Source organism: Nelumbo lutea, chromosome 6 (assembly GCF_056320005.1).
Source record: "Nelumbo lutea isolate HS-2025 chromosome 6, American lotus-T2T, whole genome shotgun sequence".
In the NCBI taxonomy this organism is placed as follows: Eukaryota; Viridiplantae; Streptophyta; class Magnoliopsida; order Proteales; family Nelumbonaceae; genus Nelumbo; species Nelumbo lutea.
In genome coordinates this window covers 60,857,310-61,001,488 of record NC_142689.1, presented here as the reverse complement: position 1 = coordinate 61,001,488, position 144,179 = coordinate 60,857,310, and the positions used below count along the sequence as shown (strand labels likewise).

The following is a 144,179-nucleotide window of genomic DNA, read 5'->3' as shown; positions in this document are numbered from 1 at the left end:
TAGTGTATACCCTTAGCTCCAATCAGATTGATGTACTTTTGACATTTATTGTAAATGAATAATAATACATAATTGATTTGTGTTATATATGGTGTGTTTTTATATAATACCCTTAAATTGGACACTTATAAGACTCGTGTTAGTTTAGAATCTTCACAACCACTGGATAGACATAGGGAGGTTTATCTTGCCAAGAATGAAACTAATGTGCTACCAAGTTGGTTGGGGTGGTTTGTCTCAGCTATCAGGGTGAGACCCAAAGCACATGTAGTGTGGGTTTGATTGAAACTCTGAACTGAACCATTTTTCAGTTGTGCCCTGGACCTTGGAGACGGATGGGCAAAACTTGAAAGTTACACCTAACCCCTAGACTTGATTATCTTATTGCACTAGGTGTTGGATAGGGTTGTCTTTGATATGCCAATCAGTGAGATCCTTAGTGGGGGTCAAAACCTGGGTATGTTGGGGCAGTCTAAGAATTCACCTGAGTGGATGATCATAGTGGTAAAATCAGCCCCTTTGTCAGACAAAGTGAATGATCGGGGATAGCACTCTCTCTGATGGAAACCTAAACTACTGGTAGTTGATTTCAAATGTGTTTGAAATTTGTTTTGCAAAATAAGTAAATATATGTGTATACATATTATGTTTTTATGAAAATTTGTTTGCAAAGATTTTAATTGTCGGGGTCCATCCTGTGTAAAGAGTGTGACATTGTACCTTCCAGCCAAGGGAGAAGTTCTCTCTTATCAGGCAGTGTTTGATTATTATGGGTTGAGAGGTTAAGTGTAAGACCATTTAGGGTTTTTACCTAATGGGCTAATCTCGCTTAAGTCCATAGTCCTTGGGCCTTCATAAAGTAGCCAGACCCAATGACCATTTAGTGTAAATGTTGGGCTTTCTAAAAGTCTATATTGATGTGCTCAGGGGTTCACTATGTTCAATAGTGAATTCGGCTAGGCCTTGTAATAGAGATTAAGCTGAACCCATATGGATTTTGTGGAGATCAATGTTAGGGTCCCACGCCATACAAAAAGAGACAAGCTTGCCAACAAATTAAAAGGGAAGTGAGCCTGATAACTTAATGGGCCTAAAGTCCATTTTGAACTAGGTTAATTTGATTAATTAAATATGGGCAAATTTGATATTAGATTTGGATATAGATCAGCAAGAGGATAAGATAAGTCTTATCCACTTAAGAGTTCAGATCCAAATAAAGATTTGGATCAAAGAACTCTTTCTTGATAGGATTAGGAAGATGATCCAGATAGGTTATAAATAGAGGGCGAATTCCTTTTATTAAACACTTTTGCAGAATCCAGTTCTTTCCTCTATTCTTGCCGCCCTACCCTGTTTGATCTCCATAGTCTTGGATTGATCAAGATTCGATTTTGATTTTGATTTTGGCTAAAAAAATCAGATCTAAAGTTGTGCTCACATCCCCTATGTGATCTTTGCTGAAGGATTATTGTTCTTATTGAATAACTACTTTATTAATCCTACTTCATCCTAAGCTGTGTCATCTTCAGTGGAGGCAGAATTTGGTGACCTCTTTAGGCATGAACACCTATGTTGAAGCTACATTTGTGGATTCTGTATCAGGTATGTTCCTCCATCCTTTTGGTTTCAGATCTGGTCTAGCTTGTTTCAATAACGAACATTGAAAAATACAGTTTTTCTAAATCAGGGAATACGATTCCCAAAAAGGAGAATGAAATTTTTTGAAATTTCGCTCAGCCACCCTGCATGGTTCAACCATCCATATGTGGATCTCCCTTCCCTTCAGTCAAGGCCCCATAATCATCACTTACAGCCTTAAGCAACAGTTCTAAAAATTGTTTCTGATATTCTACTTCCACTAGAATGCAATCTAATGAATATGATTGTTGACGTCGAGCAATGATGCAATCTTTATTCTGAATAATGTCCTTCAATATAGTAGTAATCCTTGCCAGTGATTCGCACTTCTTTTCCATTTCACTCACATGCGTTAGATGTGCAATATTCTTGTTGTCCTTTCGACCTTGGAGCTCCACTTGCAAATCTTCTATTTTTCTTTGTACAGTGGTTAACTCTCTCAAGACCTTTATCAGATCATCACTCTTGTCACCAGTATTGGTAGACAAGCTTTGCAGATCTTCTTGGGAAGGAGGAGAAGAAACTATAAAACCAAGATCAGCTGCAAGAGACAATGCATCAAACCTCCCTCCTAGGCCCCTAAGAGGTTTCTTTCCAATCCAACTTGTATCACTCCCCATTGAGATATCAGCAATAGCAGCCTTCCAAATCAATAGTAGGCCTTCTCTCTTCTTTGGTCTGGGTGTTGGCCTGAATTTACACAATGCACCAGGGGAACCATAGTCTCGTTTCAATATCTGACCTCTTTGATTCGGAATCGGTCTGAAGGGATCTATTGTAAGAAAATGGAGTTCCGAGCTTAAGCTTTTCAGAGTTTATGAGTAGAATGTATGTTGGAGCTAACATGATAGACCCACGTTTCTTCTACTCTTAGCTGGCGTGAATGATGAACAAAAGACTCACAGCAGTGTATGGGATGTGAAAATGAAAAAAGAACAGAGAAGAGAGGGAGAAAGAGAGAGAAAGAAAAAGAAATAAAAATCAGTGAAGGGAGGGGTGTCGTTTGCTATTTCTCTAGCTCTATTCGGGAGGTTGGGGATGATGGATAGTGACCTTCCTTCGAGTTCGGCTCTAGTTTCACCAAGAAGGGATGTCATGCTAAAGTTAGAATCAATGATGGAGTGATGTGTCGTTGCTCCAAAGAAGTGACCGGAGAGGAGGAAGAGAAGAAAATGCCATCGCTGGGATCAAGAGGTTTTGTCCGCCGAGTCGCCGCCGCTCCTCTATTTTCATTCGAAGGGGGTAAGACAAGGAATAGTCAATTATCTCCCCTCTCTACTTTAGAATTTTCCCCCTACTCCGTTGCAACAGTTGGGTTTGCATTCTTCCACTCTATCAATAATAATAGAAAATGTAAGATGTTGCTCTAGTTACAAAGTGATTAGATGACCTTTAGGGGTAATTTCATAGCTATAAATGTTTTCCGTCATGATCATTGATGGAAGGGAGGTTTTTGTCAAAATTTTTAAACATAATGGGGAGGTTTTTGCTAAAGTTAAACTATGGAGGAAGTTTTTATGATTGTTAGAAAGTTCAGGAGAGGTTTCTATATTTTACCCTAATAATTATTTATATTTTGGGTTCAACTATGATATGGGAAAGATATGATATCTGGAATTTTTTGACAATCAATTGGTATCATAAATGTAGTAGCCAATCAAGTGTTATTTATCAAAATTCATGGGTGGATTTTGATTGGTTAAAACTTTTCCAATCCATATATTTCCTACATCATAGATTTCACCTTATATTTTATATACGACATTTAATAAATTTTTTAATGAAATCGACCAACTTGGCCAATTCGACCCGAGTTGGTTGGTTTCTATCATTTTCAATTGTCTTTGGTTAAACAATTTCCAAACCTGACTATGTTGGATCAGTTTCACTTTGGCCATTTGTAAATTGACCAAAATCATACATATATATATATTGTACACCTTTAGTATAAGTTTTTAATACAAAAAGTGGAAAAGATTCCATATTTCTTAATCCAAAATAATTTATATCATAAATTTAATTTTTAATAATGCAATTGCAAATTTTTTAATTTAATTTTAATTTTTAAGTTTAAATCTTTTGAATTGACCAACTAAACTCAAAATTGATCCAAACTGATACAATCTGAGTTGACTGATTTTCACTAATGGTCATTTAGTTTCGAGTGACTAACTCCCCAACCCAACGAGGTCGCTTTGGTTGGCCAAACAACTCACAACTAAACCGAACCAACTCATGAACACTCCTAATTTTAGCTAAATTAATAGTCTAATCTCTAATAAATAACAATAACTTAATTTCCAATAGTTATTAAGAATTTATAGCAAAAATACATAATTATTGAAAATATATTGATAATGAAAATACAATAAATACCTAATGAAAATAATAAAGATAATAATTACAAAACGAAAATAAATACTAAAAATATATTAAATTAATCAATAAATAGTGTAATATAAAATAATATTTGATACAAGTGAAATTAGTTATTTAGAATATTATTTAGTTAATTAAATAATATCATTATTTAAATTTTAAAATATTATTTATTTATTGAATTTATTAGTTTATAAAATTATAAGTTATATTATTATTACATAATTTTGCTATTGATTTTTAAAATATTAAATTATTATTAAGTTGAATATTATGTTATAATTATTTTTATTGTTTTAAGATTTTTTTAATTTATTACATAATTTCTTTATTTTAACTATTCAAATCTAGTTATTTTAAATATTTCATTAGTTAAAATATTTTGTTATTTAAATATTTAAATTTTTATTTGAAACTTTTTTATTTTAAAGTTATTACATAATATGATATTTTTTGTTATATAATTATTTAGATATTTTTATTATTTTGTTATTTAAAATATTTAGTTATTGAAATATTTTAAATAATATTTTATTTTTTAATGTTACATTTTTATTTAAATAACAGTTAAATTGAATAATCCAGAAAACTGTAATTTATATTGATAGTACATAATTTCATGATAAAATTTGTAAAAGTATAAAATTATTAATAATATGTATATTATTAAATCTATTATAAGTATTTTCTATGTTTTTAATAAATACTTTGAAGTTATTATATAATTTTATTAGAATATTTAAATAATTTTTAAAATTTTTAATTCAAAATTTAGATAGAAATAGATAAAAAGTGGAGGAGAGGATAAATATGAATTGGAAATAATTTATGAGAGAAACTCTCTACTAAATTAGATATAATTTAGGAATAAATGAGAATTAGAGATAATTTAGGAGAGAAACTCTCTACTACATTAGAGATATTTTAGGAGAGAGAGGAGAAAGTGGGGGTGGTAGTTTAGGAGAAATTTTAGGAGAAGATACTATTTAGGCAATTGGGATGTGTAGTAGAGAGAGAGAGAGATTTTTGGTAATTTATTTTATGGGGAAGAAGAGCATCTCATTGGTTGTTTAAAAAAATGGCATAGAATTAAAAAAATAAAAAAGTCAAAAAAATGAGAAAACTTCTAGAGTGTTGTGTTTTATCTAGTGTGTATATGTATGTGTTTGTGTGTGTGTATGCGGGCGGCACAACCTATCACGACCCATATATACTATATATATATATATTTATATTTATATATAAATATATAATAGTATATAATATATTAATAAAATAAATAATTTTTTTAAGTTTTATTATATTAATTTATTTAATTATTGTATATATAAGCAATTATATACATCAAAATTCATATAAAATTAAAATTTTAAGTTCTTTTTTCAAAATTTTTAAACAAGTAGCTTTGAACCAGTCCATGACCTGACCTAACCCAAGGCTTGGCCCACTGACCAGCCCAACCTGCTACACGGCACGACATGGCATGGGCCTGCACGGACTTGGGCCATAGGCCATGCTAGGCCAATCGCCCAAGTTATCACAGGGGAGGGTGGCATGACCTGGGATGGCCCATAGGCCTGCTATTTACACGCACTACCCGCAGGCTATAATAGACCCAATTTACACCTCTACACCCAAGTCAACGAGTTGCTAATAAAAACAACAGCTTTTTGGTAAAGACACGTTTCAGGGGTGAAATAGAACCAGTTTTGTGGTGGGTTTCTGGGTCAAATGTTAACCATGGTAATCAATAATAGTTCAAAAACCATAGTTACAGGAATGGCGACGGGTGACTTTGGGGCAGGGGTCATATTCCCTGTCTCCAACCCTGATTTTGGAATAAATCCTCGTCTTCGACTCTAATTCTCGTCCGAATGGTTCCTTCGATTTGAACCTCTTAAAATTTTTTAGTTAATATTATTTTATAAAAAAATTATTTAAAATAAATAAAAAATTTAAAATATAATTGATATTTGATTGTCATTCCTACAGCTACATGGTCACATGTCCCAACTCCTAAACAAGATTTTGATCAGCCGGGTTTTAGAATCGGACTGCCCATTAGGCCTTTAGCACTGGGCCAGGTCCCAGGCCTGTAGCAAATGGACCAAACTGGAGCACTTCCTAAGAGATGGGGCCTGTGCTCTGGCCCACGAAAACGCCCTACAGCTACAGCTACCCGTTGCTACAATGCTACTTGCAAGGGTGTGATCAACCTCAACTACCAGACTCGGTCCACTTAATTCATCAATCCACCCTTTTGTCCGCCAAATCTCCTCCAACTTAGGATCTTGGATTGTAAATTTGTAAGTTTGGATGAATGTCTTGAATTCGTAAGTTGGACGAATTCCTCTCTCTCTCTCTCTCGCTCTCTCGCTCTCTCTAGATCTCTATTCTTACCTACAGAACACAAAGCACAATCCTTCTTGCTTTTTATAACTCAATTTCTTATTTCGTTCTTTTCTTCCTTCTGTAAGTCGAACATGGCTTTTGGCAAGGCACGCTCCAGTAAGCGCTCGTCGTCGTCTTATACGTCGACGGTCACTATGGTTATTTTCATCGCTATCTGTGTTATTGGTCTATGGATGCTAACATCCTCCTTTATTCCGCGACAAACCACAAGCACTGCCAACGACCTTTCTTCTTCCACCAATTCTCGAACTCACTATCAGCACAAGGACCCTCCAGCCTTCGAAGACTCTCAGGGTGACCTCCCTGACGTCGAACCAAAGCAGATGGTTGAGATGTCTAATTATGATTCAAAGTCTCGGGAAGACAAGCAATCATCAGTATTGTTGCCAGAGAACCGCTCAGACCCAGTTGTAGAAGGCAATGCAGAAGACGAAACTGAGCTAGAAAATATTGAGGCCAGCAACGACGATGGCAATCCTAAAAGTAGTAACAATGAAGAACATGAGAAGGATCAATCTTCTCTCGAAGAAGAGAACACGGTAGAAACCCAGCAAAGAAAAGAAGAATCCGCTGATGTCGAACAGCAGGCAAAAGAAGAGAGTGAAACAGAAGAAAAGCAAGAAATCTACGCTCAGTCTGAACAACAGACAACAGAAGTCCAAAGTACTGAAAGAACTCAACAGGATACCCAACAGGAGACTGCAGAGTTGGAAAGCCAGGAAAACACGGATCACTCCCAACAACAGATATCACAGGAAGATCATCAGGAGATATCTGATTTCCAAAACGCTGAGATTCATGAGGGGATTTCAGAACCAGAAATTCGACAGGTTATGAACGAGGAAACCGTACTACAGGAGCAGCAGGAATCCGAACAACAAGACGAAACAACTGACAACGAAGAATCCCAACAGAGTGAAAGAACAGAAGCTGAGAAACAAGAAGGTCAACAGGGCGAAGAGAATGACAACAGTTCCAACCAGGAGACTCAGCAACAAGAACAAGATATTTTGACGGAAGAAAAGGAAATGGACTTGAACTCGGGCGAGTCGTTCCTGGGTGAAGCCCAATCGGAGACTCAGCAACAAGGTATTATGACGGAAGAAAAGGCGGCAACGGATTTGAACTCGGGGGGCGAGTCGTTCCCCGGTGGGGCTCATCCGGAGATCCCAAGGGAGTCGATCGAGTCAAAACAGAGTTGGTCGACCCAGGCGGTTCAATCGGAGAACGAGAAGGAGAGAAGAAAGAAAGGACCGAACGGTATAGACGGGAACCTGTACGGATACACGTGGGAACTGTGTAACGTAACAGCGGGCCCGGACTATATACCGTGTTTGGACAATGAGAAAGCTCTGAAGAAGCTACACAGCACTGGACACTACGAGCATCGCGAGAGGCACTGTCCAGACGAAGCTCCCACGTGCCTGGTCCCACTTCCCGATGGATATAAGAGATCCATCGAGTGGCCCAAGAGCAGAGACAAGGTAAAAGATCAAAAGGATCACAGCCGTTTGATTGTCATATTTGAACTCCTTCCTTTCTTTTTCTTCATATGTGCTCATCATCGTACGTGTATGTAGATATGGTATCACAACGTTCCGCGCACGAAGCTGGCGGAGGTGAAGGGTCACCAGAACTGGGTGAAGGTGACCGGAGAGTTTCTAACCTTTCCCGGCGGTGGGACCCAGTTTATTCACGGTGCACTACACTACATCGATTTCATCCAGCAGGTACGCACTGTGAAGCTTCATACTCAGATCTGGCTAGCTCTTCTATTATTTGTAAATAGTGTTCAGTATTGTTGAGTGTTGGATCGATCCAATTAATTTTGCTGCTTGGTGCTGTGCAGTCAGTACCAAAGATTGGATGGGGGAAGCGGAGTCGAGTGATATTGGACGTTGGGTGTGGAGTGGCCAGCTTCGGTGGGTATCTATTCGGGAGAGAAGTTCTAACCATGTCGTTTGCACCGAAAGATGAACACGAGGCACAGGTCCAATTTGCTCTTGAACGGGGAATTCCGGCAATGTCTGCCGTGATGGGTTCTCAGCGGCTGCCATTTCCAAGCAGGGTCTTTGATCTTGTTCACTGTGCACGTTGTAGGGTCCCTTGGCATGTAGACGGTTTGTAATTGCTTCTCTCCCTACTCATTTCAATGCACATGTTCAATCATTTAATTGGTTTCTCCATCTTTAAAATACGATAATTCAATACCCGAACTTTAGAAAAAGCGTAATAATTTAGTAATTACGCGTTAACCAGAAAGAGAATAAATACAAACACGTGCAATGCAAATGCATGAAAAATAATATAAAATATAAAGTTACTCCTTTCAAACTGAGCCCGAAGGAATACAAATGCAAATTTGTAGAGAGTAAATCCTTGTATTTTGTATGTATTTGCATCGTACAAATTTGTATTTATATACCTTCCAAACTAAGCTTTAAGTGTCATTTGAAAAGATATAAATGTCTTTCAAAGGTCATCTAATTCTCTTTATAAACCATTCAAAAGTTGACAAAAAAAATGAACAATTTCAAATTCTTACCTCTTCTATTTAAGAAAGTTGAGGTTGTCTTAATAAATAGTTGATAAAAAAAATTAAATGACACTTAAAAGGGTATTTGTGTCTTTTCGATTACCATTTAACTGCTGGTTAATGGGATGGTTAACAATAGATATTGGATTGGCAATTTTTAAAGTACTGAATTGTGAATTGTGGCATTTTAAAGTTATCAAAGTGATAGTAGACGCAAAGTACAGGGCCCTAATTGGAAAATTTTCCTTTAGTCTTTGCTGCTTTTGCTTTTTTGATCATTTAAAAATTTGGAGCATTAATTGTTGCAGACGGTATTCTTCTTTTGGAGATAAATCGTGTTCTACGCCCTGGCGGTTATTTTGTTTGGTCAGCCACCCCTGTGTACCAGAATCTGAAAGAAGATGTGGAGATCTGGAAGGGTAGAATCTTATATCTCATCTTAATTTATTTATAATTGAGGCTATATTTGATTTGATAAATTAGTGCTTAGGAGCTTTATGGGTGGGTGGGTGGAGGGGGGGAGTGGGGAGCCATGACCCATATGCGGTGAAAATCCCATAATACCAATTTTAAACCTCACTTAGATTTTGGCCCTACTTAAGTTTATTGGCTTTTTTACTCTCCATCGATCCATGATTGTTAGCTTTTGGCCCCCTTCAATAAAAATTCTTAGCTCTGCCATGCTTAAAAATAAGTGATTATTTTCATAAGTGCTTATCAGCATTTGGTGAAAAAATACTTATTTTAAACAAGAATAATTTATAAGGATGACAATTTTGTAGGAATTTTTTGGTATCTAACCCGTCTTAACTCTAAATAGGACTTGTTTATCAAAACCCTATAGAGTATGCATTTTGACTTTAGGATATCCAATACCCTACCTTCATGTTTATTGGTTTACCCATTTACCCTCATGGTTTAACAATTAAGAACAAGAGTCCAAGAGTTATTGATGGGTAATTCTTCGCTTTTTTTTTTTTTTTTGGTTCTTTGAAATTACAAACTTATTTGTTTATCCATTCTCTTATTTCACTTAGTTTTATTTATTTTTTGACTTATACTATCTTATTTTGCTCTTTTATATGAAAGTGTTCTATATAATGTTGGTTCTTGTTGAATGTTGTTGGTTGATAATGAACTTTGAAGAACATTCTTCTATATATTTAATATTGAAACAAGGACTAAAGTATTAATATTGAGTATTGTATCAGGCAATTTGAATATAGATACGGATACAGATATGCTTTGGAAACACATGAATATAAACAAAAAATATGGAAAATCTTAGATACACTATGGAAATACATACAAATTTCATAAATACATTAATAACACTAAATTTAAGGTCAAATAGCCATAAATAATCATATATACATATACATATCATATGCAAAATCATAATTTTTAATTACTAAAATAATTATTTCATTTTTAAAAATTAGACTTCTATAAATTTTTTAAAACTAAAAATGATTTTTTTCATATACATGTAAATTAGTGGATTTGATAAATTCAAATCTTTTATTTTTGTATTAATATTATATTCTTGAATGTTTTGTATACAAAGCTTTTATTTTTTTTTTGTAAATGATAAATATAGTGTTATTTAATAGATTAAAATATTAACTAATAATTATAAAAAGATATATAAAAATTGTAATTAATATATATATATATATATATATATATATATATATCATGCACAAATTTATAAATTTTAAGTATTAAGATAATTATTCTATTATTATTATTTTATTTGTATAAATATCTTGGGTTTAAAATCATCATTTGATGTAAATTTGGATTTGATAGATTATTTATTTCATTTAGTTATAAAATTTTAATTTTAAATATTATTGCTTTTAATTTTTATTTGGAATTTTTAATCTTCAATATGTATTATATGTTTGGATGAATACAAAAGTTAATAAAACTTATTTTATTAGTGGCTTTAAAGTAGTGTTAAGAGTTTCTACACCATCATTAGTTGATTCGGGTTCAAGTCACGCTTTAAATTTTAATAAACTTTTTTTAAGTAGAAAGTGTTAATTAACCTTTCAAATCAGGTGGGACGGGTGAGGACAGATTTGAGAAATTGAGAGGAAACATTAGACAGGTTTGGGAAAGGTTTGGCAAAATGAGAGCATTTTGCATAGGTACCCTACTCATTTCCATTCCTAATAGAATTTGCGTTTTCCAAATAAATACTTATTTTCAAATGCAGATAAGTCCGCTTATTGCAGCCTAAAATAAGTGATTATTTGAATAATCACTTATTTTTAAACACTCCCAATCTTACCCTTACAATCGAATAGCTTTTTCTATTAGCACATGCAGTTTATCACCAACCTTTCTTTCTTGTTATAACAGCAATGTCGGCACTTACACTATCAATGTGTTGGAATCTTGTTACCATCAAGAAAGACAAACTGAATTCTATTGGTGCGGCGATATACCGTAAACCCATCACTAATGAATGCTACAACCACAGAAAGAACAACAGTCCTCCCATGTGCAAGGATGAAGATGACCCAAATGCAGCGTGGTAGGTTTCATCAGTCCTACACATTGGAATTCGTTCTGTTCCTTCTTTCATAGAATTTGAATCCGTCTCTGTCGTCTCTTAATGCTTCTCACTCACTCATCTGGGTACTGCTGCTGTATGTCTAAGGTATGTACCTCTGCAGTCGTGCTTGCAGTGGGTGCCTGTTGCTGGGACTGAGAGGGGCTCCCAGTGGCCTGAGGAGTGGCCTCAAAGATTGGAGACGCCTCCCTACTGGTTAAACAGATCTCAGATCGGAATCTATGGAAAACCAGCTTCTGATGATTTTGCTGCAGACTATGAGCACTGGAAAAGAGTGGTGAGAAAGTCCTATCTTAGTGGTCTTGGTATCAGTTGGTCCAACGTGAGAAATGTGATGGACATGCGAGCTGTTTATGGGGGGTAAGGATCAAGGAAATCTGTTGTTTGTCTCGTTGGTTTGGTATAACAATCATCAAGGCACCATCAACTTCCCCAATGGCCCATTTGGTTCAAGGGACCCTTGGGGACTGGAATAGAAATTGGAATGAGTCGTTCTAATTTTGACTATTTGGTTGAGCAGAATCAGAATCCCATGCCTATTCCTGGTGGAATGGCATTTCCCTAATTTAGGGAATGGTCATTCCCTTCCCTCCCTTGAAATGAAATCCGATTCCAATTTTCATTCCGATTATTGTCTGAACCAAACAGGAATAGACCATTTCGATTCCGACTGTGATCAAACAGACCCTAATTACTTAAATTAGAACTGATGGAAAAATGATATGTTCATATTTTGTACTTCAGGTTTGCAGCTGCACTGAAGGACCTAAAACTGTGGGTGATGAATGTGGTGACCATAGATTCCCCAGATACACTTCCCATCATCTATGAGCGCGGTCTTTTTGGGATATATCATGATTGGTGTGAATCTTTCAGCACTTACCCCAGAAGCTATGATCTCTTGCATGCTGATCACCTCTTCTCCAGGCTGAAGAAAAGGTAGGATTCTGTCTTCTACTTGCTGCCATTAAATTATTTTATATTTTTCTTCTTCTTCTCCTTCTCATTACCATGTTTTAACTGATTTGGATTTCAAAGGTGCAACGTTGTGCCTGTGATGGCAGAGATCGATAGGATAGTCAAGCCAGGAGGTAAACTGATTGTCCGCGATGAGTCCAGCATTGTGGGCGAAGTTGAGAACATATTGAAATCCCTCCACTGGGAAGTTCGCTTAATCTTTTCAAAAGATCAAGAAGGAATCCTTAGTGCCCAGAAATCTGATTGGCGACCGAGAACATATTCAGCTTCTTCTTGACTTTCGGAAGTTGTAGTAGCCCTCATGGTATATGGAGATTTTGACCAGTATTTCCAAGGGAAAGCCTGATGAAAGTAGTGCTTCTCATCCTTTGTAGGGTAAGTTAAATTCGACGAATCCGGCTAGGTAGATGCATCTGTTTTGTTTTGCAGATTGCATGTAAATCCGTAAGAGTTGTACAACTATAAACCAATCGAGGAAGAGTTGTAGTTGATGAATGAAGATAGCGTATAAGCATTGGTGTAGTGTAGTCTCCCCAACAGTGATATAATCTCTTTTGAAGGTCCATGACCAGGTAAACCAAGGGGGAAACCTTGTTAACAAACCTTGTTAAGGTAGTTGTTTGTAATTTTTATATTTGGTAGGGATATAAGTGTAATTTTCATTTTTAGTAGGGGTTTAATTTTAATTTTTAGTTACTAGGTTTCTTATAAATTCATATTATGTTAGGACTGTATTATGTTATGTTTTGAAGAATAGAAACTTTGGACTTCTTTTCCTTCTTAGAGTTGTCTCCTCCCTCTCTACTTTCCCCCATTTCTTTCTTTCTTCTTTTCCTCTAATAGGTGCTCCATCAATTTGGTATCAGAGCTAAGGTTCAGTCCCACGTCTTTGTCTAGCTCCACCATTGAACCAAAGCATCTACAACTTAATCTGCAACCTTTGTCTCTTTCCACTGACTGAACAAAGGTTAGATGTGTCTCTCCTTCTCTGTCTTCCTTTTCTCCCCCTCCTCCTCCTCCTCCTCCTCCTCCTTCTTCTTCTTCTTATTCTTCTCTCCAATCTACATCTGAACCCTACAACAGTCATCGCCTCTCTCTCTCTGTTTCTTTTTGGTTTGCTTCTCCTTTCTTTCTTTCCCCTTTCTCCTTCTTCCTCAATTATGTTTTCAGCAAAAGAACCTTAACAGTAGCCATCTCTCATCCACCCTCCTCTCTCCTATTGTTCCACTTTCTCTTTTCCCATTGCCTCTTTCTCTCCCACCTTTCCCTTCCTTTTTCTTCTTTTTTTTGTCTTTTCCTCTCTCTTCTTTTTTCTTCTTCCTCTTCTTCCATTCCTATTCCCCACTTTCCCTCTTTTCACTTTCTTGATGTTACAAATATTCAGCACCATTCCTAGGGGTGGAAACAAATTAATCTTTTCACAATCTATTCAAGCTTGGCTCAAGAAAAGCTTGATTTGGCTCGGTTTAAACTGAGCATCAAGCTGAACTCAATCACAATATATAGGATGATTTGCTAATCAAGCTGAGCTTGAGACCAATGAAGCTCGACTCATCTAGCTCGCGAGCCTAATCGAGCCTAATGCATACATACATACATAAATACATAATATTTATTATATGTATAGTAATATTTATATATATATATAATATTTTCATTTTTTATGTATAACAATAAATAATTTTTATTTTTTATAGGAAGCTTGGCTTGTAGTCAAGCTCAAACTTGCAAGCTTTTGAGCCAAGCCGAATTCGAGCTCGAGCCTAACATTGTTTTGGTAAGTTGAGCTTAAATAGCCAGGTATTCGGCTCAAATCCACGCTTAACCGTTCCTATCCCCTTGGTTATTTTCTTTCTTTATTTACTTTCCCCTCTCTCCTTCCTTCCTTCTTCTTCCCTTTATTTCCTTTATTTTCTCTATTTCTGCAACCAAGCTAAAAATGCCCCTGCAACAACATCTCTCTCCCCTCTCTTTCTATTCCAACTAGTAGCTAATTCTAAGTAAAGAACCTAGTGTAGCAGCAGATGAAACAACCACTTCTTGGGTTGAAACAAAGCTTCAAACAACGTTGGAAAGATGTCTTCATTCTCTACAAATTGAATCAAAGTTACATCAGATTATGAAGCCCAAGGCCTTTGTCTTCAACATTGCTATTAGCCAACAGCATGTGTTCCTTCACCAAAACCACAAAAGTGTTTGCTATAGCTGAATCTAGAAATTAGAGGTCACCAGTCCAAAGAATCCTGTATTTAGTTATAGCCAGAATTCCAGAAAAACCATCAAAGTTGAATAGGAAGGTAATTTAAGCACTTCGAGATATCTCCTCTATTTGAGCTTTGGATTAATTCATTAATCTATTGAGTAAGTAAATTAGTGTTATCAGGTCCTTGGCAATTTTTCAAAAGCCAAAAATACATATACCTTCTTACCATCAATAACCTGCATATTATTGTGTGCCCTCATCTTTCATTCATTCATTCATTCATTAAAAAAAAAAAACAAGCCTCTTGTTTCTTATTTCCTACATATATCTCACACCTATATTATTGCATGAGAATAACATAGTTTCTTTTCAGAATTTTATATTTTCTAAGAGTGCCTTGCCTTAGTTTAGAATTTTGATTACTTATTTGTGATATTTTATCTGTATTGGCATTGCATTCTTATACTTTTATCCCATTAACCTTTCATTAATACCCTATCATTACCAATGTTGAATTTCTACTAGGGTAGAAGCCTTGTCCAAGAGCTAAGAAAACTTGACCAAAGCCCAAGAAGAAACAAAAGAAATTTTCGAAGAGAAGATACAAACCCTTAGTTCAGATATAAATACCCTTAAAGATTTTATGACTGAATTAATGAAAAAAACATCTATATCCATGGGCAAGCATCTTATTGAAGATTCAAATAATGATTCCCAAGATTCTACCATAGGAAATAATTATAGAAATAGTCAACCCCTAGGTCCTAGTGCTCAACAACTGGGCATCCTCCCAACTCCCACAAGAATTAGCTGATGACGATGAATTTCTAGAATGTGACTTTGAGGATTATCCTAGACATAGATAGTATCATGATAGACATTAGGATAAATTCTCTCCGCGTTAATGTTAGGCCCAAGATGATCGAAGAAATTTCCCTGACGATGATGAAATCACAAAGAAGGTCAAAAGTAGATATTTCTAGTTATGATGGTAGGTCAAACCCTAATGCTTTCCTTGATTGGTTAGCAAATATAGAAGATTACTTTGATTGGTATAACATGTCTGATACCCAACATGTTCTCTTTACCAAGATAAAGTTAGTAGGGTCTGCCAAGCATTACTAGCAAGGGGTGCAATGGGACATTGAGTGTCTAGGTGAGGCACCCATCACTTTGTAGGCTGAAATAAAAGCTAAATTGAAGGAAAAATATCTTCCTACATATTATAAAATACAATTATTAGAGTAATGGATGGATTTGAAACAAGGATCGTCGAGTGTGATCGATTACCTTAACCGATTTAAGGATTTGTCTATGAAATGTAATATAAGGGAAGAATAATGGGCAACTCTCACCAAGTTCATTAATGGTTTAAGACTTGATTTGAAAAGGGAATTGAATCTATATTATCCTTACAAAATAGAAGAGGTTTGCCATAAGACCTTAGAGCTTGAAAAATTCCAAAAGTTGTCTACCATTCATCGTATGTCTTCCCTAGCTAGAGAGGCCCAAGCACCCAAATTGCTGTCTTTTCAAAGGACCAATAGGCTTGCATAGCCATAACTAGTGATGTCTAGTGGTAGTAACAGTCCTATCCAAAGAACCAATAGTAACACTTAATAGTTCACAACAAAAAGGGTTGGACATTTAGGGGTGGATTAGAGCCAAGCCAAGCCGAATATTTGACTATTTGAGATCGACTCGCAAAAATAGTGTTAGGCTCAAGCTCGATTCAAGCTAGAGACTTGAGCTCGAGCTCAACTTGATTCAAAAGCTCGCAAGTTCGAGCTCGACTGCAAGCCAAGCTTTTTCTAAAAAATAAAAATGATACATATAAAAATAATTTATTTATTTTACACACAAGAAATTAAGAATTATGAAAATTATTTACTATTATACATAAAAATAAAAATATTATATATAAAATATATTATTATATGTATATGTATATGTATATGTATGTATGTATTTATTATAATAGGCTTGATTAGGCTCGCGAGCCTCACAAGTTGAACTTCACTGGGCTCAAGCTTGGCTCAAAGTTCGATCGATTTAAACCGAGCCAAATCGAGCTTTTCACTAGTTGAGCTTGAATAGTTTATGAGAAGCTTGGGTCATGGCCACCCCTACTAACATTCAATGTTTTAGTTGTCATGGTAAAGGACATGTTGCTTCACATTATCTAAATCGAACTTCATCCATAAGCACGGGTGTATGTAAAAGAGTCTTTTGAGGGTGAAGATGTTGATCAAGTTGTTGAGTCTTTAGAAGAACCCTCTAAGGCTGAATTTGAAGAGGACCAAGGTTGTGATCATCACCTTAGTGTTATGAGGTGTATTCTATCCACTCTTATTGAGACAAATGACTAGAGGTACACTAGCATTTTTTAAGCCTATTTTAAATGTGAGGATGTTGTGTGCAAAATCGTCTTTGATGGGGGTAGTTCCATAAATGTCGTATCCAAATCTACCATATCAAGAAAGAAACTTAAACCTGAATCACACCGACAACCATATAGAGTAGCTTGGGTAGATGAGATTTCTTTACCCATAACTGAGAGATATTTGGTTCCCATCTAAATGGGTGATTATTCAAATAAGATCCGATGTGGTGCTCTACCTCTAGATGTTGCTCATGTCTTTGTTGGGGTGTCCATGGTTATATGATAGGAATGTCACCCATTATGGTCAATCAAATACATAGATCATCAAGCATAATGGGAAATCTATCTTTGTGAAACCAGTTAAACCATCTGCGAAAGACCGAAAAAGGTCTTCCCAATTAACCCTCCAAAAAGGAAACTTTTGCACATTCTAACTCGAAGATAATTTCAAAGGGAAGGCAGAGAGAGTCAAGTATAATTTTATTTATTGTGGCTAAAGAAGATGCTAGGGTTGATTTTGTAGAATCAACTATAAATTCACCTGAGATTGCAACCCTATTGAAAGAATTCTAGGATGTGGCCCTAGAAGAATTGTCATGTGAATTACCATCCTTGAGGGATATTCAACATGCTCAAGGATGTGGCCCTAGAAGAATTGCCATATGAATTGCCATCCTTGAGGGATATTCAACATGCCATTGACTTATTCCCAAGATCTCAATTGCCTAACCTTCTGCATTATAGGATAAACCCAAAGGAGCATATTGAATTGCAATAAGTGAACAAATTTGTAGAAAAAAAAAGGTTTTATTCATGAGAGTTTAAGTACTTGTGTTGTGCCAGTTCTATTAACTCCTAAGAAAGATGAATCATGGAGAATGTGTATCGATAGTCATACAATCAATAAGATCGCAATTAAATATAACTTCTCGATACCTCAACTTGATGATATGTTGGATCTCATGGCCACAATGGTTTTCTAAGGTTGATCTTTGAAGTGGATATCACTAGATCTGAATTAGAGTTGGTGATGAATGGAATACTACTTTTGAAACAAAGTATGGGCCCCATAAGTGACTAGTCATGCCCTTGGCCCCTATTTTGATGAATTATTAATCTATAGTCATTTTAAAGAAGACCATCTCAGATTTTATGGCTAGTTCTTGAGACAATTCGAGCTCAAAATCTATATATGAATTTAAAGAAATGTTATTTTTTGTAGTTGGAGGTCATTTTTTTCAATTCAGATTTCCTACTAACTTTATTTGCTCTCCACTCTACTTACCCAATTAAATTATACCACCTGTCCCAAACCAATGTGTCATAATATTTCCAACAACCCAACAAATGTTAACCTTAACCTCCGTTACCTATTATTTTATGCATAGATCTTTTGGGAAAAATCAACTCATAGTTTTTAGTTCCCACCATTTTCATTACTACTATTGTCAAGCCAAGAGTTTCCCTACAAAAATCAAAGTCTTCATTTACCCCCACCAACATTCAACCAAACCAAATCAAATCACAATAAAGGAGCTTTGATAAATAAAATACCCAATTTACACCAAAACAAAAGAATAATACTAGTAGTAGATCTAGGAAATGGAAGAATAAGCTTTAATGTTGTGATATACACCTCAAATTTAGATCATTCCAACAAAAAAAAATAGAGCAAGTAATCATTAATGGTAGCAAATGAAAGTGTTTGTATAGAAAATTTAGATGAAATCAATAAACAAGAAGGCAGATCTAAAAAAACAAAGGAGTTTGTTTTCTCTGGAAAGGGATTGCATCCACCTCTGAACAACAAAGATCAATCCTGATTTGATAGGCTGCCCAGCTTTAAACTGTTATTTGATTCTCTGTTCAGAGTCATCGGATCTGTTATTCTTGAGCCACCATAGAGGAGAGAAAGGGGGAGAGGAGATAATGGATCCATTACCCACTTTATTTGAGTTGTCGTATTTGTTATCCACCTCATTTGATTTGACAAGGAACAATCAAATCTCTTAACCACCTTATTTGATTGGTCGTTCAGGCTTGAATCGCTTGATATGTTCAAGCTTGGGCCACCGTCGTGGAGAGAAAGGGGGAGAGGAGAAAATGAATTGTTCAAGTTTGAGTTGTTGGATCTTTTCAGGCCAGCAATTGACAATTGGTTTTCTAGTTTCCAATGAGAATAAACGGTCGTGCCATGAATAACTAAAAAAGTGAAAAGTAGGGATTTATTTTTTAAAAATTAAAAATAGATATAATATTTTTGAAAAATGAAATAAGATAATGGAAGTTAACATTTGATGAGTTGTTGGAAATGTTAAATCTTTTTGACACACGGGTAGGAACACGTGGTATGATTTAATTGGGTTAGTAGAGAAGATAGTAGAAATAGGTGAGTAGGAAATCCACACCCCATTTTTCTAGGATTTATTGTGTCTTCTAAAGGTGTAGTTGTAGAGTCTTCTCAAGTGAAAGCAATTAGAGATTGGCCAAAACTCACACCCATTACTGAAATTTGGAGTTCCAAGGGTTAGTTACCTTTTATAGGCGATTTATTAGAGGATTCAACTCCATTATGGCTCCTATTACTAATTGTATTAAGAAAATGAAATTTCAATGGACACTATCTGGTTCTAAGGAATTCAAAGAGATCAAAAAGAAAATGATTGAGGCACCTATTCTCCAACTTCTTGATTTTAATAAAGTTTTTGAGGTAGCACGTAATGCATCAAGAGTTGGAATTGGAGGTGTTATAAGCTAGGAGGGCCATCCAATTGCATATCTTAGTAAGAATCTCAATGATACTAAACAGAAATGTTCCACTTATGATAAGGAGTTTTATGCAGTGGTGTAAGAACTCTGACACTAGAGGCATTATCTATTATCTCAAGAAATTGTATTGTATTCTGACCATCATGATTTAAGGTATTTGCATTCACAACATAAACTATCTTAATGCCAAACATGCAAGGTGGATTAAATGTATTCAAGAATATACATTTGTTCTAAAACATCGTGTAGGTGTTGATAATAAACCAACAGATGCCCTTAGGCATGTACTCATTGTTCTCCAAACCATGAGCATCAATGTGATAAATACCCTTCTTGCCCAGATTTTGGTATCATTTTTCTTGATGTGCAAAGTGGTAATCAACATGATTATGTGGATTTTGTTATTCATGATGGTTACCTATTTAGAGGATCTAAGTTATGTGTTTCCATACCTCATTGTAAGACTTTTTGATTTGGAAATTACATGCCGAAGGAATAGCTAATCACTTTGGTTGAGATAGAACTATTTTTGTTGTTGATGATAGATTTTATTGGCCATCTTTAGAAAGGGATGTAGCTAAAGTTGTCTTAATGTCGAACATGTCAACTAGCTAAAGCCAAAAAGAGGAACATTGGATTATACACACCTTTACCTATACCCCACACTCCTTAGAAAGATATTAACATGGATTTTGTTCTTGGATTGCCTAGAACAGCTAGAGGACATGATTCCATCATTATGGTTGTGGAAAGGTTTTTCAAAATGGACCATTTTGTCCCTTGCCATAAAATCGATGATGCCTCAAATGTGGCCAAATTGTTTTATAGGAAATTATTAGGTTCCATGGTTTCCCTACTTCAATTGTGTTAGATAGGGATGTTAGATTTGTCAATTATTTTTAGAAAACATTGTGGAAACTCTTGGGTACTAAGTTGAAATTCTTAACTGCTTTCACCCACAAACTGATGGTCAAACTAAGGTTGTTAACCGAAGTTTAGGAGATTTACTTAGATGTTTAGTTGGTGAGCGCTTAGGTAGTTGGGACTCAATGTTTCCCATTACAGAAATTGCTTATAATAATTAAGTCAAACGATCTACTGACAAAACACCTTTTAAGATTGTCTATGTCTTTACCCATCATACACTCCTTAACCTTGTTTTCTTGCCTCTTGGTGCCCATACTTTTTCTTCTACTAATTTTTCCCAACATATCTGTGATTTTCATGCTAGTATAAAATGAAATTTCCTCTAGGTAATGAAAACTATAGACTTGATGCAAATTCACATCGCAAAAATCAATAATTCAATGAAGGAGATTATGTCATGGTTTGTGTGCAGCCCAAGCATTATCCAAAACAACCCTTTAAAAAGTTATATGCTCAACCCAATGGCTAGGGGTGAGCATTATTTGGTTAATTAAAAAAAATGAATTAGTCGAACTTTATTATCTATAATATATATATATATATATATATATATATATATATATATATATATATTAGCATATAATACATATATGATATGTATAAAATATATTATATTGTATTATATTATGTATTAAAATATATAATTTATTGTATACGTTAAATAATATATAATATATATTTCGGTTATTTCCATTTTTCAATATTTTGGTTTCGGTTCAGTTTTTCATTTAAAAATTCGGTTTATTTGGTTAGGTTTTTAACCGAATAAACCATTTGCTCACCCCTACCAATGGCCCATTTTGCATCATTTGAAATATAGGACCTAATGCAAATGAACTTGATTTACCTTCGGACATGGGAATTAGCTCAACTTTCAATGTGAAGGATTTGTTTCCTTATTGAGGCACCTTTGAACCTCCTACTCTACCCGTAGGTGTGCACAATCAGCACTGCTTCACTTTCAGTACCCATACCCATTCTACCCTGAGCTCAGCTTTCACATGCTGAGCAAATTGAGAGTATTCTCCAAGATGAAATTGTCACTTCCAGATTAGGTGGCTTTCAATGTTATCTTTTGAAATGGAAAGGTCGCGCTGACATTAGTGCTATTTGGATTTCAGAAGAACTTCATCACCTAGACCCATATCCATTGGCGCAGTATCATTCTCTTACCTCTCTTGAGGGGAGTTCTTTTCTATCGAGGAGAATTGATGGAGATCACTTTGAGACCAAAGCACCAAGTAGAATTTTAGGCATAGACAACATTAGTTTAGACTTTACTCTGATTAATGCAAAATTTGGGTTTAATTGTAAAATTACTTCTTAGTAAGGGGTTATTTGTAATTTTCATATTTGATAAGAATTTAAGTGTACTTTTTATTTTTGCGGGGATTTAATTGTAATTTTCATTTTCTAAGCTTCTTATAAATTCACATTATGTTAGGATTGTATTATGTTATGTTTTGAAAAATTGACACTTTGGACTTCTCTTCCTTCTTCAAATTGTTTTGAAGAATAGTTTCTAAGTTTGTTTCTTTCTTCTTTTCCTCTAACAAGTGTTATATAAAAATGTCATTGAGACATTAATAGGGGTGTTAATCCTACTAGAACAAAGAAAAACAAGAAATTCACACAAGTTTGGCCTTTGTTGCTAGAAGGCCCTAGTGCTTGTCTTTACACTATGCTTTTGAACATTGCTTCAAACAAACAAAGAACATTGGCTTTAAAAAGTATTCCCTAGTAGATTTTATAGTGCATAAAATATTCAATACAAACTTCTTAGTATTTCCAATACCCCCATTGCCTTTTCATCGTAGACCTTAAGTTTGCTATTACTTATGAAAACAAGTAATCCATAATCCATGCATCCTTTCTTTTCTCTAGCTTAAAACTTAAAACACAATACCATGTTTTCATATTGACCTCTCGTAGAGCTAGCAATTCTACAATAGAAATTTACAAGAAAATGAATAGTAAAAGAGAAACTAAAAAAAAAAAAAATGTATATAAAAATTAGAAGAAGATCCAAGAGGGTGGAGTCAAACAGAAGCTTAAAAAAAGTTTCATTTCAGGTGAACTATTTTTGCTGAACATTTCAAGTGAATCTGATGCTTCTCTATCACTAGGGACTTACAAAGGCAAAGAAAATGGAGGGAAGAGCTCTAGTTTAATAGTACTTTGTCGAATCTCCTAATTTTACTATGCTTTCCCTTGCATTCTAACCTTTTCTTGGTCCATGATAGTTCATTTGTTTTAGGAAATAAGCTAAATCAACTTTCAACTTTTTTTTTTTTTTTGTTTTGTTTTGTTTCAACATTCCATCGGTATCACCTTCAGTGGTGATGAAATCCAGCAATGCATAGTACCAATATAACATTTTTGAACTCCCCAATGCTTATCCAAGACAAAGTGATCATCAAGCAAGCTCCTTGACTCCTAAATTTGTAGTGCAACTTCAGTAAACAAACCACACTCAAGACTCAATGAGGACTGTCTTAAAATTATAAACGTCATTATATTCTTTGGATGACTATTGTTGCACCCATTGGATGGTATATGCAAGCTGTTGCTCCTAAATGTAAACTCCCCACATTAAATCTCCAACAAGAAAATGCATCCTCAGATTGAATTGCAGTTAGTAAAAAACCAGGAACTCATAAAGAGTACGTAACTTTTTTTTTTTTAATTAGTGCGAAAATTTACATGATGGGTAAAGAAAAACCTTAGAAATAAATATTATGACAAGAGGGTCAAATGGAAAGAATGCAAAAAAGTTATACACAACCATGATGTTTGATGTTTCATGGATTTGACAAGGATGAATGTAGTTTCTAGAACCTTCTTAGGTTTGTGAGTGTGATTTTAGCTAGTCTCAAGCATTCCACTACTGTTCCTTGACAAATAAAGAAAATAGACCGTAGCCAATATAACACATGTTACCAAGCGGCTCTCATCATCTTACTTAAAGTTTTATCAAAATACAAATTTACCCTATAGATGACTCAAATTGAATTCAATGAAAACTCTAGAAAATTATACCCCATTACACCCCTAAGTCCAAATTCTAGCAATTCAAGAAACTTGATTTGTGAATATACAATGAACTCTAAGGCATAAAGAAATTCATTATTATGACAATAATGACCATGTAAAGAGAGAGAGAGAGAGAGAGCTACAACCAGTAGGATTTGGAGAAGACGACAACCCTATTGGAGTAGATGATGTTCTGTACAAATGTCAATGTGAGGAGCGCTTTATAAGGAGCAAATCTTAATTCATTTGGTGCGGTCTTTCTCTCTCTTGCTCGCTCGTTCACAATTCAAAAGACATTAGGATAACGATATAATGAAACAAGCTCAATCTTCGATGACAAGTTGGGATCGCTTGCAAACAAAAGACATTCCAAGATCGTTCCAACATGATCGAAACCGCACATCTCATGCATGGCAGTTTCCACTTTTATGGTGGATTCCAATCTCATGTAAGATGTGCGGTGTTAGATGATGTTGGGAGGGTATTGGAACGTCTTTTATTGGCAGGTAATTTAGAATCCTCAGTGGCTACCCACTTGGCACTATGTGTTAGTAGCTTATCCAAGATCATTCGTAGGTTCATTATAGGCGTGTTCAAATTCGGTTATTAAACCAACAACCAAATTAAACCAAATAGAATAAGCTAATTCAGTCTGATTATTTCAGTTTTCAGTTCGATTCGATTTTATGAGTTTAGAGATTTTGATTTGGTTTCAGAAAATATTCAACCGAATCAAATCGAAAACTAAATTAACCAAAATAAACATAATACATTACAAGAGCATGGTTATTACCAACTTCTATACTGACTTGGTGCAACTTGGCTTAAACTCGGAGCTCTTTGTCTTGGTCCAACCAAGAACCAACATGCTGGTTCAAGTTCAACTTTACCAATAAAGATGATTGGAGAGATGTTATTGCTAGAGGTGTGCTTATTAAGAGTGTTGTAGAGATTATTCCTTCCTATGCTTTATCTACATCTCTGATTTCTCAACAATTTGCACGTACTTTGAATTCCTATGTCGGGATTTTTTGTGGGGATGCATTGGTAGGTCTAATTTTATTTATTTGAAGAAGTGGAGTTCTTGCATTCAAAGTAAGGAAGTGGGTGGACTGGGTTTCATAGATTTCAAAATACTTAATACTAGTGGATGGGCCCCTGCTTCACAAGGGTTGGAATGGAATTGTAATATTGCTATTTGCTGCATTAAAAAAGACAATGATTTCTTAATAAGAAACTTACAATTATAAGTATTCATGTCTTGAAACTCATATAAAGATTTAAAAGAGATCATCATGTACTCTTTTTTAAATATTGCTTCAGTAAAGCATCTCATATAAAAGAACACGATCATACAGTGATAGTTTTGAGTTCTACTTCATAGTTGTCCTTTATTTCACATTGATAACTCCCAGTTGACCCAGACGATACGACCATTTGACCCGAGAACAATCTAGGCAACTGGTTCCGTTTTACCCCAAACCCGGTCCCTAGCTAAAAATCGTTGAATCAGTCAACAACCCGTTGACCTGAGCTGTCAAACCGTTGACCCGTTCAACGGTTTTTGGCCATTTTTTATTTTTAATTTTTTTTTTGTGAGAAAGGGAAATCCGTTCGAACTGGACGATCAAACCGTCGACCTGAAAACTGGTGGCCAAAATTGTTCCATTTCCAGATTATTTTTTCTAGATGTCAATAATTAGACGAAATAACTTTGTAGTCGTAGTCATGGAAAGGGTGAGCATTGCAAGGGATTCCAAAACCTTGAAAGATAAATCCAAAGTGACCTTAAACACAAAAAAAAAATGCAGTAAATCCACCAAACTGGAAAAATCAAGGGAAAAAATCAGAAAACCGAGTCCAAAGTTTTGCTTTGAAACAAAGCTAAATATACATGCAATCAAAGAAAGAGACAAAGCAGATCATCTTGTAAGAAAAATAAAACATTGTACAAGAAAACCCAAAGAAAAAAACAAAATGGAAGAAATAAAATTGTGGTAAACCCTAGACCATTTTGAACATAACTACACACACTCGAATAAAGCCTACAGTAAAAGAAACATTTGAATAAAGAAAATCCAAAAGCATAAAAACCATGGTTTTTGAACTGTCATTGACCCGGACGGATGGACATTTCAGCCCGGGAACCGTCTAGGCAACCAGTTTCGTTTTACCCCAACCTCAATCCTTGGCCAAAAACCATTGAATTGATCAATGACCCATTGACCCAGGTGGTCGAACCGTCAACCCATTGACCCGTTCAATGGTTTTTGGCTGTTTTTTTATTTTTTAATTGGGAACCATCTAGGAAACTGGTTTCGTTTTATCCCAACCCTGGTCCTTGGCTAAAAATCGTTGAATTGGTCAATAACCCATTGACCCGGGTGGTCAAAATGTTGACCCCATTCAATGGTTTTTGGTTATTTTTTTATATTTTTAATTTTTATTACCCGAACGGGTCATCCGTTTAAACTGGAAGGCTGAACAGTCGACCCAAAAACCGGTGGCCAAAACAGTTCCATTTTCGGGTTGTATGAGTCACATGCTTGAATGACATAACACGTATGATACTGCTTAATGGACCTCACACACTCAATTTTTTACTTGTAATTTTTGTTGTTAGAACGGGCCATCCATTCAAACTAGACGATTGAATCATCGACCTGAAAAACGGTGGCCAGAACGATTCCATAATTTTTGTTGTAAAAATGGGTCGTCTGTTCAAACCAGATAGTCAAACCTTATGTTTCAATGAAGAATCTTATATATATTAAAGGGAAATACATTAGTGTGGCATTTTTTTTTACCTCAAACAGTTTATGGACTTAGGTTCTACATACTAAATATATGAAATTTGCTCATTCTTTTAATGATTTACCTTCAAAGGGGAAGAAGTCTGGAGTTTAGGCAATCATGTTGGAATGTGGAAAATCCATATTCTGTCAGGTCCATGACCTTACGGCTAGACACCTAAGGATTCACAAATTGCTAGAATTACATTGAGGGCAAAGATTGCTTTGTTGATTGATCAACAGTCAAATACAGGGAAGCAGGATTTATTAAATCATCATTTCCTAGTGGAAATTGCAGAAGCAATCCGAAGTACTTACCTCCCTTCGAACCATGCTTCACAATGTGATGAATTAAGTAGTGTCAAATCAATTAAAGATTTAAACATACACATTTTGTGTATAATGTATACATATACATGTTATTTTACATTATATTATATATTTTATATATAAATATTATAACATGACATGTATAATTTATATTATATGTAATATTTTATATTATATAATGTATAAAATAAGTTTATATGCATGTTATATCATTTAATATAAAATATTATAGATATGTAATGTTTTATATATAAAAGTCATTGGCCCAGAATCAGGCCCAAGCCCGTGTAGACCTAGGCTAGGGCTTATGTTTCAAGCCCGAAACCCCAAGCTGGGGCGGGCCTAGGCCTAAGCTATAGCCCTTATCATAAGTGCAAAGCCCAGCCCGGCCAGGCCCATGATCACCCCTAGTCTATACCACACTTTTTTATTCCATATATCTCATATACATTTTATGAATGATCTACATAGTTGATCATAAATGTCTAATTTTTGCATTTTATATGATAAATATATTGAAAAAAGGCATTGATAAATTAATATTAATTTTAATAAAAATGATAGTAAAATAACTAAAAAATAATTTAAATATTTAAAAATATTACTTTATTGATAAAAAATTAAAAATATTAATATTTAAATAAATTAAGAAAGAGTGAAAAATGAGAACCTATGGTCTTGTGCTAGAATTAACATTAAAAATATTATTTTATTGATAAAATATTAAAAATTTAAAATTAAAAAATATTATTTTAAATTTTAAAAATTAAAAAGAAAGAAAAGTATGTAGAAGAGATATATTGTATCAAAATACAGTGTGGAAATGTCGTAGACCCACCACATCCATGAAATATAAGTGTGGCTGAGATTTTGGGCTGTGGACGGAGACAGTCCATAGTATATTGTGGACCAGTCTCGTCCACGACCAGCAGAATGGTGAGTTCACCCCATGGCGTGGACCAAAATGGACCATCCACGAGATGAACACACTATCAAATTCCATCTAAATTATTAATAGCCTCCAAACTGTAATCCTCAATTGCATCTATGGCTTTTGGAGAAGTAACATGGTTATCATTCTAGAAATTAAACATATTCCACCTCGGGCCCATCCTTTTTTTGGTGTGGAAATGCTTGACATGTAAAAATTGAATTTGCTAAGCGTATAGCCAATTTTGACTCCCTATGTAGCATTTGCGGTCACAGTGAAGAATTACTACAACACCTTCTATTCTCCTATCCAATTGTTATGCATATGTGGTATGCTGCTATTGGGATGAATGTTGATGCAAATCTTTCTTGGGACTTCAAAGACTGGTGCACTGTTGGTATGAAAATTTTGGGCCCATGAAGTGAAGTAAATAGATCCCAATATGAGATTGAATGAAAAGGAGTTGCTGGGCCCACTAAGAAAATAATAAAAAAATTGGGCCCAAGAAAGATATTGGATTGAATATTGAGAATTGAATGAAAAGGAGAAATATACCATTAGATCCAAACCCAAAAGTGTGTTAGGTAGGGCCCACACCTATCACGTAGAGGATTGAATATTGAGACAAAGCCCACCATTCATGGCAAATAGAAAGATTTTCTTAAACTCTCAAATCAATTAAAGAGATTTCCTCTAATCAATTTTAGTGGGGCCCAATTGATTGGCAACCATGCCTAATTAACAATTTGGTTAAAAGGAAAATGTGATTGGATGATTAAGGAGGATTAGCTTAATTCAATTAATGGATTTCCTTCCTTATGTGAGCCATATTTTCTTGACAAGTGGCGCCTTTACAAACCTCTTCCAATCAACCTTATTTATACAAAGATCACCAATTTGTTAATTGAAGATTCAAATTACTACAACCCAAAAGAAAAGAAAGAAAGTTCTCCTATCTTGTATGCATACAATTGATCGTTGCAAGTTCTTTCTACAACTACAAGTTATCAAGCTTTTCGGATTGTGTCCGTGACAAGCTACAAGTACAAGTTTGGGTTGTATTCGTGACAAGAGAATCAGAGGGTTTTCTTTGCCATAAAAAGAGAATTTGTATCCCACTTACATTTCTACAAAAAAAAATTAAATTTCTTTGATTTGTCTTTATTAATTTTTGTGCTCCAAATTTACGCACGAAATTTGTGTCAACAAATTTCTGGCACGCCCGATGGGACCTCTCTTTCATCTCATCTCTCAAGTCAGCACATCAAATTTTTTGCAAGTGGTTTGGACATATGGCTCCAAAGAAAACCGTTTCAAGCGTCGTCGGGAACAAGAAAAATGCCACATATAACTCAAGCTCATCCGGATCAAGGGCATTTTTAGCCTCCAACTACGAAAGGGCAACCACCCGCCTTATGACAAGGTCCAGAGATCACAATTGGTTGCACCTCTCGCCTTCTATGAAACTCAAGGGGTCCCTTCAAAAGTCTGAAATGCCAAAAAATGACATTTAAGGTTGCCAATGGCAAAGGACATTAATATGAAGGAGGAAGCCCCAATGAAAGAATTCATCATAACAAATCCACTTGAGCATCCAAGAGAAGGATTACCCATGTCGAACACGGAATCTAGAACCGGCTCAAGGTTCGACTCTCATCCCAACTCCCCTAAGACTGAAGGGTCTAATTATATACAGACACACTCCTACACTTCGGTAGCACCCGTTATGATGGCGGGAGCTACTACAATGGAAGAACAACTTGTTGAGATGGTTGCAGCCATCACTAAGTTAACAAAGACGGTGGAAGAGAATGACCTTCAAATTGCTTCTCTCATGAACCGAATGGAACAAATACAAACAATAGCATCCAACTAGGAGCCTTCACACCCACTAGGGTACACCTTACAAGTAGACCCTCCCCGAGAAGAGTTTCCAGAATGTACAAACATATGAGATGCCCAACATGCTTCGGTCGCCTCCCTCTCAGTACAACAACTCCAAAACATGATAGCTGACAAAATACGTGCTCACTATGGGGGTGTTCTACAGTCATCATCAGTGTATAATAAGTCATACATTGAGCACACTGATCATATGCCTATGCCATTAGGGTACCAACCCCCAAAGTTTCAACCATTTGACGAGAAAGGTAACCGTAGGTGACATATTGCGCACTTCATGGAGACATGCAACAATGTCGGGACCTTTGGTGATCTGATGGTAAAGCAATTTGTATGATCTCTACAAGGAAACGCTTTTGACTAGTACACTAACCTCCCTTCTGGATCAATCGATAGTTGGGATCAATTAGAAAGAGAGTTCTTGTATCGTTTCTACAGTACTCGATGTATTGTAAGCATATATGAACTCACCACCACAAAACAAAAGAAAGATGAACCAGCCATTGACTATATCAATAGGTGGAGAAATCTCTATCTTAACCATCAAGACAAGCTCTCAAAAGCTTCAACTATTGATACTTGTATTCAAGGCATGCATTGGGTTTTGCATTACATCCTCAAGGGAATAAAACCCAAACATTTAGAGAACATCACCTAGATGATTTCCAAAGAGAAAAGGAAAAAGAAAGATGGTGAAAATGAGATGAAATTGTCTAGACCAATGCAAGTTCTAGCAACCTCAATAGCCCCTCTCAAGGTTATCAGGAAGAAGAAAAAGCAAGAAATAAATAAAATCAAATATTAGCAAGAGAAAGAAATTCCAAAACTAACTCTTAAGGAATTGGAAGCGAAGGTGTATCCATTCCCTGACTCAAATGTCCCAGAAATGTTGGATGCCCTTCTAACTGAAAGCTTATAGAGCTTCTTGATGGTAAATGCCCAGAAGAGGAAGGGAAAATTGATCATCCGAAGTATTGTCGATACCACCGAGTAATTAGCCACCCAGTTGAGAAATGTTTTGCTTTCAAAGATAAGATAATGCAATTGGCCAAATCAGGAATGATCAAACTAGATCTAAGTGAGGACGTAGCGACCACCAATATGACAACCGTTACATTTGGATCCTTTGAACTTGAAGCTCTCCAATGCCCTCATCATCCTGTCATCTATGAACTTACACCGGTGGCATCAATAAAACAAAAACAAATCCCCAGTGACCCTTCTACTTGTGGCTATATACTAGAGGCAATACTAAATCGAGCACAAATACAAACCTTAAGTACTAAGAAAATTCCTTCACCCTGATCTGCCATGTCACTCTCAAAAGATGATTGGGCCATCATTACATGTCGAGAGCATCATGTGGCACACCAATCCACTCTACCTTGTGGACAATCAAACCAAATTAAAAGGAAGGTTCAATCACAGAAACCCCCCAAAAGCAAGAAAAGACAAGGCAAGAACACTGTTACCCAACTACCGTGAGTGATAACTAATGAAGTTTTGAAACAAGTCCCTCAACTTCCAATTACTCTCCAAGAGTACATAAAAAAAGAATTCTTTTCTAGAGGATGTCTAGTTGTGCATACAATCACATATTACACGAAAAGAAAATGAGTCAAAATTCACTCTTAGATATGAGCTTAAACTATCTGTGCTCCCAGATACGAGCCTAAACTGTCTATTAGAAAAAAAAAAAAAAAAACTCACTCAATTCGCTCCTGGATATGAGCCTAAACTATCTATGCTCCCAAATATGAACCTAAACCGTCTATTATAAAAAATAAAATAAAAAATAAAAACTCACTCAATTCGCTCCTGGATATGAGCCTAAACTATCTATGCTCCCAAATATGAGTTTAAACTATCTATTAGAAAGAAAAACCCACTCATTTCGCTCTTGAATATGAGCCTAAACTATCTATGCTCATATACAAGCCTAAATTGTCTACAAGACTCTAGGGCTTGAGTATAAATTGCTTTACTCAAAGTTTGCTCCCAAATATGAGCTTAAACTGTCTACAAAACTCCCGAGTATGAATATAAACTATTCAACTTCCAAAATAACTCAAAGTTTGCTCATGGATACGAGCATAAATTGTTTACAACTCTCAAGTATGAGTATAAACTATTCAACTTCCAAAATAACTCAAAGTTTGCTCCTAGATACGAGTATAAACTGTCTACAAGACTCCCAAGTATGAGTATAAACTATTCAACTTTCAAAATAACTCAAAGCTTACTCCTATATACGAGCATAAACTGTCTATAAGACTCCCATGTATGAGTATAAACTATTCAACTTCCAAAATAACTCAAAGTTTGCTCTTATATACGAACATAAATTGTCTACAAGACTCTCGAATATGAGTATAAACTATTCAACTTCCAAAATAACTCAAAGTTTACACCCATACATGAGCCTAAACTATCCACTAAACGCTCCTAGATAAGAGTCTAAACTATCTACAAAGCCCCAAATCGCAAGTACAAATCACCTTGTGAATTACGTCATGACTTGATCATTCTAAAGGTACATAAGCAACCTGAAAAGGTGCTGTCACAAAATAAATATTTGCATTACTCCTGGCCCACATGAGTATAAACTGTGAATGGCAAAATCAAAAACAAAAAAAGAAAAAAAAAACTCTTGGCCCACATGACTATAAATTGTGACCAACAAAATAAAAAACCAAAGAAAAAAAAAACTCCTAGTCAGCATGAGTATAAATTGCAAATGATTCAAGAAATTTCTACTCTCGCTTGCAAGAGTGCAAACTTTGCAAGTTGGTAGTTGGAATGCCAATTACAATAACAACCACCAACTTGGGGGGCATTTGTTAGTATAAAAATTTTGAGTGAAGTAAATAGATCCCAATATGAGATTGAATGAAAAGGAGTTGTTGGGCTCACTAAGAAAAGAATAAAAAAAATGAGCCCAAGAAAGATGTTGGATGTTAATGTATTCCCAAAACAATATTGAATAGGTTTAAAAGAGTGAGAGAGAGAGAGAGAGAGAGAATATACCATTAGATCCAAACCCAAGAATGTGTTAGGTAGGGCCCACACCTACCACATAGAGGATTGAATATTGAGAGAAAGCCCACCATTCATGGCAATTAAAAAGATTTTCTTAAACTCTCAAATCAATTAGAGAGGTTTTCTCTAATCAATTTTAGTGGCACCCAGTTGATTGGCAACCATGCCTAATTAGCAATTTGGTTAAAAGGAAATTTTGATTAGGTGATTCAAGAAGGATTAGCATTCAATTAATGGATTTTCTTCCTTATGTTGACCCTAATTTCTTGACAAGTGGCACCTTTAAAAACCTCTTCCAACCAACCTTATTTATACAAAGATCACCGATATGTTAATTGGAGATCTCAAACCATCCAATTTTCCTAAATAATACAAAATTATAATTATGATAATCCCTTTCAAATCAATTTGTGGGTCCCATGTCTATCAGCACTAAATTCAAACAATTATTGGTGGATTCAAATCAAGGACCAGCTCATCGGCTAAGGGAGAATCTCTATAAATAGAGGAAAAAACAAGATGAAGCTCTAGCCCTCCTTTGGTTCTTCCTTCGAACCCTTTCTTCGGTTCTTACACTTCAGTTCCTCAATTCCTTTGTCTATTCTTATTTCTTTCAAAAAAATGGGGAAAAAGAAGGAACGACTGCACCAAGATCAAGAGAAGAAGGATCAGAATTTTGGATCCTCAACCATTGAAACTCCGAAACCGTTACAGCTCCGTGCAACACTGGCTGAAAGATTCTGGCCATTGAGTTGTTGCAATCAAAAGCTTCATCAAATTACTACAATCAAAATAAAGAAAGAAAGTTTTCCTATCTTGTGCACATACAATTGATCGTTACAAGTTCTTTCTACAACTGCAAGTTATCAAGCTTTTTGGATCGTGTCCGCGACAAGCTACAAATACAAGTTTAGGTTGTGTTCGTGACAAGAGAATCAAAGGATTTTCTTTGTCAAAAAAAAAAAAAAAAAGAGTTTGTATCCTATTTACATTTCTGCAAAAATAAATAAATTTCTTTGAATTTGTCCGCATTAATTTTTATGCTCCAAATTTAGCGCGAAATTTGTATCGACATGCACTAATTGGGTTCGTTTGGATAATCCTCTTGAACATTCTGTCTCTACTTTTGCAAAATGCACAATCACTATTTGTGTGTTTGGAAGGCTAGGTGCACATTGATATTCGAGGGAATTAAATTCGATCCTCATCACGTGGTTGTTTCAATTCATTCTTTTGTTCAGGACTTACTTCATTGATTGATTTGAATCCAGTCAATTCTACTATTGCAACTCCTCAACTCCCTTCACACCCTCGTTGGGTTTGCCCACCGCGTACTTGGATCAAAGTGAATTTTGAAGGTGGTTGCGTTACATCTCAAGCAATAGAAGGGTTAGTTATTCGAGATCATTGTGGCTCATTTATCGTGGCTTCTGTTTTTCATTCACTCATCGGTTCAATGTGAGGCATTGGCTCTTCTTGAATCTATTAATTTGGTCTTAAAGTTTTAAATGGGCTTTGTTATCTTTGAGTGAGATGCTCTACAGGTAATTGACTCTCTGTTGACAAGACTTTTCACTTCCTTGGCGGATTCACAATATTCTTGCCGATTGTAGAGAACTTCTTTCCAAAATCTCCTACTACTCAGTGGTTTTTATAAGATATGGTTGTAATACTATAGCTCATAAGGTGGCACGTCGCGCTCTCGTAGTTCCTAGTAAGCCTGTAAATGGTATTCAAAAATCCGAATTCGAATCTTAGATTCGGCATAATCGAATCGAATTCAGATAATTTGAATCAGGCATTCGATCGAATTCGAATACCATTTTTTTATCTAATAAATTATTGTATCAAATTCGGATATACATTGATCTGATCCGATAAATATCCGAACCAATTATAAAAATGGTTAATAAAACAATTTCATTGAGAAAATGAGAAATGAGTTTGAAATCCAAGTTTTGACTTTTGAACCTTACCTCTCCCCAGTCTCCACTCTCCATCTTTCAAGTTTCAAACCCTAACCCTAAGTTCCTAATCCTTCGTCCCTCCTTTCGCTGTCGCCAAATGCCGCCCGCACAACCACCATCACTGGACACCACTCCTCATCCTTTGTTGCTCTGCCTGTACTCTCTTGCCAGTCATCTCCCGTCTTTCCTCTATCTCTCTTCTCTTAGTGACTCAATATTGTTGCCGCCCAAGCAACAACCATCACCAATGGCAGCGTCAGTGATAGCAATCGAGCACCGGTCACCTACCACTACCATCTCCTTCGTCGTTGCTCAACGCCTCAAGGCCCTCAATCGTCCAGCATCACTGGCCACTGTGTTGCAACAGTCCAGCATCATCGGCCAACACTGCTCACTGCTATCACATTCGCACTGTCGGAAACCCACAGTTGCTACCATCACACACTCACACTTGGCCCACCGCCAGGAACCCACAATTGCAACCGTCAATCCCCCGCATCAAGTAATTGATCGAATTTGAATCGAATCAAATATTCGATTTAATAATCGAATTCAAATTCGAATTAAAATATTCGATATCCATCGGATATTAAAACAAATTCGAATATTTTTCTTTATAATCGGTTTCGAATTCAAATCTAGCCTGATTCGATTCGAATTCGATCCATTTATAGGCCTAGTCACTTGGTCTTTACCACCAAATTTCCTATGTAATTTCTATATCTTCTGATGTATTGGTCCATTGAGTTGAATTAATATTTTGCCAGAATGCATAAAAAACAAACAAACAACCAAACAAACTTAACCAGTTTGTGTTAATTAGGTGCTCCTTGTATTTAAAGCCCCACCATGTTAATTTTACAATGGATTTTGGATTTCCAATGATATTTTATCTTGATTGTTTTCAAAGGTAAAGTAGTTGTTACTTTTTTTCCGTGTTTTTGCACTTTTGTATAAAATCAATATAACAAATATATACATATACATATTCTTATATTTTCATCCCACATATTTATTTAATCATTCTTCCACTCTTACCAAAACATTTAGGTTGGCGATAACATGATTCAATCATACTAGAGAGAATATTAAGAAACAAATAAAATATAAAAAATATAAAAATATAAAATTAAATTTGTGCTAGATTTAGGACAAAGCATAGATTTGAAAATAAAAAAGAAAATTGTATAAAGTTCTCTACTCTAAGGTTCAAAATATCGATACAAGTCGATATGTCTTAGTACTTTTTTTTATGTTTTTTTTTTTCGAAACTGATTCAGAGGGGCCAGTTTAAGGCCGATCTACCCCTGAACCACTCATCAACTTGAAACACCCCCCCTATAGAGGCATATCGGGAAGGCTCCGATATGATACGTGTTGGCCGATATAGGCCGATACATGACGAAATTTTGATCCTTGCTCTACTCTAGAATTAAAACAATATCCTTTTATAAAATTTTCAATAAAAAAAATATAGAGTCCAGAATGATCTATTACCAAAAAAGAAGTCCAGAATGATCCAGTTCTGGCAAATCCTACTAAGGGCGCATTTGGCTTTAGATTCTCAGAACACCTGTTTGGGCCGGGCCAGGTTCAAGCCAGGCTTTTCCTCTATATTAGCAGAATATATTCAAGCCCAAACCTGAGCCTGGCCCAATTATTGGGCTTATATCTTGAGCCCAAGCTCAAAGCCCAACCAAGAAACTTAGACAAGGATTTTTTTTTTTTTACTCAACTATAAAACCAATTTATTTATATTAAACAACATCAAAACCAATGTTCAAAGTATCGATACGTATTGGCCCGTATCAGATGATACGTATCATGCCGGTGGCTTCCTCATACACCCTACTGGGGGTGTATTGGGGTTCTAACCGGTTCAGGGGTGGAGGAACCTTAAACCAACCCTTCTGAACTGGTTTTGAAAAAAAAAATAAAAAAAGGGGTGAAAACACTATCGATGTCACCCGATACGCTCCTACCGATGTATCGAGCGTATCGATATTTTGAACCTTGCTCAAAACACAAATATAAAGATTTCAGTATGACTTGAGAAAAGATAAGAGAAACAAAGAAAAAAATACGTATTATATTTTTATTATATATAACATTATCGAGTCGGGCTTTTGAGAAAACTGTAAGTCCGGCCCAAAAAAAATCAGGGCCAGAGTTTTGAGCCTGAGCCCAAGCCCGCGAACCCAAAATCTTGTCCAAGCCTCAGTCCAGGCTGGCCCGTCAGGCTACCCAGCAAAAGGAAAATATTCTTCTGGGCACAAATTGACAATAGAACGAATTAGGTTTGCACTTTTATTTTTCATTTATCAGATGGATCTGATTATGACATGATATCCAATGCTTGCTAATTTTAGCGCAAGTGAGCTGCTTGGTGAATCACAATGCTTGTAGTTGAAACATGGTCATATTTGGCAGAGTAATGAGGGTTGCCGATCTGATACTATACAAATTACAAAGTGAGTTATATGCCACCATTAACAAAAATATCCAGTAAGTACCATGTAGCACGCTGTTGCAACTTGCAACCATGCGTACCCCTCCAAAACCTTAACCTCAAGAAGGACATGACAATTGACAAGGCACATTAATATCAGGTAAGAAACAAATAAATGGTATAACCAGTAGAAAAATCTGAAATCCACTGGAGTCGACAACTCAGTCACTTGGGACAACGCCATTTTTGCACTCCTCAAATCTCAAAGGAACCAAGACAATGACAAATTGGCTGGCTACATTTTGCACAGAAATTGAATGAAAATACGATTCTGGGTTCTGCGACATGATCGTGATCGGGACTGACTTCAACAAGTAATACTAACTTTAATATCAGGCATGCTACATTGTAATCAAAGAATTGAAATGAACTTTGGCTGCTGCTGTGAGAAAAAGGATAGTAAAAGGGTAAAAGTTCTATTACTACAACCAATTTAAAACCCCATCCACCAAACTCACAGGATGGAGTAAATTGCTTTCTGCACCTGCATACATTGACCAGTCGTCTTACCTATCACTGAACCTTTCAAGTGTCTTTTGCCATTCTTGTTCATGAACAACTAGCAAGAATGGCTAAAGTCAAAATTCTTAAATTGCTTATTACAGTGAAATCATAATTGTCGGAATTCAAAAGAAGAAATGAAAAAAAAAAAAGAAATAGAGGGGTAAAAGGAAAGAAAATAACCAAACAATTAACGAAACTGAACTCTTGCTTTTGAATATTCCTACCTTTGCCCGCAAAGATGAACAGCCAACATAATTGGTGCCACTACCAGCAGGAAAATTTTAAAAAGGCTCCTGATTCAGCAGCTCAATCATCTTTTCTGAGAAGGAGAACAGAGCAGGCCAGATGCATCTGCTCCAACAACTGCAAGCTCACAAACATTACAGAGCTGTCCCTCCTGGGCTGGCACAAACCGCGAACTGCAATATGGGCATGAGACATCCTTCTGCCCCCGGTATATTGGTACATATGTTGCCCCACAAACCACAAATGGGTTTCTGAAATCATAGTTCAATTGGCTGGCATCTTTCATGTTCCTCTCAGCTGCCTGCAGGACTTGCCTGGCCATCTTAGATTGGTTTTCAACAGTGGGGTTAGTCTCCAAAAGCCGTCTAGCAAAGTTTGCAGCTGTGCTGAGGTTCCCTGACTTGTAGCAAACAGTCATGGCATTCAACAATGCAAGCCTCAAATGAGGCATCTGAAGGTTGCAGTGGGTGAAGTAAGCAGCAAGTTCTTGCTGGCGTACTGGGTTGTCTTTAAGTTCCCTCCTCTTCAATTCCATCTTTAATCCCAGTACGTACTCTTTTGCTATGATAATAAGTTCCTTGACTTCATCTACCTCTCTCCTTGATTCAACAACAATCAGAGGAATGGCGTGCAGGATACTTAGGAAGAGGCGTAGAGCCTCGGTGAATTTCCCAGCTGTTGTTGCCTTGTACCCAGCCTTAAGCTTCTCTTCCAACTGGGAGAAGTTGAACACAAGTGCTGGTGGACTCCTCACATTAGGGCTGGCTGACTCATACCATCCTCCCTCAAGTGCCAGTGTTATCACTGGAGCTGAAGAAAAAGCACGTAGATGGGTATGGCTGCCAGTATGTAGATCAAGGAACATGGGCTTCAAAGGAGTGAAGTTCTTTATGCCTAGTTGCCTGCTCAATAAGCGCATAGCAGTATCAAAATTGCCAGCAGCTGCATGTTCACCAGCAAGAGACGACCTCTGGATCCAAATCTGGCTTACAGGCATGCCAGGGCTTGGGGCAACAAATACTGCAGAACGGGAGCCAACAGTAGCCTTTGGAGTAACAACCTCGGGTGGGAGCTCCAAATCCTCAAGGTCCCATCCACCCTCTTCCTCATTTTCTCCACACACTTCTCCATCCTCTACCTCCACAGCAATGTCACCATTCTGCATGCCATTTGCATCAACAATATCCAAGTCCTCACCCCAATCACCCTCAGCAGCCTCTTCATCATCTTCCTCTGCACCCCTCCCTGCATTATCCAGCCCACCCTCAAAGATACCTTTCATAACCCTCAACAAAGGCCAATCTCCTCCACAGAGAATAGGTGATGGAGGCATCAGAAGCGATGATACTCTCCCCTCTGGCAAGGTTGGAACATTATCTCCCAATTCAGCTGCAAGACGTTCAGCAACATCCTGGAGACCATGGACAGCAGCAGTAACATATGCAAGGGGCAAATGACCAGCATTCTCCAAAATTTTGACACGCTCCTTGACATCACCCAAGTACAGGGCATTATGAAATTGGCCCATCACATCATTTTTTATTTCAGCAATTCTCAGCATTTTAGACAGTTTGTCCATATTCCCTGTTACCAAATACAGGAAGGATAACCTCTCAAAGTTCTTTGTCCTCTGGTATGCATACTCTACAATACTCGCATTGCCCTGGCGCAAGGCCTCTACCCCCAACCTATACCAGTGGTCTTTCTCATCGATCTCCTTAGCTGAAGCAACAGCGATCTCAATGTTACCACTCTCAAGTGCCAAGTTGAATCGAGTTCTCTCATCTTTTACAAAATGAAGAGCAACTTCTGGGAAACCTTTCTGCTGCAAATAGGCAATCATGGCCTGCCCACAGAGCTGTGAGCTCCTGATCATGCTCATAACCTGATCATATCTCTTCTTTAAAAGGGAGAGCTTGAAAACATACTCTGTTGCATCAATTACTATTGTGCGGTTCTTTCCGTCCCGGTCCAAGCAAAATATGGTGTTGCCAGAAACCTTGGTAATGTATATTGGGACATCAAGGGTCCTGATGATCCCACTATCCCCATTAGGAAGGCAATACTTGATATGGTTCAGAGTTGTATATATGAAGACACCATTGTCATCCCAAGCTCCACTTTTTACACGGATGGTCTCGTGAAGAGTGCAACGATGCGTTAGTTTCTTACTAGCAATAATGATAGCATGTTTGCTCAGCAATGCAACAGACTCCATGTCATTTGACCAAACAACATACTTAACAAAAGGAGTCTGAAGATCACCCAGAACAAGTCTTTGCTGCAGGTCAAAGATGACCACTCTATCCTCTGCTCTGCACAACAGATTGCCAGTTCCAGCATAGAATATTGCATCTGTAGCAATAGGAAGTCCACTTTTCTTCACAACCTCATTCTTAAGGTTTTTAACCAATACTTGGTTGCTGCTCTTGTCGAGAACAGCAAACCTGTTTCGAGCCACAAATATGGCTGAACCTCCAATTCCTCTTTTTGCCTCTTGCACTGTATCACCCCTTCCAATGCTGTCTTTGGGTACAATATAAAGTTCATATGAACCCCCATCAGCATCTGAACATACCAAGACGGCATTTTCTGTGGGGCTATAAGACAAAGTCCTAGGGCCTTGGTTTAAGCTGGTGGAACCAGGCCGCCGTATTGGGATAACTTGGTTGTCCTTCTGAGTCGAGAATTCATATAAGCGCAGGAACCGGTCTTTGATGTAGTACAAATTATCACCACTCACAGAAAAAGCAGGTCGTTCTCTCTCCAACTTAAATACAATCATACCACTATCATGACCAGCTGCTAGAAGGTTCATCTCTGGATGAGCTGCAAGAATCCAGAAGCGATCATGCTCCCTACGGAAAGTCTGAACACCTGTCCGCTTTGTTACATCCCACACACGAATGCTTTTGTCCTCTGAATTTGACACAATAATGTCCTGCCTAGCATGGAACATCACACATGACACATTATTCATGTGTCCTCTCAATGTGTCAACTTCCCAAGCCTTTGTATCTGAAAAGAGAGGTTATTTCACTTCAGTTGTTGCTAGCATTCCACAAAGTTCTAAAATCAGATAAAGAAGAAAAGACTGAAGGCAAAATTGAAGAGTAACTTTTTTTTCTTTTGTTTTGAGGGGGGGTGGCTCACAACATTACCATTCATGCGCCAAAGTTTCACTTGGCGATCATCTGCTCCAGACACAATCAAAGGCAGGCTTGGATGGAATGCAGCCCAGTTGACTCCCCGATCATGCCCTTCTAGGACATATTTAACAACGGCATCAACACCACCAAACAAGTCTGTGTTCATTTGACTAAGCCGCAGAATGTCATCTGCAGGGGACACCGTCTTCTTTCGCAGAGCACCAATATCCCAAACACGAACAGTCTGATCTAATGATGCCGATACAACCAAATCCTCTTTAGGATGGAATGTGGCACACATGACATAATGGTTGTGTCCAGTTAATACAGAAATACAAGTGCGAGATTGCCAATTCCATATTCTGATGGTCTGATCATCACTTGCACTAACAATCCATGGGTACTCATTGTGAAATTGAACAGTGCGTATGTAATCCAGATGCCCAAGAAGAGTGAACAGACATCGATGCATCTTGTAATTCCAAACTTTAATCTTGTAATCGTCTCCTGCACAAGCCAGCATTTTTCTATAAAACAAAGACCAATGGCCTCTATAACCTTCCAGAAAGCAGATCAGGCATTCAGAAACACAACAATCACATCACAAAAGAACCAAAAATAATGCATAATGCTAAGGGCATTTTATGCATTCGTTAGAGTTTTGATTATTTATATAATTATCAACAACGAAATGCTAAATTTGGGTGTCAAAACAGGTAACCCATGCAATATAATGAAGAACAAGGAACAATTTCTGACACCTAGATCTATTCCTGCAATACCAATCAACAACTTGAGCAATAAATCCCATCAATGAATCTGCTTGAGATTTAAGATTAAAATGGAGGCAATTTAAGCAAATCCAACGCATTCACAAACAACGGGCCTTATAAGTAACTGTGATTGGAGAATTTACAAATGCATGGAAGACGAGAACCAAATGTTCACAGAATAGCAGAATTATGTACCTCCGGAGACAAAGAGCGGCTGAGATTTGTGGAAATGGACGCCACGAACAGGTCCATCGTGCTCGTCGAATCTATCTATAAGAGTACCCATCCTGTAATCCCAAAGCTGGATCACACCGCTATGAAGACTCGCAAGAATCCATGGTCTTTTACTGTGAAAACTGAGGCCTTTCACTCGATTACTCTTCGTTTCGAATTTCGTCAGCATCGTTTGCAATTAAATTTTAAACCCTAATGACTATGAACTGCATCGAAACATAAAACGAATTTCAGCACAACTTACTCAATCACGGAACACACTAACGCATACCCACAACCACTCCACAGATCAAACCAAGTTCAAAATTGTCAACCAGAACTTGTTTCAATAACCACCGTAACACTTTGATCCAGATGCCGCAGAGTACAAATCAGATACAGATCTACGAGGATGAATTTTTTCGAGATGACAAAAGATTTCAAGAAAATAGATGAAAATAATTTACCTCAGATCTGAGAAGGAGAAAGTCGGATCAAGCGGACCCTCTGGACGCCTCTGCAGTGGCCACAATCAACGGCAGAGAACGAAGAAAGAGGGAGAGTGAGTGAGGAACGGCGCGTAGGATAAGCAGAGGCAAGAGTGCCGGTTAAGAGGTACGTAGATCGGGAACCCTGAGAAGAGAGAGAGAGAGAGAGAGAGAGAGGCAAAGATTTTCAGTTCTCTGGCAGATCTAGCCTCGACTAGTATCCCTGTGTGTATGTTTGTATGTAAGAAAGAAGGAAAACGAGGCGGAGGATCAAAAATAAACGAGGCCAGGGAGATGATTTTTCTCCCTCTCTCTCTTTGTAAATTCACAGATCGAAGAGAAAGAGGGTACTGACACGCGAATTAAAAATGTTTTGGTTCCACCGTGTTAAGGTAGGCGATATTTAAAACTTCTCCGATCTACAAGCACTAAGGAATCTCTGTTGTCAATTTTTACCATTTAGACGGTCGTGATGCTCCGGAGTCGTCTTTCTTGGTCACAAAGGTGCTTATCTGAGAATGAGATATAGGATGGGATCATCAACGGTAGAGATGTGACTTATGGTGCTGTCAAGAGTGTTTTTTACCGTTGGATTGAAGGGAGAATTTTCCCCATTCAAACCCTTCACTCTTAAGAAAAAAGAAAATGTAATCCGAAATCAGATCGAAAATTGACCCGATCGGGTTAGGATAGGAAGAAATTGAGACTAGTACGTGGTCTTTGGTCCAACTGTTATTTTGATTTACTTTTGTCGTCAATCTCATCAAGTCAGTTAGCCAGAGGAGAGCTATTTCTCTTCTTGGAATTGGAATTTGGAAAAGAAGGGAGGGTGCTAAGAAATGGGCTGGCTTCGGAATTGGATATTGGAAATGGCAAAAACCCAATTCAAAATGACCCACATCGGCCCGAGGCTTTGTATCCGTGGTGTGGTGTCGGTGGGCCTTGTGCTGTTCCCAGCGAGGAATCTTATTTGTTGGCTTGGCCCTCCTCAATCCTCATTTTAATTTTTTAATTTTAGGGTCTGTTTGGTTCATAGGTGGAAGTAGAATTGGAATGGTCTATTATTATGGCCTAAAATTCAAATTGGAATCGGATTTGAAATCAAATAGAATGAAATTAGGCATGGTTTTTAAAACCAAATCGGACCGGTTGGATCAAAAAACCGTCGGATTTGAAATCCGTTTTTCCCTAAAATCAGATTTTCTCCAAAAAACAGTTGATTTTGGTCAGCAACCGTTGACCCAGGTAGTTAACCATTCAAATGGTTTTGCAAATTGGACCCCTGACCGGTTCAGTCTCCGAGTCAATTTGCAAATTGGGTGGATTGGGCCAGGTTTATGGTCATCCCAAGTCCATGCCCGAATTGAGCATGAAGTCAAGCCTGAGTCAGCATACATTATAATTCGATGCATTCGGGTTGGGTTTGGGATATTGGTAGCTATCTATATGGACACTTTCCTGTCTCGAATGCATCTTGTGGTTCCACCAAACCGCAATCAATTTACGGTAGACGCTACTTCCTGGATCCACCAACTATTGCTTATGTTGGTTGAGCGGTTATAAAAATCGAACAAATATGGTTTGATCTTAAGGTGCTATGATATCATACGTTAGGTTGTTCCACCAGAACCTCCAATTTCTGGTGGAGCTATGATATCGAACAAATATGTATGTATGTATGAATGTGTATAATCAGGCTAAGTTCAAGTTGGGATAAGATTAAGCTAGACTTGGGCTAGCTAAGAGCAAGGCTAAGGCCCAACCCAAAAAATAAAAAGGCCTAAATTCTTGGGCCCAAACCCACCCTAGGGATCGAAAATCTAAGCTCAAATGAGCTCTTATTGTTGGGGTAGGAAACTAATGTGCTGTGGATAGATTTTTATAAAGTACTTTTGTACGTAGAAAGTACAAATTTATGAAAAACGTGATGTAGCATTTATATTATATGCTTTATACTTTTGTTTTCATACTTTTTAAAAGTATGAAAAATCCTAAAAGCATGAAATCGGTTTTTCATACTTCATGTTTTTTTAGTGCTTCCATTTTCATGTTTTTTTAGTGGTCACAATTTGATAAAATTCTCAACCCTACCTCTGCTTGCCTCACAGAAATCATGAATGAGCATGCTTTTGCCAAATAGAAAATGGTACTTTTGTTTTGGAAGGGACACTTCTCAATTTTTTTACCCAAATGGTTTTCAAAGAAAAAATACCAAAGTAAAAGTATTTTATGTACTTTGTACTTTGGCATTTTAAAAAGTACAAAAGTAGAAGTCTATCCAAATAGGCCCTAATTTAGTAAGACAATTTTTAGGTTTAGGCCAACATATTGTATTATCATTTATCATTTTTTGTCCACTGCCTAGAGGCATTCATGTAGAATTGGGGATGAATCTTGTTTGCCTATAATCAACTAGTGGTGTTTTTCTTTTCTTTTCTTTTCTTTTTTAAGTTATATATAGGGATGCAATTTCTACCCCACCTGGTGGGAGCCCACCTCAATGGACTAGGTTTTTTGAGTTCACATCTCCACCCCACAATGCCCCACAAGACATCCTCACCGTGAATTGAGTACATCTCCCAATGATAGTACCAGTCTTGATGATGTCACCATAGGGAGATGTTCCCAATACACGACGGAGATGTGCTATGGGACATTGTGGGGCGGAGATGTGATCTCGGGTTTTTTTGCTTGAAAGATGGGTTTTGGGATTCTACCACTCGTATGGGTATGAGTAGGCTAAACCCAATCTTCCCTGACCTACATATTGTTGGAAATCATATATAACTTTATGTATTTGATGTTGAATTTAATAATATTTTGAATTTTATGTGAAAGATAATTGATATTTTGTATGTTTTTTACATGTTGTAATCAAATAATTGGAAATCTTGTTGTTTGTTTATGTTATTTTACTATTTATTGCTTATATATAACAAGAAATACTAAGAAATTAGATGTGGATTCTAAACCCAATCCGTCCTACACTTTAATGCAAGAAGGATAGGGTCAAAGAGGGTTTTGCATTTTCGTGTGTAGAAAAAGTTTGGATTTTCAAAACCCAACCCATTATGAGTTTTGGAGTAGGTATGAATTGAGAGGCTTAAGGAGGCAGGTGGAGTATAGAATTTACAAAACCCAAAACCACCCTGTTGCTATCACTAATTATCTAAAAAAAAATTAAGAGTAAAGCACCCTAATTATCTACCAAAAAACTTAAGAATAAAGCACTTTAAATAGTTGAACCAACCAGATTTTTCAAAGAAATAATGCATAAACAGGATGATGTATTCGAGACCACATCTCCACCCTACAGCACATCCCTGCCCTGTATTGGGAACATCTCCCGATGATGACATTATTGTGACTGATACTATCATCGAGAGATGTTCCTGATACATGGCGAGAATGTGCTGTGGGGTGGAGATATGAACTCGATGTATTCATGTCTCACCATGACAGAAAGTAGCTGAGACGTCATTGGTAATGAATACCTACTAAGTTTATATTGACAATTGAAGCAAATGCCTATATGTTACTTGGGGATTCGTTACATTTTAGCATTTTTCATTGTTGAACCAAATTGTTGATGTGGCAAGTTACTTAAAGGCAAAAAGTAGAAAAGGCCATTATACCAAACACCTTCAAAAGTTACACCTGGTGAGTGATTACTATTACAGTATTACTACATCACTAAAAATACTAAAAAAATAGTCATTTTTACTTTTCAAAATTAATGGCATGTTGGTCTTCTTTTTAAACTAAATGAAATTCTATCAAAGACCATATGGCTGTGTTTGGTTGTAGTGCAAATTTTGGTCTCACTTTGGTTTTGCTTTTGTTTGTTTGTAATTATCATTTGCATTTTTATCTGATACAAAGTTTATATTTTTTATTATTTTTTTTTGCACTTATTGGTAGTGCAAATTTTGCATCCCAGAAATTAATACAAAATTCACACCACTTTCATTTTATCTCAGTTCTTTCTCGGAAGGGGAGATCGGAGACCACATCATCTTGCACCCAACCTTATTACAAGGCAGGTGACCTTCCTACCTTATTACCACATCATGCTTGGAGGTCATTTCATTTTACTTCCTATTGTACTTCTGACAAAATAAATAAGATAGCCAAATCTGGAACAAAAGTAAATCAGCATTTATACAATCCTTTTGTACTCTCATTATCCCATACATTTACACTAGTGCAAATGAAATTTGTACTGCAATCAAACACAGTCTAAACACAAAGGTCCGTTTAATTGTATAAATGCTGTTTGGCATGTAGGTGGATTACTTGTTTTAGAAATAGATTTTTAATCCACTTCAATAAGGACCAGTGTGGTGGCTGAGTTGAAAATTCATTTCAGCTGCTTCAAAAAAATGGTTGCATGACAACTAAATAGAGTTCTCTAACCAAGCTGTCTTATATTGAGACCATCTAATAAGGACAGAAGCTATTACATTTCAATTAAAGCTGTAAAGTGGGCCATGCTGCCCACAATATATATATATATATATATATATTTTTTTTTTTTTTCAAAACAGGCACAATACATATTAATATATAGTAAAACATTAATGGGTATATAGGCATACAAATTTTTATTTTCAAATTCATTATATTATTTTATTCTAATTCGATAGTATTTTTTCAATTTTTTGTTGATCTTATTAATTTATTCTATCTTTTTATATTTTTATTTTTTAAATAATTGTACCAATCAATGACAGCCCACTCCCCTCTCAGAGGATTTGTGCCAAGCAGACATAGCCCACATGTCAGCACGGCCCAGCCTGCAAAAGTGCACTCCCAAGGCCCAATAAATCCTCCAGCTCAGCGGCTTCAACCCTTAAAATAGCCCCTGATCGAATTCAGATCGGTGCCCACCGAACGCGCCTCACATACACATCTCAGCGTTCATTGGAAACATCTCCTTATCATGGGGAAATGTTCCCAACACATGGCTGGGATGGGCAGTGGGGCGCCGATGCAAATTCCCTCCGATCGTCACAATTAAGCTGTGTTTGGTTTGATAGAAAATAAAAATTCCCCTCAATTTTCTGCTTCGCTCTTATATTCCGTCGAATCAAAGTAACATCAGATTAATTGTTTGTGTGGGCATATAAACATGTGCTTCATCAATTTTTGATAAATCAATTTAGTAGAAGATGATAAACCATTCTGAATGATAAATCTAATCGTGGAATCAGACAAAGAAAATTCTTCGACAAAAACTACAGGAAAAGCGTAATAACAATTCCAACAAATAATACAGATCTATCAGCAGGCGGAAGTTGAAGTCTCCGTCTCTCAATTGGACTTGGATTCGGATTTTTCCTGGGAATCGTTTCTGTAGCGATTATTATAATCTTCCAGCTCTTCGTAGTACACATCCCAGACGCATCGAACGCACCCACTACCGCAGCAATCACCGGGCAATGGCTTTTCCGGCGGCGGAGGAATTTTTTCAGCCGCCCCTTTGTTCTCATCCTTGGCATCGTTTCTCTCAATCAGCATATCTTGTTTATTCTTCTTCGCCGCATCAGCCATCTCTGCTTCCACCCCCCGAATCCGATTGTGGTGGTGGAGGTGACGATGATGAAGGTATCCGCGCGGGAGGCAACAAAAAGCCCTTAGATTTCGATATGGAAAGGGAATGGTATTGACAGCCTTCAAAGCCACCTCTCCTCCGGCTCCTCCATCTCTAAGTATAAGGGTCGGGCCTAACTTCATGACCAATTCTTCGATATCTAGTATCTTTTGTTTGTGTATTCGTCGAGAAGCTGCAACGAAGCGGAGATATTCCATCGTGCATCGCAATATATTCCATAAAAACTAAAAATCGGAGAATCAGACCTATCTAAGAACTTATAAATTCGTCAATCTCGAATGGGGCCCATACCATAGACCCCATACCCATAGTCAATTTGACCATGCGTCCAATCAAGAGCCCTACATTATCACTGCTATCTGCAATATTAGGGCCTGTTTGGTTTACCGGAGACCATGCGTCCAATCAAGAGCCCATACGTTATCACTGCTATCTGCCAATATTAGCGCCTGTTTGGTTTACTAGAATAGGAATTGGAGTAACCGACTGTTTGATTGGACAGAATCGAAAGCCCATTCTCATTACGCCATTCCCTCCCCTTCCATTAGAATGAAATCCCATTCCAACTAATATAGATTTAGATTCTTATTTATGTCTGAAATCCATGGTTTTTTAAAATGAATCGGTGACCGAACCGGTCAAGGGTTCGGTTACTGGTTCAAATGGTCCAATCGTTCAATTCAAACGGCCAACCTGTTTTAACAAAAAAAATTAAAATATTAAAAAACGGTCAAAACCATTCGAACGATTAACCAGCCAGTTCAACGGTTTACTGACCAAAATCAATGGTTTTTGGGGAAAAAACAATTTTAGAGGAAAATGGACCCCGTTTTTCTGGTCCGACCGTCTGATCCAGTCCGATGAAAACAGTGCTGAAATCTGAATGAATCAGACAATGAGAATAGTTTATTCTGATTCAAATTTTAAGGGATTTTGATTCTGATTCCGGTTCCAATTCTAACTGTCAACCCAACAGACCCTTAGATTTCCACAAATTGAATAATCTGATCGATCCAGACCTACATTTGTACTGAACCCAATCATGTGGTGGTCAGTTCGAGCAGAAGCTCCTCCAAATGGCTAATGCACTGGACCCGGAGTGCTGAATTTTTGGACTGGATTTGGCCATTGAGTGGACCAAATGCATTGATTGAAGTACCAGGACATCGCTACATTCCATAATCCTTGATGGGAAAGTAATGACTGAAAAAAAATATTATTCATTTTGATTTTTCCCAAATCCCAAGTCATTTTCCAAACAACAAGCAGAGATTGATTTTCTAATTCATATCTTGCTTGCAATGTTATCATTTATTTTTGTTGAGGCTTATTTTTCAAAACCAAAACAACTAAAGTAGGATTTACTTTCATATTGAGTATGATGATTTGTTAAGGGAATCAGTCGTTTTCCTTCATTTCATGTGCAACCAACCAAAGCGATCGTGTACTTGAAATTTTTACTTTTCAAAAATGCCCTTAGACAAATTCTCAAACAAAGGTCATCTGTACAGTGCAGTAGTGCTCAACCATGGGATCCCAATAATTTTGCAAAGAGTCTATTGACCATTTCCCGTGCTCCTACTGCGTCTACTATGTTCTTTTGCTTGAAACATAACTATTCAATCAACTATGAACGTCCTATGACAAGAATACTTCCACGTCCTAACTCACTAACATTATGCATTCTACATATATACACAGCAACTCCTGTATTTCAGTCAATTTTGAAATCTCTGTTTCACCAAGAATAATGTATCGAGATAGGATTAAGCTATTGCAGGCTGTGGAACTAATAATATTATAATAACACTCCACACCAATCATAAAATGCATGGGGCCCACAACCATTCAACTTCCGTGTGGCTGTGTGAGCCCCATAAGTTTCGTCAGTGGCGTGGGGCATTATCATTGGTTCAGCTAATCCGAATGCCTTTATTTCTGACATACTGGTTGGGAAAAAATTAGCAAAAAAATAGCAACACAAAAAACAGGGCACTTTTTTGGAGGAATGCAATAAACAGATGGCTAATAATAATCTCTTGCAACTTTGCTGCATATGAAACATCATCAGCTAATCAGTAATCACCTGTATTGCTTATATAATACAAATATGGAGTGATTTCCAACAAATGGATTCTCCAAGAAAAATGGATACATATTTTCTCAACTAAGTTCCTGGCCCACTGCCTCCTTGATAGTGTGTAATTCATCTTCCAAAATTTTAAGACAATTCACTTTCACATTCAAATTACAGAACAATTGCAAGGCCTTGGCCTGTCTGGCATTCGATTCCAAACTGTGTATATCATTGTGTTTTACCTTGAAGTATTTGGATGATTTCCTCTGTTCTTGATTGGATACCTTTTACATACTCAACCAGAATACGCTGCTGGTATGATCCCCCTTCCTGCACCCAAAAAAAGAAAGTTACAACAACATCAACAATGCAGGAGCATTTGAAATTGCTGTAACCTGATTGTTGAATGGTCTTACTGTTCGGATCAAAATCCGCTCAATTCGTTTCTTAATGACAGCATAGAATTGATCTGGGGAAACTTCTCCTTTGCCAACAGTGAGACCATTTATCAGCAGCCTATTCCATTCTTCCTCAGGTGCTGCAGCACAAATAGAAAAAGAAAAAGATGGTTGTTTAGCAACACCATGGAAGAACCTCATCCAGTTGGATCATCATCATAATCACATAAGCCTTATCCCAACTATATGGGGTTGGTTACATGAATCCTGTGTAGCCATTCCACTCTAGGTAATGGCACATCCATTATTAAATAATGGGCGCTTAAATCATTTCTTACTACTTCGACCCATGTCCTTTTTGGTCTGCCCCTAGCCCTTTAGCCCCTTCAACTTGTAACAGATTGCTTTTTCTTATGGCTGCTGTAGGTGGTCTTCTATGCATCTGAGCAAACGATCTTAGTGTACTTTCTCTCATTTTATCACCTATTAGAGATACTCCTAGGTTCCTCCGAATGGCTTCAGTTTTGACCCTATCATTTCTAGTTTTTCCACTCGTCCATCTCAGCATATGCATTTCTGTCACACTCATTTTTTTGGACATGTTTCTTGACTACCCAACATTCTGCTCCATACCCCTCATCCAGTTACACACATTATTAACGTTGATGAGAAAAGTAATTCTATGATTACACCAGACAAACCGTAAACACAGTCGATGAATGGCTAGAAGTTCTTGAACGCATTCCAGATCTTTTGATAAACAAGGAAATTTTCAAAACCAAGTTCTGATCCAACGCCATGATTCAAGCTGTCCCATCCATCACATGTTTGGTTCAAATATATACATGCACGTAGAATCATTATGTATGGCTCATTTTTTCCCTCACTAGTTTTCCATAAGAGAACAATAAAAAAACATCACTTCCTGCACGAGGCTCATGCTAATATTAATATAGATAGGTTAACCCTTTGGTCCACCTAGGTACTACCTTGTTCTTCATCAAAAGATAAGGCCTTAAGCCCTTGGTAGTTTAGAGGGGGTAATTTCTGATCCAACCCATATAACCCACCCAAGTCACCTACCTAGGTTAGAAATGGGTTGAATCATCCATTTGATTGATTTATGGGATGGGCTAGGTTGGGTAAGTTGTATGCATTGAGTCAACTTCAAATGAGATAGATTGGAGCTTGCATCTGGCTTGATTGAGTTGGGTTACAGTGGGTGGGTGAAGGTTGGGTTGGGTGCACGCTCTTAGCGTCTATTTAGATAGGTGTTAAATGAGTTGATGGGTTAAATGGGTGGGTTGTACCACAACCTACACACCACCCGTCCAAACCCAGCCAATCTCTGCCTCTACTGGTATATTTATGGATATGCAACATCAGTTTCAACTTCTAAAACACAATACAGAAAGGAGAAAAGAATTTATAAAAAAAGTTCACCTACCAAAAAGAACTGATAAGATGAAACATCCAGTTCAGGGAAATTCTCTAAAAGTTCTGCCTTAGTGATTACTGTGTGTATTTTGTAGCATGTGTTACCCAGCACAAGGTAAGCAAAGAATGGTCCCATGACTTCTGGTTAAATCCAAATCTTAATTGCTATGGAGTTCAATATCTAATGCCAATTTATAGGAGCTAGGTTTTCCTTCACACCCACCAAGAGAAAATGCCAAATGGACAGCTTCTGTGGGAAGAAAATTATGACTGAAATTGGAATTAACTCAATGGATCAATGCCAAGTTTCCATGGATAGATAAACCACACAAACAAGTAATGGGTGAAAAGAGAACATTTTATTTATATAAAAGCTGACAATGCAGGCCACTTGTTAATTTGACAAGTTTACATTCTTCTGAAACTAGTCAACTTAATAGTTTAGAGTAGAACTTTGACAGAAATAGTACCTCTGATTATGTTCTCAAGAAACTCCTCAGCCTTTAAAACTTTACTTCCTGTTCCAGAAATATAAACTGAGACTACCAATCCATAGTAAACAGTTTAACAAATAAAAACTACCTATCTTGCTTAATCCAAAAGAAATTTACATGTGGGCAAGTGACCAAGCTACAAGTATTGGATGATAAAATGTATGATTAGGAGGCGAAAAGTTATTGCTTGCATTAATAATTCATCTGAGAGAATGAAAAGAAAATGGGAAATCTGTAGGATAACATTTCAACATTAATAATTATACAGCACCCTTTACATTTTAAACTTAATAATCAGCAAAAGACAAAAATGGGAAAGATCGCAAATGCAAAATCTAAGAAACAAAGTTAAACTATACACAACAACATTATCGTTTATATCATTCCTTTCCTACTAGTTTTAGAACTTGTCATTCACCTCATTGAAGAAATATCACATCTATAAATATAATTAATTATACACACTAACAGCATAGGAAGGAAGGATTAGAAAAAATTGAAGCATGATTCAATGACCATGAAGGAATCAACTTCAATCATTATTGGGCATCCAAATCCACCTACATAGAAGTCCAGACCAAATAGGCTATTTATCTCTATCCAAGACAAACTGAGATTTGTTCTTCTTTTGGAGTAATATAACCAACATAGATGAGAAAACTAACTACCTTGTGCTTGACAGTCCCAGGCTTCAGCACATATCTCAGCTTTTACCAGCCAACACCCCCTCACCGAAAAAATAAAGACAAGAAAAGAAAGAAAGAAAGAAAGAAAAACAGAAGAGATAAATTAGGAGATATACTACTGTTGGTGTGAAAATTTTAAGAAATTCTCATGCTACATAATTCACTCAATCAAATGATTGAGTTATTATTTTGTCTGTTTTGTTTTTTTGGATAAGGCCCATTCAAGGAATTGTACAGATTCCTCCCCTTAATTACATCTCTACAAGAAAGTAGAAAACACCTTTTGATTCTGACTTAGAGAAATGAACATATAGAACAACAAAAAAGAAAGAATAATACAGTACTTGAAAAGAAATTTTCATTTACATTTCTTTGCATACCTCAAGTGTACGAGAATGAGAAACAGAAAGATACAATCAACAAACTTTATAACAAGACATTTCTCTCTTTCTTTTCTACAAAGCAAATTTCTTTCTCACTCCTTTCATCACAATAAGCCACAGTCAATCAGTAAAATTGACTTTGTTTACGAGAAGGGAACTATAGTCAGTAAAATTGGCTATTTGAATGTAATCAGTTTTTTATCCCTCTATCTCATCTTCAAAGGAAGGGAGCCAGAATCAGCCTTTGGGAATAAGACTATAGATGGTTTCATCCCTAACCTGTTTTGATAGAGGGACCATAATCAACCAAGTAAAAGCACCTGGCCGTAGATTTTTTTTTTTTTTTTTTTTTTACTCTATTTCCTTTATTAGAAGTAAAACAAAAGCAATAATAAGGATACATATTATGAAAGCAAAAGACACATATAAGAGGCATTTATAGAGAGGACTTCCCTTAACCAACCTGTGTTAGTCAGATTTCCTTTTCTCTTCCCCATCTTCCCCTTCCCTTTTACAAGACCTTTGCTTTTCTTCTCTCTTTACTTTGGCTTTTCTTAAGAATCTCTAAGAGTGGTTTGATCTAAGACACAATTTTCTCCAAAGACACCTTCAGTTTCCCTCTAAGGAGCTTAAATAGGGATTGGGGTAGTTATGCATCTACCCCCTCCCCCTATGTGAAGGACACCTCGCCTTTCCACTTAAAGAGAGGGAACACCCATATAGGACACCTTATTTAGTTTTGATGTTTTTATGTAGGACACTAGCCAACCTATTTAATTGAATTATAAACAATTTTAAGTTTATCCGGGCTTGTTAAAAATTTACTTTCAACAGTGCCATCTTGAGCACAGTGAGCCCAAAATAATGGGCATACAAGGCTTAAATATGTGATTAGAATCAAAACTTATGGAAATTTTATTATTATAATGGAATTGCGCCTAAATTAGAAGTTTTACTATAATTAGGGCTCTTAGAGTATCTCTCATCAAACAAAATCTGATAGAATCTAATTACTAGATTGATTTGATGAGGCTTCATATTAACTCTTGTTAAATTGAGAAATCCTAGTCCAACTAGGACTCTCAAGATCCTTATATTTCATTATGCTTGACTTTATTAATTGTGTGATTTGATTTGAATATTTTGAGGGTTAATCACAAATCACCTTTGGTTTACCTTTAAATCTAGTTGAAGAATCCTAGTTGAAGCAGGTCTCCTTGATTTTATCAAACCACCTTTGATTTACCTTTAAATCTTGATCCTAAGTTGTTTTGACCAAGATGATTATTTTGTAGGTTCATAAAGTAAGAATCTTGTTTAAGGTAGGTTTTGTGGAGGAGCCGTAGCTTGAAAAGGATTCTTTTGCTCCACAAAAATAATGATGTAATTAGTTTTTGTTTTTTTGGCTGAAAATAGAAGAGCCCTAATCTGAATAGGATTCTTGTATCAATAGAAACAACAAAGAGCAATTTCTATGAAGCGAAGAGTGGAACAAAACTCCCTTGCATTGGAAACCTAAAGTGACTAGGGCCTAATTGTGCCTCTATCCTGAATGATAGGGACTCTGCTTCTTCTAACATAGCATCCAAAGATGGAAATGATTTATTTCCCTTTCCCTCCCTTTTTTGTTTTTTAATTGATTGATGCTTTTAATTAAAATTTAAACAACAAGTGGGCCCTTGAGGGTATTAATGGTCTACTTGAATTGGAAATATTAGAAGGGTCTGAATTTGGAAGCCTATTAGAAATTTGGGCTTATATTTTCTTTTAATGTGTGTAGGAGGGTTTAAGCTATATTTTCTTTTCATTTAACCCCTTTTAGGTGTGGTCCCAACCTCTTAACGTGTTTAAGATGACTTGGGCTTATATATTCTTTTTATTTATCCCCTTGAACATTTGTCTAAGCCCTTTCAATGATCCTGACTGGACTGAATAAGACTATTTAATTGGGTCTAAATTTAATGAGCCTAATTGGGTTGTATTGGACATTTAATTGGGCCTAAATTTAAAACCCACATGTTATCATTACAGGAGGTTTTGCGATTTCAATTTTTCCCTTATTTATTATTGACTGAATGATGTCTTTGAGAATGAAGCAATCCTTGATATTATGGCGGACCATCCTATGATGTTGACAATATTTTGGATCATTCATCTTGTTCACCGTAGATAATCTCTTTGGTTTTGGCAACTTAATTGCCTTCGCCGCTAAGATATGTTCAAAAATTCCTTCCACATCCTCATTATCAAATGAATATTTCTTTTCTTTAAGGGTTAGGGATTGAGATGAATTCTTCCCTTTTCCTTTATCTTTCTTCTTGAGGTTAACAAAAGTGGTCATTGCTTCACCTTTTACTGTAGGCTTCTTGCTATTTTTCTTCATTTCCAGAGGTAGGTTAGGTTTCTTTACTACAACCTTTTAACTTTCAACATTACTAACCTTGGAAACCAGTACATCAAATGACTGTGATTCACCAATACCTATAAAAGTAGCAGTCTCTCCCAAGAGATTATTAGCACACATTTGTACTGCTGAAGTTTCCTTTAACTACTCAATACATTGAAGATTCATGTTTCTCCAGCGTGTAATGAACTTATTTAAACTTTTATTTGGCCTTTGTTTTGCTTCATCTAGATCTATGATAGAAAATTTCCTATTTGAGCCAATGAATTATGCTAAGAAAGCATGTTGCATATCATCCCATGTGATAATTGATCCTAGTGCCAACTGTGTGTACCATGTAAAAGCCGCTCCTTTTAGTGATTGCACAAATTACCTTATTAATAAGGTGTTAAACATCATTGACTCACCACATGCAAAAGAAAAATGAGCCAAAATGTTCATGAGACCCATTTATTCCATCAAATTTCTCAAAACTAGGCTTCTGATATCCTAGAGGAAATGGGAGTGTATCATAATGGGTAGGATATGGTTTCCTGAAACCAAGTACTGGCTGCATAAGAGACAACTGGAACTCCTTTATTCCCTTTGTGATAAGTGCCTTTGGATCTATTTGAGTAAGAGCGGAAATTGATGTTGCCTATTGAGACAATTCTCTAGTAGGTGTACTTGTTTGAGCCGCCAATTGAGCAACAAGAGATGCAATTTCTGCATCCTTTTTCTTTACATCTTTTGGTGCATCTATTGAAATTGTTTTTCTAAAATTGAAGTACTGGCCACCATGACCATCATAGAAGTTGGTTCCAAGTCTTTTCCTGAGAACATGACCACTTCTTGTAAGTGGGATGTTATTTCATCCAAAAATTCATCTTCCTGAATTGAAGATTTATAAGCTTCTTGGATTGGATTAACTTTTGAAGTGATAGACTCACTAGTCAAACTTGAACTTGAAATGTCTTCAAAACTTTGCAACAATCAAGCCCTTGCTTGAGTGATAGGGCCTTCATAAGGCTTAACTTCTTCATTGGGCATGGTATATGCCCCTGATGCAAAGTATGTTAGACAGTTTTGTATGCCCTTAGCTTCAATCAAAATTGATGTACTTTATGAGTTTATTGTAAATGAATAAAAGTACATATTTGATTCATGTTCCCTTGGTATGTTTCTGTGTAATACCCTTAAACTGGACATTTATTGAGACTCGTGTTAGTTTAGAATGTTCACAGCCAGTGGGTCGGTCTGGGGAGACCTATCCTGACAAGGCTGACACAGTGGTGCCACCAAGTCGGTTGGGGTGGCTTGTCTCAGCTACCGGGGTGAGACCCTAGGCACATATAGTGTGGGATTAATTGAATCTTTGAACTGGACCAGATTTCCAGTATTGCCCTGGACCTTGGAGATTGATGGGCAAAACTGGAAAGTTACACCCGACCCCTAGACTCGATTATGATACTACACTAGGTGTCGGATCGGGCTGTCTTTGATGTACCAATCAGTGAGATCCTTAGCGGGGGTCAAAACCTGGGTATGTTGGGACAATCCGAGAATTCATCTGAGTGGGTGATCATAGTGACAGGATCAGCCCCTTTGTCGGACAAAGGTAATGATCGGGGATGCGCTCTCACTGTTGGAAACCAAGACTGCCGGCAACCCATTTCAACCGTTGAAATTTGTTTTGCAAAGTATATTTTATATGAGATATAAAAGTATATATATTATGGTTTCTAAAATGTTTGCAAAAAGGTTTTAATTCCCGAGATCCATATAAGTGGAGAGTGCAACACTGTTCCTTGTAGCCGAGGGAGAGGTCCTCTCTTGTTGGGCAGTGTATGATCATTATGGGCTGAGAGGTTAAGTGTAAGACCATTGAGGATAATACCTGATGGGCTAATCTTGCATCTGCCCACAGTCCCTGGGTGTTACAAGGTGGCTTGGCCCAGGGACCACTTAGGGTAAGTGTTGGGCCCATAGATCCCATTTGATGGGTTTCAAGGGGTGCACTGTCTTAACAGTGTATTCGACCAGGCCTTGTAACAAAGGCTGGGCCGAACCCATGTGGCTGATGTGTAGATCAATGCTTGGGTCCCACGCCATACAAGGAAGCCCAACTGGGCAGCAGTTAGGAAGGTTAAGTGAGCACATAAGCTTAATGGGCCTAAAGCCCATTTCGAACTGAGCTATTAATTTAGTTAATTAAAGGGGCGAATTCTGAGATGGATTAGCAGTTAGGATAGGGTCTTAATCCTATCCACTCAGAGAGTCCAAATCTGAATGTGATTCAGATCTAGAAACCTCCTAATAAGATTAGGATAAATCTAATCTAATCTGTAGATTAGATAAGGGTTTATCCTTATCACTAGAAGAGAAGGCTTATCCAAATATGATTTGGATAAGCACCTCCTAATGGGATTAGGAGCTGATCTTTTCAAGTTAACAAAAGGAAGGAGGGGGCGGCAGCCTTGAGAGAGAACAAGAAACACATCAGATCCTCTTTAGTGCTGAAATCAAGAAGAAGAATTCTGCACCTTGCGAATACTCTCTTGCCGCCTCCCTGCTCTTGCCGCCCTGTTTGCCATTTCGATCTCCAGCTGTGGGAGAAGTCAAGATTGGATCTTGACATCAGTTCTTTGAGAAAGGACTGAAAAGGGAAGCTGTGCTCACGTTCCATCCTGCTGTTTCTTGTGAAGGACAGAGTTCTTGGGAAGAACACTGCTGATTCTGCTCCATCCTGCACTGCGCCATTTTCAGTGGGAGCAGTCTTTGGATCCTTCCTTGGGCGTGAACACCTTCGTTGGGAGATATTACTTCTTCGTATCAGGTATTATTCTCTCCCATTCCTTTTGGTTCAGATCTGGTTCAGTTTAAGGTTCAAGATTGATCCTTGAAAATATGATTTTCTAAATAGGGAATGTGATTCCCAGTTGAAGGGAGAGAAAAATTTTTGAAATTCGCCCCTTATTCCGCAATCTTTGGGCGTCCATGGGATGGATCTCTCAACCCTTTCAGTGGTATCAGAGCCACAAGTTCAAATCTTGAACCATTCTGTTTCAGATCTGAACCTGTGTAATTAGGGAGAAGGCGTTCTACCCAATTTGCGTAGATTTGGTTTTGGGAAATTTGTTCCCAAATCAGATGGGCAAATAATCTGAAATTAATTTTAAATAAATCTGATTATTATTTAGAATTGCTCTTTATAATTTTCTTGATTTATGGGCTGTTCGTATAAGAGGAGATCGAATTCTTGGTTTGCGCAGGGAACCTGCGCTTTTGCAGTTCTTGACTTATTTTGGGTCTGTAAATAATTTTTTTTTTCTAGACTCAATGTATAGGTATTCGATCTGATGTAATTATTAATAGAAATAGGATTTCTATTTATTTTTATTTTGGATCGAAGATGGCGGCGCAGAGAAGGAGATTTCGCAGATGAGAGAAATGCTATCTGCGATTTGCAGTTTGTGAAACTGCATTCTGTGATCTAACCTCTGTTTTGCAGGAAGGATTGTGCGAACAGCCCTGTTTGACTGATTCTTGTTTTTCCTTTTATCAGTATTTAATTTCAGATTATTTTCTTGAATTAAGGATTTAATTAAAAATCAAACCCTACACCCATTCGAACCAAGATTGGACCAATTGTAGGGTTTAATCAAGGCTGAAAGTCAGCCCTAATTTCCCACTAATGGGCCTAAGGATTGATATTTAATTAAATGGTTAATTCGGCCCAGCCTGTAAAGGCCCAGTTTTAAATAGTTAAAACTGCAAAAGCCCATTTTAAAGGATAAAGCTATATGGGCCGAACTGGGTAACCCTAATTCAGCCCATATACCTAGATAATATCAATGGTTAATATTATGGAATTTTAACGGGCTTCCAACGGGCCTTACAGATAATTAATTGATTGGATCAATTTATCCCTGCATGTGATGTATGGATGTGTGATGTGCTGCGTACATGGGCCATAAGTACTTGGCCCATGCTCATTCGACAATGGCTCTTGCGCACACCATGGCTGAATGCACATCATTGCCATGGTGTCCCTTTTGGTCATTGGATGACTTCCTTCAGTGGTGGGCCCCACACCTCATCAAGAGGTTACGTGCGGAACCCTAGCCGATTCAAGGCCCACTGAAATCTGGCTTTATGAAAGTCAGTGGGAGCCACTTTGGTTTGACCTAAATCAAACTAGGGCGTAATTTTGTTCCCTCCAGCTAATATGAGTGCATGTGATAGGGAGATTCATATGATGAACTCTCTAAAGGCCTTCCATCATTAACATGAGGATGGGTCCTTCAGTAATGAGAAAACGCACCAGAAAATGGGCTATCCATTTGCTGTTGAGCTTGTCTGAGTGTTTCATAAGATGATAGGGGCATCATATACCGATGTGGGAGGGGCTTCACCAAAAAATGGGAACTCTCTCACGGTACCTTGGCGTTCACGAATATGATGGGTGAGCACTCACTGGACAGAAAGGATTACCTGAAAACGGCTCTGAACCTTGTCTGACAGAGGCCAAAGGGAAAACTCATATGATGAGTGGATGTGATCCTTCACAGAAAGGTGGTGGGGTTATGCAGCTAAAACAGTTGGCTCCATGCACCCTATGTGATTTCCAGAGACAACCCGTAGTCTCCGTCACTGAGAGAGGAGGGAAATCTCAGAGACGAATAAATGGAAATGGATCGTAGATTAAAATCCATATCTATGAAATGAACATGAATCAAATTAGGTTGTGGACTGATGTTTGCTCTTTTATCAGAAAATGGCAAACAGATCTTTTGCAAAACTACTTGATGACAACAAGTTGAAGGGCCCAAACTATGCTGATTGGTACAGGAACCTTATGCTGGTCCTAGCTTCTGAAAAGCTGGACAAATTGGAAAAGAATCCTGCTCCGGAGCGTCTGGGTGATAGGGCTTCTGAGGCCCGAAGGAGAGACTATCAAGAATGGGAGGAGAAAAGCTCCCTTGCCCGATGTTACATCATTGCCTCCTTAGACAACCCGATACAGAGGCAGTTCGATCAGATCGAACTTGCCAAAGACATATTGGATAGTCTCAGGACAATGTATGAAGAGCAGAATCGTTCTACTCGACAAAAGGTCTTGAAACAGTTCATGACCGCACAAATGTCCAAGGGTCAACAAGTTCACAACCATTGTCTTCGGATGATGGGATACATCAACTAACTGGAGGCTCTTGGATCCGGGCTGGACCTTGCAACCCAGATAGATGCTATCCTTAACTCTTTGCCTCCTTCCTTTAATCCGTTCATCATGAACTATAACATGAACAAGCTGAATGTCAGCTTACAAGAGCTCAGCAATATGTTGCAAAGAGCTGAGGAACTGATTAGAAAGGATGAGCCTGTAGCCATGCTTGTTGAAGCTGGCAAGACAGGCAAGAGAAAGAGGAAGGCAAAGAAGCCTCAGAAGAAAGCCACTAAGAGCAAGAAGCAGAAGAAAGACAAAGCATCAGATGCCTGTCACTTCTGCAAGAAGACCGGCCACTGGAAAAGGAATTGTCCTGCCTACCTGGAATCCAAGAAAGGTAACTTCGAAACTTGTGTTATAGAAACCAATTTGTTGGTAGCTTCTGCTTCCTGGTGTATTGACTCCGGGGCTTCGACTCATGCTTGTAACTCACTGCAGGGGTTCAAGGTAAGCAGAAGGCTAAGTGAAGGAGAAGTCACACTCTTCTTGGGGACTACTGCAACTGTTGCAGCCGTGGCCATAGGAACCGTGGAATTAATTTTTAGAGAAGGAATAATTGTACTGAAAGACTGTCTTTATGTACAAAATTTAAGGAGAAATTTGATTTGTCTCAAAACTGTGTGCAGATGGTTATTCTGTCTTCTTTAGTAATACGATTACTATTAAAAGAAACAACAGATTCATCGCATACGGGGAACTGGAGAACGGTCTCTATGTTCTACATCCTTCTCTAGAAACTAACATAACCGAAACTACGTCGGCTGAAATCCCTAAGAAGAGAGCTCGTGATACAGTTAATCCCATGTGTCTGTGGCATTATCGACTTGGCCACATCGGTGTTGACCGAAACACAAGGTTGGTAAAGGATGGTCCTTTGGATTTTCTAACTGTAGAAGATCTTCCCACTTGTGAGCCTTGCCTACAAGGCAAGATGACGAAACGGCCATTTAACGGTAAGCCTGAAAGATGTACGAGCACACTTGACCTAATACATACTGATGTATGTGGTCCCCTGAGTGTTAGGACACGAAATCAACACGTGTATTTCATCACCTTCACAGATGATTTTTCACGATACGGTTACGTGTACCTAATGAGACACAAGTCTGAATCCTTTGAAAAGTTCAAAGAGTTTAGACAAGAGGTCGAGAAACAGTTAGGGAGAGAGATTAAGGCCCTTCGATCAAATTGAGGTGGCGAGTATCTCTCTGACGAATTCAGGGACTACTTAAAGGACAATGGGATAGTATCACAATTAGCTCCTCCTGCTACACCACAACTTAATGGTGTTTCGGAGAGGAGGAATAGGACCTTATTGGATATGGTCCGGTCGCTTCTCATACACTCAGAGTTACCCACATCCTTTTGGGGTTACGCATTAGAGACTGCGATTTATGTGCTGAATCGGGTTCCAACCAAATTGGTTCCGAATACTCCATATGAACTTTGGACCGGAAAGAAACCAAGTGTCAGACACTTGAAGATTTGGGGTTGTCCAGTACACGTTAAAAGAACGAGTGCAGACAAGTTGGAATCCAAGACCAGCCGTTGCCTATTTGTAGGCTACCCAAAAGGCTCTGTAGGTTACCTATTCTATGACCCAAGTGAGCAGAAAGTGTTCTGCAGTCGTAATGCACAATTCTTGGAAACCGACTATATCCTGGACACCCATCGTCAGGAAATTGTTTTTGATGAGGAGAGCTCAGGAGCAGTGGGAGATGTCCCACAAGTTCCAGGTAGTGACCAACCTAGAAGATCCACTCGGGTATCCAGGCCACCAGTCCGTTATGGTTATGACCAGGATAGTTACCTGGTGGAAACCTTGACTAGTGAGGAGGATCCCGTGACTTACACGGAAGCTATGTTGGACATAGATTCCCAGAAGTGGGTGGAGGTCATGAGAGCAGAGATGGACTCAATGAAGACCAATGGAGTCTGGACTCTAGTAGGTCCACCCTCCGGGGTAAAAGCAATTGGTTGCAAATGGATTTACAAGAGGAAGAAGGGCCCCGATGGTAAGGTTGAGACCTTCAAGGCTCGTCTGGTGGCGAAAGGGTACACTCAGAAAGAGGACATCGATTATGAGGAAACCTTTTCGCCTGTGGCCATGCTTAAATCCATTAGGATCCTGCTAGTTGTAGCAGCATACCATGATTATGAGAATTGGAAAATGGACGTCAAAACTGCATTCCTGAATGGAGATCTTACTGAAGATATCTATATGCAGCAGCTGCAAGGCTTCATTGCTGCAGGTCAGGAAAACATGGTATGTAAACTTAATAGATCCATTTATGGACTTAAGCAAGCTTCTAGAAGTTGGAACATCCGTTTTGACTCTGCCGTCAAATCGTTTGACTTCGAGCAGAATCCGAATGAACCCTGTGTCTACAGGAAGTACAGTGGAGATAAGGTTACCTTCTTGGTTCTGTATGTAGATGACATTCTACTCATTGGGAATGATGTAGGTATGTTAACTACGGTGAAAGTATGGTTATCACAGCAATTCTCCATGAAAGATCTTGGAGAAGCCTCCTATATACTAGGTCTTCGACTCTATAGAGATAGATCGAAGCGGATAATAGGATTATCCCAATCTGCCTACATTGACAAAATAGTCAAAAGATACAGCATGGAAAACTCCAAGAAAGGAAATGTTCCTTTCAGGCACGGAGTCACTCTCTCCAAGAAGATGTCTCCTAAGACTTCTGAGGAGATTGATGGCATGAAAGACGTTCCCTATGCCTCTGCCGTAGGAAGCATCATGTATGCCATGCTGTGCACTCGTCCTGACATAGCTCAGGCAGTGAGTGTAGTAAGCAGATTTCAGGCCAACCCAGGGCAGGAGCATTGGACTGCTGTGAAAAACATACTTAAGTACCTTCGAAGGACAAAAGAGTTTTGTCTAGTATTCGATGGTAGCTCACTACAGATCCAAGGGTATACAGATGCCGATTTCCAGTCAGACCCAGATGATAGAAAGTCTACATCTGGATATGTTTTCACGATAGGATCGTGTGCTATTTGCTGGAAAAGCAGCAAACAGGGGTCCACTGCAGACTCCACGACCGAGGCCGAGTACATTACCGCAAGTGAGGCTGCCAAAGAAGCCGTATGGATGAAGAAGCTCATTCATGAGTTGGGAGTAGTTCCGTCCGACACATCACCCATCCCATTGTTGTGTGACAACAATGGAGCCATTGCTCAGGCTAAGGAGCCACGAGCCCACTCGAAGTCGAAGCACATCGAGAGGAAGTACCACGTACTGCGGGAGATTGTTGGTAGAGGGGACGTCCTGATTCAGAAGGTAGCGTCAGAGGATAATGTAGCAGACCCATTGACAAAGCCACTATCACAGAAAGTATTTGAGAAACACGTGGAAAGCATGGGACTCTGGCTAGTACCTGATTGGAGCTAAGTGCAAGTAGGAGCTGTTAGACAGTTTTGTATGCCCTTAACTTCAATCAAAATTGATGTACTTTATGAGTTTATTGTAAATGAATAAAAGTACATATTTGATTCATGTTCCCTTGGTATGTTTCTGTGTAATACCCTTAAACTGGACATTTATTGAGACTCGTGTTAGTTTAGAATGTTCACAGCCAGTGGGTCGGTCTGGGGAGACCTATCCTGACAAGGCTGACACAGTGGTGCCACCAAGTCGGTTGGGGTGGCTTGTCTCAGCTATCGGGGTGAGACCCTAGGCACATATAGTGTGGGATTAATTGAATCTTTGAACTGGACCAGATTTCCAGTATTGCCCTGGACCTTGGAGATTGATGGGCAAAACTGGAAAGTTACACCCGACCCCTAGACTCGATTATGATACTACACTAGGTGTCGGATCGGGCTGTCTTTGATGTACCAATCAGTGAGATCCTTAGCGGGGGTCAAAACCTGGGTATGTTGGGACAATCCGAGAATTCATCTGAGTGGGTGATCATAGTGACAGGATCAGCCCCTTTGTCGGACAAAGGTAATGATCGGGGATGCGCTCTCACTGTTGGAAACCAAGACTGCCGGCAACCCATTTCAACCGTTGAAATTTGTTTTGCAAAGTATATTTTATATGAGATATAAAAGTATATATATTATGGTTTCTAAAATGTTTGCAAAAAGGTTTTAATTCCCGAGATCCATATAAGTGGAGAGTGCAACACTGTTCCTTGTAGCCGAGGGAGAGGTCCTCTCTTGTTGGGCAGTGTATGATCATTATGGGCTGAGAGGTTAAGTGTAAGACCATTGAGGATAATACCTGATGGGCTAATCTTGCATCTGCCCACAGTCCCTGGGTGTTACAAGGTGGCTTGGCCCAGGGACCACTTAGGGTAAGTGTTGGGCCCATAGATCCCATTTGATGGGTTTCAAGGGGTGCACTGTCTTAATAGTGTATTCGACCAGGCCTTCTAACAAAGGCTAGGCCGAACCCATGTGGCTGATGTGTAGATCAATGCTTGGGTCCCACGCCATACAAAGAAGCCCAACTGGGCAGCAATTAGGAAGGTTAAGTGAGCACATAAGCTTAATGGGCCTAAATCCCATTTCGAACTGGGCTATTAATTTAGTTAATTAAAGGGGCGAATTCTGAGATGGATTAGCAGTTAGGATAGGGTCTTAATCCTATCCACTCAGAGAGTCCAGATCTGAATGTGATTCAGATCTAGAAACCTCCTAATAAGATTAGGATAAAGCTAATCTAATCTGTAGATAAGATAAGGGTTTATCCTTATCACTAGAAGAGAAGGCTGATCCAAATATGATTTGGATAAGCACCTCCTAATGGGATTAGGAGCTGATCTTTTCAAGTTAACAAAAGGAAGGAGGGGGAGGCAGCCTTGAGAGAGAACAAGAAACACATCAGATCCTCTTTAGTGCTGAAATCAAGAAGAGAGAATTCTGCACCCTGCGAATACTCTCTTGCCGCCTCCCTGCTCTTGCCGCCCTGTTTGCCAGTTCGATCTCCAGCTGTGGGAGAAGTCAAGATTGGATCTTGACATCAGTTCTTTGAGAAAGGACTGAAAAGGGAAGCTGTGCTCACGTTCCATCCTGCTGTTTCTTGTGAAGGACAGAGTTCTTGGGAAGAACACTGCTGATTCTGCTCCATCCTGCATTGTGCCATTTTCAGTGGGAGCAGTCTTTGGATCCTTCCTTGGGCGTGAACACCTTCGTTGGGAGATATTACTTCTCCGTATCAGGTATTATTCTCTCCCATTCCTTTTGGTTCAGATCTGGTTCAGTTTAAGGTTCAAGATTGATCCTTGAAAATATGATTTTCTAAATAGGGAATGTGATTCCCAGTTGAAGGGAGAGAAAAATTTTTGAAATTCGCCCCTTATTCCGCAATCTTTGGGCGTCCATGGGATGGATCTCTCAACCCTTTCAAAGTAAAGGCATGCTTGTTTAGAAAATATGTATCCAAAGATGAATGCCCATTTTTTAGCTTCCATGTATGACTTTTCTTTCTTTAATCTTTCTATAGAAAAATAAACAAGGGAAATGGGAGCACTACTTCGTGGCTTCTAGCCTTTGGAGGTCTCTTGGACCTATTTTACTAATAGTAATTGAAGATTGTTGCGGAAGTTCTTTAGTAAGAGTAGGAGACTTCTGATTAAAAATGACTTTCTTCTCATGAGAGGAAGAATTCCCCACTTGAACTTCCAAGTTCAACTACCCAAGGCCTCAATTGTGTAGATGGAGGAACATCTAGTCTCTTCCTTTTTTGTAGCCTTAGTAGAGGCTTTAGGAGTAGATTTTTCTACAAAAAATAGTCACCATCATAACCGGTATGTGGTGATTGGATTGGGGGAGAGAGAGAGAGAGAGAGAGAGAGAGAGAGAGAGAGAGAGAGGAAGAGAGAAGTACGGTTGAGAGAAAAAAGTGTCTACTGGCTTCCGCCGGTTTTCTTTTTATATTAACTTCATAAAAGAATCTGAAATTACAAGTATGCCCCCGGCGGCATATCCTAGAATCAAAATAATAAGAAAAAAGAAAGAAGAAAAAACAAGTAACTGTAACTGTCCAACAGCCTACTAACAACAGCTATAAAGTAACAATTAAGTAAGCCTTACAACACTCTCCCTCAAGTTGGGCTGAAGATGTCTATCATGCCCAGCTTGCCACATAACTCATTGTGCCACGAGCACGGAAGCCCCTTTGTAAGGACATCAGCAGGTTGTTCCTTGGAGTTGACATAAGGGATGCAAATTTCCTTTTTTTCCCAGTTTCTCCCTTATGAAGTGTTTATCCACCTCAATATGCTTGGTCCTCTCATGTAGGACTGGGTTGCTGGCGATGTTTATTGCAGCCTTGTTATCATAGTAAAGGGGCATAGGACTATGAACAACAACTCCAAGCTCCCCTAGAAGGTTCTTTAGCCAAAGGACTTCAGCCACCCCATGTGCCATAGCTCTATATTCAGCTTCAGCACTTGACCTTGTTACCACACTTTGCTTCTTGCTCTTCCAGATCACAAAATTTCCTCCCACAAATGTGCAATACCCACTAGTGGACTTTCTATCATCCACGCTCCTGCCCGATCAGCATCGAACAGAGGAGTCTGCACCAGCATCACCCTTCTCCGACAAGGGTTTTCTTGCTATTACGGCCAGGAAAAAAAATCACAAAAGCTGCCACCAGAAACTGCTAGGGTTTACCAAAAAACTACCGCCAGACACAGCTAGGGTTTCTGCAGAAACAGCCACGTCCAAACACTTTTAAGGATAGGGCATGAGGGATCATAGGTCTTTTTCAACCCAAAGAACCAGCTCTGATACCATGTGGTGATTCGTGGGGATTGGGAGAGAGAGAGAGAGAGAGAGAGGAAGAGAGAGGTATGGTTGAGAGAAAAAAGTGTCTACTGGCTGCCGCCAGTTTTCTTTTTATATTAACTTCATAAAAGAATCTGAAATTACAAGTATGCCCTTGGAGGCATATCCTAGAATCAAAATAATAAGAAAAAATAAAGAAGAAAAAACAAGTAACTGTAACTGTCCAACAGCCTACAAACAGTAGCTATAAAGTAACAATTAAGTAAGCCTTACAACACAGTATGTAGGAGGAACTAGCAGATTCACTGGAATGGTTCCTATCATGATTTGGGTAGGGACAATAGCCTTAGCCCTTGCTTTGGTGGATTTCTTCAGGGAAACCACCATTGATTTTGTGATCTTTGAGATTGATGAAGCAATCTTTTTGGAGGCACTTACCTTGGGTGGCTTGAAACCATCCTTGTTGGTAGAGTTGAACATGGCTTGAACACGTAGCAGTTGAGAGTGTAAGGGAATTTTTGTCCTTTTGTGCTTTTTGTATTAGGGTGCCTATTCAAGGGCTCTTTGTAATTTTGCACAATATGTTAAATGTAAGTTTTCTAGGTGTGAACAGTAACAATCCCAATATTCTCGACAAAACCTCTTCTTCTCCTTCTTTTCATCTCTAACCTTTTAACTTAGTATTAGAGCATTGTAAGATCAAGGAAATCAACTATTGCTGATCATGACTCATAGACAGACCTATTGACGTAAGCACGCCGCTGGTTGACATTAGCAGCCTGTACAGTCGGTGGCATCTGTGTGTGTTTCTGATGAACGTTGATGTGCCTTGTTTTTAGAGGAATTTTGGTATAGGATTCATGGTGGTTTGAAGTTGTTTTATATTTTTCTTGGATTTATTGGATAAAATTGGCGAAAAAATCCAGATTTGGAGCTTAGGGCTTGCATGTTCATATGGTGGGTTGTCTGCTATTAAAACCTCTTGTGTTTGAGTTGTGGTAAATTTCTAAGACTGCAGGAAGTAGTCCCAGTTTTTTTGGAGCCCTAAAATATTTTTAGGAAATTTTTTCCTTCCCCTATTTTGCTGCCAACACCTATTTTTCCTAGTTTTATTGCCCGTGTTTAACCTTGTGGGAAACGTGTTTGGATGTTCAAGTAGTGATGGGATACTGTGGTGTTGGTGAGAAAGATATTTTTAGAGGGGATGTGATCGATGGACTCACATAGAGATGTTTGTGTACCTACCTATGTCCTCTCGGGAAGTAATGACAATGTCGGAGGGCAGATTACTACTATAAAACTTGATGGAACAAATTTTCTTGAATGGACTCAATCAGCTAAGCTTACAATCAATGGAAGAGGTAAACTTGGGTTTATTACTGGTAAGGAAGCTAAGTCGAAGCCCGAAGATCCAAATCATTCCATATGGGAGCAGGATAATCTGGTGGTTATGTCATGGCTTGTATGCTCTATGTAGCCACACATCGCCCATAACTATATGTTCCTTTCAATAGCCAAGGATATTTGGGATAGGTTAACTGCAACTTATTCTCAAGCAGAGAACACTGCTAGAATCTATTAGTTGTGAAGAGAAGCATGTAACATGAGACACGGGGAGAAATCGGTGGCCATGTATTTCTCTTCCTTACAATCAATTTGGGAAGAAATTGATCATTTAGAGGCTTTGGAGTGGAAGGATCCTATTGATGATGAAAGTACATCAAGTACATTGAGAAAAACCGAGTTTTTTATTTTCTTGTTGGGTTGGATGTTGATTATGACTTCACCAAGCAACACATCTTTAGTTTTGATATTTTGCCACTCTCCATAGCATATTCTCTTGTGCAGAATGAAGAGAGTAGGAGGAATGCTATGATGCAAGTACTTGTAGGTAAGCACATTGTTCTTTATGTCCACAAATAGACTTGTTCATGGGCCAAGTAGCCCGATAGCCTGGCCCATTATTTTTTAGGCTTGGACAAAATTTCAGGCCCATAGGCTCGAGCTCGAGCTTTAAATACCCAACATAGTCATTTTTCGGGCCGGGCTCAGGCTTTCTCAAATAAGCCCGGCTCGGGCCCAAGCCTGGCCGAATACAATTACACATAATAAAAAAGCATTTATGTTATATATAATAAATATATATATATATAATATTTGTTTCTTAAATTATTAATAAATATTAATTTACTATTAGGAAATACAAATTAGTTTATTAATTTATTAAATTATTACTAAATTAATATAATATTAGTTTATAAAAGTACACTAAAAATAAGACATTTTGTGTGCAGGCCGGGCTTCGAGCTTGAGCTCGGGCTTCGGGCTTTATATAAGTACCAGGATCGGGCTCAAGATCTAGGCCCAATGGTCGGTTCAGGCTCGGGCTCGGGCCTACACATTTTTTGTTGATAAAGAGGCAAAGCCCGACTTGAGCCCGGCCCGACACGGCCCATGAACAGGTCTATCCACAAAGCTCAAATGGAGCTCTGGTAGACCTAAGGAGGTATTTTGTGAATATTGCAAGAAGACAAAGCACACCAAGGATAGGTGTTGGAAACTAAATCCCCACCTGATGTGTGAGAAGTTTAAACTAGAAAGAGGGTAAATACTCATGTTGCTACAGCTAGTCATGATTCTCAGACTCATGCTTGGGGTAAATCCTCCTGCTCAGGCATCTACTCATGACACCTCTAATGTGATGGAAAAATTGAGAGTCATCTTACTCCATCTTGAAAAGGGTAGGTTGCCTACATCTACTGGTTCACATACACCTTTTAGGGCCTTTGCAAAATTAGGTATTGCACTTGCTTGTCATGCCTCACCCTCTAGCTCTTGGATAATTAACATAGGAGCCATTGATCATATGACTGGTATGCCTTCCTACTTTACCACTTATAAACTATTTTTAGGAAATGGTAAGATTACCATTGTTGATGGATCTTAGACCCCAATTGCGGATTTGGGTGAAGTTAAACTTACCAACAACCTTTCTCTAAACTTTGTACCCCATGTTCCATAATTGCATAGAAATCTCTTATCTGTTAGCTCACTTACAAAGTCCCATAATTGTTCTGTAACCTTCTTCCCAATCTCATTGTGTCTTACGGGATTTGAGTATGGGGAAGATGAATGGCAGTGGATATGAACCCAATGGAGCTTATCTTCTTGACTAGCCTCCAAAGTTAGGGTTAATGTGTCAGTTTGAGTCCTGTCATGATAAGAAACTAAGTCAATTGAAATTGTGGCACCACTGCCTTGGGAATGTGTCTTTTGGTTCTTTGAAATTTTTGTTTCCTAGTCAATTTGAGTCCTTGCCTAGTTATGGTCTACAGTGTGAAGTTTGTCAACTATCAAAGCAATGTAGAACCACATATTTTGCAAGTAACAAAAGAAGTAATGTTGCCTTTCATTTAATACATACTAATATTTGGGAACCTTATTCTATTCCATGTATGGGTGGCTATAAATATTTCATTGTCTTTGTTGATGACTACTCGCGGTATACTTGGTTGTATTTGATGAAGAGCGAAGATGAAGTTCCTTTAATTGTAAAAGGCTTCTTCAATATAATGGAGACAGTTTGAGAAGAAAATTGAGATTATCAGATCGAACAATGTCAAGGAATACTTTGAGAAGAAATTACAAACTTTCCTTGAAGAGAAAGGAGTAATTCACTAGAGCTCATGTCCTCATAATCCCCAACAAAATGGGGTATCAGAGAGGAAAAACAGACATGTGATTGAAGTTTCCAGATGATTGTTATTCCAGATGCATGTCCGAACTTGGTTTTCGGTTTTGGGCGGGATGTTGCCCAAACAGCTGGTACATCTTATTAACAGACTTCCCTCGCGAACCCTTCATCTCCAATCTCCTCATCAGCTTCTTTTTACTGAGGAGGATGCCTTCCATCTTCCTCTTAAGGTCTTTAGGTGTGTCCAAAGATGTCACATTCTTTGACTCTACTCCTTTCTTCTCCTTCTCTCGTCCTTCTCTTTGTAGAGAACACTGATGTGGGCCCCACTGCAATGGTCCCCACTGTGTTCATAGGACAACGGTATTTGTTTCAGTTATAGTAGTGCCAGTTTGAGTCAGTTTGCTAATTCAGCTGTTATTTATTTCAATTTTATTTACTTTCTTTATTATGTAAGTACCAAGGGCAGATGTGTCCTTTCATCATGTACTAAACATAAACCTATAAATATTAAGAGAGTGGCGGTGGCAGATCTGTTAGAATCTGTCCCTCCTTTCAGCAACTTGTGCTCTCTTGCTTCTCTTCTATTCTCTCCCTTTTCTCTCATCTTCTTTTCTGTTTTACAAACCTAAAACCTTTTAGGATTCAAGACTGATTACAGTCTTGATCTTCTACTTGGTATCAGAGCCTATCTAGGGCTTCTCATGTGTATCTAGTCCAGCCGATCACATGAGAACTAGCTAGGGCTGGAAGCCTTGAAGGAGTTTTTCGGCGGCTGAATCTTGGAGATTACTAGGAGAGGTTCGCAGCAGTTGAAGACTTGTCACAGCCTGCAGAGAGGACTCCATCCTTTTGATGAATAGTGTATGTCCTGACTGGGCCTGTACATAACCAAATCTTCCAAGGGCTAATCTGAACCTATCAAACCAGGCTCTAGATGACTGCTTCAAACCATACAATGCCTTGTTCAGTCGGCAAACCTTCTTACCTGTCTCTGTATCATAGAATCCAGGAGGCAACTGCATGTAAACCTCTTCTTGTAAGTCTCCATTCAGAAAGGCATTTTTAACATCCATCTGAAACAGGGGCCAAGAATGATTTGTTGCAAGGGATAACAAAACTCGAATGGTGGTCATCTTGGCTACTGGGGCAAAGGTCTCCAAGTAGTCTATACCATAAGTCTGAGTGAATCCCTTTACAACCAGCTTGGCTTTGTATCTTTCAATAGAGCCATTAGCATTATGCTTCACAGTGAAGGATCAAGGTCATCCACAGGAGGGAAAGTGGCAACAGCAAGAGGTATCTCAGTAGGCTCTGGATCTGGAGCCGCAGAAGGAACTGGATCTGGCCGGGACTACCGAAGACTAGGATCAACCTGCTTGCATCGCCTGTGATAGACTCTCAACTCCGGCTCCCTTTGAGGGGGAGTGTAGAGAACACTGATGTGGGCCCTACTGCAGTGGTCCCCACTGTGTTCGTAGGACAGCAGTATTTGTTTCAGTTATAGTAGTGTCAGTTTGAGTCAGTTTGCTAATTCAGCTGTTATTTATTTCAGTTTTATTTACTTTCTTTATTATGTAAGTACCAAGGGCAGATGTGTCCTTTCATCATGTACTAAACATAAACCTATAAATATTAAGAGAGTGGCGGCGGCAGATCAGTTAGAATCTGTCCACTCCTCAGGGGGAGAGCAGTGAGAGTGGAAATGGGGCTGTTCCTTTACCTATTCCATTGGGTAATGAAGGTTGTAGTGGTGAGGGTGGTCAGAGGGAGCCAGAGTTGAGAGTCTATCACAGGCGATGCAGGCAGGTTGATCCTAGTCTTCGGCAGTCCCGGCCAGATCCAGTTCCTTCTGCGGCTCCAGATCCAGAGCCTACTGAGATACCTCTCGTTGTTGCCACTTTCTCCCTCCTGTGGATGACCTTGATCTCCCTATTGCCATTCGCAAAGGGAAACGACATTGCACCACTTCTACAGCTCACAGCATCTCACAGTTCCTATCCTATGATCGTCTATCACCATCTTACCGGTCCTATCTCACTTCCATTGCCAATGTCCCTATTCCAAGAACAGTGCAAGAAGCCTTATCGGTTCCAGAATGGAAAGATGCAATGCAAGTCGAAATGGATGCCCTGTTGAAGAATAATACCTGGACACTGGTTGACCCACCAAAAGGAAAGAAACCGGTGGGATGCAGATGGGTATTCACTGTGAAGCATAATGCTGATGGCTCTATTGAAAGATACAAAGCCGGGCTGGTTGCAAAGGGATTCACTCAGACTTATGCTATAAACTACTTGGAGACCTTTGCCCCAGTAGCCAAGATGACCACCATTTGAGTTTTGTTATCCCTTGCAGCAAATCATTCTTGGTCCCTGTTTCAGATGGATGTTAAAAATGCCTTTCTGAATGGAGACTTACAAGAAGAGGTTTACATGCAGTTGCCTCCTGGATTCTATGATATAGAGACAGGTAAGAAGGTTTTCCGACTGAACAAGGCATTGTATGGTTTGAAGCAGTCATCTAGAGCCTGGTTTGATAGGTTCAGATTAGCCCTTGGAAGGTTTGGTTATGTACAGGCCCAGTCAGATCATACACTATTCATCAAAAGGATGGAGTCCTCTCTGACACTATTAGCAGTATATGTAGATGATATTGTGGTGACAGGAAATGACAGTCATGAGATTGAGTCTCTCAAGCAGCTCCTTCATCAAGAGTTTAAGGTAAAAGATCTTGGTGCACTACGTTATTTTTTGGGTATTGAGGTTGCTAGATCCAAGCAGGGGATTTTTATCTCTCAGAGAAAATATGTTCTAGATCTGTTGGCGGAAACTGGAAAGCTGGGTGTTAAGCCGGCCGATACACCCATCGAACAAAATCACAAGATTAGTGCAGAGGGTGGGGACCCTCTTGAGGACAAAGTTATGTTCCAACGGTTGGTTGGAAAGCTTCTATATCTCTGTCTCACTCGGCCGAATATCAGCTATGCAGTTAGTGTTGTCAGCCAGTACATGCACTCCCCTAGAACTTCTCATCTTCTTGTGGCAGAACGAATATTAGCATACTTGAAGAGATGCCCGGGTAGAGGTATATTACTCAAGAACAATAATCACATGAGGGTGGAAGTCTATACAGATGCCGATTGGGCTGGAAGTGTTGATGACAGAAGGTCCACCTCTGGATATTGTGCCCTTGTGGGAGGTAACCTTGTCTCTTGGAGGAGTAAGAAGCAGAGTGTTGTTTCCCACTCCAATGCTGAAGCGGAATACAGGTCAATGGCTAATGGAGTGGCTGAAATCTTATGGCTGAGGTCACTACTTGAAGAGTTGGGTATTGACTATGAAAAGCCCTTAATGTTGTATTGTGATAATCAGGCAACTATTAATATAGCCCACAACCCAGTGCAGCATGACAGAACTAAACATATCGAAGTTGATCGACATTTTGTGCGAGAAAGAGTTATATCACAAGAAGTGTGTCTTCCGTACATCACATCCAATATGCAGCTCACGGATATCCTCACCAAGGCTGTACCGAGGAAGAAGTTAGAGACAGACCTATCTAAGTTGGGCATGATAGATATCTACTCCCAACTTGAGGGGGAGTGTAGAGAACACTGATGTGGGCCCCACTGTAGTGGTCCCCACTGTGTTCGTAGGACAGCAGTATTTGTTTCAATTATAGTAGTGCCAGTTTGAGTCAGTTTGCTAATTCAACTGTTATTTATTCCAGTTTTATTTACTTTCTTTATTATGTAAGTACCAAGGGCAGATGTGTCCTTTCATCATGTACTAAACATAAACCTATAAATATTAAGAGAGTGGCGGCAGCAGATCTGTTAGAATTTGTCCCTCCTTTCAGCAACTTGTGCTCTCTTGCTTCTCTTCTATTCTCTCCCTTTTCTCTCATCTTCTTTTCTGTTTTACAAACCTAAAACCTTTTAGGATTCAAGACTGATTACAGTCTTGATCTTCTACTCTCTTCAAGGAGAGAGTTCCAATGAATATCAGACTCCTTTATGTATTTCAATTCCTATTTCGACTACAACTAATATTGTCAATCCTTCCTCTTCTCCTCCTCCCCGTGGTGGAGTAGTGCTCCTCCTGTGCCTCCTATTCCTCGGTCTTGGCACCAGTGGTTCGTCAAATGGAAAAAGAGGATGACTCCAACGATTGAATGTCCATTACAATCTGACTTCCCAGACTCAAGTAATTTGGATTCTGAACCTCTTCTTGTTTTTTATGCTTGTGTTGAATCTGTTATTGCACTTCCTAGTGTGGCTTCTAACCTTGACCTCCCTATTGCGATTCGTAAAGAAAAAGGGACATGTGCCTATCTCAAATTATGTCTCTTATGATATCTTATAACCCTCTTATTGTGTTTATATTTCTTCCATTGCTTTTGTTTTTATCCCTCATAGTGTTATTGAGGCAGTGTAGTTCTCTCATTAGAAAGATGCTATGAACCAGGAAATGGAGGCACTTGAAAAAAACCAGACATGGAAAATTGTTTCTCTCCCAGAAGGCAAAGTTCCTATTGGATGTAAGTGGGTTTACATAAGTGAACATCATTGGGAGTGAAAAGAAGGATTGTTGTTTGAAGAAATCCCTTTATGGCCTTAAACAGTCCTCTAGAGCTTGGTTTGATAGATTCAGAAAAGTTGTCTTAAAAATTGGTTTCTCATAATCTCAAGCTGCCATATTAATCTCAAGTGAAGAGACAAGAGGAGAGAAGAGAGAGAGAGAGAGGAGAGGAGAGCCGAGAGGACTGAAAGCCCCTTCTCAACTTAGGGGGCGAAAGAATGATCTATTATTATTTATACTAGTACAGCCGAACAATGTAAACAAAGGAGAAATTACAACAGTACCCTTATGGTACTAAACCTGAATACATAAACAACTGACAACACTCCCCCTCAAGTTGGAGCATAGATATCAATCATGCCCAACTTGTTACAAAGATCATGATGTCTGGAAAGGTTTAAACCCTTTGTAAAGATGTTTGCAAGCTGGTTCTCAGAAGTGACATAGGGGGTACACACTTCGCCTGTGATAACTTTCTCTCTGATAAAATGCTTGTCAACTTCGATGTGTTTTGTTCTATCATGTAGCACCGGATTGGCAGCAATGCTTATAGCTGCTTTGTTATCACAAAATAGAGTTATAGGTTTGGTCACTGGGAAACCCAACTCCCCCAACAAATTCTTTATCCACATGCCTTCAGCAACCCCGTGGGCCATAGCACGATATTCAGCTTCAGCACTGGATCTAGCTACCATATTTTGCTTTTTACTTCTCCATGTAACAAGGTTCCCTCCTATAAAGGTGCGGTAGCCACTAGTAGACTTTCTGTCACTTTGGAATCCAGCCCAATCTGCATCTGTATACACTTCAACTTTCAAATGTCCATGCTTTAGAAACAACAAACCAGTACCCGGATACTTCTTCAAATATCGGAGGATTCTCTCTGTTGCTTCAAGATGAGAAGACCTAGGAGCATGCATGAATTGACTGAGGACACCAACAACATATGCAATGTCTGGGCGAGTCATAGAAAGGTATAACAATCTCCCTACAAGCCTCTGAAACCGTTTCACATCCTTGAGTGATTCACCACAGTTGTCACCTAATTTATGGTTGGGGTCAATGGGAGAGTCAACTGGCTTCACCCCTATCTTTCCAGTGTCCTGAAGTAAATCTAGGATGTATTTCCTTTGAGAAATGAAGATACCCTTCTTTGATCGGGCAACTTCAATTCCAAGGAAGTATCTGGCAGGTCCTAGATCCTTCACTTCAAACTGAGTTGCAAGGAAAATTTTCAATTTCTGAATTTCATCCTCCCAATCACCAGTAACAATTATGTCATCCACATAAACAATTAGAGCAGCAATTTTACCTTCTCCTTTTTTCACGAATAGTGTGTGATCTGATTGACATTACCTGTATCCTTTCTGCTGAACTGCCACATGGAATCTACTGAACCAAGCTCTTGGTGATTGTTTCAGCCCGTATAAGGACTTTTTCAACTTGCACACTTTCTGTTCATTGCCTTGGGCTAGAAACCCAGGAGGTTGAATCATGTACACTTCCTCTTCAAGGTCACCATTCAAGAATGCATTCTTGATGTCCAGTTGGTGTAAAACCCAATCCAAATTGGCTGCAAGAGAGAAAATGACTCTAATGGAATTCATCTTGGCAACGGGGGCAAAAGTTTCTGCATAATCAACTCCATACACTTGAGTAAATCCCTTTGCCACTAAGCGAGCTTTATACCTTTCCACTGTTCCATCAGCCTTATGCTTGACTGTGAACACCCATTTACATCCAACTAGAACCTTTCCCTTAGGAAGATCAACAAGTTCCCATGTGCTATTTTTGTGAAGGGCATTAACTTCTTCCCTCATGGCATTTGTCCATTCAGGAACTGAAAGAGCTTCTGCCACATTCTTAGGGATAGGGACACTGTCAATAGAGGTAAGGAAGGCACGGAATGAGGGTGAAATGTTCTCATAGGAGACAAAGTTGGAAATGGGATGTTTTGTGGTGCACAATCTAACACCCTTCTTGTGAGCAATAGGACGGTCAAGATCATTAGCAGTAGAGGAATCATTTTCAATAGATTCAATGACATTATTGGGAGATAAAATACCTGAGTGAGTATGATCCTCCCTCGAGGAGTCTGGTGGCACTGGAGGTACAGCTTCCGGATTCTCTACAGCTCTTGGATTTGGCTGGCCTTTGCGACGACGAGAAAAAACACGAAAAGGTGGAGGGTCAGGGAGAGAGGGAAGCTGAACTAGTTTCTCCTCATGTCTACACTCCCCCTGAGGAGAAACAGGATAGAAAGGCTTATCTTCAAAGAAAGAAATATCAATGGAGACATAGATTTTACGAGAAACAGGATCAAAAACACGGTAGCCCTTTTGAGTGGAGGAGTAACCAAGAAATATGCAAGGTATAGCACGAGATCCAAATTTTCCAATCAGATAATGCAAAAGAATTTTTTCATAATGACCTCACGGAATTTTTTGCTTCGCATGGTTCCCTTCACCGTAGCTCTTGTGCCCGCACACCACAACAAAATGGTGTGGCCGAACGGAAGAACCGACATCTCCTTGAAGTGGCTCGAGGTTTGTACTTCATATGAATGTTCCCAAACGTTTTTGGCTTGAAGCTGTTCTTTGTTCCACTTACCTTATAAACCATATGCCCTCTCATCGGTTAGAGTACAAAGCCCCACATCAACTTCGCTTTCCTAAGGCTCCCCTTCTTTCTATTCCTCCTCGTGTCTTTGGTTGTCAGTGTTTTGTCCAAAATCTGTCTCCCACCCGTGGGAAATCTTGAATGATTTTTGGTACTTCTTCCCTGGTTCGCATAGGGTATACCCACGTAAATCTAAAATAATCATCAATGAGGGTAATGAAATACTTGTAGCCACTCTCAGATGGTAAAGTAACAGGGCCCCACACATCAGAATGAACAATGTGAAATGGAGATTCAGATTTACTATGTCTTTGAAGAAAATGAGTTCTACAATGTTTACTCAACAGACACGTTTGACAAGAAAAGTCGGAGACAGACATTGACTTAAACAGTTCTGGGAATACAACTTTCAAAGACTCAAAAGACAAATGACCAAGACGACAATGCCATAAATAGACTATTTTCTTACAGGACTGACTCATAGACTCTGTAACATGAAGACCAGCCTTATTCTCCAACATGTAAAGTCCATCAGCCATACGACCCCTACCAATCGTCCTCCCCGAGGCCAGATCCTGAATCACACAATGAGAAAGGAAAAAAGTCACTGAGCAATTCAAGGAATTAGTAACACTACTAACAGAGAACAAATTAATGGGAAAGTTTGGAACATGAAGAACATCAGAGAGGGTAAGGCCAAGAGGAAGAGAGAGAGTTCCTTGACCAGCTATGGAAGAGTATGATCCATCGGCTAGTCATACCTTGTCTCTTCCAGAAAGAGGGTGATAGGTTTGAAAGTAAGAGGACGTACCAGTCATATGTTTTGATGCTCCAGAATCAATGATCCATGGAGAGTCATGGGTGTGAGAAGTAGCATGGAAAGTAGTGGCAGGGTTACCTGACGTAGATGCAAATGAAGTTGAGGGAGGAGTATCCATCTGACGAATTGCTCTACCATAGAGCTCTAAATGGTCACGGAAGGAATTCATAATGTCCTCCCTCGGGTCAGGTTCAGTGAGATGTGTCTGAGTCACAATAGAAATGGTGGGCTGGTGCTCCCAAGTAGCCATGTTGGCCATGTGATGTTTCTTTGTATTTTGCTGCCCGTACTTCTTATTCACCTCTGAACCTTGCTTCTTAGTCAGATCTTGAGCCCATTTTGGCTTCCCATGAAGATCCCAATAGGTATCTTTGGTGTGTCGGGGTTTCTGGCAATGAGTGCACCACAATTTTTCCTTATCTTCTGTTTTTTTTCTGGAGATCTCCTTTCCGGGAAGAAGATCCCCCACCAGTAGATACACCCCCTTTTGCAACTAACACAACAGCATCCCCACCAGGGTTGTTCATCAAATTTCTCCTGTTTTCTTCAGATTGTACAAGAGCATAGACTTCCTGAACAGAAGGGAGATCCTTAGAGCTGAGAATCTAAACTCTGATAGATTCATGCATAGGATTCAGACCATGTAAGAATGCAAACACCCTTTGCTGGGAGACAATCTGTTTGTACTTCTTAGCATCCTCATCACACTTCCAATCCACACTCTGGTAGTGATCCAACTCCTTCCAGGCAGATGTTAAGTCAGAGTAATAGACCGATAAACACCTCTCCCCCTGTCTACAAGTAGAAGATGCTGCCTGCAGTTGATAAATTTTGGCATAGTGTTTCAATTCTGAATATGTAGACTTTGCTTGTTCCCAGATTTCATTCGCAGTTTCAGCCCACATGAAATTCTTCCTGATTTGAGGTTGCATGGAAACCAGGAGCCAGGACATAACAATACTGTTCTCCTGATTCCATCTATCATATTCAGCACTCCCGGAGGATGGTTCTTTTATCCTCCCATTAATATAGCCTATCTTCCCCCTTGCAGTGATGTATAACTTGATCCCTCTTGACCGCTCTAGGTAATTTAAACCATCAACAGGGACAACAGCCATAGGAAAGGATAGGTCACCCCCACCCATTCCATTCAGCATTGAGGAAACTCTAGATGAGGCTGAATCTTCACTACTCATGATTTCTGGTTTAAAAAAACAGCAACCAAATGAGTACTTCCGTACACGGCTATTATAGAAACAGGTCCTTCTGACCTACGGTTTCACTGGGAGCAAAGACTGAACACTGTTGTTGCAGTACTGGAACATGTCTGTATAACCTATGGTCTTGTAGGAATCCAAGAAAAGAACACTGCAGTTGCAATACACAATCAGGCCTGTATGACCTATAGTTGTATAGAGGTCATATGACCCTCCAACAGAATAGAAAAAACAGGTGAAGTTCACCACACCCCTAATCGGCAGGTCTAGTAGCCGAACAATCAATGACTGAGATCAATACAATATCTGCTTTAGGACATCAACAGTCCATCAAAGGGGTAAAGGAATACAAAAAAAAAGTTGAATACAACTACTTTGTTAAAGAAATTCAGTCCCTTAATAGTCCATCAATCGGATGAACAGTCAATCAATAAACAGTCAATCCGTAGGGCAGCCGAACAGTAAATGAACAGTACCTCTTTTAACTTCAGATGATAGCCTCTCTGTAAACTAGAACTCCCTCTACGAACCTCAGATGATAGCCTCTCTACAGTCGAATAGACAATGAATACCACTTCTGGGTTGGAAGATGAAAAGTCTCTATAACTTCTGGGTCGAACTGAATACAACTGATTAGCAGTTCGATGGATACAGCCCTGGGAGATGAAAAGACTATCTGCTCGACATTGAACAACAGGTTTGCTTGACACCACCCTTCAGGCCTGGACGACTTGCTCTGATACCATGTTGAGCAAGAGCAAGAGCAAGTGAAGAGACAAGAGGAGAGAAGAGAGGGAGAGAGGAGAGGAGAGCCGAGAGGACTGAAAGCCCCTTCTCAACTTAGGGAGCGAAAGAATGATCTATAATTATTTATACTAGTACAGCTGAACAATGTAAACAAAGGAGAAATTACAATAGTACCATTATGGTACTAAACCTGAATACATAAACAATTGACAACACAGAGTAAATGGAAAAGTGACTATGTTGATACTATATGTCGATCATATTTTTTTTAAGGTATGTTGATGATAATGTTATCACAGGGGACGGTATCTCTAGAATTGATGAACTGAAGTCTTTTCTTGCTACTAAATTTGAAATTAAGGACCTTGAAAATCTCTGGTATTTCCTAGGGATTAAGATTGCAAGGTCAAAGAGAGGCATTTATATTTCTCAAAAGAAATATGTCCTTGATCTGCTTCAGAAGGTAGGAAAGTTGAATTATAAACCAGTTGAAACTCCAATTGATCCCAATCATAAGTTGGGTGTTGAAGATGGAGATGCCTTTCCTAACAAAGGTATGTATCAAAGACTTGTTGATTGTCTTCTCTACTTGTGTCTATCTAGACCTGATATATCATATGTTGTGAGTGTGGTCAACCAATATATGCATATGCCTAGATCGTCTCATATGCAAGCAGTGAAGAAAATACTTGCCTATTTGAAGGGGTGTGCAGGAAAAGGAATGTTGTATTCTGATCATGGGCATCTGAAGGTAGAGCCCTATTATGATGTTAACTAGGCAGGTTCTATTGATGATAGGTGGTCTACTTCTGGCTATTGTACCTTGGTAGGTGGTAATGTTATATCTTGGAGAAGAAACAATCAATTGTTGCTTGACCTAGTGTAGAGGCAGAGTACAAAGCTATGGCTCATGGGGTTTCCAACTTGTTATGGTCGAAGAACTTATTGACAGAAATGGGAGTGCAGATTGATACTCCAGTGATATTATATTATGACAATCATGCTGTTATAAACACAGCCCACCATCCTTCATTAGAGAAGGATATAGAGGTTGATCAACACTTCATTAGAGAAAAAGTTTCCAGTAGAGAGAATTGTTTACCTTTTGTGAAGTTTGAAGATCATTTGGCTGATATGTCATACTAAAGGTGTCCCCAAATCAGAGCTTGACAACATTGAACAAGCTGGGCATGAGCTTAGCTTGAAGAGTGTTAAGAGTGTAAGGGCACTTTTGTCCTTTTATGTTTTTTGTATTAGGGTACCTATTCAAAGGCCTCTTTGTAATTTTGCATAATATGTTTGGTGTATGTTTTCTAGGTATGAACAATAACACACCCAATATTCTTGACAAAACCTCCTCCTCCTCCTTTTATCTTCTTCTTTTCATCTCTAACCTTTTAATTGAGTTGTTTTCCCAGTTTTCATTCGATGATATATGGAGAAATTGGGTAGTTGCCAAAAGTTTGTCAAGAAAGGGCAAAGTGGAGGTTGATTGGTTACCTCCAATTGAAGGTTTTGTTAAAAGAGCTTTGATGGAAGCAACTGAGGTAATCCAGGCCCTTCTGGAATAAGAGGGGTTCTGAGAGATGGAGAAGGTAAACTTGTAGCATTGTTTTCTAGCCCTGTGGGTATGGATGACTCTCTGAATATAGAACTGCTTGCTGCAATACAAAGGGTTCAGATCGCTAGTGAGCTGAACTTGGTAAACATGGTGATCGAAGGGGACTCAAAAGTGGTGGTGGAATGGTTAAAGAATCCAGATTCCATAATTTGGTGCTACAAGAGTGAAATGAAAAAGTTTAAAAGGCTTACCGAAAATAAAATTTAATGATACAATTGGTGAGGAGATCAACAAATGGGATGACAGATGCTCTGGCTAAGCAAGGGGTGAATAGGTCCATTTGTTCTAGCACAAATGTAATTTGATTTTATTTATTGAAAGAGAGCACCTTGTGTCTCTCTAATGGATGTTTGTAAGGTTTACCTCAAGTTTTTTTAATAAAATTTAAGTTATTTATCAGAAAAAATGTTTTGACATAGTAAAAAATCCTATCGCATTGATCATCAATTGACATACCATCCTTTAATACCCCAATGTACCCAGGTATTTGACCCTACGAAGGATCTCATTGGTTGGCATGTCAAAGGTAGACAAGTCTGATACTCAATCTAATACCAACATCAAATCTAGGGATAAAAGGCAACATCCAGTTGTTCCACCTACCACAAAGTCTAGGAACACACTGGGTTTGGTCTAGTTCAATATTTCTTGTAAACACTCATTCTCACCCCTTAGGTCACGACCCGAGTAGCAGAGACCCATTGCTCCACTACCTTGGGTAGTGTGAGAATGACAACATTGTCAAGATAGACTCCCCATGTCTAACCACTAATTGTAAACATTTAGGTCCACAATGTAATAACTAAATGGCCTTATACATAATACTAATATGAACTAAGGGGTGATTCAGCAGAACAAACTAATGACATAGGAAATAAATGTTCTTTTATTCATAACAAAGATAATGTACAATACGTCAATTGGAGTTGAGGGCATACACACTATCTAACAATGTATTGTCTCAATGCTCTACCATCATGGAGGAAATATTTGTAATCATATTGGGTAAGTGAAATATATTCACCAAGTTGAAATACATTGTGATAGTGAGATACCACCAAGGTCCCAACTATTTCATATAATTATTTGAATTTTAAGTCAAATACCTTTCTTTGCATAACTACGTTTAGAAAGAACTCTTGAAGCATATAGTTGTAGGACTTTTTGCAACATTGCCTCAAGGCCTGGCTTATCTTCATCTTCTTTTGCCTGCAAATCACTGAAAAAAAGATCAGTACTTTGATCAATCATTCAATTATAAACAGTATAGCATTCAAAACAGGGTACAAAACAAATTTAAAATGCAATGAAGAATTCTTCATACATTTGATACCAAGACAGAGAAATTGAGTCATGAAAGTGGTGCAGTAAGACATGGATCTCTGGATACAATCCTAATACATCGCACCATAGTCTTCAGCTTTTTCATTTCCTACAGAAAATCCACATCTTTTACCTTCTTTTGTTGATTTGCTCGCATGATACATGGGATAGGTTTTAGTTGAATTAAGTTTAAGTGACAACCAATTAATGAAACACTTGAATACAGTTTGTTAAGCATTTAATTGTTCTCAAATCCCTGTAAATGTTTAAATCACTGTTTGTTTTTCTTTCAACTACTACGTTCCTCCTGGATTTTCACTCTTCAATGGCTTGATGTATATGAAGTGAAACTTTCCTGTTCTAACTGCCGGAAACAGCCTGTCCTACTTTAGGACTGCTCATATTCAATAGACACAAAATACTCACCATCCATCAAACAAAGCGCATTATTCACATGAGCTTAGCTTTGTACTTGAGAAACATTTACCCCTTCTCTGAGTAGGCAAAAAATCAGAGGTTAGTTGTTAGCAGGTGAAGATTAGCTATAAACCCAAGTCCATTGTACAATAAACATGGGCTTCACTGACATGGCAGACTTCACTACTCAGGTCGTTCTTATCTTGTTTTCATGTTTGATATTCTGAACCCCAAGTCTTTGAACCTACATGTAAAACCTTTTTGTTGAGCACCATTTTTTCTCTATTCCGATGACAATGGCTCATACTCCCCCAGCTAGGCTTGTGACAGCTTCTTAGTAAGTGTGCTGTTAAAGTCAATTTTAACTAGTGCTCTATCAGAAACACAACCAATTGAATGTATTTTCAGGGACAATAGAAAGATGTCTTATTAGCTTAGCAATTTATTGAAAGCTTAGCTTCTTTCCCTTCGTCCTGATCTTATATTGTCTTTCTTGGTAGACTTTGAGAGGATAATTTAAGATTCAGAATGCCACCGGAAGGGTGACATATGCATCCTTGGGTCCATAAAGACTCGGCCATCCTCTTAGAGAGGCTTGGAAGTCCCTGCTGAACCCCTTGGTTTGATGGATCCTGAAGTTCCGCAAAAGAGGGCATGAAAAAGAGAATATATATGGAGCATTTGAGAAGAGAGAAAGGGTAAAATTTCTGACAGAGATCATGGTTGCCTTTGTACAGGTAGAGTTGTCCATTGGATTCCAAATGTGGACAAATTTACTGATTTCACCTTTGGCCATGTGATGTGGGATGAAAAGCCAACCTTCCTATAGTAATGATAGGGGATTGTTGTGAAAAGAAAGGAAACAGTGAAGAGAACTATTGATGTTTGGTGATGCATCCAAATCCCCCATAGGGGCCCCGTTGAGTAGCTCAGCACGAACCAGAAAATGTACCAACTAAGCCACCCATCAGTTGGTGATAGGGTTTAATGCTAGGATTTAGGACTATGTAAATGAGGATAAGTCTAAGAAATGGTTTAGAATTGATAGAGAGGGTTAGGATTCAAAGATAGGATTTTAGAGAGAGAAAATATGCTAAAAATCTTGCATACACAGAATTTTCAAGTGGGCAAAAGAAAGATTCTTTTGATATATTGGAAAGTATGACAAACCAACCAGAAAAAGGCTGAAAGGTTGCATGGATGGGTAATGGATTAGATATTGTGGTTGGTATAGAGAAAGTGGTTTTGATGGGGCTTTCTGATATATCTAAGTTGGATGGTTTTTAGAGAAAATTTCTTATCAAGAGTTTTGTAAAAACCAAATAAAGTTGAAGAAAGCAAAGAAACTTATTTGGAGGTTGAGAACCAATTAAAGAAATTGATGTCGTCTAATAGATGGTAAAAGAGAGATTAGTAGTAGAAAAAGAGAATAAGGGTGTAGGGAAAGAACATAAAACAGGATCCAAGAGCATAAAACCCAATTTCTTATTCCATTCTGACTCAAAGAGAAAAAAGAAAACAAATATACAAAGGTCACTAATGTGGCTCGGGTTACCATTCACCATAATTACAAACCCACTTGAGAGGAAAAACATTACAGCTTCTAACATATTGACAAAATGACTGAAACTTCAAAACAACCCTAACAGTGACCCAACTTATAACTTCCAACACCGCATAAAAACATAAAACAACAAAATTACCCTTATGACTGAGATTTCAAGAAAAATTCAAGAGAAATAGAAAATTCCTACACTTAACTTTAGGACCACTTTGGTTCCCACATCACCATGAGGTCAAAGGTTGGCAGGTGGTTACTTCTCCTTTAACTTCCACGTAGATTAGGATACAGGAGTGGGTTCCACCAGATGGAGCAATCAAGCTGACTTTGATGATTGATCTAAGGGTGATAATGGTCCTGACATGGGAGTGTAAGACAGTGGATTTATATAAGTATATAAATCTGGCTGATCCGACATAAACCCAAGTCAGACTGAACCGGTTCAAACCAGTTATTTGCTTAATCAAAGCTTATTTGCATCAAATAGGACCCCATACCCATATGGGGACCCATTGTTAAGACTTTTATCAAACCTATTAACATTACATTCATCAAACCCATTATGGGGAGGAAAATTGAGATTTCCTCTCTCCTTTTCTCCCCTTTCTCTCTCTCTCCTCTCTGAATCACTGACATAGTTCACTGCCATTCTCTCCAGACTTTCGGAGTCAGACCACCACTGCCAAATGGGAGTCCACCATGCCTACAGGGAGGAGTATCAAGGGTAATGCCATTTATGTGTATTCATTGAGTGGATTCTTGATGGTTCCATAGGTCCCTGGAGCTTGAGGCACATATCAAAAATGTTAGACATCTAGCTTCTAGAGTGAATGTCATGTTCAGATTGATTCATAGATCTGCCAACTCGTAGACAATCTTGCCAGGTCTATGGTAGGGTGAATTGTACTTTTTTCCCCTTTTTTTCTGTTTCATGAATCAACTATATTGATAACTGAGATCACCCGAAGTTTGGGAGGTATCTTATTTAGGATCTAGTGCCATACCCAGTGGTTCCCCTTGCTTCTCAAGGTTTGGGCAGTCCCACATAAGCTTATAAGCTTATGGGGTGGGAAAAGAAAATTTAGAATAGGGTGAACCCAGGGCCGGACTGTATTTTGTAAAGCATTGGTTTGTAATGTTTGAATTGTTTCCTCTGTCTAATACAGTGTACTTGGTAGGCCTGCTGTTCATTGTCTGAGCAGTTTAGCTGTTTGATTAATGAATTTACTTCTGTTATCTATCAATATAATAATAATAATAATAATATAACCTTTACAGTTTAGAAAATAAGAGTATGTTTGATGCTCTACGATGTTTTAGTCCTTGTCTTTTTCCCATAGCTGTCATCATTGTGTTCCACACTCCACAGGGAAGACCTAGATCAAATACTAGACATTGAAATCTCCTGGACCTGCAATATTTGTACGCATTGGCAGTAATTGGCAGGGAAGACTGCTTTATTTGTATGCATTTCATTAAGCAAATAAGTAGGATACATAAAGGTCATCCTTCAAGAGAAACATGAACACATAATTGGCAGTAATTTTACAAACAAGAGAGAACAAACAAAACTCACTTGTCGTAATTGAGCATTAACTTCAGAAAGAAACCCCTCATCTAGCTGGCCTTCTTTCTCCCTTTGATTTATTTCCTGATAGACCACAAAAAAGTATTGAACTGCATAAATATGATTGAAAATCAATAACAGGTACAATGAACTTCAGTGTAGAATGGAAAAAGAAGCAACATTCAGCAGGCATAACTTCCTTTAATTCTCTAGGCAATAAGTCAATACAATGGATGAGAAAGAAGACAAAATAAGGACTGGAGATCTAAGCAATACATATCTGGGTATCCAAACAGGTTAAGATGGCACACTGACATGTTCTTGTCCAGATCAATAAGTGTACATATACAGTTAAAGAAATACTATGTTCTTTGTGGGCTTACACAGATTTAGCTAGCCAGGGGGAGGGGAGGAAACTAGAAAAAGACTCGTCAAAAAGTAATAATTACTTTCTCCATCAGAATGAGAGTTTCAGGATCTCTTGGGGGCCAGGAAATTTCCTCTGCTTCATGAACCACAGGTTTTAAAATTTCTTTCAGGACATCTGTTGAGGATTCTATTTTTTCCTGCAGACAAGATAACTAGGTAATCTGAGATACAAAAATAAATAAATAAATAAGCAAATTAAATTAAAAAGAAAAAGTAAAACCAACTTAGTAATGATTTGGGCACACCTTATTTCTAATAAATGGGGCACATCCATTGTTTTAAAAAGCTTAAGACTTGAGGTGAGGCACACAGATTTTGCCTCAAGGCTTAAGCTTCACAACTTTGATGTGAGGCTTAAGCCTTTGTCAGAATGAGGCGTAAGCCTCAAGCCTCAAGGTGTGAGGTGTAGCCTGAGGCATAAAAAGGCGAGCCTCAAGTATCAATGATTACTTAGTGATTTAATGCAAAAAAAAACATACATTTTTATATTTAAAACATATAGGAAAAACACTTCAATAATTATATGCCAGATAAAAAAAGTAAAAAAGAGAAACCAATAAGGCAAATCAAAATCTATTAGTTTTTCTTAGTGTTTTAAGAGAGTTCAATGCAAAAAGGACTAATCAAGTTCTTGGTTTCTTTTGGACAAATAAAGTGAGAATTTTTTATTATTCTAAATGTAATGTCTCATGTTTGTTATTTTTCTCATTTCTTCTACTAATGGATCTTTTTTAATAATAATAATATTATTATTATTATTATAAATCAAATCAACTAAGTTGTTTCCTTTCTTCTAAATTGGTTTTTTTATATGAAATGTAAAATTTTATAGTTATTAGTTGATTAGTTATTATTATTATTTAATGCTTAAATGCCAAAACTTATAGTTTATGGACATGTTTACTTTCTATCATTTTAATTTGGCATATTATATGCTATTTTCATCAATTTACAAAAATTAATTAATTTTCCTTGAACTTTGAGGCTTACCCCTCACCTTTTTGGGTCATTACGCCTCAACTACGCCTTTATCCATTTAAAACCTTGGGCACATCTTGGAAACAGCCTTTCTGTATATCTGCAGGGATAAGGTTGTGTACATCTGTCCCTCCACACACTCCACATTGGCGGGAGCATCATTTATTGGGTAGCCCTTTTATACCTTGTGAAAAATTTGCCACTCACCTGACAGCAAGTTTTTCAGAAGACATGCCTGCTTCCTGAATCTGGAATCGAACCTCTCACTCAAAAAACAATGCTCTGGTGTGGGCCACAGCTCTAGACAGGTGTTTAACTAACCCACATATTTAAGAGGGGTCCAGCATCAGGATCAGAGTTGTGTTTGTGTGGTCAAGAAGTGGAAGACAACAGTCACCTGTTTCTGCACTGCTTTATCTCTGCTAGAATTTGGAATCATTTTCTCTATTCAATGGGTCTTGCTTGGACTATGCCAGCTTCAGTGAAGGAGATGCTGTGGAGTTGGGGGTTATAGGGGTTGTCAAAGCTTGCTTCAGCTGTGTGGATGTCCATTCCAGCTGCAGTCATCAGTACCATTTAGGCAGAAAGGAACAAAAGACTATTCCAAAACATCTATAAGGATATAGAGGACCTGATGTCAGAGTCAAATCAAAAAGATAGAAAGGAAAAAGAGAACACAACAGTTTGGTGGGTGTGTCATCTAGTGGTTGTTGACACCCTAAAAGAAATATTTATATTAAAGAAAGTAAAAGGACAACTTTGCCCTTAGTGTACAAGAAAAAGAGTACAAAAAAGATAAATGTACAACAAAAGTAAAAGTACAAAAATAGCCCTTTGGTTAGATCTTCTCACTGTCTCTACACTCCCCCTCAAACTGATGCCTAAGAATAAGCATCAGTTTGTCCACGAGAAATACATGTCAGGCCTGAGTCATTGCTTTTGTCAGGAGATCACGGGTGAAGTGGCAATCAACTTCTATGTGTTTGGTGTGTTCATGGAAGACGGGGTTGGAGGCAATTTTGATTGCACTAACATTGTCTGCATGGAGAGGAACGGACGTGATGGTTCATTAAGCATATCAAGTAGGAGAGCCCAGAGACATATAATTTCACTACACACAGAAGACATTGCTATGTATTCAGCTTCAAAGGAAGATTTTGATATAGTGGGTTGTTTCTTGCACTTCCACGAGATAAGAGATTTTGATACACACCAGCCAATATAGGATCGTTGGGTGTTAGGGCATCCAGCCCAATCAGCATCTGCATAAGCCGTAAGGACAATGGGGGATGAAGAAGAGAAGAATATCCAATGTGATAAAGTACCCCACACATATCTAATAATCCGATGAACTGTACATAAATGTGGTTGTCTTGAGGAAGACGCAAATTGGCTCACCAGTTGAACTACATATGATATATTCGGCTGAGCCATGGTGAGATAGATTAAACTACCCAATAGTTCAAGATAAAGAGTAGGGTCTTCAAGAGGAGAACCATCATCTTTACTGAGCTTCAAATTCAGTTCCAATGGAGTATCCACAATCTTGGAGTCACTAAAATTGGCCAGTTTAACAAGATCAACAACATACTTTTGTTGGTTAACAAAGTAGCCCCAAGAGTTTTGGCTTACTTCAAGCCCCAAAAAATAAACCAAAGGGCCCAAGTCCTTCATCTTAAAGGATTCACTGAGTAATCGTTGCAGTTCAGCAATTCCTTCTACATCATCCCCGATAATGAGAATATCATCAACATAATGAAGTAAGATTGTTAATCCTTGTTTCCGCCATAAGGTGAATAAAGAATAATCTGAAGAACTCTGGATAAAACCCGCATCAATGGTAACAGATCTGAACTTCTCAAACCAGGCTCTAGGACATTGTTTCAAACCATAAAGGTACTTCTTCAAACGACAAACAAGTTGTGGATCTACACAACATCCAGGAAGGGACTTCATATAGATTATTTCCTTCAACTCCCCATTGAGGAATGCATTCTTTACGTCCATCTGATGAATCATCCATTGTTTGGATGCAGATATAGCCATCAAAAGTCCTATAGTAGTCATTTTTTCTACAGAAGCAAAGATCTCCTCATAGTCTATCCCATATTCCTGTTTATAGCCTTGTGCAACCAGCCTAGCCTTGTATCTATCTAGGCTCCCATCATATTTCAGTTTCACACAGTAGGCCCATTGACTTCCTATAAGAGATATTTCAAGTGGAGCTTTGACCAAATTCCATGTGTCATTCTCAAGAAGGGCTCAAATCTCAAAATCCATGGCATCTTTCCAGTGTGGTTCTACTATAGCCTGCTGGTAAGATCCAGAAATGTCTGTGGTAGATAAAACAGCAGAAAAAGGAGCTATGGTTTGGTGAAAAACCATAGCGGTCAGGTGGGCAAGAAATTCTAGAGGAATGACGTAAGGTGGGTGCAACAGGTTCAAGAGGAGGAACAGGTGCACTTACTAGGGTAGTTGGAGTAACTAGATCAGCAACTGGTGATGGAAAGGAGAGGGGCATTGAGACTAAAGTAGACCGTTGCCTCCTGAAGTAAGTCTGAAGTTGCTGTGGAGGTGATGTTGGTATGCTTGAAGTACCTGTAGAATTAAAACTGTGCAACAAGGAAGTAGAGGGAGTAGGAAATTTTACAATATGTTCAAAGGACACACTCTCAAGGAAAATTACATTACGAGAAATTCGAATACAATGAACCGAAGGATCATAACAAAGGAATCCTTTATGTCCAGAACTGTACCCCATAAAGGCATATAAAGATGCTTGTGTAGTTAGCTTTGTGCGTTCATGAGGTGGAAGGTGAACAAAACAAGCACATCCGAAAGACCCTAAGCCTAGATAGATCTGGAGGTTTGTGGAAAAGAGATTGGAAAGGAAAAGAATTGTTTAAGACTGATGAAGGAAGATGATTTATGAGATACATAGTAGTGCTAGCCACCTCCACCCAAAACCAAGGGGGTACATAGGAATCTTATAGAAGTGCTCTGACTACACTCAAGATATGCTCATTCTTTCTTTCTGCTGCCCCATTTTGTTGTGGGGTACCTTTGTTTTAAGTAGGTTTGAAAATCCTCATCAAAGTACTCTCCCCCTGAGTCCAATCGTAGCACACATATTTAGAAATCAAATTGGGTAGTAACATAAGCATGAAAGTGTTTAAATACAGAATAAACTTCAGATTTCTTTCAAAGAAAATAAACCCAAGTAAAATGGGTGCAGTCATCAATAAAGGTTACAAAGTACTTATAACCCAACCGTGAAATAACAAAAGACAACCAAACATCACTATGTATTAAATAAAAGGGAACTGTAGTATGCTTAGAGTGAGAAGGAAAAGGTAAAATGTGACTTTTCACAAACCACAAGTAATGCAATCTTTGTTAACATTCTTAAAAGAAGTAGCAGAAATAGGTAAACTACCAGAAGCAAACAACTGATCAAGTTTCTTAGAATAGGGATGGCCAAGGCGTTTATGCCACAAATGCCAATCATTATTACTATCAGAATTTGAGAGAAAAAATGAATTGATTGTATTGTCTTGGAAGGAGCATATACACAAATTTATATAGAATTACAGAGCTAACTTACAGGGTGATAAAATAGGAAACTAACTTTTCCTAAAAAACTAATTTCTATATCAGTGAGATTCTCCAATTAATATCCCATGATTTAGGATATCCCATGATTCTAGGAAACTAACTTATGTATGTTTCCTAAACTGATGGACCTAAAATTATGGAGAATCAATCAGAGAGTCAATCTTCTACTTTCCAACACACCCCCTCAAGCTGGTGAATATGCATCTTCATTCCCAGCTTGGAGATAAGTCCTTGGAATGCCACACTGCAAAGCCCTTTTGTCAGCACATCTGCCAGTTGACCATTTGTTGAGACGTATGGAGTGCAAATTAATCCGCTATCCAGCTTTTCCTTTATGAAATGCCTATCTATCTCAATGTGCTTTGTCCTGTCATGTTGGACGGGATTGTGAGCAATGTTAATAGCTGACTTGTTGTCACAGAATAATCTCATTGGACCTTCTCATCTGATCTTTAGGTCTTCCAAAACTATCTTGAGCCATAGTAATTCACATACTCCCTGAGCCATTGCCCTGAATTCTGCCTCCGCACTTGATCTAGCTACTACATTCTGCTTCTTACTCCTCCATGTCACAAGATTTCCTCCAAGGAATGTACAGTAACTTGTAGTGGACCACCTATCCATGGGAGAGCCTACATAATCTGCATCGGTGTATGCCTCTAGGGCTAATCCAGTATTTCTTTTAAACAGGATTCCTTTGCCAGGATTAGCCTTTAGGTAATGTAGCATCCTATGGACCGCTTGTAGGTGAACCTCTTTCAGGTTGTGCATAAACTGGCTAACCGCTCATGGCATATGCTATGTCTGGCCTTGTGTGGGCAAGATATATACGTTTTCCTACTAATCTTTGGTACATTTCCCTATTCACGGCTAGATCTTCATTTGCTTCTCCCAATTTGTGATTTGGCTCAATCAGTGTGGAGGATGGTTTGCATGCTAACTTTCCTGTCTCTCTTAAAAGATATTCTACATATTTCTGTTGTGAGATAAAGATGCCTTCTCTAGAATGAGCTACTTCAATCCCTAGAAAATACTTCAATCTCCCAAGTTCTTTTATTACGAATTCTCTGACTAGGCATCTTCTCAAGGCTTCCTTCTCCTTTTCATCATTTACTGTCACAATTATGTCATCGACATATACCAGAAGAGTCGTGACTCCCCCTGCATCCGAATGCTTTATAAAGAGTGTATGATCTCCCTGACTTTGTTTGTATCCGAAGGCAAGCATAACTTTAGTAAATCTTCCAAACCATGCCCTAGGTGGTTGCTTGAGACCATATAGTGCTTTCTTCAACTTGCAAACTTTATTTCCTTTTAGATTTCCTTTGAAGCCCGGAGGAATATCCATGTATATCTCCTCCTCTAAATTACCGTGAAGAAAAGCATTCTTTACATCAAATTGCTCCAAGTACCAGTCGAAGTTAGCTGCTAGTGACAACAAAATTCTTACCGTATTCATCTTAGCCACTGGAGTGAATGTCTCCTGATAGTCAACACCATAGGTTTGTGTATATCCCTTTGCTACGAGTCTTGCCTTGTATCTTTCTAGAGAGCCATCTGACTTGTACTTTACTACGAAAACCCACTTGCATCCCACAGGTTTTTTTCCTGGTGGTAAGTCAACAATTTCCCATGTTTGATTCTTATCTAGAGCCTGCATCTCTTCTCTCATAGCATCTTTCCATTTCTCATCAGATAATGCCTCAGATAAAGTATTAGGAATATGAATGGTGTTTAGACTAACTAGGAAACTCCTATGTGATGGTGAGAATTTTTTAAAGGACACAAAATTTGCTAAGGGATATAAGGGATGTTTAGTGCATTCTCTTGTGCCTTTCCTAAGGGCAATAGGAAGATCTTGGTCAGATGATAATTCGGTAGAAATTTCTGGAACTGTATTTACCTCATTCTCAGGATTAGGAGTTGAATCTTGAACCTGCACAAGATTAGGATCCTGGTCTCTTCTTCTTGAATATACCCACAATCTCATAGAGTCACAAAGTTCATCATTCTCTATCATGGGTCTGGTATGAATGGGTGAAGAAGTTGGTTTAGTTTGAGGTGGTTCGATAGGTGCAGATACAGATTGAATTGGCATGGATGTTGAGTTTGGGTGTTGAGAAACTGTAGGTAGATCAAGCGGGAACAAATCTCTGTCCTTATCTTCAATGAATGACAAGGACTCCCCCTGAAGATAAGGTTGAGTGAAATATGGTGTTTTTTCTTCAAAAGTGACATCAATAGAGACAAAGAATTTTTTAGTAGGTGGGTGGTAACACTTATAACCCTTTTGGGTGGACGAATAACCCACAAAAATACACTTGACGGCTCTTGGATCTAACTTCCCTCTATTATGGGTATGGACATGGACAAAAGCTTTGCATCCAATGATTCTTGGGGTGAGATTATTTGTTGTATGTAGATCGGGATAAAATTGAGAAACTGTTTCCATTGTTGTTTTAAATCCCAGCACCCTCGAAGGTAATCGATTTATAATGTATGCGGCTGTAAGCACAACTTCCCCCCAATAGGTTTTTGGAACATGCTGGTGGAAAAGTAAGGCTTGGGTTGCAGCTAGTAGATGACCATTCTTCCTTTCTGCTACTCCATTTTGTTGTGGAGTATTAATGCAGGAGGATTCATGGATAATCCCTTCTTTTTGAAAATATGGGGATAAAGTTTGGTTGAAATAATCCTATGCATTATCCGATCTAAATCTTTTGATTCTGACCCCAAACTGATTTTGGATCATGTTATGGAAATTTGGGAGTACACTACTTACATCTGATTTAGATTTAAGAAGAAAGATCCAAGAGACCCCAGTGCAATCATCAATAAAAGAGACGAACCATCGTGAGCCAGACACATTTGGAACTGTGGAGGGTCCCCATATATCACTATGGATCAAAAAGAATGGAACTGAACTTCTCTTGCTACTGATTGGAAAGGGCACACGCTTGCGTTTTGCAAATTCACACACATCACAATGAAAATATTCAACACTCAATCCTTTAAACAAGGAGGGAAACATAGTTTTCAGAATTCCAAAAGATGGATGTCCTAGTCTAAAGTGATGAAGCCAAATGGTGTCTTTGTTGGATGATGAAAGGAATGACAGAGATAACTTATCCTGGACAATATTTGATTTGCATGATTCTTCAAGATAGTAGAGTCCATTCTTCTCCTTAGCAAGTCCAATCCTCTTCTCCGAATCCTGGTCCTGAAATATACAGTAAGAAGGATAGAAAAGCACATTATAGTTCATGTCACGGGTGAGTTTTTGGATGGATATCAAGTTAGTCGACAATTTGGGAACATGAAGGACACTTTTTAGTGTAAGTGATGGATTAATATGGATATCCCCAAGGCCAGCTACGGTAGTAAGGGAACCGTCTGCAATGGCTATTTTTCGATTGCTTGGGCAAGGGGTATAAGTGCTAAAATGTAGTGAGGAGTGAGTCATGTAATCTGTGGCTCCTGAGTCGATAACCCATAAATCCCTAATAGGTTCATCTGAGACATTTAGTCCGTTAGGAATAGAAAACTTACCTGAGATTGCAAGAGAGCCTGCACCACTAGGTTTCTCCAACGATCCCAGAAGCCCCCTTAACTTTTCGATCTCCTCCTTATTGAACTCGGTCTTGTCTGGAGGCTTTTCTTGGCTCGGCTTATTAGTGGTGAAGTTAGCTTGACTTCGACTCTTCTGTTGTCCTCCTTGGTAGCCCCATTCCCTGTTCGATAGTTTACCATTCAGCTTCCAACACTTCTCTTTGGTGTGCCTTGGTTTCTTGCAATAGGTACACCAAAGAGACTCCTTGTTGCCCCATGCAGAGGACAAATTTGTCTTCATTTCTTCCAGTATTTTCGGTTGTTCCATCCTTGTAGTCATGGTTGAACCTTCTAGTACTTGGGGTTCAAGCATAACCCCCATACAACTTTCTTCAGCATGAACCAGAGAGATGGTCTCATTTAGAGATGGTACCTCTTCTTTGCCGAGAATCTGGACCCTAACTTGATCAAATTCTGCGTTGAGTCCTGCAAGAAAGTCATAAACGCGATCTTGTTCGATAAAACTCTTTAGGATTGCTGCATCCACTGCACATTTAGTCTCAATGCACCGATAATGATCGATTTCTTGCCACTGGTTCTACAGTAAATTTGCGTACTCGGTAACTGTCTTGCTGCCTTGTTTAGTGACTCCAGTCTTGACTTTGATTTCGTACACTTGTGCTGCATCACATGCCTTTGAATATGTTTGTCGGACGGCATTCCAGATCTCTTTAGTCGTGGATAAAAACATACACGTGTTGCTGATTTCAGAGTTCATTGAATTCCATAACCATGGAGTCAGCTTCGTCCTATGCATCAAATCTTGGATCTCCTTCCTTCGGTCCCGTGCCTAAGAGATGTCTAAGCTTTCCTTTTCGGAAGTGTTCCTTGGCTCAGGATATTAGATCTGGCAACTTCAAATTCAGGTCTAAGATGCATTTGGAAATGCATAATCTTCCTTCTATCAAAGTGCTTCTTCATATACTTGACACAGCAGTCCGACGAATCCTTTCCTATGTGTACTAACTCATACTCTGCCTAGAGGTTAATAAACCTCTATTTGGTACTGTCTAGAGGTGTTCGATTGCTGATATACTTTCTCAAGGTACTTATACATCTTATAGGCAGTCTTGTATCCTCTCACAGGGATTGCAATGTCAGTTTCAACTGATCCTAGGATCCATGATGCAATTTTTGCATCATCAATCTTCCACTGATTAAGACCCTTAATATCTGAATCATCAGGTTTAGCTACAGATCCATCCAGATATAACCAAAGACCATTTGCCTCAACATGGAATTGAAAGTTAAACTTCCATAATGCATAGTTTGTACCATTGAATTTAATAGGGGAGAACATCCACCCTTTCTGATGCCATTGAAAGACAAGAGACAGCAATGCACACTTCTAGGAAACAAATAGAATTCAAATCAGAAGGTAGAGAGAGATACCTTTCAGCCGATGTCCAAAAACAGTAATTATAATTTCTGTCGAACTCAGAAGTGGATCAAAGCTGATCCAAACCAAACCAAAAGGATTCAATAGATTTGCTCTGGGCGACACCAGATCTAAAATTTCAAGCTGATCTGATGTCTCTACAAAGAGATCCAAGGAGAAAAAGAATTCTGATGGTGCAACAGTCCAGAAAAGTGATCTATAAAGTTCTGATCAGAAGCTGCCCTAAAGAGAAGATTCAAAGGCACTCAAGAGCCTCCCAAATACTGTTAGGGAGTTCTTGAGACAGTAGTAAAAGAAGGGATTGAAAAGAGACTATATGCAGATCAAATTGTGACCTGCTCTAATACCATATTAGAGTCAGATTGAAAAGACAAAGAGAGAGGAAAAAGAGAACACAGCAGTTTGGTGGGTGTGTCACCTAGTGACTGTCAACACCCTAAAAGAAATATTTATATTAAAGAAAATAAAGGGACAAATCTGCCCTTAGTGTACAAAAGAAAGAGTACAGAAAAGATAGATGTACAACAAAAGAAGTAAAAGTACAAAAATAGCCCTGCGGCTAGATCTTCTCACTGTCTCTGCACCTGATATCCATTTCTTTTGGAAAGTTGATTTCTTGGGTCTCGGCTTCGAAGGGGATTCAGGCTTCTCAGTTGGGGCCTAGGCTGAATTCTAGGAGCCTATGGCATCTGTAATCTTGTTCTGTTTGGGTTGTTTCCCCTTCTAAGGTGTTTTCCTTGGGGGGATCTCTTTGTACTAGTATTTTATATCAATAAAATTTACCTTACCTTTTCTCAAAAAAAAAAAATCATTATAGTGATTACTCTAATTTTTCTATAACAGCACTTTAAATAGGGATATGCTCCAATTATAGGAAATAAAGGACATGCCCAAATCACCAACCCAACAACTTGATGAGAAAACTAATACCATAAAGAAATTATTATATATGATTCTTCCAATACTCAGATATGGTTAAATAACCTCATTTTGATGATTTTAGGAGAGTGGAGAAATTTACATTGGTCTTATGAACTAGGCGATCCACTATGCTCATTACAGATAAAGCCAATTCCTCGTAATCTTTCTGCAATAGGAAAAAAATATATTGTGCAAAGTTTAGAACTTCCAACTTACAGCGAGAACCAATAAAGCCAAACTTGAAATTATCTTTTAAACATAAAAATAGTGATTCAAAATCAAACAAGTCAAAGACCATGCTTTATCATCCTCAGATTTGCATGTTTCAGTTCTTGCTGCAAGCCTTATCCAAAAACTCTCATTGAATGCAAGGACATTTTCAGCTACAAGTTTCTGGAGCTGTAAGGAAAACAAAGCATCAATTGACATATCCCTTACCAAGTATAATAGCCTTATATAACAAGGCAAATGTAAATATTTAGGTGAAATGTCTAGTAAACTACAGTTAGTGGCTTCAAGCAAACAGATCATGTTACCCACATAAGAATTGTCTATTATGCATATGGGGAAACCGTGTGGTTTCCAGGAGAGGAAGCAATCATCAAACAATGGACTTCACCAAGAAAGTGTCAACACTGCACCATGAGGATCTTTATCTACCATTCTATTTGTTAAATCTGCTAATAGCTATGTAATATGTGTCACAAGGGCACTACAGTCATTTTTTATATTCTATTTGTTAATCTTTCTGTCTTCCTCCCTTCTCCTCTCCCTTCTCTTCTCTCTTCTCCTTTATTCCTCCTTTTCTCCTAGTTTTATCAAGAAAAGATTGTAAAAGAGCAGTCTTTGTGGGCCTGAAGACAGATCGATCTGGTTTTTTATTACTTATGGATTTCCAGTTTGATTTCAGCAGGATTTATATCAGATTGGCCTGAGAGAAGTTTCTCTCATCTTCCCCCTTTATTTCCTAGTTGTGTGCCAAGATAAAGCTTATTTTTTTGTGATGGCTGAATGCTGTGAAGTTTTTTGGGTGTTTTTTAACAACTGTATGGGTCATGTAATCCTCTTGCATCCAGGTATGTGGGATCCGTAGATCTGGGATGATTGGTTGTTGCTGTAACAGCAGTTGGTAGGTAGTTATTTTGGTGGCTGCGGTGATTGTGTGGCCCTTTTAAGTGAATCACTGTAATCATAGGGCCTGTCCAGGATTGAAAACTCTGCAGTACAGTGTTTTTGGCTCCCAGTAGTGCTGTCCTGTACCAAAATTGGTGTTATTGGTGTTTTTTTCCTTTTGTTTTGTTTGTGGTTGAGAACCATGTTTTTTGTGGATGAACAGTGAATTCTAGTTGGCACCATGTCTTGTGAAACTACAGAAACCTCAGGTGTGTCTTTTAGTCAAGGTGAACTTAGTGGGAGTGTGGACATGAGCTTTCCCATGGCTGTTATTCCTCTAGATGGCCTTAACTATCTAGAGTGGTCGAAGGGAATTAGACTCTATATCACTGCAAGGGGAAAGATAGGGTACATTAACGGAAAAGTTAAAGAACCAAAGTTTGGGAGTGCTGAACATGACAAGTGGGACCAAGAAAATAATATGGTGATGTTGTGGCTGCTTGTATCTATGCTACCACAGGTGAGAAAAAACTTTATGTGGGATGATACAGCTGTTGAAATCTAGGGACAAGCAAAATCCACCTATTCAGAACAAAGGCACTAAGCAAAAATCTATCAGTTGCAAGCTGCATCCACGACATGTAAACAAGGGGAGAGAAGTCTCTCAATGTACTACTCAGATCTGACTTCAATCTAGGAGTTAGATCATTATCAGAATATGAATTGGAAATGTGATGAGGATGGCAATGCCAAAGCCTACAAAACCCTAGCCTTCCAACTGTGGAGACACTTGATGTGCAGTAGTGATATAGCCCTGTTGTACTATAGTCTTATTCTTTCTATTCCTTTATTTTTCTCTTTCAGCCCTTTAAGGGCCTCTTTGTAATTGTACATTTTAATATGTATATATACACCTTTGGGGGTGGGGGCCGATTATCACATTTTGACACCCTTGAAACTCTTGGTCTTCTCTCTTTCAAACTAATAGAGCAGGTTGTATCTACCAGCTATGATTCAGTTTGTTGCTTTGGATGTTAAAGGATTCTTTGAGAAGTTTTTTACTACCATTAAGCACTGTTTCAAGGCTGTTTGAGGGAGTAGAAGTTCAGGACTGTTATCAGTTTTGAACCCTAATGGATTTCAGGTTCGAAAATAAAAAGAAAGGTAAAGAGAAAAGATGAGGAAGAGGGAGGAGAAGCAGTATAACACAAGAGTTGAAAAGGAGGAGCAGAAGCTTCATATTCTGCCGCCGCCACTTTAATTAACATTTATAGGTTATGCTCATTACATGGAAAGGATAGATCTGCCCTTAGTCTTTACATAACAAATAGAGCAAAAAAAGACTGAAATAAATAACTGAAACAACTAAACGACCAATAGCTAACCCTAGGAAGACTAGAACATTTTCTACCCTACGGACACAGTGGGACCGAAGCTGTGGGGCCCACATCAGTGTTCTCTACACTCCCCCTCAAGTTGGGAATAAATGTTTATCATTCCCAACTTGGATAGATCTGCCTCTAGCTTCTTCCGTGGTACAGCTTTGGTGAGGATATCTGCCAGCTGCATGTTGGAGGTGATGTATGGGAGACACACTTCTTGGGATGAGACCCTCTCTCGCACAAAGTATCGATCAACTTCAATATGTTTAGTTTTGTCATGCTGCACCGGGTTGTGTGCTATATTAATAGCCACTTGATTATCACAATACAGCATCAGGGGCTTCTCATACTCAATACCCAACTCCTCAAGTAGTGATCTCAGCCAAAGAATTTCAGCCACTCCGTTAGCCATTGACCTGTACTCAGCTTCAGCACTAGATCGAGAGACAACACTCTGTTTCTTACTCCTCCAAGAGACCAGGTTACCTCCCACAAGAGCACAATATCTGGAGGTAGACCTTCTGTCATCAACACTCCCAGCCCAATTGGCATCCGTATAGACTTCCACCTTCATGTGGTCATTGTTCTTGAACAGTATACCTCTACCTGAGCTTCTCTTCAAGTATGCTAGTATTCTTTCTACTGCTAGGAGGTGCGTGGTTCTAGGAGAATGCAAGTATTGACTGACAACACTAACCGCATAACTGATATCTGGCCGAGTGAGGCATAGATATAGGAGCTTTCCCACTAACCGCTGGAACATAACTTTGTCTTCAAGCAGCTCCCCACTCTTTGCACTAATCCTGTGGTTCTGTTAAATGGGTGTATCTGCAGGTTTGACACCCAGCTTTCCAGTTTCAGCCAATAGATCTAGAACATATTTCCTCTAAGAGACAAAGATCCCCTGTTTAGATCTAGCAACCTCAATACCCAAAAAGTACCGTAATGCACCCAGATCTTTCACCTCAAACTCTTGATGAAGAAGCTGTTTGAGGGACTCAATCTCATGGTTGTCATTTCCTGTCACCACAATATCATCAACATATATTGCAAGTAGTGTTAGTGAGGACTCCACCCTCTTGATGAACAGTGTATGATTTGAGTGGGGCTGTACATAACCAAACTTCCCAAGGGCTAGTCTAAATCTGTCGAACCAAGCTCTAGGTGACTGCTTCAAACCATACAATGCCTTATTGAGCTGGCTGACTTTCTTACCTGCCTCTGTATCATAGAATCCAGGAGGCAACTACATGTAAACCTCTTCCTGCAAGTCCCCATTCAGGAAGGCATTTTTAAAATCCACTTGGTACAAAGGCCAAGTGTGGCTTGCTGCAAGAGATAATAGAACCCGAATGGTGGTCATCTTGGCTACTGGGGCAAATGTCTCCAAGTAATCTATACCATAAGTCTGAGTGAACCCTTTTGCAACTAGCCGAGCTTTGTACCTCTCAATGGAACCATCCGCATTGTGCTTCATAGTAAATACCCATCTGCATCCAACTGGTTTCTTTCCTTTGGGCAAGTCAACTAGCTCCCAGGTATTATTTTTCAACAGGGCATCCATTTCAACTTACATTGCACCTCTCCACTCTGGGACTGATAGGGCTTCTTGCACTGTTCTTGGAATAGGGACATTAGCAACGGAAGTGAGATAGGACCTGTAGGAGGGAGATAGGCGATCATAGGACAAAAACTGGGAGATGCAATGGGCTGTAGATGTAGTGCAATGCCGTTTTCCTTTACGGATGGCAATGGGAAGGTCAAGGTCATCTGTAAGGGGTGAGGTAGCAACAATGGAAGGAGTCTCTATGGGCCCTGGGACTGTAATATCTGGACTTGGAGCTGCAGAAGAGGTTGGAGCTGGCCGGGATTGCTGATGACTGGGATCAACTTGCCTGCATCGCCTGTGATAGACTCTCAACTCCCGATCCCCCTGACCACCCTCGCTACTGCAGCCCTCATCACCCACAGGAATAGGTAAGGGAACAACCCCAAAAGTATTAACCCTGCCCTTACTGCACTCCCCCTGAAGAAAAGGACCCAAATCTCCACGCTCACTACTCTCCCCCTGAGGAGAGACCCGAGAATAGTAGGGTGTCTCCTCAAAGAAAGTGACATCCATGGATACAAACTTCTTCCCTAAGACAGGATCATAGCAGCAATAACCCTTTTGAGTTTGTGCATAACCAAGAAAGATGCATTTGGAGGCCTTGGGTTCGAACTTGGAGTGATGGGGACCGAGAAGTTGAACAAAATAGGTACAACCAAATGTTTTGAGGGAAACAGTGAACAACTCCTGATCTGGGTATAGATGGGAAAAAGGAGATGACATATCAAGAACCCGGGAAGGAACCCGATTAATAAGATATATCGTCGTGAGGATAGCATCACCCCATAAGCGAATAGGGACATTGGAGGTAAACATAATGCTTCTAGCCACCTCCAAGATGTGCCTATTCTTCCTTTCTGCAACCCCATTCTACTGAGGTGTATGAGGACAAGTGCTCTGGTGAATAACCCCATGAGTAAGAAGGTAAGATGCCAATGGCTTAGCAAAGTATTCCTTTGCATTATCAGATCTAAGAACTTTGATCTTAGCATCAAACTGGGTTAGGATCATTTGGTGAAAGTTTTGGGTTAGGGTGGGAACCTCATCTCGTGAGCGCATAAGATAAACCCAAGAAAACCGGGTATGGTCATCAACAAATAACAGAAAATATCTGTACCCACCCATGGAAGGAATGTGATATGGCCCCCAGACATCCGTATGCATAAGAACAAAAGGACAATTGCTCCTTTTATTGCTCAACGAATAAGAGTGTCTACAATGTTTAGCAAACTCACAGTTTTCACATTGCAACTGGGACAACTCAACAGACTCAAACAAATTAGGAAACAGACTCCTTAAGGACCGAAAAGACAAATGACCCAATCGGTTATGCCAAAGCATAACCGAACTCACACTCTGGGAAACAAGTGACTTCTTATCCCCTGACTCTTTCCGATGAGAACTCTCCCCGAGCAGATAAATCCCATTCGTCTCACGGCCAGTCCCAATCACCTTCTTCGTCTTCAGGTCCTGAAAAACACACCGGTCAGGGAAGAAGGTTATTGAGCGGTTCATGTGTTTGGTAATACTACTGAGTGAAAGAAGGTTAGTATCAAGCTTAGGGACATGTAAGACAGAAGACAAGGAGATGGTATCCGATAGCTTGATGTCATCCTTGCCAGAAATGGGGACAAGAGAGCCATCAGCAATATATACTTTATCCCTACCAGAAGATAAATGATAAGTGGTAAACAATGAAGGCAAGCTAGTCATATGGTCAGATGCACCTGAATCTATCACCCAACAGGGTTCAGTGGTACCTGGAGCTGAGGCATGGCAGGCTGAGGCTCGAGTACTTGAATGTGCGGAAGCAAATGTGGCGGGGGCTAATGGTGACTGCGGTGGCTGAGCTGAGTTCCCAACTTCCCCTTCCAACTGTATAAGAGCAGCCCGAACTGCGGCTAAGGTCTCTAAGAATGTGCCTCTTGTGCCAGACGAGGATGCTGAATTAGTATGCACTGCCACATGAACGTTACCCTTCTTGCTTCTTAACTTTGTCGGGACCAAATAAGGATGTAGCTTCCAACATGTTTTTTCGTGTGTTTGGGTTTCTTACAATGCCCACATAACACATAACTGCTATTCCCAATACTGCCTTCTGCCTGATTCTTAAACTCCATTTCGGTCAAGAACCAGAAGTCTCAAAATTAGGGTTACTACAGTCAAAAACAGCACTTGGACTATCAACCACAATCACAAAATCAGTATAGAACTAATCTGTACTCACAGTAGATGTACATGAAACAGGTATAAAACTGATCTGAAATCAGTAACCACACACAACAGCAACAGTCCGAACTGTTTTCACCCCCTTAGAAGAGTTCAAAACCCCAAAAGAAAACTGAAAAACAGTTTGAAGAACAATCTGATATGCTGAAGCCGAATTGGGGTTTTAATCAGTCCTAAAAGCAAATTCTCAGCCGTACACTCCAGACAGTACCATACGGATAAGGCTTGTAGTAGGGTTAATATGAAACCCTAAAATTGATCAATGTTGAGGAGAGAACTATTAAGTTGCTGCAGTATTAGATCACAAGGTTCAGTCCAGTACTAGGGTTTGCCGCAGGATTAAGACAAAACCCTAGAGAATAGAAGGATAAAACCCTAGAGTGGTTTGGCCGCCCTTGCTAGATAGGTCCAACCTATCTTCTCTGATAGTACTTCTCTCAGAAAATAAAAAACTTACAATAGGATGTTCTTCGCTGCCTTCCAAGGTTACCCAAACCCTAGCCTTCTCTGATTCTTCCTGATCACCAACTCGCTGCAACTATGGCAATTCTTCAAACAGCTGCTAATCCTCTGGAGATCTCCAAGAACCAGTCAACGAACTCTACTTTCTCAGCTTCCAGTCTTAGATGGTTCACATGTGGTCGGCTGGACTAGACTCACATGAAAAACCCTAGCTCTGATACCAAGTAGAAGTTCAGGACTGTTATCAGTCTTGAACCCTAATGGATTTCAGGTTCGAAAATAAGAAGAAAGGTAAAGAGAAAAGAGGAGGAAGAGGGAGGAGAAGCAGTAAAACACAAGAGTTGAAAAGGAGGAGCAGAAGCTTCATATTCTGCCGCCGCCACTTTAATTAATATTTATAGGTTATGCTCATTACATGGAAAGGACAGATCTGCCCTTAGTCTTTACATAACAAATAGAGCAAAAAAAGACTGAAATAAATAACAACTGAAACAACTAAATGACCAATAGCTAACCCTAGGAAGACTAGAACACTTTCTACCCTACAGATACAGTGGGACCGAAGCTGTGGGGCCCACATCAGTGTTCTCTACAGAGGGCATTTTAATCAGCCGAAAGTGATAGGCTTTTTCTCTAGAAAAGATGCCCAGCAGGTTAGTATTTTCTTGATTTCTTCAAATCGGCTGATCCAGTCAGCCTAAGATTCTAAAGTTGGTGCCGCCCTGGCCTCCTTTCACTGTTTGTTTGATCTGATTTGAAGTTGGTTCAATTTTAGAGGGGTTTTGGTCCCACCTTGTGATCGACAGTCCTAAACATTTTGGACTGGCATCAATCTAAACCTACTGTAGTGAGATTTCTGCTGAGTAATCTCATTCTATTTAGTATTCATCAAAAAAAAAAAAAAAATCTCATTCTATTTAGTGAAGTGTTGCTTCAGTATTGTATTTGGACTGTTTCTGATTGAAGTTGGCTGGTTAATCATCAGTTCCTCTTCCTTTTACTATCGATTTCAGCATTGTTAACTTGTTTTGGACTGTGGTTATTATCCGGAATGGTTGAGAAGGCTGATATCATTTCCATGAAGTTTAATGGAACTAACTACAGTATGTGGAAGTTCTGTTTGGACTTCTTTATTAAAGAAAAGTATCTGGAAGGATATTTGAATGGAAAGGTTACTAAACCGGATGAAACTGATACCAAGGTTTATTCACAATGGAAGCTGGATAATGGGAAAATGTTTTCCTGGACACTCGGTTCAATAGTATCTCATATTGCAGTACCCATGAGAAGAATTTGAACTGCCTATGGGATGTATTCATACATAAAGAAAGTATACCATCAACCCAACATGTCAAGACAGTATCAGATTGAGTCTGAGGCTTTTGCTTATTACCAGGGAGATAGGAAGAATCAAGAATATTATGCCAGGTCTCTCGACCTGTGGGCAGAATATGAGCTTGTTCATATGGATCCTTCGGACTCTATAGATTGTGTTAAGTATCTCCAGCAGCATTTTGAGAAGAGGAAGGTGAATCAACTTCTTATGAGACTTGGACCTGGGTATGAGATAATCAGGTCTAACATTTTGAGTAGAGGAGCTCTTCTGGATTTGGATTTAGTAATGGGTGAACTTTTGAGGGAGGAGACTAGACTCCTGACTGCTACAAGTATTGATGGGAAATCAATTGATTCTGGGGCTGACACTACTTTTAAAGGAAGTAAGAAGTCAGGTTCTAAGGAATTCTCCAAAACTCGAGTGTTATGAGTGTAAGGAGTTTGGATACATTACTTCTCACTGCAAGAAAAGGAATGTTTGCACTTATTGTAAGCAGCATGGTCACATCATTCCAGACTGTCCGATTAAGACATCTAAGGGTATTTAGAAGAAGAACCAGCCACGTGCATATCAAGTGACTAAGGGACAAACCACTGATATCTCTTCTACCAAGGGTGATTCCTCTATTAAGGGTGAACCTTCTACATCTATGGATGAAAAGAAAATTCAACAACCGGTATCCTCTACTATTTCCTCTGCCTTTTTTGCTATTGGCTTATCTAGTGAGTTTTCTGGTTATTGTTCCTCTCAATCTCATGTTTGGATCATTGATTCCAAAGCAACTAATCATATGATAAGAGCTTACCTTGAACCCCCAGATAACATTTCTGAAACCCACCAAGACATATCATTACTGCCAATGGTGAAAAATTGAATATCATTGGTAGTAATGACTTATCTCTTAAGCTTTCATCTACTACCTCCTTTCCTCTTACCAAAACCATTTTTATTCCCAACCTTACTACTAATCTGATTTGTGTTGGCCAACTTGTTAATGAAGGTCATATACTTCCGTTCTCTCATGATGGTTGTCCGATTCAGGACCAGTACATTGGAAAGGTGAAAGGGAAGGTGCGTGGACCAGGCCATCTATTTGCATTGGAGTTCGAGAACGCTCAAGCATCAACATCTTCAGCTTATTTCAGTTCATCCTCTTCTAGTTCTTTTGTTGGTCAAAGGAATAATGTTTGGGATTTATGGCATAAACAGTTGGGGTATTCACATTTTGAAAACTTAAAATTTTTGTTTAACTCTGGTTCCATTAAAAATAAAATTCCTTCTTTACATACATTTGAGACATCATGTGTTTCTTGTTGTTTAAGTAAGAGTCACACTCTACCCTTTCCTCAAACATCTGAGCATGCTACCTCACCATTTGAAATTCTACATAGTGATATTTGGACCTTATCTATTGTTTCCTGGCTTGGATACAAGTATTTTGTTTTGTTCATTAATGACTGCACTAGGTGCACATACTTTCTTCGACATAAATCAGAAGTCTATCCTACATTTTGGCTATTTCATGCTAAGGTACGAGTTTAATTTCAGTCTCATGTACATATTCTCCACTCAGATTCAGGGCAAGAATACACTGACGGAGACTTTTTGTCCTATCTGAGGAGCCATGGGATACAAGTTCAACGAAGTTGTCCAGATACACCTCAGTAGAATGGAGTGGCCAAGCATAAGAACGAGCATGTGCTTAGTGTTGTGAGAACCCTACTACAAGAATATCATGCTCCTTGGGTAGAGGATACTAGTACCATTGTTTTCTTTATTAATTGTGTTCCCTCTTCTGCTCTTACTAATATATCTCCCTTCCATGGTTATCAAGGTGACACCTAGGTGACTAGGCGGTTTTCAAACTTCGCCTCGCCCAAATGCCATGTAAATTTGAATAAGGCGCACACCCAGTCAGTTAGGTGCATGCCTAGGCAACTAGGCAGGCACCTAGATGCAACTGCAAGACACATTAATACAGCCCTTAATGCATTGATCATTTAATATTTTTATATTGTTTTTTACTTTTTTCTCTGCAAATAATTTTTATTGGTTTGTTTTTGTTATTATAATAGGACCTATCACACATTATCACTCTTTTTATTAGAAGAATACTAGCAAACCTTTTGTCTTTTTAGGGTTTTATTTTCAGAACTGAGTAGAAGAGGGAGAGCTGTCCGGTCAGGTTTGTTTCACACACAGTGCAACTCCAACCCGTTGCTGCAATGCTGCATAACCAAAAAGTAAATCTAAACCATTTCGAATATGCCAGGTATGTCAAATGAATCATCATCATCATCATAATCTTCTTCTTCTTCCTAGTTTTCAGCCCACCTTGGACCACTTATTCTTCTTCTTACCCTCTTCGTTTTCAGCCTTTTTTCTTCCTTTTTGTTGTTTTTTTCCTCCTTTTTTTTTGTCTTTTCCCTATGTTTTTGCATGTATTTTTTGGAATAAAACAGGGGCTCCATACCCTTCTTTTCTTCTTCATTTTCCTGCAATCTTTTCACCCTTTTGATCTTATTCATTTACCTACACTTTTTTCCTCCTTGAAGGTGATCTAGAACAGGGGTTCCACCCCCTTTTCTTCTTCATTTCTCCGAGTCTTTTCATCATTTTTTCCCTCTTCATCGGTGGTCTGAAACAGGGGCTCTACCCCTGTTCTTTTCATTTTCTTCTTTCATGTGTTTCCCCAGTTTCTTGGTCTAAAACAGCAGTGGAGCCCCTTGTTCATTTTCTTTTGTTTTTTAGTCTAAAACAGGGCTTCCACCTCCCTGTTTTCTCCTTAAGTTCTTTTTCTTTTCTTGGTCACACACAGGGGCTATGCCCTCTTCAGTTCTTCTTTTAAGTCCGAATTTCTATTTCTAATATTCTATGTTGCATGCTTTAAGCATGACTGCAAGAATCATAAGCAGAAATTTCTGTTTAGAGGTTTGTAGGTTAATGTATAAAACCAAGTAACTAGCACATGAGGGGTGGAAACATGTAGGCTTCCTATTTTCTGATTTCATTGCCTAAGCGAGGCCTAGGTGCCCCATGACCGCCTAGCCTTGCCTTGGCGCCTTTAAACTATGCTCCCTTCTAAAAACTATTTGGTTGTCCTCCTGACTTACCTAGTCTTCATGTTTTTAGGTGTTTTTGCTTTGCTCATTCCCCATCCCATGTACGTTTCAAGTTATTTGCACAATCTGTTATGTGTGGCTTTATGGGATTAGTCTAAGATTTCTTTGCTATGATTCTTCTGCTCATCGCATTCGTGTTTATCGCAATTTTGTTTTTCTTGAGTTAAATGCCCCATTTTTGCGCCTTCAATCTCTCTGCAACACTTCAAACTTCAACCATGCTTTAGCTAATCTCTCAGCCGACCTGGGGGCATTTTTGAAATTTTTACAAAAGTTTAGACCTCTAGAATCCGATACCATAGGTACGTAGAATCCAAAATTCCAAATCCAATGACACCAAAATCACCCAAATCCGACACCATTTACCCCTTCATCTTATGACTCGAAGAAATAACTGATTTCGATCATCCGATCGGGGTCATTTCAATACTGAACCTTACATCACATCAAGTTAGAAATCCAACACCATAAGTATGCAGAGCCTAAAACTCCAAATCCAACGACACCAAGATCACCCAAATCCAACACAACTTACCTATTCATCTCAAGACCCAAAGCTGGAACGATTCCGATCATTTGCTCAAGGTCATTTTGATCCTAAACCTTATCTCGTATTAAGTCAAAAACCCAACACCATAGGTTCATAGAGCCCAAAATTCCAAATTTGACGACACCAAGATCACCCAAATCCATAACGTTTACCCCTTCATCTCAAGACCCGAAGCCAGAACCGATTATGATCATCCAATCAGGACCATTTTGATCTTGATCCATATCTCACATGAAATAAAAAATAATCCAATCCTGTAGATGCATAGAGCTCGAAATTCCAAGTTCAACAATATCAAGATTGTCCAATTCCGATACCGTTAACCCCTCCATCTTGAGACCCGAAGCTAGACTTTATCTGAACCCCCCGTTTGGAATCTTCTTCACTACAACTTCGAACCTAGGGAACCACAAAACCAAATCTTTCTCCTAGCCTCTAAGAACCATCTTTAAATTTAAATTTAACCAACTAAGGAGTCTCCAATCAATCAAGCCAGTCACCTAAACTTAGAATATTCAATTTAGGCAAATTTATAAAACATTCCATTTATTGTCTTGATTGATTGAGAAGATCTATCACAAGGCTGTCATGCCAGCCTTTCTTACATTTAATCTCCTTCCATAAACATTTTAAACCTTAACCATTGATCTCCCCAAACTCAAATCTCAGCCATCCATTCTCTTTTAGAATCCTCCCCAAAACTTTATAAATACCCATGTTTTCTCACACAAAATAGACATTCTAGCCTAGGGAGAGAACTCTACACCTATTAGCCTAGAATAATACCCCCCCACCATGTCCAAAACAGCCTTTCCTCTCCCTCACTGACCTCTAAAGCCTTAGAGGAAATCCCCTCACTCTTCCCATATGCCCTTTAAGCCTTAGGACTTCTCCAAATCAGTCATAGTGCTATTACAGCATACATAGCATAATGTCTTACACTTGTGGACCTCCACCACCTCCCCCACACTTCCATACACTGAGAATCATCCTCCTACATCCCTAGAGTCCCTCCATATGAATTTGAAGTCAAGAAACCCCTGGGATCAGGTACACATCGAAGAGATGAAGATGAAAGCATTCTTGAAGCAACAACAGAACAACAGAAGCAATACACCACCCAGCAGCATTTCCTATATCCGGAGCTACATACTATACCCAAGAACAATCCAAGAATGATAAGGAACCCATCCTATGAGGATCTCCAAGTAGAAGTTATCAAGAACAATGTTTTCAAAATCGTGTGATTCAAGATTTGAATTGTACGATTCAAATCGAATCGAGGTTAAAATGATACAAATCGTATGTGTAAATCGTTTTTTGAATAAATGTACGATTTGTAATCAAATTGGTAGTTTAAATCGTAAATCGCGATTCCTGGATGACTCAAACAATTATAGTTTGAAAGCTTCATTTGAGATTAAATGACCATTTAACCCTCTTCCTTTCTAAAGTTTCACTTTATAAAGAGGGGCAAAATCTTCATTTTAATTATAAAACATAGAATACCCACTTTGGTCAATCAAAGAAGACTTACCATTCAAGGAAAAGACTTGGGCGGGAGACTAGGAGAGAAGAAACCCTCCTCCATTGTTTCAATGAAGCTCCAACCTTCCTTCTCTACTAGTCCGAGTTGAAAGGTAAGAGATTTTTTTTTTTTTATTTCCACTGTTTTTCTATTATCTATAATGGTTTCTGTTTTTTTACTGTTCTTCTTCTTCCTCCTCCTTTTCCTCCTTCTTTCGTCTTGTTTCTTGTTTCTTCTCCTTTATTACAGTCCGTTTTTTGGCATGAAAACAGGGGCTCCACCCCATTTATTTCAATCAGTTTTTTGTCATGAAAACAGGGGCTCCGCCCCATGTCTTTCATTCATTTTTTCATGAAAACTATGGGTACTTAGTGTCGTCCTTTCTTTTTGAACAAAAACAAGGGCTCCGCCCTATTACATTTCCCCCTTGTTTCATAATGTTTTGTCTTGATATTTTTGCATAAAAACAAGGGCTCTGCCCTTTTACTTTTCACCCTTTTTCCATTTACAAACAGGGGCTTTTCCCCAATATTTTTACTTGTTTTCTTGCATGAAAATAGGGCTTTAGCCCTGATATATTCCCCTCACCCTTTTTCTAATCACAAAACAGGGGTTCATCCCCATTTTTCATTCTTTTTTACACAAAATACAACTGTATTATGCAAAAATAGATATGTATTCCTTTTTTTTCTTTTTGTTAATGTTAAAACAGATATATATTCATTCATTTCACATGAGAAATTAATTTTTTTAGTTGTATAACTTTCATTGTAGTGTCTTACTATTGTATAAATTGTATGGATATTATTAATCGATGACTTGATGTGTGTGGTTTGTTACATTGTTGAACACTTGAAAGTTGAAAGTTAAAATTTAAAACAATAGAGACAAGACTCTATGCTTCTAGACTCTAGAGAACATTATGGTTCCTTTTAAAAAAATTGTAGGTAAGGATAAGTAAATACTCATTTCATTAGTCATTATTCAAAACTCGAAAGATATTAAAACAGCCTTGTAGAAAACTTGAAATGTAGACTTGTAGTGATTAGCGACAAATTGACAAAGTTCTCAACTTATTCTATTTTTTTAGTAGGAAATATGGTGAAGGCTCAAGATGTTACATGGGAGCATTGTGTCAAAGTTGATGAAAACAACAATTTGCATGTGAGATGCAATTATTGTGGTGGGGAATTTTGGGGAGGTGTCTTTAGGACAAAAGACCACCTTGCACACACAAACAAGAATATTCAAGCATGCAAAAAAAAACCCAGAGAAAGTATATGAAAAGTTCAAGGCATTATTGGAAAATAAAGAAGGGACAAAGAAACAAATGGAGATGGAAATGTATGAATCCAATGTTGGGGCCAATTTGAGGGACTTCTATTTTGATGATCACCTGGAAGTAGATCCCAAAGGAAAGAGAAAGGCATCATGCACACTTGATACTTATGTACAAAAAGGAGGAAAAAGTCATCAAAAAGCAACTTTGAATCAAGTGTCTAAGAAAGGTGATAGAGATAAAGTTTGTCAATCCATTGCTCAATTTTTTTATACAAATGCTTTGTCTTTTAATCTTGTGAAATGTCCCTTTTTTGCTAAAATGGTCAATGATTTAAGTACATTTGGACCGGGACTTAAGCTACCAAGTTATCATGAAATAAGAAATACTTTTTTGTAAAAAAGAGGAGGTAGGAATCGTTGAATAAATGATGGGTGTAGTAGGGGAAATCCGGGACAATCGAGGATTGGGGGTATTTTTAGGGATGACAATGGGGTCATTTCTGCCATGTTCTCAGGCCCAATTGGAGTGGGTGACTCCCTTAGAGCTGAGATCTTTGCAGTTATGGAAGGAGTCTGGAAAGGTAAGGAGTTGAACATCACGAAACTCATAATTGAAGGGGATTCAGAGGTGGTGATAGGGTGGCTGATTAAATATCACAATGGCTTATGGAAGTACAACAATGAGTGGAGGAAATTCAAGTGGCTGGTGCGGGAGATGGAAGTTAAGACATGTTGGGTTAAAAGATCGGCTAATTCCCTAGCTGATGGTTTAGCTAAACAAGGGGCAGAAAGGGATTCACTGTTTTGGGCTAAGCTGTAGCTTTAGTGTTTTTTTTTTTCTTTTTTTCCTTTTCTTGAGGTTCTTTGTTGCTCTTGGAAGATAAGTGTGTTTGTCTTCCTCTTGTAAATCTTCTATTGATGATTTAATGAAAGTGTTATTGATCAAAAGATAAATAAAAAATCGTTAAACAAATGATTAAAGAGTAATAAGGACTGGAGGAAGACTAGCTGCACGCTCATGCCAGATGGATGGACTGATGGTTGTAGAAGGTCCATTATAAATTTTCTAGTGAACAGCCCAAGTGAAACAGTATTTTTGAAATCTGTGGACACTTCAGAAATCACAAAAAGTGGAGAAAACTTGTTCAAGTTGTTTGATTCAGTGATTGAAGAAATTGGAGAGGAAGGTATTGTTCAAGTGATGACAGATGGCACATCAAACTATGTAACGGCTACAGAGTTGTTGATTCAGAAACAACCAAAACTATTTTGGGCACCATGTACAGCCCATAGAATAAACAGTTAAGAAATCAAGATTCTTAACTAGATTCATATACAAGCATTGTTGGGTTCTCAATTTGATGCGCCATTATAGTGGAAACAAGGAATTGACAAGACCAGCTGTAACCCGCTTTGCAACTTGTTTTCTTACATTAAAAAGTGCTCATCAACAGAAGGATGCATTAAGGAAGATGTTTAAATCAAAAGAATGGGAAAGAAGTCCATTTGCAAGGAAAGAAGAAGGAATTAAAGCACATGACATTGTGTTGATTAATGTTAACTTTTGGGCATTAGTTAAATATTGCGGGGGAAATGTCGGACATCCAAATCATGGTTTAAAATGTCCCTAATTTCCCTAATATTTCCATGACATATTTCCAATTCCATGGGTAGTGACACAAAATTTTACTGGAACCAACATTTCCCCAATGAACATTACCAACACTATGTGGAGTGCAAGAGATAGTTTCCACAACATACTTCCATTTCCATTTCCATGGGTAACAACATGAAATTTACTGGAATTGACATATTCCCCATTGAACACTACCAATACTATGTGGAGTACAAGAGATAGTATTATAACATAATTTGGTAACAATATTGTAGGTAGGTGAGTAGCAAGTTATTGTCCATCTAATTTATATGATTACCACTTTGAGCTAACTCAATATTCATTTCAAATATAAAGTTAAATATTAGTTTTTGTTTGTGTAATAGATTATTTGGTTAATCTATTACAACCATTTACATTTTCTTGCTTTAACTCATTCTATCATGAAAATCCGAATCTTAAGGTTTATAGGGAAACTTTAGAATATATTCTTTTATCTATAACTTTAGTTTCTTAGCTTTGTTTAATGATTTGGAATAAGGTAACAATTTGAAAAGGTGTTCCTATGCTTCTTTTATCATTTCATTAAATAACATTCTATATTTTGCACATTTATCAATGTTTCCACCATGTCTATAATTTTTACAACATTTCTGTACGATATTTCCAACATTTCTGACATGTTTCTTATATTTGGATGACCAACATTTCCACCGACATCGACATTTCAAACCTTGATATTGCCTAAAAAGTACTCTTCCCTTGGTGAAAGTTCTTCGACTTGTTGATTCAGATGAAAGGCCTGCCATGGGATATATTTATGAAGCAATGGATTGAGCAAAACAAAAGGATTGCCAGGAACTTGAGAAATGTGAAGAAAAGATACAAGCCACTATGGGACATTATTGATAGATGTTGGGATTTACAACTCCATGGGCCATTACATGCAGCAACTTATTTTCTAAATCCAACTTTTCAATATGATGAAAATTTTAATGCGGATTTAGAAATTAAGCAGAGCCTTTATGATTGTTTGGAGAAAATGATTCCCAATACACAAGAGTGAATTATAATTGAGGATCAAATTGACAAGTTCAAGGCAGTTGAAGCTTTATTTGGTAAAGAAACAGCAAAGCTTACTTGAAAGACAAAGGAACCAGGTTTGTTATTAGACAACTAAGTCTATTATTTTTTCTTTTGATTGTGTTATGCTTAGTCACTTATATATTAATGCTTGGCAAAGCAACCATATGGTGGGATAACTATGGAGATGGCACACCAGAATTGAAGAAATCTTCAATCCGTATTTTGAGCTTAACGTGCAGTTCTACAGGTTGTGAAAGGAATTGGAGCACATTTGAGTAAGTAAACCTTCTATTCCTTTAATTATTTAGTTTAGGAGATTAAAATTTATGATAAGGGTATATTATATATGAATATATATAATTCTTGAATCTTGATTTTTAATATTTCTAGATAAATTCAAAAAGAATGAATCTGTTATGGGCCCGGGCGTAGAATCTCGTCACGGGTCGGTCCACGGGGAAAAGCTCCTGTTTTCCCTTGTTCCTCCCCTTCCTAGCTGAACCTATCTTGGTGTCCTAGAGGGTGATTTGTCCAAGAGATCACCGAACTCTCCTTTTACTCTCTTTCTTGACTGGAAATTTGATATCTTTATTCAATAATTTCAGCTCCTTAAATAGGAGATTACAAGAGGTAAGAGTCCTCCTTGTAGGAAGACTCCTTGATAACTAAACTGCTTACAGATAAGATAGATAAGACTGCTAGATAAGACTAAATAAACTGCTTATAGATAAGATAGATAAGACTCCTAGATAAGACTCCCTACTCAAGAAGGATAAAAACTCCCTAAGATAAATCAGACTCTATACTAATCCTTATTGGAACAGATAAGATAAGAGTAAGAAAGCAGATAAGATAAGGATAAGGTAAGATGAACTGTGGCTAGCTAGATAATTTGATGAGGGTCCCACGTTACTGCTGCTGCCGGCGGCGGTACTTCTTCCCCACGAATGCGTCCATAACAGAATCATTTAGAACAAAAGAGATTGAATGCTTTGGTGTTTGTTAAATACAACCGCCAACTTGGGATCCGCCATGAGAAGTAAAAAGCTGAGCAAGGGCTTGGTCCAATTTGTCTATTAGACATGGAGTCAGATGATGAATGGATAACTGAGAAGGAAGATCCTGCCCTTTCTGATGATACAACATGGATGGATATGGGAGAGTGTTTTACTAAAGTTGAAGGAGTTGTAGATAAGTGAAAGAAACATGGTAGGTTTTAATTTTCTATTATTATAATTTATAATTTATAACTTTATTATTTTATTCAAATAATCATAATTTGCTCTAGGCCTCTACCTTAGGTCCTAGGGATTTACACAAGGGGAGAAGAAAAGGGACAGTCCAGCTTCAAGATGAAGACAAATTTGTTTCTTCACCAGATAAAGAAGAAGATGAAGACATTCAACTTGTTGATGATAATAGTGATGATGATGATGATGATGGGGATAATGATAGAGAGGATGATGATTGATATATTTTGATGGATAAGGATTCTTAGTTCTTAGTTTTTTAGTTGGCATATGAACATATACAGAACATTTATAGGGCTATACTGTTATATATATTTATGCATAGTGGGCCACTTTTTTGTATATTTTGTGTAGGTAACCTAAATAGTATATTGGGTTGCCTCATCTTTTTTGTTGACTAAACTAAAGTCTTGGATATATTGTCATTGTCATGTAAACCTCGTATTCATTCATATTCCAAGATATTGCCTTTTATTGACACTAGTCACTAGTGTAACTATAAGCATGACATTACTATATAGTTATAAGATGTTTATGGGTTAAAAAGCTTGTGCAAAGTCATTTTTTCTATTTTTTGAGAGATTTAGGTATATTTTAGAGTTTTTAACGGTTTTTAAAAAATAAGAAAAAGTCTTACGATTTACAATGTGATTCGATTCAAACCCCTTTACGATTTATGATACGATTGCGATTTTCGGAACATTGTTCCTAAGGTAAAAGAACTAGTGGGATGTAAGTGGGTGTTCACAGTAAATCATCAGGCTAATGGTATAGTGTAAACATACAAAAACAATTTGGTGTCAAAGGAATTTATACATGTGTATAGAGTGGACTACGTGGAGACTTTTGTCCTTGTAGCTAAGATGAATTCTATTAGATTACTTCTTTCATTGGCAATTATTTTTTACTAGGATCTTCACCAGTTGGATAACAAGAATGCTTTCTCAAATGGTGATTTGGAAGAGGTGTACATAGTTCAGCCTCCTAGTTTTTGTGCCAAAGGTAATGAGCAGAAGGTATGCAGGTTAAAGAAATCCTTAAATAATGGGTTGAAGCAATTACCGTAGGCATGGTTTAGTAAGTTTCGTTCGGTCATGCAGCAGGTGGGGTTTAAACAATGTTAGTCATAACACACATCATTTGTAAAGAGGGGTGAAAAAAAAATTGTAGCCCTGATTGTGTATGTTGATAACATAGTGGTACCTAGTGATTGGATAATTGAAATTCAGAAATTGAAGGAATTCTTGGCTACTCAGTTTAAGATGAAAGATTTGGGTCCCTTATGCTATTTCCTTGGAATTGGAGTCGCCCGCTCACAAAAGAGGATCTTCATTTCAAAGAGGAAATATGTCCTAGATCTCTTGGAGGACAAGAGAAGGTTAGGAGTGAAGCCAATTGATCCAAATCACAAATTTGGTGGCAGTCAGGGAGAACCTATAAAGATGTGAAGCAATTCTAGAGGCTCATAAGGAGACTTCTATATCTATCTATGACCACCCACGACATTGCTTATGTCGTGGGTGTCCTCAGTTAGTTTATACATAATCCCAAGACCATGCACTTTGAAGCTTTCTAGAGGATTCTTGGGTACCTTAAGAAATTTCCAAGAGTTGGTTTGTTGTTCCAAAAGCATGGACATTTGAAATTTGAAGTGTATGCATATGTTGACTAGGCAAGGACAGTAGATGACAGAAAATCTACCAATGGATATTGTACTTTTGTGGGAGGCAACTTAGTCACATGGAGAAGTAAAAAAATAGAGTGTGGTGGCTAGGTTTAATGCAAAAGCAGAGTACGGAGCTATGTCCCATAGAGTTGCTAAGATTATGTGGATAAAGAACTTGTTAGGTGAACTGGCAATTACAGTCGATAGTCCTATGTCACTCTATTTTGACAACAAGGCTGCCATTAATATCACAGCCAACTCAGTCCTCCATGGCAGAACAAAACACATTGAAGTGGACAAACATTTTATTAGGGAGAAACATGTAAGTGGAGAAGTGTGCACTCCATATGTGAGCTCTAAAGAGCAACTTCCAGACACCTTCACAATGACCTATGTGACAAGTTGGCATGATTGACATCTAAAGTCCCAATTTAAGGGGGAGTGTTAAATCTGTTAATAGATATGTAATATGTGCCATAGGGGTACTATGGTCTTTTTATATTCTTTTATGTTATATTGTGTCATCCTAATATATTGTAGAGAAACTGATGTGGGCCCCACAGCTGTGGGGCCACTCTGTCCGTAGTGTGGGGCCACTCTGTCCGTAGGGTAGAATGTACCTAGTTTATTTGTTATGTTTTTCTGTTATTCTAGTTGTTATTTACTTTTCAGTTTCATATTGTTAAGTGTTATGATGTAAACACCAAGGGCAGATGTGTCATTTCCTGTAACTAGCATAACATATAAATATTAAGTTGAAGTGGCGGCAGGAGATGAGTTAGAATCTGTCCCTCCTTTCAGCAACTTGTGTTCTCTTGCTTCTCTTCTATTCTCTCATTTTCTCTCATCTCTTCTGTTTTACAAACCTAAAACCTTTTAGGATTTAAGACTGATTACAGTCTTGATCTTCTACATGGTATCAGAGCCTATCTAGGGCTTCTCATGTGTATCTAGTCCAGCCGACCACATGAGAACTAGCTAGGGCTGGAAGTCTTGAAGAAGTTTTTCGGCGGCTGAATCTTGGAGATTACCAGGAGAGGTTTGCAGCAGTTGAAGACTTGCCACAGCCTGCAAAGAGTTGGTAATCAGGAAGAGGCAGCGAAGGTTAGGGTTCAGGTAACCCTAGAAGACAGTACACCGAAGGCAGGTAATCAGTAAGTAAGTTTGTTTCTTTACTGATTTTTAGAGATTGCAATCAGCCGAGATAGGTTGGACCTATCTAGAAAGAGGGGCCGAACTGTGTTCAAGTTTGCTCTAGGGTTTGGCTTGCCGAACTGTGATTAAGTTTGTGTCTAGGGTTTGATTGTTGGGCCGAACTCTCCTCTTCAAAGGGGATTAGTTTTTAGGGTTTCACAGTGCCCTACGACAAGTCCCACTGGTGCGGACTGCTTGGAGAGTGCAGCTGAGCACTTTAGTGATTTCAGATCCTCAAACCTACAGTTGAAACCCTATTTTTGCTCTCACAGTAGTGGGCCCCACAGTAGTGATTTCAGATAACAACACCTCAGATTGATAGGCGATTAATTTGAGATCAGTTTTGTGTTGGTATTCTTGATCGGATCAAACCAGTTTCAGATCACATCGGGTTTGTGTTGGTATTTCTGATCAGATCAGATCAGTTTCGGATCAGCTTTCAGACTTACTTCCTTGACTCTGTTTGAAAAGTAACTGTCTTTTCAGATCAGATCAGTTTCGGATCAGCTTTCAGCTTTCAGATCAATTCTTTTCTTGACTGATTAAAACCCTAATTCTGCAAAGGCAAATCAGACCTCCTTCTAAGTTGTTTTTCAGAGTTTTTTGGGGGTTTTCGAACTCTCTTAAAGGGGTTAGAGCTCTACGGACAGCCACTGTTGTGTTTGTTTGTTGGTTTCATATCAGAGTTATCCCAGTTGTGCACATACACTGTGAATACAAATCAGGCCTACTGTTTTTGGTTGTGATTGGTAGTCCAAGTGCTGTTTTAAGACTTGACCGAGATGGAGTTTAAAAATCAGGCAGAAGGCAGCTTTGGGAGCATCAGTTATGATAGTGTTTCTGAGATGGGTTGTCAGCTTACAACCGTAAATTCAGGTACTCTACATGCCTCAGCTCCAGGTACTACTGAACCTTGTTGGGTAATAGATTCAAGTGCATTCGACCACATGACTAGCTTGCCTTCATTGTTTACCTCTTACCATTTGTCATCTGGTAGGGATAGAGTATCTATTGTTGATGGCTCCCTAGTTCCTATTTCTGGGAAGGGGGACATTAAGTTATCAGATACAATCTCCTTGTCTTCTGTCTTACATGTTCCTAAGCTTGATACCAACCTCCTTTCAGTCAGTAGTATTACCAAACACATGAACTGCTCAGTAACTTTCTTCCCTGACCGGTGTGTTTTTCAGGACCTGGAGATGAAAAAGGTGATTGGGACTAGCCGTGAGACGAATGGGATCTATCTGCTCGGGGAGAGTTCTTGTCGGGAAGAGTCAGTGGGTAAGAGGTCACTTGTTTCCCAGAGTGTGAGTTCGGTTAAGCATAACCGATTGGGTCATTTGCCTTTTCAATCCTTAAAGAGTTTGTTTCCTACTTTGTTTGAGTCTGTTGAGTTGTCCCAGTTGTAATGTGAAAGTTGTGAGTTTACTAAACATTGTAGAAACTCTTATTCATTGAGTAATAAAAGGAGTAATCGTCATTTTGATCTCGTGCATACGGATGTTTAGGGGCCATATCACATTCCTTCTATGGGTGGGTACAGATATTTTTTGTTATTTGTTGATGACCATACCCGATTTTCTTGGGTTTATCTTATGCGTTCACGAGATGAGGTTCCCGCCCTGACCCAAAACTTTCACCAAATGATCCTAACCCAGTTTGATGCCAAGATTAAAGTTCTTAGATCTGATAATGCAAAGGAGTACTTTGCTAAGTCATTGGCATCTTACCTTCTTACTCATGGGGTTATCCATCAGAGCTCTTGCCCTCATACACCTCAGCAGAATGGGGTTGCAGAAAGGAAGAATAGGCACATCTTGGAGGTGGCTAGAAGTCTTATGTTTACCTCCTATGTCCCTATTCGCTTCTGGGGTGATGCTATCCTCACGGTGGTCTATCTTATTAATCGGATTCCTTCCCGGGTTCTTAATTTGCGATCTCCCTTTTCCCTTCTATACCCACATGAGGAGTTGTTTTCTATTCCCCTTAAGACTTTCGGTTGTACCTGCTTTGTTCAGCTTCTCAGCCCACATCACTCCAAGTTTGAACCCAAGGCCTCCAAATGCATTTTCCTTGGTTATGCACGAACTCAAAAGGGGTATTGCTGCTATGATCCTATCTCAGGGAGGAGGTTCGTCTCCATGGATGTCACTTTCTTTGAGGAGACACCCTATTATCCTCGGGTTTCTCCTCAGGGGGAGAGCAGTGAGAGTGGGGTAGTTCCTTTACCTATTCCATTGGGTGATGGGAGCTGCAATGGTGAGGGTGGCCAAAGGGATCAGGAGTTGAGGGGGAACTGCAATGGTGAGGGTGGTCAGAGGGATCAGGAGTTGAGGGTCTATCACAGGCGGTGCAAGCAGGTTGATCCCGATCATCAGCAGTCCAGGCCAGCTCCAATCTCATCTGCGGCTCCAAGTCTAGGCATTACAGTCCCAGGACCCATAGAGACTTCTTCTATTGTTGCCATTTCACCTCCTACAGATGACCTTGATCTTCTGATTGCAGTCCGTAAAGGGAAACGACATTGTACCACATCTACAGCCCACTGTATTTTCCATTTTTTATCCTATGAACGCCTATCACCTACCTATAGGTCCTACCTTACTTCCATTTCCAATGTCCCTATTCCAAGAACAGTGCAAGAGGCTCTATCAGTCCCGAAGTGGAGAGGTGCAATGCAAGTTGAAATGGATGCCCTGTTGAAAAATAATACCTAGGAGCTAGTTGACTTACCCAAAGGAAAGAAACCAGTTGGATGCAGATGGGTATTTACTATAAAGCACAATGCAAATGGTTCCATTGAGAGGTACAAAGCTCGGCTAGTTGCAAAAGGGTTCACTCAGACTTATGGTATAGATTACTTGGAGACGTTTGCCCCAGTAGCCAAGATGACCACCATTCGGGTTTTATTATCTCTTACAGCAAGCCACACTTGGCCCTTATACACTGTTCATCAAAAGGGTGGAGTCTTCACTGACACTACTTGCAGTATATGTTGATGATATTGCGGTGACAGGAAATGACAGCCATGAGATTGAGTCCCTCAAATAGCTCCTTCATCAAGAGTTTGAGGTGAAAGATCTGGGTCCACTACGGTATTTTTTGGGTATTGAGGTTGCTAGATCTAAACAGGGGATCTTTGTCTCACAGAGGAAATATGTTTTAGATCTGTTGGCTGAAACTAGAAAGCCGGGTGTCAAACTTGCAGATACACCCATTGAACAGAACCACAGGATTAGTGCAAAGAATGGAGAGCTGCTTGAAGACAAAGTTATGTTCCAGCGGTTAGTGGGAAAGCTCCTATATTTGTGCCTCACTCGGCCAGATATCAGTTATGCAGTTAGTGTTGTCAGTCAGTACATGCATTCTCCTAGAACCACGCACCTTCTAGCAGCAGAAAGAATACTAGCATACTTGAAGAGATGCACGGGTAGAGGTATATTGTTCAAGAACAGTAACCACATGAAGGTGGAGGTCTATACGGATGCCGATTGGGCTGTGAGTTTTGATGACAAACGGTCTACCTCAGGATATTGTGCCCTTGTGGGAGGAAACCTTGTTTCCTGGAGAAGTAAGAAGTAGAGTGTTGTCTCCCGGTCGAGTGTTGAAGCAGAATACAGGTCCATGGCCAACGGAGTGGCTGAAATCCTATGGCTAAGATCTCTACTTGAGGAGTTGGGTATTGAGTATGAGAAGCCTCTGATGCTGTATTGTGATAATCAAGCAGCTATTAATATAGCACATAATCCAGTGCAGCATGACAGAACCAAACACATTGAAGTTGACCGGCATTTTGTACGAGAGAGGGTCTCATCTCAAGAAGTATGCCTCCCTTACATCACTTCCAGTATGCAACTAGCAGATATCCTCACTAAAGCCGTACCAAGAAAGAAGCTAGAAGCGGATCTATCCAAGTTGGGAATGATAAACATTTACTCCCAACTTGAGGGGGAGTGTAGAGAAACTGATGTGGGCCCCACAGCTGTGGGGCCACTCTGTCCGTAGGGTAGAATGTACCTAGTCTATTTGTTATGTTTTTCTGTTATTCTAGTTGTTATTTACTTTTCAGTTTCATATTGTTAAGTGTTATGATGTAAACACCAAGGGCAGATGTGTCCTTTCCTGTAACTAGCATAACATATAAATATTAAGTTGAAGTGGCGGCAGGAGATGAGTTAGAATCTGTCACTCCTTTTAGAAACTTGTATTCTCTTGCTTCTCTTCTATTCTCTCCTTTTCTCTCATCTTCTCTTCTGTTTTACAAACCTAAAACCTTTTAGGATTCAAGACTGATTACAGTCTTGATCTTCTACATATATAAATAGAAAAGTTGGCACTGCTAGCATGTTTTTTGGCTCTCTAATCATTATTTCTCTCTTCCTCTCTTCTCCTCTCCCTTCTCTTCTCTCTTCTCCCTCATTCCTTCTTCTCTTCTTGTTTTCTCCTAGTTTTATCAAGAGAACACTATTCACTAATATTATACTCCAAAAAACTGAGATAGATTGTATTGTTTCAATGCCCTGAATCTTGATATGGTCACTTCTAGTAGAGTTCCTTGGCAAACATAACTAGCCGTACATCTTGTTCCTCCTAGTTCCCAATTGTAAGATTACTTTGCCCTTGATAATATAGTCCTTTGATTTATCAAAAAAAAAACATCTTCCATTTCCTTCTAGTTTAAAAGTTTAAACACCGACCCAGCAATATTAATACAAAATATAGGAGATAAGTTTGAACCTTTAACTAGCAATGGCAACAAGAGAATAGAAAAGAATCAAATAAAATATCCCAATATCATAATTAATTCTAAAGCTTTTCAGTTGAGAATGGAAAATAAAGTGCATGGAGCTATCAACTTACTTCATTTGCATGTGCATCCCTCAGCATATCAATCAGCTTATCGACTTCCACAGTCCTTTTAAATAATTTTTCAGCATCTTGATTGGCTGCACATATCAAAGTTCTCCTGTTTATTAAACCCACACATATCATTTACCATCAATAGTTCCATCCATTAGATATTGGATAGGAATTATTATAAATGGAATATCAAGCACAACCAAAATATGCAACTGGTCATAATCCTCTAAACAAAATGAAACTCACATGACCATCCAGCTTCAAATCTAAAATACGAGGATAAAAACACAGAAAGATAAAGAAAGATACTTGAAAGCATTCAATTAGAAAGCATAAGCAAAAAGTATAAGACAACTAAAACTCCCAAACGGAACAAAAAGTGTAAATAGCAACTTTCCTTCTTCTGTAACTCTTTTAGGGTGCCCTGAGATTAGTCATAAGGGGAAAAAATTCTATCATGCCAGTCAGTCCACAACTAATCAACCATAACCGACCATAATTCATTTGAAAATGCAAAAGTGAAATTCATGAAGAACCAGACAGGTTGGCCAGGTCGCCCAAACCAAATGGGCAGAGTAATGTCAAAGTGTAGCGACTGAATAAGTTACAAGTATATAGCCAAAAATTTAGCAAAAGTTGATATCTGCAATTTTCTATATAGGTTTTTGTAAAGCAACATGCTCTGATTTACATTTAAGACTTTTTTACTGTGTTTGGTATCTCTCTAATTGATGCACTTATATCTGAAAAGTTTCTCTAATTAGTTAAATGATTGAATCACCACTTGTCACTTCGTAGAAGTGTTTTCTGTACTCCTTATATCCTATTAAAAGTTTTAAACGACAAGGATGCTCCTCATACTCATGTTCATAAAGAATAAACTATAATGGATACTCTGATCAAGAACTCCAACATGATCGTCTAGAGATGTCAGAAACAAATTATTTAGACATAAAAATAAATTATTATCCCAATAAGATCTAATCAGACTTCAGACTTTCATACGGCACCCGAGTCTGAGACTGAAAAGTTCTAAGGCCAAATCGGTATCACCAAGCAAAATAAAAGTAAAAATAATGAATAACCAATCCCTCTACTAAACCAAGCAAGCAAATAATTCTATCCGCTTTCATATGAAATCACTCGTACAGACCAAAAGTATGGCAAGAAACAAACTCCAAAATGCCAATTGTAGCACTTCGAGAGCATGCAAAAGATCGTGATTGTCGGGACAAAAAAAAAAAACAAGCACAATTAGAGGTAATAGGTAATTCAACATAAATTAACTAAATAAGCAGAAGCATCAATTACCTCCTCCACTTTGTTGAAGTCGTAGCAAAAAATGCTTTTCCTTTCACCGGTCCCCCAGTCCCAATTTTCCATCTTTGAAGCCATGATCTCTGGGTTTTAATGCATAGAAAAGAAGAATAAGAAGAACAAAAAACGTACAACAGAACGGGAAAATTAGAAAACCCAGAAAGCGTACGTATTAACTCAAGTCTTAAGAGGGAGCATAGGAACTGTTAGTAAATCAAAAGGAAAGAGAAGAAAATACCAGCTGATGGTAAGGAGGAGAAAATCCACATCTCAGACCGGTGGGCGCTGTAGCGAATAAAGTTTCCATTTGCGAGAGGCCGAGAGTGCAGGTTGTGTCTCTTTTTCTACTATCTACACGTTTGTAGTATGATACAGGGAGTTGAAGGCGTCAAGGCGGGAGTGGCCACACAAGGCCGTTCAACCGAAATGCCGATATAGATAACCCACGAATGAATGAGAGCGAGAGAGAGAACTAAAGCATATGAGGCTCACGTGGTGGTTGGTAGATCGTGATTGATCAGTATTCCGAGTAGAAGTAGAACCGTTAGTGCCAATGTTTTAAAAACCGACCCGGAGGCCGAACCCTTTTTCTTCCGGGTCGCGGGTCACCGGTTCGACCGTTCGGGTAGAACGGGTCAGGGGTCCAATTCCCAGGTCGGACGGCCCGATAATTCGAGTCAAATAGACATTCTGACAAAAAAATAAAAAACGGACAGAACCGCTAAACGGTTTGAACGCTCGGGTCAACGATTTGTTGACCAAATCAATGTTTTTGGGGCAAAATGGAACTAGTCACCTGACCGTTTCCTGGTTTTTCTGGTCCGACTGTCTGGTTTGGTCTGGTTTTGAAAACCATGTGTTATATATATTTTTATATTTAATTTATGTTTTTTAATTTAGTTTTAATTTTTTATTTATAAAAAACATAAAAAATTGCAATTTGAGGCTAAAAAGGTTACGACGCCTTAGATCTCAAAAAGTTACCCAAAATAAAAAATAAAAAAAATCACCTCAATCAGACATCGGAGTGCAAAGTTTGCATGTATTGAGTGTGCAACCCGTGACCCGGTCATTAGGTTGAATGGTTCTTGACTAAATCAATGATTTTTAACCGTTTGGTGGGTCTTGACTGAATCGGACCCAAAATCTTGACCGAGTGACAATTCGAATGGTTCAACTAGCCAGGACAACAATGGGTTGAAAACACTAGTTAGGGCTGTAATTTTTTTTTTTTTTGATAAAATTATAAATTGTGCTACACGAGGCAAGGGGTAGCACTACCCCAAACATTACAAAAACAAATAAAAGCAAGAGACCAACAAAGCCTCATTGAAGGTGACATGTGTCAACCAGTTAGCTGCTTGATTGCTTCACAAAAAGCATCATGATATCTGACTCTAAGATCCATGAAGCTGCATAGATGACGACACTAATTAATCACAATCTTCAGTCTCTATGGAGATCCACCACTTTTCTTAAGCAGAAAATAAGCTTGGGAATCTCCTTCAATGACAATTGACTAGTTTCTAAAGTTAAGGGTGATATTGTGAGCTTCCCAAACAGCCCATGCCTCTCCAAGGTTAATAGTGGTAACACCTAAACAATAAGATCTAAAACTTCACCATGATGATTTCTAGCGATGCAAGCAATAGAGCATAAACCATTGGGATGATGAGAGGCATCAAAGTTAATTTTAATGCTTCCCCATTTTAGACTCTTCCACTTGATGAATTTTCAAGATCGGTTCATTGATTGTCCATCAATATTACTAAAGTTGTCTTTAAGATCAAGAAAAATATTAAAGCTTTCTCAAGCAATGTAGGTGGGGGTATTACATTATTATTGAACAATTTTTCGTTTTGATTTTTGCAGAAAAAAACCATAAAATAGTTACACTCTCTCGATGGCAAATTGGTTTTCACATCCACCTCTAATTTCCCAAATTCTACACCACCAACTCCAAATCAAGATATCCTCCTCCCTAGAACTAATAAGACAAGGACCAATAGCATACCATACTAGTTTTGCATAAATACAGTCCTTAAAAATATGATCCACATCCTCCTCTTCACCACAATTAGCACAAGTTTCATTCTTCTTAAAGGAGAGTTTATTACTAAGAAACAAGAAAAGAAACATTTTGAGTTTATTACATATTGCAATGGTAATATGTAGATGGGTAAGACCTTTTGATCTTTATATCACTTTCATCTATAACCCAAAATTGCTAGAGCTAATAGAAGAACTTCAATGAATACCGTGGCAACAAGTAGAAGATCGACATGATTTAACTGGTAGGGTATTTTAAATTAAATTTAAATAATTGATTTATGATTTGAAAAAAAAATACTAATTGTGGATGTTATTGCAAGTGTTTACATAATAAAATTAAAAAAAAAAAAGGCTTTCTACATGCCTACATACTTATAAATTTGGTAAAGTGATTCACTCCTATTTTACAAAGAAAAGTGATTCACTCTTATATAAAACAGTTATTCGGTACATGATGCATAACCCCCTATGGTGAAAACAATTTAAGTAGTCTATATATAGTTGATGGTAAATGTTTTAAAGGATACTTAAAATCATTTTGTTAATAGACTGTAAATAACAATGGATTCATCTTTTATTGATGATGGAATGATGAAAAAAAGTTAATAAAAAATCTTGTTGAAGTTGATAACAAATGGATAATTCCATATAATCCAAATATATTATTATGATATAATGCACATATAAATGTTGAAAATGTGCAAAACAAAGGTTATTAAGTACTTATATAAGTACATTCATGAAGGCTTAGATGGCATAACCATTGCAATTAAAGACAATAGTATGCCCACTACAAATGTTGTAGGAGATCGATATAAATATGTATATGAAACAATATTGTGATTGTTGCTACATCTCATTAGTTGGAGAATATGGAGAATATTCTAGTTTAATATTCGAGATCATTCTTCAATGGTAGAGTGACTTCAATATCATTTTCCAAATCAGTAATTATTGATATTTTTAGATTATAAAACTTGATTGTAGTTCTTAATCAGGAGGGGGTGAAAGATAGTATGTTAACAAAATGGTTTGAGACAAATAAAAAATGTGAAGGCGTAAAAAACTTAACATATGTAGAATTAATTCCCTTTTAAGTAGATTTGGAACAAATAAATAAAACAATGAATTAGAAGAAAATAGGGATGATAAAGGGTAATTTGGTCCTCCAAATAACATCAGAACACATGGCATCTAAGTGACACCTCAGCACTGAGTAAGCAAATCACCCTGGCAGAACAGCTAATAGCACCTCGCCCAAGGCTGATCTAAAGTACCCGGACCTGGCCGACCTAACGGTCCTTTGTATAAGGAATGACCTCCTTCGGGATCGGTCGAGCTAAGTAGGGTATAAGTGGCAACCTATAAAGTGTGCTCGCCGACTTATTACATAGACCCGTTACTAAGACCAAGTTCTTCAGAATGATAACGCTTAACCATTAAGCTAGCTTGCCCGCATCATCCGCATCAGCGTCAATCGGATGGAGCTTAGCTCTCTGTGCAGATTACGTACCGGTGGAAATATTCTCTCCCAACTTAACAGAAATGGCCCTCCTGGAATCTTGGACCCATTACAGAGGGTCTCTAATCCTCACACCTATATAAAGGTCTCATTTCCATTCTAAGAGGTACCTGCGATTCAGCTCTTGTTCTCTCTAAACTTCCAAGCATTCCAATACTCTCTAATTCTCCAAAAAACTATTCATTGACTTGAACATCGGAGTGTCCTCCTTGGGTAAAACAACCCAGGCACTCTAATATTGCTCTTTTGCAGAACTACTCAACTTGGGCTCCGACAAGGGAAACCTCCAACTTGACGTTCAAATCACCTGCCAAGTGAGAGTTGTCAGATTGCACAACATCAATTGGCGTCATCTATGGGAAATGCTATAAAAAGCTAAGTTCTCACCTCTCCAATACTTTTGTAATAACATCAATGGCTTCTTCAAGTAACCAACCAACCAACAACAATAACAACAGCCAAGTCACTGGGGGCCAAGACCAACCCGCACTAATCCCAGAGGTCCCTCTGTGACAATCAAACAAATCAATGTGCCTTTGACTCCTCCAAGCATCCTGCCTATGCTGAACTTAGCTTTTCCACCACCTTGGGTGAACGCGCCTCTTCCTATAGTTGAGCCCTCCACGGATCCTACTGGAATTGATGTGCGTCAGTTCCATGAGTTGGTGCAATGTGTCTGGGGGATGAACTCACAAATGAGGGCATGGAAAGAACGGTTTGCTACCTTGCTAAGGGCACAACAACAACAACAACCACAACAGTAGAATGCCAAGCTGAACCCCAATCAGTTGCGGCAGCAACAACAACAACAAAACACCGAGCTAAACCCTAACTAGGCTACTAATCAAAACCTGAACCAGCCTCTAGTGGAGGACCAGAGCTGAGCTATGGCACCCATCGGAACAGAAACCGCCAGCTCGATTGAAGTGTCCTGAAGGAGGCATCGTAGATGTATACACCACACCTCGAAAAAGAGTCAACTCGCCTTATCTATGAGTAAGGTGGACAAAAGAAATGAGAAAAAGGGGACCAATCAGATTAGCAACTTGCCAACATGATAGATATCTCGCACCTCATCGTTGGTCGTCGAGATACTCGTGGTCCTATGACTTAAAGACTTCAAGGCCCCTAGTCTCGAATCCTATTATGGAACAACAAGCCCCGTGGACCATATTGATAGTTTTCAAGCCCTAATTTAGTTACACGGGGATAATGATGTGAGCCTATTCATGGCCTTCCCGATGACATTTCGAGGCATGCTCAGATGTGGTACTCGGGACTGGCCGCCAACTCTATAAAAGGCTGAAACCAATTCGCCGACCTGTTCGCCATGTACTTCGCCACGAGTAAGAGGTGCCCAAAGTCCTCGACCTGCCTATTGAATGTCATCCAACAACCAAATGACACTCCGTGAGTATGTTAAAAGATTTAACCTAGAGCGTCTTCAAATTCCCAACCTCAACCCGACAGTACAACTCACCATGGCAATAAACGACGTCTGCCACCCCGATTTATGTTGGGAAATCAAGCTGGACCCCTAACCTCCATAGAGGAGTTCCTCACCGAAGCTGATAAGTTCACAAAGGCAGAAGAGGTGTTGGGATCCCGGTTAAATCTGTCTAGAAAGAGAAAGTGAGCAGAAGAAGAAGCGGGGAGCAGTAAGCAGTAGTGAAGGAGTAACTCACCGAAGAGAAGTTGGTCAACCCGCAGCAAGCGAAGCAAGTCACCAAGAAGAAAAAACAAGTCTCCCCACCAGAGTTCAGGATTGGGTAGGCAATCCAGAACCCCACCAGTCTAGAATAGGAACTATACCGCCCTAAATGCCAGAAGGGGCAAAATTTTAATGCAAATAAAATAACAGAGTATATAAAAGGGTTACCTAGGATGAGGGGTGACCCTGCAAACAAAAAACCTCATAAGTATTGTCATTTCCATCAAGACATAGGTCATGATATTGAGAATTGCCAAAACTTAAAGGACGAGATCGAGGATTTGATCTATCATGAATACCTAAGGCAGAAGCTCAGATGAGCATAGAGAGACACCTCAGATGAGTAAGGAGCAAGATTGAGATTACCCTCCTCAAGACCCACTACAAGTTAACCCCTTCATGGAATCATCAATATGATCGTGGGAGGGTCAATAGTAGCAGGATGCACTACTTTGATAGGCATAAGCTCGACCCAAGATCTTGAGCACAACAATGACAATCTGCCAAAGTGCCCCTATAGAGAAGAAGTAATTTACTTCATAGAGGACGATACTCATGGAATCCAATATCCGCATGATGAAACCCTTATAGTAAAGTTAACAATAAATGACTTTGAGGTAAAACGAATTTTGGTCAACTTAGGGAGCTCGGCCTATATTATCTTATTGGAAGCATTTGAGCGAATGGAGCTTAGCCGATGTACCCTTGGTTGGCTTCAGCGAGGAAGTAGTTTGGCTCCTAGGTGAGGTAAGGGCCCCAGTTGTAGCGGGCTTGATGCTCAACTCGGCCTGATTCGATCACAACATCTTAGTGGTCGTGACCCCCTCACCCTACAATGCCATTTCGGGCTCACCTATCATGCATGCCCTCTGAGCAGTAGTGCCGACCTATCATCTGGCAGTAAATTCCAACATTTGGTGGCATCGTAGTTATGCAAGGCGATAAACTTGAGTCTCGCAATTGTTGTGTAGCAACGCTAAAAGCTAAAGGAAAAATAGCCATCGACATCAACTTGGAACCGCCCCCAGAAAAAAATTGATGAGCGAGCTTGGCCCATAGAAATATTGTCCTAGTGCTTGTCTCAGAGGTTGAGCCAAAGAAGACAATACAAATAGGGGCTCACCTTACTGAACCAGTGAGCTCTAATCTAGTAAGTTTTTTACTTAAAAATTTAGATGTTTTTGCTTGATTGGCAACAGAAAGGCCTAACATAGACCCTTCCATTATAACTCACAATTTAAATGTTGACCCCTCGGTCATATCAATCTGGTAAAGGAAAAGAAACCTCACCCAAGAAAGATGGAAGATAGTAGATGAGGAAGTAGGGAATCTCCTCGCAGTAGACTTCATTAGAGAGGTCCAATATCTGAGCTGGATTGCAAATCTAATACTCGTAAAGAAGGTCAATGGAAAGTAGTGGTTGTGCATCAATTATATAGACCTTAACAGAGCCTGCCCAAAAGATAGCTTCTTACTTCCAAGAATTGACCACCTAGTAGATGTGATCTCAGGGTTCGAGCTGTTGAGTTTCATGGATGCATACTCTAGCTACAACCATATCTTAATGGATCCGACCAACGAAGAAAAACTGCTTTTGTAACTGAGATGGGCTTGTATTGTTATAAAGTCATGCTCTTTGGTCTAAAAAATGCTAGGGTGACATTCCAACATCTTGTAAACAATGTTTTTTTTACTTAATTGGAAACAATGTTAAATGTTATGTGGATGATATGGTTGTAAAAACTCAGTTTTCAAGCTTTCTAATTGCTAACCTAAACTGCATTTTTAACATTTTAAGAGAATATAACATGAAACTCAACCCGAACAAATGCATCTTCAGAGTCACATCAAGAAAGTTCCTTGGATACATAGTAATCCGACATGGCATTGAGTTCAACCTGAAAAAAACCCAGGCCGTCCTAGATATGCGACCTCTTAAAATGGTTAAAGAAGTGCAAAAATTAACTGGCCAAATAGTCGCCTTGACCAAGCTTGAGCCTGGGGACAAGCTTAAGCTCTATCTCTCTACGAGTGATGAGGTAGTTAGCTCGGTCCTCATTAGAGAAGTAGAAAATGTTCAACAACCTATTTATTATGTAAGTAAAGTCTTGCACGTTACCGAGGCTAAATACCCAAACATTGAAAAGTTAGCCTTCTTGCTAGTGTTAACAGCCCGAAAACTGAGACCTTATTTTTAGGCTCACACTGTTGTAGTCTTAATCGACCAGCATCTGAGGTAGATTCTCCAAAAGCTCAAGGTCTTAGGGAGACTTACAAAATAGGTAATTGAACTCAACGAATATGATATTCGGTTTGAGCCGTGACCAATAATCAAAGCATAGGTTCTGGTAGATTTTGTTGTCAAGTTTACATTCAGCACGCAGATCCTTGAAGATGTCAAGCTACTAAACACCTCGGAGGCATCAACCAGTATAGCACCTGTCCTAGCCCGAGAAGTCCCGTTCTGGGATAAGGAGCCCTTGATCTTCCATGTGGATGGCTTGTCCAACCAGTGCGGAAACGGGGCTGAACTTTTCCTTTACAGGACAAGCAAGGTAAAGATGGAATACACCCTCTAGTTCGCATTCCAAACTTCAAACAATGAAGCTGAATACGAGGCACTGATAGTCGGGCTGTTGCTAGCAAAGGAGGTTGGTGCAAAGCATATCATAGTGCACACCAACTCACAACTAGTTGTCAATCAAGTGAATGGGCAGTATGAGGCCCGAGAGCCCACCATGTTGGCATACCTTGCCAATGTTAAGAAGCTCCTACTCAACTTCCACTCTTGATACATCCAACAGATCCTAAGGTCACAGAACACTGAGGTTAATGTGCTCTCAAAGCTGGCTAGTGCAATAAACTCCATGAAAAGGACGGTCTACATAGAAGACCTACCATGCCCAAGCATAGAAAAGGTGGTAGAAGAGGTCACCCCTATTTTGGCGGTAGAGCCGAGCTAGATGGATCGAATCGTTAACTATCTATGCCATGGGGCCCTACCTAAGGAGCATAATGCAACCCGAATGGTAGAGCGGAAATCAACTTGCTACATGATTATAGGCGAGCAGTTGTACTACAGGTCATTCACACTCCCCTACCTTCGCTACTTGTGTCGAGCTAAAGCGAACCAAGTGCTACGGGAGATTCATGATGGTCTCTATGAAGGACACTTGGTCTTGCCCAAAAAGTGCTACAACAAGGCTACTATTAGCCTACATTAAAAGCAAATGCAATCGAATTGGTGCAGAAGTGTGATAAGTGTCAGCAACACTTCAACATTTTACACCAACTCACAACCGACCTAAGATACCTTACCATTCCATGGCTTTTCGCGCAATGGGGGATTGACATCCTCGGTCCCATTCCACCCGCGACTGGGAAGAGGAGGTTCTTAGTCGTGGCGGTTGACTACTTTACAAAATGAGTAGAGGTCGATCCGTTGGTATCTATCACAACTTGGAACATGTAGAACTTCTTTTGGAGAAGCATTGTTTATAGATTCAGACTACCTAAGGTGTTGATCTCAAACAACGACAAACAATTTGATGATATCAAGTTTCAAAGTTGGTGTGTTGAGATAGGCATAAAGTAGAATTTCATCCCGGTTTCCCATCCTCAAGCAAACAGTCAGGCCGAAGTGACGAACAAGGTAATACTTTGCAATCTCAAAGCTTGACTCGCCCGAGTTAAAGGTTTGTGGGTGGACGAGCTGCCCAGAGTTCTATGGGCCTACCGAACTAGTGCAATAAACTCCATGAAAAGGACGGTCTACATAGAAGACCTACCATGCCCAAGCATAGAAAAAGGTGGTAGAAGAGGTCTCCCCTATTTTGGCAATAGAGCCGAGCTGGATGAATCCAATCGTTAACCATCTGTGCCATGGGGCCCTATCTAAGGAGCGTAATGTAACCCGAATGGTAGAGTGTCAGTCAACTCGCTACATGATTATAGGCAAGAAGTTGTACTATAGGTCGTTCACACTCCCCTACCTTCGCTGCTTGCATCGAGCTAAAGCAAACCAAGTGCTGTGGGAGATTCATGATGGTCTTTGCGGAGGGCACTTGGGGGGCAGGGTGCTTTCCCAAAAAGTGCTGCAACAAGGCTACTATTAGCCTATATTAAAAGCGGATCCAATCAAATTGGTTAAGAAGTGTGATAAGTGTCAGTGACACTTCAACATTCTACACCTGCGATTGGGAAGAGGAGGTTCTTAGTCGTAGCGGTTGACTCCTTCACAAAATGAACGGAGGCCGAACTGTTGGTATCTATCATAACTTGGAATGTGTAGAACTTCTTTTGGAGAAACATCATTTGCAAATTCAAACTATCTAAGGTGTTGATCTCAGACAACGACAAACCATTTGATGATATCAAGTTTCAAAATTGGTGTGCCAAGATAGGCATAAATTAGAATTTCACCTTGGTTATCCATCTTCAAGCAAATAGTCAGGCCGAAGTGACGAACAAGGCAATACTCTACAACCTCAAAGCTCAACTCACCTGAGCTAAAGGTTTGTGGGTGGATGAGCTGCCAGAGTTGTATGGGCTTACCTAACTACTATTAAGACGACAATCAGTGAAATGCCTTTCAACTTAACGTATGGGGCCAAAGTTGTAATTCCAACTGAAATCAAAGTGTCGGCCTTACGCTCTGAGACATATGACGAGGAGACTAATGAGGATGACCTACAAACTAATCTCAATTTAGTGGAAGAGATTCATGATCTGGCCTACATTCGGACCATAACATACCAATAGCGAGTAGTTCGGTAATATAACGCCCAATTTAGGAAATGCCAATTTAGAGTTGGCGACTTGGTACTAAGGAAGGTTATGGTACCTGAGCTTGGTTTAGGAAAGTTAGGCTCGAATTGGGAAGGTCCCTATAGAGTCTTTAAAGTAATCGGTGAGAACGTGTACAAGCTTGAAACATTAGATGGGAAGCAAGTACCCTACTCTTGGAATGTTGACAATCTGACAAGATACTACTTATGAAGAAGATCAAGAATTTTGAGTTGCATCCGCAAAACCACAAAATTCTACTAAGTAAAAAGATAAGACCACCCACTTTAGCGACTAGATCAAGCTGACCTTACAATAGCTCAGCCAAAAGGAATTCAAAGGGAAGCCATATCACTTTTTAGCACTAAGGCCCCTAGGTTGACCTCCTAGTAGCTCGGCCAAAATCAAATTTTTACCTCTAATACCCCTAAGCCAAACCACATCCCCAAAGCCGAGTGCCAAATTCACAAGCAGAGTGTTGACTTATGAGCACGTTGGCCAAAAACAATTTATACAACACATCATCTTGACAACATTAAGGAAGTATGAAAAGGGACACAACATAAAACAAAGTAAGATTCTATTACTGGGCAAGTACATCAAAAAATAAAGAGCAAGAGAAGATAGTAGAAGTAAAATCAATAGGAGTGCATAGGCCCCCAAGAAACAAAGTCTAAAAATTTGATAGGAGCACACATGCTCTAGAAACAACAACTTCAAAGAAAGATTAGACCTGCCAGGCCACTACTGGTCATCGTCGCCCTATAGCTCATTGTTGACATCGTTCGCCTCTTCACCCTCCTCATTGCCAACCTCTCCTTCTTTATCTGGAGTCAAAGTCTCCCGGTCGACCTACACTACCAGCTCATCTGGCATTGCCTTAACAAACAAGGTGCCAAAATCGAAATCCAGGTGCAGGGTCTTGAGATAGCATCGGCAAAGCTTGAATCCCCTCTTCATTGCGAGAACATTATTGGCCTGGTCCTGGGCATACTTAGATTCTCTTTGGCCTACTCCAGCTCACGCTGCATGTTAGTGCTAAGCCTAATGAAATGCTAGCGACCCTCATTAGCATTGAGCTGAACCCCCTGCAGCTAGGCCTACAAAGCCTCCATGCTCACTTGCATCTCACGTTTCTCCTTTCAGGACGAGGTGACCTGGTTCAGCAACACCTAGCCCGATGTGTTCACCTACCAAAGAAAAAAAGAACAGTCAGAATAAGGATTGTGGGAAAAGAGAACTAAAACATTAGAAAGCAAAAGACAAACCTAAAAGTTACATCGAGTCATCCTAGTGCCAACCTTAGAAGGGTCCTTCCCACTGTAACATTGCACATCTTTTGGAAGAAGGATGCCTCTCCCCATGCGAAGAGCTACTAGGGGATTGGTGAGGTGGTTGAGGATGAAGACATCAATGCTAGAGATCAAGCGAGGTATGTCTAAGGTGTAGGGACCAGCGGTGCGCTTTTGTGGGTCGACCTGAAATGAGGAAGTGGTTGGGTCTATGGTAGATGATTTCAGGGGCATACGCTGCAGGCCTTACCTCGACATTGGTCGATGTACCCTCCATTGATGCACGATTGACAATCCTCCTCTTCTTCCTTGAAGTCTTCTTTGCCATTGCCAAAAGCGGAGCCATACTTGTCATATCTGAACAAGACAAAGGAGATGTTAGCCGAGCTAAAAATTAACTTCAGAAATAAATGCAAACAATGTGTTGGTTGACCTACCTATATGGATTAGGCCGGCTCGGATGAGCATAGGCTTAGCTAGAAAATTTTCTACTTGGAACCACCAACACACAAGGCATTGAACTTCGAGGTGCAAATCATCATTGAACTCTATATCAACTGCTATCCTTGAATCTTTTCACCATATGGTATCTACATTCCAGTTGGAGATCAACACCTCCTCAAAAACACAAACTTTATTTTGGCTGTGACTCCATGGAAATTGGTCTGGGCTAGGTTGAATATAGTTGAATTCATTGGGGATTTGGAATGCTGAATACAACTCTATTATCCGCTCCCCTCTCAGCTCGGTATGGCCAAATGGTGTTTCCTCCTCTACCTCTTGCTGAGATGTCGAGGCCTCAACTTGAGAACCCCGGCGATCTCGCGATGAGGCTCCCTCCTCTACCCAACAAAAGTTTAATGATCTACCCTCTGAGTGACTCGAAGATATGTTTACAAAGTAAAGGGACTCACCAATTGTGGGGGAAGGTAAGCGTTAACCGACAACCTAATAGCAATACTCCGACAAAACTCTCCTCCAACCGATCACCCACTCCAACAGAACTCTCCTCCAACCATACCCGCCTATCTTCGAGCCGGGTCAAGTGGGTGAGCCAAGCGACTTATGGACAAGTTGGACAAATTACCAAACTGAGAAAGGCGACTACGGGCTACTCCCTTGGCCGAGCTTACATCGACTTGAGAGTGGGAGGCAAATGATGAGAGGGGTAATTTGGTCCTCTGTATAACATCATGACATGTGGCATCCAAGTGACACCTTAGCACTAAGTAAGCAGATCATCCCAATAGGTCAGCTAGTAGCACCTCGCCTAAGGCCGACCTAAAGGTCCCCCGTATAAGGAACGACCTCCTTCGGGACTGGCCGAGCTAAGTAGGGTATAAGTGGCGACCTACAAGGCATGCTCACCGACCTATTACATGGATCTGTTACCAAGACTGAGTCCTCCGGAGTGATAACGCTCGACCGTTAAGCCGACCTACCCGCATTATCTGCATCACCATCGATCGGACGAACCTTAGCTCTTTGTGCAGATTACGTAACCGATGGAGATATTCTTCCCAACTTAACAGAAATGGCCCTCTTGGAATCTCGGACCCATTACAGAGGGTCTCTAATCCCTCACACCTATATAAAGGTCTCATTTCTATTTCAAGAGGTACGCGTGATTCAGCTCTCACACTCTCTAAACTTTCAAGCATTCCAATACTCTCTAATTCTCCAAGAATCTATTTGTTGACTTAAGCATCAGAGTGCTCTCCTCGGGAAAAAAATTGAGCACTCTAATATTTCTCTTTTGTAGAACTACTTAGCTCGGCCTCCGATAATGGAAACCTCCAACTTGGCGTCCTAGTCACCTGCCAAGTGAGAGTCGTCAGATCACGCATCATCAAGGGAATCACAATTGAGAGGTCATATTATGTTCATCCGAGCTTAGGGGAATGGTATTATTTATGTTTGTTTCTCCATTACATAAAAGGAGCAAAGGGGTATGAGGACTAAAGAATAATCAATGGAAATGCATATGCAACATTTAAGGAGTCATGCTTAACTCTTGGGTTATGTGATGATAATAATGAATGGCATAAAGCTTCAATTAAAGCATCTCTTTGGGCATTAAGATTATATTTATGAAATTTGTTTTGTGAAATTTTAATGTTTAGTGATGTTATAAATCATTTAGAGTTTTGATAACAATATTGGGAGGATTTCACAAATGATATTCAATTAACCTTGAATGGACTATCAATAATATTTAAGGATCTAAATTGATTATTTTAGAAGGTGATTTTCGATAAATATCACTGATAGTCCAAAAAAGTGGACAAGAACAAATAGTTGCATAATATTTTTAAAGATTGTATTTATGGGAACATTGTCAAGTACTCCATTAAAGACAAATATATATATTTATATATATGTATAACTTTAGGAATAATAGATGAAGAGTGTTGGAAGTTATAAGAATTTACAAATTCAAAGTATCAGAGATAGGAGAGTACCATTTGAATCATTTATGGAAGATAAGGATCTAAATTGGATACAGATTCCAAGAAAAAATTTAATTGACAATATTCATGGAGGAGTTCAACTTCTAATCAATATTGTGTATCCAAATTTCATAAATAAATACTCAGATTGGACATATTTATAACAATATATAATTTTAGTTATGAAAAATGTGAATGTTGATGAGATAAATAAAATTATGCTATCTATATTACCAAGAAGTGAGAGAACATACTTAAGCATTGATAGCTTGATTTTCTACAAATGATGGTGATAGTAAGTAGGATAGGAATCTTCTAAAGCTATTGAACTCACTTAAATTTTTAGGTTTTCCAAATCATCTATTCCAGTTTAAAGTTCGGGCACTTGTAATGCTTTTATGAAATTTAAACCTATCAATTAGGTTATGTAATGGAACCCGATTAATAGTTGAGAGGATGGGTAATCGAGTAATTTAAGTGAAGGTAATTTACAAGGACTAAATTTGGGAAAATTGTTCAAATATCAATAATTGTTCCCTCCCTTCGACATAGAATAACCATTCGCTATTAACACAAAATAATTTCCTTTGTGACTTACTTTTGCAATGAATGGGTTTATTTTTCCTAATCCTATATTTTTCCATAGACAACTCTATGTTGCTATGTCCTATGTAACATCTCTACTTGGGTTGAAGATTTTAATTAGAAATACAGATAATGAAGCAAATAACATTACCTAGAACATTATTTATCATGAGGTCTTTCAAGATATCTCACAACGAGAAATATTAATCTTAAAATTACAACCATTTCAATTTAATATTAACTTTACACAAGATTTCTTATAATGCCATTTTTTTGTACATCATTTCGTTGCATAGAATAAGGCCACCATTGCCCATTCATTACTTTTGTAATGAATGGGTTTATTTGCCCAATCCTATATTTTTTCCATAGACAACTCTATATTGCTATGTCCTATGTAACATCTCTACTTGGGTTGAAGATTTTAATTAAAAATAAAGATAATGAAGCAAATAACATTACCCATAATATTATTTATCATGAGGTCTTTCAAGATATCTCACAACGAGAAATATTAATCTTAAAATTACAACCATTTCAATTTAATATTAATTTTACACAAGATTTCTTATAATGCCATTTTTTTGTACATCATTTCATTGCATAGAATAAGGCCACCATTGCCCACTATTAATAGATGGTTCAATAAACAAATACTGGTGAGAAGATTAAAGAAACAATTCTTTAAGGAACAATTAGTTGAAGAGACATTAGTAATGGCCATTGTTTTAACAAAATTGTCTTGGCCATGAAATTAATGGCATATGGGGTCAATGTTAATAAGAAAATCATAATACAATCAATCACTAGTGCTATCTTATATTAAGTTTAAATCAATGATGAAAGATTTGGGTTACATCTGTGTAGGACAAATTTACTATAGGAAACTTGGGTACAACCATGAGGATAAACTGATTTTAGTGGTTAATGATTATTGTATTAACATATACATAATAGGGGGAGAAGGCATGAATTAATGTGCATGAGGGTTCATCTTAGCATATGGTAGAGGATGTTCAAGTTAATGATATTGGTGATGGTGTGGGATTAGTTTTTGATGAAATTGAAGATATAGAATAAGAAATGAGTGGTGGGGTTAACGAGGAAGAAGAGTCCACATCTCTTGAGAATGAAACAAAGGGTCATGAGTAGGCATTCATAACAACTCCACTCAATGAATGTGAAGGTGACATTAGTATTCCATATTATGAGCCACGATGTGAGGCAGATGGTCTACATAGAGATGAGGGGATCATGAGATCAAAAGTAGTATTAGATTATAAAGTCTTGGATGAGTTGCATTGCATAAATGGGTCTAATGATGAGTAACCTATAAAATTTTATGAATTTGTTGTAAATAGAAAGATAGAGAGGCTCAAGTTGGTGGTGGGGCTGACATTTCATAATCCATCTACTTTTAGGGAAGCATTCGTTAACTATACTGTCCTAAATGGCATTCAGTTTGATTATGTGAAAAATAATAAGGAGAGAGCAACTATAGTTTTAAGAAAAAGTGTGGATGGTGCATCCATGCGTCATGGATGTAAGGTCATAAAGGATTTCAAATAAAAAGATTGAAGACAAATGCGTTTGTGAGCAGACATTCAAAAATGATAGAGTAACATTTGTATGGTTGGCCAAGAAAGACAAAGACAATTTTAAGGATGATCCAAATTGGAGAGCTATTGATTTATAAAATAAGACTCTTATATAGTTTAGAGTTAAAGTTAACAAATCAAGAGCTTATAAAGTAAAAAGAAAAGCACTCGTTGATATCAAGGAGATACATTCTAAACAATATAAAAAATTACCTGATTATTGTCATGACATATTGAGGATTAACTTAGGGAGCCTTATAAAAATAGGGTCCAAAGAGGGTGCCCCTTGACAGCTTAAGAGGTTTTCTTCAATGTGATTAAGATGGGTTTAAGGAGGGTTGTCACCCCTTTATAGGGCTTGATGGTTGCATCTGAAACCCCCAAACTTTGGCCATTTACTTCATGCAATTACTCTAGATGGGAATAATTGCATACTAGTTAAGTGTGCAAAATATGTTTGTTATTTAGCTTGCTAAACTAATTAAGTGTAATGCTTTTTGGGGTCTTGTTAAGACATTTTAGAGTCTAATTCTAGGCATCGATCATAGGTTTTTTATTTGACACGTTTATTTAAATTTCAATGTTAATTTTTAAAGAATGGGATTTAAGAGACTATTTGTAGGGGTAGCTTGAGCATATACAATTATTGAATTTGAACAAATGCTTATGGACATGGTTGGACCAATAACAATTTTGGTAGTTGAGTGAGCGAACAAATGCTCATTGACATAATTTTTATCTTTGCCTTTTGATGTAATTGGAGACCCTATGGAGCATGGTTGGACCTTTATATCGGATATACAAAAGGTCTGTATCTGATTAGTTTAATATTATACTATCAAAATATATTTATTATTCAGATATACAATTAAGTGTAATTCTTTTTAGGGATTTGTTACAAAGTTTAATTCTAGGTATCAAGCATAGGTCTTGTGTTCAACACATACATTCTAATTTCAAGGTTAATTTCAAAGCATGAGATTTAAGAGATTCTTTGTGGGAGTATCTTGAATTTGATTGACATATAGGGGTGGATTTGAGCCAAGTCGAGCCGAATACTTGGTTATTCGAGTTCGGTTTGCTGAAATTGTGTTAGGTTCAAGCTCAAGCTCGACCTTGGCTCAGTTCAAAGCTTGGAACAACTTGATTTCGACTGCAAGCCAAGTTTTTTTATTTTTTTAAATAGTATACATATAAAAATAATTTTTTATTTACATACAAAAAATTAAGAATTATAAAAATCATTTATTATTATACATATAAAAAAATATACATATAAATAATATTTTTATTTTACATACAAAAAACAAGAATTA

At 38.6% G+C, this 144,179-nt stretch overlaps 3 protein-coding genes and 1 pseudogene across 5 annotated transcripts; 1 reads left to right on the top strand and 3 right to left on the bottom strand.

Moving 5' to 3' along the window:
- Positions 1–1,751: 1,751 nt before the first annotated feature.
- On the bottom strand, positions 1,752–2,258 carry LOC148849151 (AUGMIN subunit 2 pseudogene; annotated as a pseudogene).
- A 4,183-nt stretch (positions 2,259–6,441) lies between these two features.
- On the top strand, positions 6,442–22,229 carry LOC148849150 (putative methyltransferase PMT24). Of its 2 annotated transcripts, XR_016100493.1 has the most exons (9): positions 6,442–7,913; positions 8,010–8,159; positions 8,279–8,549; positions 9,274–9,384; positions 11,336–11,510; positions 11,637–11,909; positions 12,294–12,488; positions 12,588–12,902; positions 21,931–22,229. XR_016100493.1 is itself a non-coding variant. In XM_088948880.1 (8 exons), the coding sequence occupies exons 1-8, from the start codon at positions 6,501–6,503 to the stop codon at positions 12,802–12,804; spliced, it is 2,805 nt and encodes a 934-aa protein (XP_088805006.1). In that variant the 5' UTR covers positions 6,442–6,500; the 3' UTR covers positions 12,805–13,049. The 2 variants fall into 2 exon arrangements, 1 of the variants encoding a protein (XP_088805006.1); XM_088948880.1 differs by lacking the exon at positions 21,931–22,229 and having other exon boundaries at positions 12,588–13,049.
- A 15,480-nt stretch (positions 22,230–37,709) lies between these two features.
- Positions 37,710–43,064, bottom strand: LOC148849149 (coatomer subunit alpha-1). Its single transcript, XM_088951178.1, has 4 exons — positions 42,665–43,064; positions 42,180–42,424; positions 41,224–41,718; positions 37,710–41,080 (listed from the first exon to the last, which is right to left on the bottom strand). The coding sequence occupies exons 2-4, from the start codon at positions 42,385–42,387 to the stop codon at positions 38,127–38,129; spliced, it is 3,657 nt and encodes a 1,218-aa protein (XP_088807304.1). The 5' UTR covers positions 42,388–42,424; positions 42,665–43,064; the 3' UTR covers positions 37,710–38,126.
- A 7,257-nt stretch (positions 43,065–50,321) lies between these two features.
- Positions 50,322–127,346, bottom strand: LOC148849148 (uncharacterized). 2 transcript variants are annotated; one of them, XM_088952415.1, is made up of 11 exons: positions 127,107–127,346; positions 126,863–126,951; positions 125,552–125,657; positions 99,569–99,667; positions 99,369–99,434; positions 88,767–88,883; positions 88,327–88,401; positions 84,556–84,658; positions 52,682–52,729; positions 50,793–50,914; positions 50,322–50,706 (listed from the first exon to the last, which is right to left on the bottom strand). In XM_088952415.1, the coding sequence occupies exons 1-11, from the start codon at positions 127,173–127,175 to the stop codon at positions 50,605–50,607; spliced, it is 996 nt and encodes a 331-aa protein (XP_088808541.1). In that variant the 5' UTR covers positions 127,176–127,346; the 3' UTR covers positions 50,322–50,604. The 2 variants fall into 2 exon arrangements, with proteins under 2 accessions (XP_088808541.1, XP_088808542.1); XM_088952416.1 differs by having other exon boundaries at positions 125,552–125,637; positions 127,107–127,313.
- Positions 127,347–144,179: the final 16,833 nt, after the last annotated feature.

Bases quoted from the DNA above. Each gene is read 5' to 3' on its own strand.
- LOC148849150 (XM_088948880.1), top strand. From the start codon at position 6,501: ATGGCTTTTGGCAAGGCACGCTCCAGTAAGCGCTCGTCGTCGTCTTAT. The intron at 11,910-12,293 runs GTAAGGATCAAG...TTTGTACTTCAG, and splicing joins ATGCGAGCTGTTTATGGGGG to GTTTGCAGCTGCACTGAAGG. The intron at 12,489-12,587 runs GTAGGATTCTGT...TGGATTTCAAAG, and splicing joins TTCTCCAGGCTGAAGAAAAG to GTGCAACGTTGTGCCTGTGA.
- LOC148849149 (XM_088951178.1), bottom strand. From the start codon at position 42,387: ATGCTGACGAAATTCGAAACGAAGAGTAATCGAGTGAAAGGCCTCAGT. The intron at 41,719-42,179 runs GTACATAATTCT...TGGCTTGTGCAG, and splicing joins GCCGCTCTTTGTCTCCGGAG to GAGACGATTACAAGATTAAA. The intron at 41,081-41,223 runs GTAATGTTGTGA...CTCTCTTTTCAG, and splicing joins GAAACTTTGGCGCATGAATG to ATACAAAGGCTTGGGAAGTT.
- LOC148849148 (XM_088952415.1), bottom strand. From the start codon at position 127,175: ATGGAAACTTTATTCGCTACAGCGCCCACCGGTCTGAGATGTGGATTT. The intron at 52,730-84,555 runs GTATTTGACTTA...TTTCTGGAACAG, and splicing joins ACGTAGTTATGCAAAGAAAG to GAAGTAAAGTTTTAAAGGCT. The intron at 50,707-50,792 runs GTAAGACCATTC...TTTTGGGTGCAG, and splicing joins AGCGGATTTTGATCCGAACA to GAAGGGGGATCATACCAGCA.